Source organism: Equus caballus, chromosome 1 (assembly GCF_041296265.1).
Source record: "Equus caballus isolate H_3958 breed thoroughbred chromosome 1, TB-T2T, whole genome shotgun sequence".
Taxonomy (NCBI): domain Eukaryota; kingdom Metazoa; phylum Chordata; class Mammalia; order Perissodactyla; family Equidae; genus Equus; species Equus caballus.
The window spans coordinates 111,675,643-111,819,821 of record NC_091684.1 but is presented as its reverse complement, the minus strand read 5'-3'; the positions used below and the strand labels follow the sequence as shown (position 1 = coordinate 111,819,821).

General features: G+C 39.8%; 1 long non-coding RNA gene across 1 annotated transcript; it reads right to left on the bottom strand.

Annotated features, from left to right (window-relative positions):
* Positions 1–66,518: 66,518 nt before the first annotated feature.
* LOC138917166 (uncharacterized) lies at positions 66,519–129,078 on the bottom strand. Its single transcript, XR_011424780.1, has 3 exons — positions 128,647–129,078; positions 67,069–67,211; positions 66,519–66,739 (listed from the first exon to the last, which is right to left on the bottom strand). It is a non-coding gene; the product is annotated as an uncharacterized lncRNA (long non-coding RNA).
* Positions 129,079–144,179: the final 15,101 nt, after the last annotated feature.

Sequence of the window (144,179 nt, the reverse complement as noted above, 5' to 3'; positions counted from 1 at the left end):
CACTTCAAAGGCGTGGAATTCTCTTGCCTGCATTGCCCCTCCTCTGGTCGACTCTGGCACCCTTCCTGATGCTGTCACTGCTGTCCTCAGGGGCAGCCCCATCAACACACTGCAGGCCTCAGGCCAATGTATCCCATGCACCGAGACCAAGTGGAAGAGCAATAAGAGAATGCCTCTCTTTGTGTTCGGAGACCATTCTAAGCAGGACAGTTTATGTGTCAATATTTTAAAGGGATTGATGCAACAGAAAGATCAAGTTTGACCTTTTGCGTTGTCCCCATCCCTTTACCACCATCTCCTTCCACTCCAGGTCCCAACAAAGATCCTTGAAGCCAGACTGAAGACAAATGAGACCGTCAGAAACCATATTGTATTCAGAATCAAACAGCTTCAGAGCCGATCCCGCCATGCCTGGTTCCCTCCTCCCTTTGAATACGTTCCCTTGCTGTTTCTCTATCCCAGTCCTTGCACGAATGTGTTCCTGGCAGATCCATCCACCAGACTTTCAGATACGCTTAGACATGGGTCAGTTGCCTAGGTGGATCTAGGAAGTTTAAATTTGCTGATTAGCTTTAGCAAATTTTAGATTGCAAATACACAGAGATTTGAGGAATGTGTACTTTGAGTCCTACATAGAGTCCTGTGTAGCAGGACTCTTTCTAACATCTCCTCCTATATGACCCACGCCCACGTGTCTCATCTCATTTCTCAACACTTGTCTGTATTCATTCCACGTTCTGTCCAACCAATATGGAGCTCCCCGGGTGTGCCATGCACTATTTCACCTCTTTGCATTTGCACATGCTGTCCTTGATCCCAGTGCCCTCCCCCCCCCTTCTCTATCTGATAAGCACTTGCTTATCCTTCAAGAGTCAGTGGGAATGCTTCTCGCTCTCTCCATCTGAGACGCGTTCGTCGTTGCTTCCGTAGTGCCTTGTCCAGACCCTCATATATCACCGAGCCCATTAAGGGCTAAGTGTATTTTTACTTGTTTATCTCCCGCTTTAAATTCTGAGCTCCTCAAGGGCAAAATCTGTCTTATTGTTTTATTCTCTATGCCTGGCGCAGATTTTGACATGAGTAAGTGCTCGATCATTGTTGAATGGAAATCAAGACAGATGTTTACGTTTCCATCAAACAAAACAATAACTATAAATATCACCTGGAATTATCAACAATATTCCCTGAAAGAGATTGTCCCGCTCTCCACCGGGAGCTACACGAATGAGCATGAATGCAGAATGTGTGTTTGGACTGCTGATTTTGACTCAGACAGAAGGCAATGTCCAGGATGTGGGGCTTTATCTTAACACCCTCAAGAGCATCAGGAAACCAAAGGCAAGAGATGACTGTAGTTATCTCTATTTCTTGGCCTTGTGCTCTTCGAAGCTCCTTGAGGACAGTGCAAAACCCTCTTAGCAAATTATAATAACATTGACAGCCACTTTATATAAGTAAACTCAGAATGGAAGCAGACATATCATATTGAGAGAATCACAAGAAACTTCACTGCAACCTCTTGAGAAATGACCGCAACTCTTGGACAAATGAACCACTAAAATCATAAGTCAAAACAAAACAAGACAAAACTAATAACCAAGCTTTAATAGCATTTTCCTGGGAACTGAGGCCCCACTGAAGCTGTAACCTATAATAAAGTCAGCTTCGAATGGCTCTTGCGATTCTCCAGTCCTGCGGCGGGTGGTCCAAGGTTCCGGGAGGCTCATTTCTCCAAGACACAGTCTAGAGAGGATGGTGCTATCTTCAGTCTAGTTGATATGAGAAGCCAAATTCCTTAACCCGAAGTCACCAAGACATTGAGGCTCAGAGCACGAAGCAAAAGTTTGGCTGTGCCTTTTCACATAATTCTTCACAATCCCCTGTCTTCAAATTGCATCCTTTTTATTCCTCAACTCATGAGTGATGCAATTTTGCGCAAGTTCTTAAGAGGACTATTTATATCATGTGCCTTTTATAGGAAAAAAGGGAAAGCAGATGCTCATGCTGTTGCTGAGCTTTTCTAAAGAAAAGGAATAAGGCAGGTTTTTAATAAGTTTATGAATCACGATATTTGCTAATCATAAAACATATGGACTCTCATCTTCTGCAACAAATGACTTCTCGTGCTTATGTAAAGGAATAGTTACATGTAAAGAAATACTTTAAGACACAGTAGTAAATAAATTTGCATGAAACCATCACCCATCTTGACTAGTTATCAACTCATGACCAATCTAGCTTCACCTTTATCCCTACTCACTCTCCCCTTCATACACATATTATTTTGAAGCAAATCTAAGACGTATCATTTCATTCATAAATGTTTCGGTATGTCTAAGAGTTACTTTAAATATTATAAATTGAAACTCATTTTTTTTTAATTCCCTAGATTTAAAAGCAGTAATCTTTAAGTAAAAGAGAGAGAAAAGGATTGATCCAAATAAATTAACTGGTCTACTTCTTCCCAATAGTATAGAAGGCCTATTTCGATTTCAATTGACATTTCCATTCCATTTGATCTATCAATAGATATCAAAAGAGTTCTGTAATGAATAATAACTTTTAGACATGCTGATAAATCCTGAATGAGTCTTGTTCATTCCTGTTTAATCTTTGCTTCTCTAACATCCTCCACTGGTTAATTCATTAATTCAGTCACTCATAAAGGAGATACTGAGAACCTATGATGCAGCAGCACTAATGCTAAGTTCTGGGAATGCAGGGGTTCATTAAGGCCTTTGCTCTCCAGGAGCATAGAGCCTTGTGGAGAAAATAGACAGAAAGCTAACTGCAATGGACTGTGAGGCCTGTGTGCTATCAGGGACTGAGGACAACCCCTTGGGTCTCCTAAGTCCCACTTCTTTCTCCTTTACCTCCTTGAGTTAATAAGGGTTTTCACGAGTTATTGCAAAGTCACATCTTAGGGCTATCTCCTTGGTGTTCCTGGCACAGCCTCCTGATTATCTAAAAGATAGTCAGATTTTCTGCAGGTTTCATGAGAAAAGAAAATCACTCATTCCCCCTGTTAGCAGCTCCAAAGTGTATATTGTTCCTAGGCCCCTATGAATTTTGCACAGCCTCATATGAATGCTCAACCTGTTTCTGACAGAAAATAACTTTTCTTTCTTCTTTCTTTTTTAGAAGTTATGTAGCTTAGTCTTAAGATAAGGCAAGCCTCCCAGGGTAAAACAAAAACAGCTCTGTTACCCCCAAGGCAGTAGAAAACAGGCATTGCGTTTCTATGGCCTAGTTTTTCCAATCTTCAAATTAGGGGCGTACAGGGTTTTTTTCTGATGTTGATTTAGGTTGTGGTCAAAGGGCAATTTTTTCTTCCAGAAGAAACATCTGGGGGTATTTTGGGAGAAAAGAAGAGAATCTTTTTGATTTTGGGAAGAATAGAGGAGAATCTTTTTGGAGAGATCTTGAGTGGAGTCTAGGAAGGGGGGAGATGAGGATGCACACGGAAGGGGACACCAGCTCCAGATACCACCCTCACCTGAGGTGACAAAGCTCTGAGAGGCGTTCTACTCCATGGAGCGCTGCTGGTTGTGCCCAGGGCCTGGGTGAGACCAGAGACTCTCGCTAACCAACAATCTAACTTCTTTAATTTTTTTTTAATTTAAAAAGCATGAAAAATACAAAAGACTAAAGAAAATAAAAACCAAATAAATAAAATAATTTAACATGTTCACTTTATATATGTATTTGTTTCAAAAATATATAACACACATGCAACATATGTGAAACAATTATGTAATATAGGTGAAACCCACAAGTGACATTACCTATTCCTCTACTGATAAGACCATAAAACCATAAAAACAACACTGCAATTGTCGACATCTTATCCATCAAAGGCATTCTTTGTTTCTGTTGCTGTTTTTAAAAATTTTATTTCTAGAATTCATTCTCATTCTTTCTTAGAACTGTTTCTTCTCTTCTGATGTTACCCATCTGGTCTAACATGTTGCCTACTTTTGCCATTAGATCCTTTAAAATATTAATTGTTTTATTTTAAATTCCTAATCTGGTCATACCCACAGCTGTGTCATATCTGAATCTGGTTCTGATGACTGATTTCTCCCTTGAGACTGGTTTTTCTTGCCTTTTGCCATGTATTGTAATTTTTTTGTTGAAAGCTGGGCATATTGCATGGGCTAATAGATGGAGAATCTTTCATGTGAGGATTTATATTAACCTAGCTAGGAGCTGGACTGTGTTTAATGTCTGTTATAGCTTTAGGCACTGGAAGCTTCAAATTCCTCTAGTAATCTTGCTTTTGTCTCCCCTCTCAGTGTTGATGCTTCCCTGTGAGTTACTCTTCAGATAAACGATGTGTATATTTCAGAGGTTATCCACATTATTCTGGAGGCTTGTTGGTGTCATGGTAGGATGTGGGGGAGGATGCTGTTCTCTAATGTTCTGATTAAGTCTCAGTGTTTGAAGTGCACAGCGGGCCTGTGTCTTGGAAAGGAGGCCTTCATAAGTGTTTCAGAACCTCTCCAGGGGTACAACTTTATTCTCTTCAACTGCCCACTCCTTTCCCTGACTGCAGCAATCCCAGTCTATTTGCCTGGAGCCCTTTCTCTTGTTATCTGTGGCTGCCTACCCGCCCCCCCCCCCACCCCCCATTCTCTTAAATGAGATAGGAAGGCTGGAGGGCTGGAATAGGGTATGCTTCCCTTCCTCTAGCTAGGATGAGATGGCAGTATTTGCCCTTTGTCAAAGTCCTTCTCCCTGAAGATTAAACCTTTGCTAGGGAGAAAGTTCTGGGTGGGTTTTATCATGGCTTCTCTGTGAAAGTGGGAGTGGGATGGTGGGGAGGGTGTGTTCTCAGATCTTCCTTGTGAGTCTGGTGGGATTTCTGGAGGAAAAGCACCCAAAAGTGTGAGGGTACCCATATGACTCTCATCCCTAGTCCACACTTGGCCTTTAGCAATTTGTCAAACGTATGGTTAAGCATTCCTACTGGCTTATGGCATCTAGCAGCTTCTGTTCCAGGTAAGCCGATCTTACCTCTTGGATCTCTCTGAAGGCACCCTCGCTCCAGATTTTGGGATGGTTGGTTGCCCTGTGGCCTCAGTTATCTTACGGGTCCAAGAAAAGCCATTGCATTTTAGTTTGCTCAGGTTTTTCTTGTTATAAGAAGAGAATGATGACTTCCACACTTTTTACATGTCAGAGCTGAAACTGGAAGTAGATGTGTATTTTTTTTTATCTTAATGTGTTTTGCCAAGTTATTTTGCAGAGTGCTTGAAAAAATTTGCACTCCCACCACCTAGGAATGAAATTTCCTGTTTCCTCATTTTCCTCGCCTACTTGCCAGCAATTGCCAATATTTTTATTTTTTGCCAAACTGATGGATGAAAAGTGGTTTCTCGTGATTTTTTAATTACAAGAATCTGTGCATGTTTTCCTGTGAATTAACTGAACAGAGTTCCACATATGAATTTCCTGTTCAAAACTTTTGACCATTTTTCAATAGTGTTTTTTCTCCTTTTTCTTTTCTTTTTTTTTTTTTCTTTTTTGAGAAAGATTAGCCCTGAGCTAGATGCTGCCAGTCCTCCTCTTTTTGCTGAGGATATTGGCCCTGGGCTAACATCCATGCCCATCTTCCTCTACTTTATATGTGGGATGCCACCTCAGCATGGCCTGACTAGCGGTGCCATGTCCGTGCCCAGGATCTCAACTGGTGAAACCCCGGGCTGCTGAAGCAGAGTGCACAAACTTAACCACTCGGCCAGGGGGCCGGCCCCAACTGATATTTTTTGAAGTATAGGAATGGGACTTATTTTCCTGGAGTTGTCTTTTTGTTGAGGAAGATTAGCCCTGAGCCAACTACTGCCAATCCTCCTCTTTTTGCTGAGAAAGACCGGCCCCGAGCCAACATCAATACCCATCCTCCTCCACTCCATACGTGGGACACCTACCACAGCATGGCTTTTGCCAAGCGGTGCCATGTCCACACCCGGGATCAAACTGGCGAACCCAAGGCTGCCGAGAAGCGGAACATATGCACTTAACCACTGCACGACCAGGCCGGCCCCTGCAGTTGTCGTTTTATTCAGCATGCAAGCTGAACTTCCCAACTAATTCTGTTAGTTTGACTATAGATACTCTCGTACCTTCCCCGTGGACAATCATTTATCTGGGAACAACGCCACTTTTGTCTCTTTCTTTCTGGTCCTTATAACTGCTTTTCTTTTTTTCACTTATTTGGCTTGGGCCTCTACTGCAGTTTTGAGCAGTAGAGTGATTCTGACTTTGTACCTGACTCAAATGAATATGCTTCTAAAGTTTTATGATATATAAATACACGTTGAGATTTCTTTTATGATTAATTTAGTAAATGTTCCACATTTTCTGAAAAAAATTAGAATTATATGGATTATATTATATAGGACTATATGGATACACACACACCTATTGGCACTCTGTGCTGGACATTTCTCTAAGCATCCTGGTATGCGTTATTTAATTTTATCCTTACAACAAATTTACAGAATAGGCACTATTATTATACCCGTTTTGAAGCTGAGGAAACCAATGTGTGCCTGTGGTAAGACAGCTAGTAAATCAGGGAGCAAGAATTGAATCCAGTAAGATGTCTTACTCCCAGTCTTCTGTTCTCAACCATCATGTGATAGCACCACCCCCAAATTCACAAATATTTACATCTGTTAGATGAAACTTATTGTGTTGACCTTAATATTTTGCATTCTTGCTGTGTTTTTGCCTGCCTTATTTAACATTTCTTCCAGAGGAGTATTAAATCTCTCACTATGATTTTGTATATGGCAATTTTGTTACGCAAGTCATTTTTTGCTTTTATAATTTGACAGGTTGTTTTACAGTGTCGCATTCAGAATTGCTTTGTTTTGGTAGCGGATTACACATTTTCCAGCTTTGAGAATTGCTTTTGAGAAATTGCGTGTTATTCTGACTCTCCACTTGTTGTATGAGATCTGATTTTTCTCTCTGGAAACGTTTAGAATTATTTTGTTTTTCCCTAAAGTTCTAAAATGTTAAGATGAAGTACCTTAGCACGTGTGTGTGTATGTGTGTGTGTGCACACACGCGCGCGTGCATGTGCACTCTCTCATTGTTCTGGGTATGTTGTGGTCTCTTTTAAATTGGAAATCCAGCATTTAAGTTCTGGGAAATTTTCTTTTGTTATTTCCTTCATAATTTCTTCCTTTCCATTTCATATGTTCTCTTTTTCTGAAAATACTATAGGTCAGATATTGGGTCTTCTAAAGTAATCCTTTAATTTTTCTCCCACTCTTCAGCTATAGTTAAATCTTTGCCTTTTTCTTAGACTTCTTAGGAGTTTTCTCCACTTTATCTTCAAACATTCTACTAAATCTTATCTTTTTAATTTCCATGTATTTTTTCTTTTTTTCTTCTTTTTTAAAGATTGCCACTTGAGATAACATCTTTTGCCAATCTTCTTTTTTTTTTCCTTCTTCTCCCCAAATCCCCCCAGTACATAGTTGTATATTCTAGTTGCATGTCCTTCTAGTTGTGCTATGTGGGACGTTGCCTCAGCATGGCCTGATGAGTGGTACAATGTCCGTGCCCAGGATCCAAACCAGTGAAACCCTGGGCTGCAGAAGTGGAATGTGTGAACTTAGCCACTTGGCCATGGGACTGGCCCTCTACTTTTTCTTGTTTGCTGAAAATTTCTTTAAATAATTATTTTCTTGAATCATGGAAGCAATATCTTCTCTTATCTCCCTGTCCTATATATATTGATCACTATATATATAATATGTAATATACATACACATATGTATATATATACACACATATATTATACATAATATAATATATATTATATGATACACACATATGTATATATACACATATATAATATATAAAATCCACACATATCTCTCTGTGTGGGTGCGTGTGTGTTAATTTTTTTCTGCACTATGCATTACATTGTTTCCTCTGAGTTCTTTCTTTTTTTCTTCCCTTTGGCCTTTTAATTTATTGCAGGGATTTCCACAAATAACAAGTGACCTACTCTTCATTCCTAAATAAGGAGACCCTGAAATGTTGAGTGTAAGCTGTGTAGGTGGTAGGATTTGTCAACTCCTCAACTTTACTGGAGGGAAATTGAACAGGGATCTAGAAGTTTCTTTCTGAGATGCCTGAATGTTAATATCTGTAGGGCTTTTCTCTGGGATGATTCTCTTCATCCAAATTAAGATCCTTAAGCATCTTCCCTTGGTGTTTTGAGTCTACACCGGCACTCAGGGAACAAGGGGAACTTCTCGTTCACTATATAGCTGTTCACCTGACCTGCCTTTTGGTGTTTTCAACAGCACTACGCCCCTGCCCTCACCTGCACCTGGCATCTGGGGGCCTAGAGCCTAGAAATGTTCATCGTTTCCAGAGCGTAAGGTTTGTCTTTTGCTATGGTTGTGGGAATGAGAGGAGGGAGGAGGCGACCTGGGTTTAGCTCTTCTTCTAGAGAGGCTCATGCAGTCCCTCTGTATTAAGGTGCATTCCTCACTCTGCTTCCAGAGGTACGTGGTGTTTCTAATTCCTGAGCTTTCAGCGTTCTGTGGCATGAACCTTTGCTTCTTTTTGTCTGTCGTTTTTCAGCACTTTGACTCCTTGTTTGGAGTCATCTTCTCACTGTTCTCTTCATCCTTGAGGGTTAATATATTGTTCAAAAATCAGCTGAGCTGGCATTCTGCATAGAATAGAGATAGTCTCGTGGCTATATTCAGCATATTAAGCAGAGGTCTATTTGGTGCAGTTTTAAATCTACTTTTTGTTTTATTCTCCTGTTCCCCTTCACGTGTCCTCAGGTCTGGTGTACACGATTCATTTCTGTAGCTCTGCACATCTTTAACGTGCTTATTTCTGGGTGGCGTTCATACCGCCGTAGGAAGTGAGCTGCCCCGTGTTGGGACCAGTCGGCTTTCTCTCACAGTACAGTCTCCTCCTGTGCTTTGCTGACTGCTTCCTCTGTTGACTTCTGAGGTAATCCAGGATGCGAACTGTTTTGTTTTGTTTTTTTTAATATTTTTGTTTTTAATTTTTTTGAGGACGATTAACCCTGGGCTAACATCTGCTGCCAATCCTCCTCTTTTTGCTGAGGAAGACTGGCCCTGAGCTAACGTCCTTGCCCATCTTCCTCTCCTTTATGTGTGGGACGCCTACTACAGGATGACTTGCCATGCAGTGCCACGTCTGCACCTGGGATCCAAACCAGTGAACCCGAGGCCACCGAAGAGGAACGTGCCCACTTAACCACTGTGCAACTGGGCCGGCCACTGAACTGCTTTTTTGTAAGCAGATTTTTGAGGGGGTTAGTTTCAAGCTGGCCTCCTTTTAATGCCTTTTTCTTTTTAAAGCAGTTTTTACCTTAGTTACTTGGCTAAGAGCTTTCTCTATGCTGTTGGAATTGCAATAGCCTGCGGGGGTCTCAACATCTACCCGAGGTTGGGCAGGTAACATTATTGCAGGACACACAGCTGTTTGGAGAATGGAGATTGTGTGCACGGGACAACTTTTTCCAGATTCTAAGTTTTATCCAGAGAGCTCATTTTTGGCTCACTGCCCCCTCTACTTCCCTCCAACACAAGATCTGGGGCTTTAACCCCCAGAAAGAGAACAAGGGTGATATAAGCCCCGCCCCTAAGGCACATGTGTAGACTCATTGTCTCCTTGACTCACTGGGCTTCCATTCTCACTCCCTGCTTGGGTTTGAGCTTGGTCCTCCTGTGGCATCCGGATATTCTCTTTCATGCTATTTTTTTCTCATATTTTATGCAGTATTTCTACGGTTTGGAGAACAAGAGACAAGAGAGGGAGGGAACATCCAGAGCCCTCAATTGTAGCAGTTCAGTTACTCTGTGTGTGTGTGTGTGTGTGTGTGTGTGTGTATGAAATGCCCTTTACATGCATTGTGGCACCTTACTCCATGTCACTCCTAAGACCAAAGGAGCCCTGACACACCTCACAGATTTTGTAAATGGGAGGGAGGAAGGATTCCTACTTTCGGCTCAAAATGATCACACCCTGGGCCAGCCCAGTGGTGCAGCAGTTAAGTGAACGCGTTCCACTTTGGTGGCCTGGGGTTTGCCAGTTCAGATCCCGGTTGCAGACACAGCATTGCTTGGGATGCCATGCTGTGGTAGGCATCTCACATAAAAATAGAGGAAGATGGGTACAAATGTGGGCTCAGGCAAGTCTTCCTCAGCAAAAAGAGGAGGATTGGCAGCAGATGTTAGCTCAGGGCTAATCTTCCTCAAAAAAAAAAAAAAAAAGATCACACCAGAGCACCCTTAGCACAGGAGAAGGTGGAAATGTCTAGCATTTATACTTGTAGGACCCATGGAAGTTCTCACAACAAAATACCTTCCTCACAGGCTACTCAAGATGTAAAATCCCACTAACAGTGAGTCTTTTTTTATTTTCAAAGGCCAGTGTTCTTAATCTGATGTCTCTCAAAAATTGGACTTGGCTAATAATAATTGGATAACTTAGGGGGTTCATGTAAGTCCTGAGATTTTATGCACAATTGTATGGACACGGTATTTTTTTCCCATGTGAAATAATCCATTATATCTATCTTTTGCTAATACACAAATAATCCTAGTGGTAAAATATGCCCTGGTTTATTTAGTATTTGTATGCTTTGGCTTTTCAAACATTATTTTTTTCTTTCTTTCTTTCTTTTGTCCTTTCTCTCTTTCTTTTTCTTTCTTTCCTTTTTTTTGCTGAGGAAGATTCACCCTGAGATAACATCCATTGCCAATCCCCTCTTTTTTTTTTTTTGCTTGAGGAACATTAGTCCTGAGCTAACATCTGTGCCAATCTTCCTCTGTTTTTTGTATGTGGGACACCTCCACAGCGTGATTGATGAGTGGAGTAGATCTGTGCCCAGGATCCGAACATGCTAACCCCAGCCGCCAAAACTGAGTGCACGGAACTTTAACCACTTGGCCACAGGGCTGGGCCCTCAAACATTTTCTTAAGAGGGTTAGAAGGCCCCCAAGGTCAGGGACAGGAACTGTCATCTCTTTATCCTGATCCTAACGTAGTATTTGGCACTTCTAAGTGGATTACAAGTATTTGTTGAGTGACTGCATGAGAGGAAAGGTGACAGAGGACCAGAGAATAGCATTGCTTTGAAAGGGGAACATGGGATTTCAAAGATAAATTATCTGTCGTTACAGTATGTCACTGGGCTGAAAAATATTAACCAAAGAAAAAAGAAAATTAATTTTTAAAAGCTCTATCTGGGGGCCAGCCTGGTGGCGCAGCAGTTAAATTTGTATGTTCCACTTCAGTGGCCCAGGGTTCACCGGTTTGGATCCCGGGTGTGGACATGGCACCGCTTGGCAAGCCATGCTGTGGCAGGCGTCCCACATATAAAGTAGAGGAAGATGGGCACGTATGTTAGCTCAGGGCCAGTCTTCTTCAGCAAAAAGAGGAGGATGGGCAGCAGATGTTAGCCCAGGGCTAATCTCCCTCAAAAAATAAAAAAATAAATAATTAATTAATTAAAAAAAAAAGCTCTATCTGAAGTATTTTTTATCAATATTTCCAAAAGGACAACAATAACAAAACACCCATGCTGTCATCCCATAGACGTAATGGATATTAATATACGTGAGAAGATCTAAACTGTGTGCTATTGAGTGTCAAGTAAAGAAAAGAAGCCAAGGATATTCCACACATGGCCTTCCCTATTAACCCATTTAAAAATGATGGGGGAGAAAATTTGATCACAATTTCCAGATCAACTTCCCACCAGACCTCGAGGGAGCCCCCAATTTTATCCCATCTCCATTATGCGTCATGGAAATGCACACGACACCTTTGTCTCTCAAAATAAGAAGCAGGCTCCTCAGACAGATGATGCAACAGGCAGTGATGTGCTCACCAATTGCTTCCACAGCTTGCAGGAGAAGTCACTGGTACCTAAACAAGCAGCCCTGTTTTTCAAAAAGTCTCGCAATCTGGACTGGATCGATTACATCAACCCTTCCCCCATCTCCAGCAGATTTTCTAGTTAGAAGCGAAGGGACAATTAAACTAGTAAATTGCCAGTTGGAGGAGGTTGAAGCATGCTCTCAGAGGAGCTGCACAGTCGCAAGTTTAGCATCATTTCCTCCCTGCCAGTCTAGCGGAGGCGTGGCAAAAATAGATGAAGTGGCATGCACGGTGCTAAGTAGATTCGGTCCCTGATGCCTTTTCAAATATTTCTACCAGGTTTTCAGAGCAACCCTGCTGCCAATCATTGGGACTCACTGGGGAGGAACTCTAAGAGGGGAAATAAATCATTTGCTAATTCTCTAAGCTGGAGAGAGGTGGGGAAGAAATGCTTGTCAGGGAGGTCAAGGAAATATATTAATAAATAAATAAATTTCCTAACAAGTGAAATAGACCTTTTGAAAACTTCCAGACTAGCTTATCTGTGCAGATTTCCAGGGCTTCTTTTATTTTTTTCTCCAGCTGAATATTCTACCATTTCTCCAACATCCTCATTTCCTATAGTAAATTAGTAAAACAGAAGTTCACCTGAAATGAAGTCAGCGTTCAGAGCAAAGAAACCCCAAAGCTTCTTGGATCTAGCCGTAGCTTTCGAAACACGCTCAGAACTACTCAGCAAAGTACAAGTCATTGTTCATCTTGCAAGCTCTGCACAGGGGCTCATGTCCCTCCAGCATCATAAATTATCTTTCCAGTAAGGGCGGCAGTCATGTATTGCAAGTCAAAGACAAAGGGCTGGCCACAGACCCATTCTGAAATAGGTTAAGCTCGTTTCTGGATCACAGTTTCTGTTTTCTGTTGAGCCTATGACTTTCCTCTCTGAGTTCCAGCCTCTGCGCTTTTCGGTTCTTAGCTGCTGGCCTGCTTCTCCTCTTCTCCATCTCCACCCCAATTCACCAAATCTGGGCTGCCTTGGGCCAGTACCACGTTCAGTACGATGTTGGGATGTAAATTTCTAGGGGTAGATATCTATATTCTTGTGAGTAAGATCTCCTCTACTATCTGGCTTTCAATATCCACAATCAATCACTTACTAGCTCTGTGATCTTGGGGCAACTATGATGTTTCTGTGAAGCTCATTTTCTCACCTGTAAAATGGAGATTACAATAATTATAATTATTTTATTTTGAAAGTTAAGTGCACTAATGTGTGATATATGGCATGTTGTTCACACAATACCTGGGCAATATTCAGTAAATTGTCCTGTTATTACTATTGTTGTTGTTGAAAGAGAGTATTTAACACAAACAAAAGACTTCTTAATGGTAGACTCTCGTAAATCGTTAAGGGAGATGCTGGATGGGAAGAGTTTTCTGTCATGGATGAACTATTTTTTCCCTTTCTTTCTACCAATTTCTATCTATTCTCTCTCTCCTTATGCTTCTTCCTCTTCCTCTTCTTCATCATTATCTATCTATCTGTATCTATCTTATCTATCTATCTATCTATCACTATATAATGGGACATATAATTTGATGATGGATAAGATTTGAAATTGGGAATGCCTCAGAATTTCTAGGGTGTCTGATTGTCACAGTAATATGAACAATATTAACCTATATGAACCATGAGTGCGTGTTTATAACTTTTCCAATTTTAATGATTTTAGTCATTGAATCCATTTATTTATTCCATCATTCAATCAATAGTTAATGAAAGCCATCAATGGCCAGCCCCTGAGTTAGATGCTGGAGTCACAGAAAAAAATATCTCACAATCCTTGCCTTTAAAAAGTTTATGGTTCCACCATGAAGACCACAATTCAACAAAGTTCAATATGAGTCCAATATTGAATGAACTTGTTAATGCCTGTTAAACAAAATCTTTCTATGTAGAATCCTGATCCTGGTGGCCCCACAGCTCATCCTTGATGGGATTTTCTTATTAAGTGGCTCAGCATCCCCAGAGAAATGTTAGCCAAACATCTCTTGCTGGGTTGTAAGGCTATTTGCAGTAGAAGCACACACATCTATCAGGAATATAATTCAAAGATCGCTAGTACTCACTTGATGTTCTTCAAAGGCTCATTTAAGAGTATAGTTTAAGAGCACATAGGCTATGATTTCTAAAGCATGTTCTTGACTTGAGCCTGATCAATAGAGAACCAGGAGTGTGGACTCTGTCCTTGTGGTTATTTACTGACTCCTCCCCATTAATTTGGTTCTGGGTCTGTTATCATTGGCTGACCTTGAAGGTTGTGATAAAGATAAAATCCTAGAAAAAAATTCTAGAAAAACTGTTATTAGATCAATTAAAGGATAGATTGATGTTGCACCTTGGGCCACACCCTCTTAGCTACAATTTCATCCTCTTCACGACTGATTGTGCCCCTCAGTGTCCGCACATCCATCTTGAAAAAAATAAGTATCCTCCCTTGATCCCTTGTCACTCTCCAGCCACTTAACTGCTTCTCTGCTCCTCTCCAGAGACAGCCTTCTGGAAAGAGTTGTCTTTGCTCAGTCTCAACGTCCTCACCCCAGTTACGCCTCCATCTACTCCAACCTGACTTTTAGTCCCACCACTGAATGGAAATACATCATTTAAATCATCACTTAACTCACTTATGTTACAGTTAGCACTTTTCTCTTTGATGCCCAAACAATGGACCTTTTCCTCTTTTTATCCTACTTTACCTCCAGTGGTTGACAACAAACTCACCTACTCTCATCTTCTTGAAACTCTGTTTCTGTTTCTTCCCCGCTCTTGGCCCTCCTGACAGCTCTCTCCTCTCTTCTCTCCCTTCTTGGTTCACTTCGTTGGTGTCTGCATCTCCGCGTGGCCTCAAATATTGATTCCTGAAGCTTGGTCCACGGTCTCTTCTATTGTTACGCTTTCCTCTATGTGTTCTCCTCTGTTCCCATGGAATTAAGTACTGTGTTTAGTGTTTTATAAAAATATTTAAGGTATATCTGCAATTCAGAATTCTCTCTGAACTTTAGATACTTATCTGCCTTGCTCATCTCCACCTTGAAATGGCTCTCAAATACCTCAAGCTTAACGAGATTTAACAGAGCGCTTTGTTTCTCCTTTATCAGAAAAAGTATTTTAACATCTCGTCTTCCCTGTCTTGGCAAATGACTCTACCAATTGCCCTGTTACCCAAACCAGAAATCCATAGTCACTCTTGCTCTCTCCCTTTCTCTGTCTCTTATTCCTCCCTTATCAGGCATGTCTTCTTGATTCTACCTCCAGAATAGATGGCAGATCTGTTTACTCCCATTAATCTCCTGTGACACCAGGGCGGTCTGGCCTCATCAGCTCCCACTCGAAATTCCACAACTGGACTCTCTGCTTCTACTCTGCCCGTTTCTAACACATCCTCCATAAAACAGAACTGATCTTCATAGAAGTGAATTGAATCATATTACTCTACTCCTTAAATACTTGAATGGATTTCTGTCCTTGTAGAATAACGTCCAAATTCTTTACCATGGCCTACAAGGCCATGAATGATTGATCTTCAGCATTTTCTTGATCCACCCTGGTCTTTCAATTCCCCTGGCTGGCCCAGTGCTTTCTTACCTTCAGCTTTTGCAGAAGCTCCTACCAATGCTTGAAATGTTCTCACCTTGACACTTTATGTCTTTTATTTTATTTTATTTTATTTTTTGGCTAGGAAGATTGGCCCTGAGCTAACATCCATTGCCAATCTTCCTCTTTTTGCTTGAGGAAGATTGTCCCTGAGCTAACATCTGTGCCAATCTTCCTCTCTTTTGTATGTGGGATGCTGCCACAGCATCACTTGATGAGTCCTGCATAGGTCCACACAGGTGATCTGAACCTGCCAACCCCGGGTCGCCAAAGTGGAGTGCACAAATTTAACCACTCCGTCACTGGGCCAGCCCTCACTTTATGACTTTTATGTGTCAACTTGAATGTCACCTCTTCATAAAAGCACCCATCACCCCCATCTAAAGAATGCTCACATTATTCCTTATTCCACTCATTACTCATGTCTGCATAAGAGTTCTGCTTAACATTCAATGGATCCTTTTCATCTGTGAACTCCATCCTTTCTTCCTCTATCGAAAATTACCTTCTATTGTTTATGTAATTATTTCCTTTCTTCCACACTTCTGGTCTTCCTGAAATTTTATTAGATAGATATTACACTTCTTATAACCATTTTCGGTATCATTTAATTTTTCTCATGTTAACACGATGTTTATTTTTCCCTTTAATCTCTTTTGAGAGATTTCCTGGACTTTACGATTTTGATCAATGATTTGGTTTCCAGCAATTTCTATCTTATTATTTTGCTATTTTGTTATTTTCTTATAATTTTTTGTAGTCTTTTTCTTTTTTTTAAGTATGCTTTTTTTTCCTTTGGTGAGGAAGATTGGCCCTGAGCTAACATCTGTTGCCAATCTTCCTCTTTTTCTTTTCTCCCCAAAGCCCCAATACATAGTTGTATATCCTACTTGTAGGTCATTCTATTTCTTCTGTGTGGGATGCCACCACAGCATGGCTTGATGAGTGATTTATAGGTCTGTGCCCAGGATATGAACCAGCGAGCCCTGGGCTGCCAAAGCAGAGAATGTGAACTTAACCACTCGGCCACAGGGCCGGCCCCTTTTTGTAATCTTAATAGCTTTTCCTTATTTTTGTATTCAACCTTTCATTGCACTCTGTTCTTGCTTTATGGATTAAACAGCCTCTTAAACCCTTCTTTGGTTACTGATTAGATTTTTGTTATTGATGCTTAGTTCTTTTCCATATTTTTCCTATTCTTTTTATTTACTTAAAACTTTTTCTTGCAAGCTCTTGGCTTTCCTCAAATGCTTGGTGACTTTTGGCAATCTGAGTATACTAAGAATTAGCTCGATTAGTATGCTACATAGAGTGGGTTTTCCTCCCACATCATTTGAATCTGCCTTCTAAATGAGACTCTCCTCCGAATAGCATAAAAATCTGTGAACTTTGTAGAGTTCAATTGCACTTGTTGGAGAGGCAATTTTCCCTGTTTTGTACACAGGCAGGGAATAGGCAGGTGGCTCAGGAGCAAGGCAATTTCCCAAGTACTGAGGATCGACTCTCAGATGGGAATGTTTAAGGTCTCTCTCTCCTGGGTATCCAGATTTTGTTTTAACCTCTTCTGGATCCCTTTTAAGGTCTTCAGTTATCTCAAACTCTTCTCTGTTTCTCTGTCAGACCTCAATATTTATACTGAGTCCTCTCTTAGGTGATATTTCTAGTTGTTTAGAGAAGAGTTCATCGGATTCTATCTAGTGAGCAAATGCTGCAGCCAGCTGCTCTATATATGTCAAGATGGAGAGGAACTGCCTAAGCCGGCTGACCTTGAAACAGTCCTTTACCCTTGAACCTGGACGATTACCTCCCTCCAGCACACTTCTGCTCTGTGTATTTGTTAGCCCCAGCTTGGTGTCCCTCAGACCTCTGTTGGGAAGAGTGGCTCCTCTCTCTGCAGCAGCCTTTACCTGTGTGTATTTGAGCTCTGGACTTCTCTACTTTGGTTGTCTTCCCCTTCAAACTCTTTTACTTTCTACCGCTAAGAAATAGCTCAAAATTTCTTATCCACTGATGGTACCCATTTAAATTTTTAGCACAAATGTTTATTGTATATTTTAAAGCATCTTAACTACTATTTATGTGGGAATTGGGGAAGGATGGGAACTAAACATATGAGCTCAATTCTACCAACATTTATTGGAAATTCCCCTCCTGCTGCAGCTCTGTTTCCTTCAGACTTTGCTTCTGCCCTTGGGGTTCAAGATACTGGCTTCACGAGGCTCTCTTGCCATGTTTAATGCACCCTTATTAGTCACTAGGATGCATTGTGGCACAGTGTGAGAGCTAAGTGAGCTAATTGAAACACAAATGAGAAGTGCCAAAAAGGTCAATTATGACTGCTCTGTGGGAAAAGAGATCAGTGTGACCAGCTGGGGTTATGGCTATGCTCAGAGGAACCAGCACAATAGTCTTCACAAAGGGGACAATTTGAGCTAACTCTTGAAAGAAAGAAGGCGCTCACTCACAAAGAAGACTGAAGACAGAGGTGGGAAAGTGCAACACACTGGAATCTGTGAATAAGTCTATCTGGCTAGAGAGGAAGAAGCGTGTGGTTGATGGAGCAGGATGCAAAATCAGGAGCCAGATCCTGAAAGGCTTTGTCTATTTTGTTAAAAAGTTTCCAATTTATCCTAAAGGCAGCGGTAAATCACTGAAGGATTTTAAACAGAGAGATAACATGATTTAATATAGGCTAACATTTAGTAAAGATGCACCAGGCAATATTCTAGATGCTTCACATGGACTAAGTCATTTAATCCTCATGACAATCTGATGAGGCAGATGCTGTTAGTATCCTCATTTTCCAGTGAAGAAACTGACCATGAACTCTAAGTTCATTGAGGACAGGTTCTCCATCTGTTTACAAATGGATCCTGAAGTTCTGGCACTGGGTCTACTGGGTCTGGCATAATAAATGTATGTTGAATGAACAAATGGATGTATGAATGAATTGAAGAGGTTATACTCCCAGGGAAAGGACAGAACTAGGATTTGAAAAGGGGTGGCCTGACCCTAGAACCATCTCGTTTAGCCACTATCCATGTTTCTACATTACAAAGGAAACATAATTTGGGGTGGAGTGAGAAGAGGTTGGAATCTGATCGATCTGGCAGGATCCTAACAACAGAATTGAAAGCATTATAGTGTTATTCAAAGTATATTATTCAACGTTAATTTGAGGGAAAGCACCATAAAAAAAAAGTAAATACTATTTATTTACTTTGTTGTTGCTTTTTATTTTTTACTGTCTTCTTCCACTAGAATCTGTTCTCCATGATGTGGAAGATCTTGTCTACTTGCTTATTGTTTTATCCCCAGCCCCTCAAAGAGTGTCAGGCACAGAATAGTTGATCAATAAATATCTGTTGAATGAATGAATGAAAGAATTGTTATGTAAGTTTGAAAATACTGCATACTGGATCTCTCTTTTGGTGACTCATGATCCAGGTTAGCATATTCATGGTAACAAAGAAAACTGTTTAATTTTTTTAACCAGAATTTCATTTACCCTCACACCCTTTAATATTCAGAATTAGTGTTTTTCTAAGTATTTGTATATTGGAATTAGAAAGACTTTGCAGGTAGCTTCCCTTTGGGAAGATTCCTTTCAATCTATTGTTACAGCACGAAATTGGTTTATTATCACGTAAAATGTCTATATGGTACCCATTGTTAATAAAACAAAGAAACCATCTTTGACAGTAACGTAGTAGTTCAAATAGAGCAAGGAAAATGCAGCCCGTTTGGGTTAATTCTAGTGAGCAATATTTTCTGGCAAGGCTATGTGGGATCTATTTCCAAGAGCACCCAGTGTCATGTGCAAAAACAGAGGTAGACACTCAGAATCCCAGCACAAGTATGCATGGTGATATGGATTAACGTATAGGTACCTCTGATGCTCCTGGGCCTGCTTGCTTCACACATCCCTTGCCTTTCCCCTGCTCAGCCTTGAACCATGAACGTTTGGAGGGAGGTGAATCTGCAGGCTGTGTCTCCCAAACCCCCATCACCTGGATTCCAGATGGATTCAGCCAATGAACTGCTCAGAGGAGGGTGAGAGACACCAGGGTGCTTTTCTCCCTCCTCTACTGTCTTAGATGATATCTCCAGTAGCAGTAATGTCTCTCCATTGCTCCATTTCCTGCTGTACAGGACCACTGTGGTGCCAGTTTCTTAAGAGTGACATCAATGCCACAGATATTGGCACACCACGTCCTCCCTTCACTCCTCCTGCCTCAGGATGGTGACCTCCTGCTGTTGCTAATTCCCGAGTTGCTTCATTGCTCCCTAGTTGGCTTCTGAGCTCTTTTGCTGCCTCTGAAATAAATATCCTCCACTAAATCTCCTCTGTTTGAATCCTTGTAGTTGCTTTTGTTTTCTTAGTCATGTTCTAGATGATGCAGTCAACAACAAAGAAATGAAAGAGTGCTGTTGGGATCATCTTTCTAATCTGCAAAATGAGTGGTTTAGCTGCAAGATGAACTTCCATCTTTGAAATCTGAAGGTTCTATAAATAGCTTTTCCTAAAGCATGGTCCAAGGATCATCTGCTTTAGAGTTTCCTGAAAAGTTGATTAAAGATGCATATTCCTGGACTCATCTTTAGCCCGCTAACTCTGGGGGATGTGGCTTGGGAATCTGAAATTCCAACCAACTCTGTATGAGATTCTTATAAAAAATGAAGTTTGAGATCAAATGGTCTACCACCTTTAATCCTGGGAATGTTTTGCAGAAAAGTGACACAATGTGTGTATTCTGAAGAGTTTTCCATTTACTCTATTTCAAGAGATGCCATCTGTCAAATCAAGAAATTTAGATGATGTTGGAGAGGTTGCGGAGAAAAAGGAACCCTCATACACTGCTGGTGGGAAAGCAAACTGGTGCAGCCACTGTGGAAAACAGTATGGAGATTCCTCAAAAAATTAAAAATAGAACTACCATACGATCCAGCCATCCCACTACTGGGTATTTATCCAAAGAGCTTGAAGTCAGCAATCCCAAAAGTCCTATGCACCCCAATGTTTATTGCAGCACTGTTTACAATAGCCAAGACGTGGAAGCAACCTAAGTGTCCAGCAACAGATGAATGGATAAAGAAGATGTGGTACATATATACAATGGAATACTACTCAGCTGCAAAACAGAACAAAATCATTCCATTTGCAATAACATGGATGGACCTTGAGAGAATTATGTTAAGTGAAATAAGCCAGCAAGAGAAGGACAATCTGTGTATGACTCCACTCATATGAGGAATTTAAAATTATGGACTAAGAACAGTTTAGTGGATACCAGGGGAAAGGTGGGGTGGGGGATGGGCACAAAGGGTGAAATGGTGCACCTATAACATGACTGACAAACATTAATGTACAACTGAAATTTCACAAGATTGTAACCTATCATTAACTCAATAAAAAAAAAAAAGAAATTTAGATGAACTTGGTTCATTTTTAAAATGTCACATTTTATGGATCTTCTAGAAGTCAATTAAGTCTTAAGCAAAGGTAAATATGTTTCACATCCTCTTAAGGAATTTCACAATCCACAAAATAGAGGATATATGAAATCCAAAACTATGGGCAGACTAAAATTTCATGCCTTTCTTGCTAGACTAGTGATTGCCAAATCTGATTTTATCATACCCCAAGGAAAAATAACTTATGTAAGGGGTATCAAGTATTTTGAATACATCTCCAATAAAAATAAGTTTTTAGACATTGCTTAAAATATGCATTGTCCAACACTTTCAAGAGAAATGAAACAGACAGTTTGGTCCAATTATAAAATACGGTAATAAGCTTTCCTTAGCTTAGGTTCTCCTAAAAGGCAAAGTTCAAGGCAAGCACTTGGGTGCAGGTAGTTTGTTTTGAGAAGTGAACTCAAAGAGGAAGAGGAGGGAACTAGGAAGAGGAAAAGCCAGTCCAAGAGTGTGCTGTCAAGCTGATGATGACAAAGGACAGCAGGGGCTGGATCCCAGTAGGAATGCTTTGATGAGACAGATAGAATAAATGCATTTCAAAATTGCCCTCCAGTTGGACACAAGAGGAGAGCATTTATGCACTAGCCCTTGACCTCCATTGATCAAGGCTTGCCCAATGGTATGTGGACTCCTTACTTCTAGGCATGTGCATGGGTCAGAATGGCTGAGTGGGTCTCTGAACCCACTCCATGCAATGGTGGCCAGGTAACCCTGGGGCAAGCTGCTGAGAGTTTACACCTGCATATAGCTGTTGCTTATCAATGGCTCCTGCAAAAAGGTGGGCAACATATGCTATATGGGCCAAGAGGAGTCAGATACCTCCTTTTGTAGATATTTAATAGTTATCAGAAATGACTTCCTAGGCAAAAGCATGTGGGTTTTTTTCAAATACATGAATTATAAATATTTTATTTCCAGAAATGGTTTTTGTATTTTTAGTCTGGATTATGTTTATGCCCCATCTCTTCTTCTCTTGGCCTGATGGGAAACATTTGTCCCTTTGTGGTTAACATGTAAAACTTGGAAAGCACCCATGAAATAAAAGCAGGTTAAAATAAATTCCCTCTTGAGCTATGCCTTGAAATTGTTTATTTGGTAACTGGAGAGAGTCTTGTTGGAAACTGAGCAGATTATGAAGTTGCCACCAAAAGGATTTCTAAGCATAGGTTGCTTTTAAATCATTCTGATGGTAACATAAGCTACGGCATGCTGGAACCATTTGAAAAAGTGCAAGACAAGTCCCCTCATGCTTTCTTAGAATAAGCACAATGAGTCATTTTGTCTTCTCTGGATGGTCTCAAAGTCCTCCATATCAGTTTCCACCTCAGCTCACCCTCTGTGTTTCTCACTGCTCCTCACCATACTCCCTCCCTTTCCATATTTTTTTTGAAACAGGAAAGGAAGGAAAGAACATCCTTTGCCTTTTCTACTGTTTCTGCTAGTGTCACTCCATATTTATTTGCCTATATCTAACGCTACATTCTTCCAGAAACTATTTAGGCTGTCAATGCTGGTTTATAATCTGAGTCTTGTTTATTGGTAAAAACATAGATTCTGAGATTTGTCAATCTTGAGTTTGAATCCTGGCTCCACTACTTATAAACTGTATGAATTTGAAATGTCCCTTAACTTATTTGGATCTTACCTTCCCTTCTGTGAAATGAGGCTAAGAATATCTCTCTTCTAGGGTTATTGTGAAATCTAAATGAGGTAATGGATGGAGAAAGGTTTAACATCATGTCTGACACATAATAAACATTTGATAAATGGGAATCATCATCATTACTTAGTGCTGTCCACAATTTGTGTTTTTCATCTGCATCCTTAGATATAATCTATGAGTTTAACAATAAATGTATGGACAAGATCACTGATAAAAAGAAACTGAAATCGATCTTGTCCCCTGGCTTTAACCTGAAGCTCTTTGACCCACAGTGATCATGAACTAGATGCGTGGAGAAATGCAGATAGAAATAAGAGTGAACAGGTATTGTTTACATCAAATCTAGACAGCAGAAACAGTTCTGAAAGAAGCCTTGAAGCAAAACCTCTAGACTTCTGAGCCAGTTAAGTAAAGGTAATGGCTAGCTGATCTGCCTTGCATGAGAACTTCAAATGTGAATAGCTCTTTCTTGAATTTCTCAAAGTCAGACATAGCAATAGATTTTGCTGCCTTATCTGCATAAATGTAAAAGGAATGCAAGCTTCCTATGTGCACAATGAGGGAATGGTTATTGGCCCTATTTTGTGCTCTTTAATCCCACCCAAAGTGCAGTCAATGCCACACAGTACGGTAACATTTTACTCGAGTTGGTGCTGCACATCGGCAACATGAAAGCAAATAGAATAAGAAAATAAAGTTGCATTCTGAGATCTCAACTATGACTACACTGGAGCAATACGTCTGAATAAATCAAAAGCTTTTATACAAAAGGGAAGACAAAGAGATTGGGAACTTCTCAAACACTGAATATTATCTTGGTTGTGATATCAAGAAGGCAGAACTTGACTATGATTGGAGTGGGATGAGCAGAAACCTAATCAATGGCCTTTGACTGTGTTTGGAGAGATATTATGAGAATAAAAAGGATGGTCAGCTAGAAACGTGGGAAAGGGAAGTCAGGGAGCCAGAATTTCACAGGGTTTATCTTGAGACTACACAGGAGAGAAAGTCATGAGTGATAAGCAAGAGTCCTGCCACCGTGAAGGTGTTTTCTTCTGAGAAGCAGCGCTGACCTGATCTTTTTGGGGACACAGCTGCATTGCAGAATTCTCAGCAGACAGCTTTATGAAATTGGCATTTAAAAATTGCTTGCTGCCAGGGTTATGGTTAAGTTTGAGGTCTGATCATCTTGAGACAGAAAACAAAGACTTGAAGTTATTCATATTTTGTGTGGCAATCTTATCTGAACATGGACATTGCATTGTTAAAATCAAAATATAGGTATACATGCTGTTCCATCTGCTTGGAATGCACATCTCCAGACCTGCTCATGGTGGACCCATCTTACCCTTTCCATCAACCCAGGAAGCGTTTCGTGACCAGCCTCTCTAAAGTCATGTCACCTCTCCACCACAGCCAGCCACACTTCTGCCCCATGACCTGGTCTCTTTCACTGCCCAGAGTGAATTTCTTTGTAGCAATTTCAAGATCTGAAATGACCTTATTCTTTATCTATTTTTGCTTGTGTATTGCATGTCTCTTTGCACAAAAATGTAAATTCTGTGTAAGTGAAGGCTCTGCCTCCTTTGTTTAAAGCTACGACCCCAGTATCCAGAACAGTGACTGGTGCATAGTAGATGATTGATTACAAATATTTGTTGGTTAGTGAATCCGTGAATGAGTAAATAAAATATTGAACTGTATTTGTGGTTATATTTTTCTACTATTAAACTCAATACCAGGAAATTGGTTTTAGTAAATCATCGTCTTTCACATTCAGTTATTGTTATTGATTTTCAAAATATTTTTGTGTATAGATATTATCCTAAAAACAGTTGACATCAATCTTGAGAATCCATATCAATGCTTCTCCCTCTTTTAAAGGGTCTCAGCACATTATTCAAGCTTATGTACTCTTAAACAAAAAGAAATTATTTTATATATTACGTATTCCAAGGGGTAAAAGAGTGGAATGAATTTGATGAGATTTCAGAAATCAGAAAGTACTAGGGCATTTTGGGGGTTGAAGTCAGGGGCCTCCTTCTTGCTCCGCCAATGTTATTCTGTGCCTTACTTACTTGATTGATTTGAAAGAGCTTGGAGCTGCTCAGGGTATGAACACGACTTCCTCCATCTGTAAAGCAGCCTGCCAGTCATTCATTCACAAAACATTTATCGAATATTTGCTTTGTGCCAGGTACTGCTAAAGAAAAAAAAAAAGGAATAAAACTTGATCTGCCTCCTCAGGGATACACAATTTATCTTGTGAAGTTTTAGTTTCTGACCACGCACTAACCCTTCACCTTAGAGGCCCTTGACTCCCCGATTTTCCTTCACAACTTGCTCGCAGGGGTCTGTCTTTTCCTCTGTAATCCTGTTCTTTATGTTCTGTTTTGCTCTCTGCTGACAATCTGCTTATTCCTGATGAGGAATCTACTTGATCTTGCACCCACCACTTCTCCACTGGGCCCCCTTTTTCTTCACTTCATCAGTTTCAGTGTGCAGCCACTTTCCTCCAGATTCCAACCCCACCTGGATTAATCTGGCTTGCTATCTGGCAGCTCAACCATTATACAACTTAAAGCAATCTTTCCAGCTTCTCCCTAAGATGTGCCTGGGCAAGCCCGGTGTTTCCTGAACCTGCCTGGGGAGCCACATTAGTGGACGACTTTCCTACTACTTTCTGATGCTGCTGCAGATGGCGATGACGTCAACATCCGGGCTTGTCATGCATTATCTCACCCATCTGCACACAAGCAAAAACGAGGTGAGCATTATTCTCCATACTTCAGAGATCAAAAAACTCCACTCTCAAAAGTAAAACAGTTCGCCCTGTGTTACTGGGTAGAAAAGTGGCAGGGGTGAGTTTGTTTTTTCCCAAAGCCCAAGCTTTTCCAAAGAATATTTCTACTATGCTATATTGCTCCTCTTCCCAATTCCAGGGTCTTTTTGCCCGTAAAACCTAGAAACATTTCTTAAGCAAAGTTAGATCAGTGTAGCACCAGAGAACATGGCAAAAGTGAGTCACTCACTGTCTGTGAAAACTCTTCAAACTTAAATACCATTAATGAGTTCCTCTCTGTCTTCTTAAATACCTAATTCACTTATTTAGCATCTCTGCCTAAATTACATCTTTGCTGATCATTACAGGAAAACGCATCCTATTATTTTGGCCATTTTACCCATTTAAACATTCTAATGCATTACTTAAACCAAACCAGTTTCTTATGCCTGCACTATCCAAAATGGTATCCTCTAGTTGCATGGGGCTCTTGAGCACTTGAAATGTGGCTAATCCAAATTGAGAGGTACTCTAAGTGCATCCCACTAGATTGTGAAAACTTTGTGTACAAAAGGAACATAAAATATCCTATCAATCATTTTTTGCATACACGAAGAAATATTAATATTTTGGATATATTGGTTTAAGAAAATGTATTGTTAAAATTCATTTCATCTTTTTTTTAATGTAACTAGTAGAAAACTATAATTTACATATGTGACTCACGTTATATTTCTGATGGACAGAGCTGGGCTTTGTAGTCAGAGTGATATAAGTTCAACCCATCAGCTTGGAAGTACATTGTTGTACCTAGAGTGTATAATATTCTGTTCTGTAAGACTAGCAAATGCCATCCATTTTTATTTCTGGAATGAGTACCTAGCATTGGGTCTTTATGGAATGATGTCCATTAAGAATGGTTCTGTGGCAGGGTCACTCCAGCTGCTCTGTCAGGTCGGTCTGATGGTCCAGCATTGGGACTTGCTTACAACAGTGCATTGTCTAAACCAGACTCGGGCTTTTTTATGTGCTCTGTATTTGTAGCAGCAATTATGGCTTCCAGGGTCAGGCACTTTCAGGCAGTTAATAATCAGTTTGACTATAAGTCCATCAGCTTTCTGGCCATTCATTAAATGCTAGGAAATGCCTTACCCCAAGGTCAATACTGCTCAGCTCAATCATACTTTATGATTGAGAGAAAGAATGCTTTCCTCTTCATTGTCAATAGTATTGATTGGCAGTTGTTTGGGTGGCCCTCATCATTTTTATTTGTCCCCCTTTGTTTTCAGCTGCCAAGGAGATGACATCATCTTTCCTCTCACAATATGGACATTATTGCAATGCTGAAAGCCCAGGACAAGGAGACCCACTGTCAAACATTGGACCTCACCTCTTCATTATTATTGCAAAGTGACTCACAGGGGGAAGGAAATTCAGAGGAGCAAGGAAGCCCATGCTGTAAACTCTACGAGTCACCAACCTGATAAACTACCATCTTTACCACCAGCCACAATGCTCCCATTAAACTCAAATAGAAGAGTAGGTATGACTAATTCTTCCCTTTACCCACCAAAAATAAATCACAGCACTGAGCTGGAATGAGACACAGACTTTTCCAGGATGAAGAGTTGAGTTGGAGGCTGAAACATTGGAAACATTTTGAAAAAAAGCCAGGTGGCCCGAGCAGGGGACTGCTGAACAAGCTCCCCGGACCAGATCCTCCCATGAAAGCTGAGTTGTTAGAGACAGCTGCAGTGACTTGCAGGACATGGTGGCATTTATATAATTTTATTAGATGTTAAATATGCATTGTCTTTTTCGATAGGTGACTTGTTAATTCATTTACATAAATCTCTGTCCTTCAAAGCCCTTCACAAATTGTTCATGTTTAGGGATCATTCCACATCTTCCCAAGAGCCATGTATCTAAAATTTACAGCAGCGTGTGTACCAATATTTTGTTTGTATCTGATTCACCGAAGTTCAACTATGTGACTCAATGCAAGAAATGCCGGAGATGTAAGAGGTGACAGACAGAAGTTGGGTATTGGGGCCAGACGCATGGCAGATTGAACTCTAATATCTCATTTTGTGCTTTGACTCATCTGTAAAGTGAGAGGATTAATATGTATTTTGGAGGATAAAATAGATGAAGGACCTATTGACAGTGCTAGTGCTTGGTGGCTATTGTCATAGTGATTGGGACTAGCCCACAGTGGAATGAAATGGCTGAAGCTTTTTATTACCATTGATCAGAAGCGATATATTTATGTGAACAGTATAGTGATTTACATTATATGAAGCACCAAACAACTGGCTGCTTTTATTATTACCATTATAAGTGTTCTTATCTCATCCTGACTTTTTGGAATGATGGGGTATGATTTAGCATCAGAGATCCAGGTTGGAAAATTCATTATTAGTACGCGGAAGATTTAATTAATGCAAAATTTCTTGGTGCTCTGTCAGATCAAACCTTGGCTCCACGATATACAATCCAATTGCCATGGGCAGACATTTGCCCTTTGGACAGGCTGGAGAGGACAGAGATGCAAAGGACACGTTCTGGAGTGAGAACCCTTGGATCTAAATCCTGGTTCCATCACAACTATCAAGTGACTTGAAGCAAGTTATTTAACCTCCCATGCTGAGGCACGAATTCCTCACCTAGAAATAACAGTCTCAAAGAGATATTTGTACACCTGTGCTTATAGCGGCATTGCTTACAAGAGCTGAAAGGTGGAAGCAACCTAAGTGTCCATTGACAGATGAATGGATAAATAAAACATAGTCTTTGCACACAATAGAGTATTATTCAGCCAACAAAGAAGGAAATTCTGAGAAGGCTACAACATGATGAATCTTGAGGACATTATGTTGAGTGAAATAAGCCAGTCACAAAAAGACATATATTGTATGATTCTACTTACAGGAGGTACCTAGAGTAGTCAGATTCACAGAGACAGGAAGTAGGATGATGGTTCCCAGATTCTGAGGGGAGGGAAGGATGGAAAGTTGTTTAACAAGTACAGAGTTTCAGTCCTGCAAGAGGAACAGAGTTCTGGAGATAGATGATGTTAATAATCGCGTAACAACATGAATGTATTTACTGCCACTGAAACTTATACTTACAAATGGTTAAGATGGTAGATTTCAATACGCATATTTTACCACAATTTAAAAAACTAAAATAAAAAATCCCAGAGAAACAGGAAAAATTTCTTTACATTCTTTTGGTTGAGTGGATTAAATGAGGTAATATCTTTCATGATGTAGCCAGAGCTGGGCACCAAAGTACAAGTCAATAAATTGCAGGTGTTAAAAAATATGTATAGAAACAAAAACACCGCCAACAACCAGCAATGGAATTTCTTTGAATTTACAACTGTTACCTCTGAGCTAAAATTGTTAAGGCTGAAAACAGGCCTAAGTAGTTCCCCCAAACCTTAAGGGAAACAGAAGTTAGAGGCAGGCCGTGGAGAGTTGCTTAGCAAGACAACACACTTAGTCTGAGCAAAGGTGAAAATTTCTCTGTTAGTGTTCAGGACTGAATGCAAAGCAGACCCAGCAGGAGGATACAAAGAGGGGAGGCAAGTTGAATTAGGACGGGCGGGGAAGGAAGGCCAGGGAGAAGCTGTGTGGAGGGGTTGGCCCTGTGGTGGGAGGGCACTGGGCGTGCCTGCAGCCCGCCCATAGTCCACTCCTCTGAACACCGTCCCTGACACTCAGCTAAGCAGTAACTTTCCCTCATTATAAATGCTTTTCACAGGTCTTCACTCACTTGGATGTGTCTTTTCCCTGAAGCTAACAAACTTGGCAAACTTGTTCTTCTTAACAAAACACTGTGCCACTAGGAAGATTTCTTTTTTTAATAAGAATATTTCCTAAGCCGCTGAGATGGCTCCAGTCCCTGTCAGGTTAGCAGGAGCTATCTCCCATCAGGACGTGCCCAAGCCCGGTTGGGGCTACCTCAGGTCAGGCAGCAGTGATTTTTCTCGAAGGGCTGTGTCAATTTGTTCTTTCAGCTCCCTCACAGTGTCCCTGCAAATCTGGCCACACTTCTTCCTTCTGATCTAAAATATTCCAGTTTTTAATTAGTTCCAGGCCAGTCGATGTGAGTGCCCCGTCTGCACAATGCATATGTGCCAATTCAAAGTCTGAAGCCGATGAACTAATATAGCCAACTGAAGACCTGTTGAAGGAGGCAGATGGAGCCACACTGCTGCTGGAAAGTTCGTCCGGAGTGCCTGCCAGCACCGGCAGCTGAACCACAGGCCTGTTATGAAAGGACGGCTGAATTCCACACTCTGCCTATGCCTCTCCAGAAACCAAAGGACCGTTAAAGCGTGGGATGCGAACTCCTCCTAATCTGGGGGATGTGTCCTGTGATCAATAACATCCTTGGGCAAGCACATGTTAGCAGAGGTCATGGCCAAAATCCAGCAAGGGCCAGCAGAGTGCAGAAAAAAATTAATGCAGGTACAGCTCCTTTTCAATAGGCAGCCTCATTTGCCCCTGAAATGCAGAGCCAACCCTTTGCATACATGACTCAATTTCACCTTCCTTTTCTTCCTTAGGGGTTTTTGTGTCCCATATTATTCCCTTGATAGTGTTCCTTTCCACTTCTTAACTATAAAGAGGAAAAAATACATATACATGTAGCATATATATGTGCGATATATACATATGTATGTTTGTATGTATATATATATCTCTATTTATAAAATTTGAGTTTGAATTAATGCATTTAAATCCAGTGTGTTCCTTCATATTGCACTTACCCAATATAAGTGTTTAAATTACAATCCTAGAAATAAAATAATATTCATCTGGTAAAATTTCTCATGTGAGCAGGGGTTATGTTTGTTAGAGTTCCATTCAGGTTTCATTAGACATGCAATGGATGCTAAATTTTCCCATTTTAACTGCCCTCTAAAAACATACTTTTAATTATTTTATTTACTCATTTATTCATCGTGTGTTTATTGAGTGTCTACTATCTATCAGGCTGAATCTGCTATTTATCAGTGAACAATAAGCAATCCACCGACAAAACTCCCTACTTCGTGGAACTTATATTGTTATGATATCATTTACCTTCTACTTATTTTCTTTCAAAAAAATAAAAATGGGAGCCGGCCTGGTGGCGCAACGGTTAAGTTCGCACGATTTGCTTCGGCGGCCTGGGGTCGCTGGTTCGGATCCCGGGTGTGGATATGGCACCGCATGGCAAGCCATGCTGTGGTAGGTGCTCCACATATAAAGTAGAGGAAGATGGGCACGGATGTTAGCTCAGGGCCAGTCTTCCTCAGCAAAAAGAGGAGGATTGGCAGCAGTTGTTAGCTCAGGGCTGATCTTCCTTACAAAAAAAACCCCCGAATATTTAATTTTTCAAATGATTATTGCTAGCTCACTGTCATCTGGTCATGACTTCTCTTAGCTTTAAAGATCATATTTATAAACTCCATGGGTTACCTTTGACCTTGACAGTTTTCTCCGTATCATTCTCATTTCACAGGGGAAATGGCAGTGACACCACACCTATGCCACCCTGCAACTCACGGACCTGTCCCACAAGGACTCCTTGGGGTTCATAATGGTTGGATCACACTTTTTAGGCTAGGGGGATACCCTTTCCCGACTGGGCATGCGTACAGGTTCTGGTTGAGAAAGCACAGTCATTTTCACTGAACTGAATAAAATAAGCAGTCGCAAGATGGCGTATTGCAAATCCCTCTTAGGGGAAAAGGAAAACAAAAACACCTTGTGTCCCGGTGACACTGGTGTTTAAACATCAAAGGCTCACGTCTGGTTGGCACTTCTGCTGTCACTGGCTCTTCGGCATCCTGTTGAATTGCCCCTGACTGCGGCCCGGGTCCAGGTTTAAGCGGGAAAGTACCATATGACATCCTGCAGGGTTTCTTACAGTAACTCTCTTCTCAGTAGTATGCCATGAGTCTTATTTCCCAGTGTGAGACCTAATCCCTTCTTTTACTCCTCCCTGCTTAGCTTCTCTTAATCCCTGGAGATCTGGTTTCTGAAGAAGAGAGTCATCACACGGGAGGAAGTGTTTAGCAAAGAGAATCAGGCAGGACGGAAATGTTTTGCTGGAATGAACCTGTACCAAAGCAGTAAGGAGAGAGAAAGAGAATGGGGAACGGAGTCTACCTTCTGAGTTGGCTTCACCTCAACGGGATCAGCCAGGCTTACCTATGACCTGTGGTGTTGACCAGGCCTGTCAGTTAAAACTAAACACATTTCACGGTGGCGGCCAGCCAAAAACATAAATTCTGCCAAAAACTAAACACTGCAGAGGTCTGCCTAGTTTCAAAACGTCTGTGCCAACGGCACAATACACGGCGTGTTGTGGGTGCGATTTTGCAGAAGCACTGGAGGGGCTGTCTGCACTTGGGGGTCATCTCCTGAGGCCACTAGCTCCCTAGATATGGGGAAAGGCTTCAGGATCTTCTTTACCTCCTATGAAATAATCAAGGCTGAGTGTAGAGGAATAGCTAATGAAAAGGGCCATTTAATATGGTAATATGCCCATTGAACAGCTTCAAGAAAGGAAGTTTCTAGAGAGCCCCAGGGGAACCCAGGGGGAAAATACTGTGGGGAAGTCTGTGTGGGTCACTCCTTCAAGATATTTATTAGGAGGTTACAAGTAAGGGCAGAGTATAGTGTTGTAAGAAGGTTTAACTTAAGGAGTGAGGACTGTTGTTTTGTTTGTCTATTTTAAAATGAGATGAGATCTAAGAATATCTCATATGGCATCAGATTTATGGATTCTGCGCCCCTGGATAGGAATGGCATGATGACATTTGGGAACCACATGGACATATTCAATAACTTTGGAATGTGGGAATCCATAAATAAAAGGGCACACATTGTCTAAGAATAAATACGCATGCATATTTTACTGCCTTTGTTTAACAAATATTTTTGAGAGATTTCTATGCGCTGGGTGCTGAGAATAAAACAATGAACTATTCTCTCCAAGCACTTAAAATTTTGTGCGAGGTTTAGACAAGCAAGCAGCCAGCTAGGAAGAATGCATGAGTGCTACGGGAGGGACAAGCACAGAGCACCATCAGGGCATAAAGCAGGGGCAACTTACTCAATCTTAGGGGTGTCAAAGAAATCAAAGGAATTTCTGGAACGATCTGGAGGACTATGAGAGTCAATTCAATGAAAGGAAAGAGAAGGAAAGTCTTCTAAGCACAGGAAATGGCACCTAGAAAATGAGATCATGGAAGGCCTGTTGGAAAAGAAGACATTTGAGCAGAGACCCGGAGGAAATGAGAGAGTCAGCCAGCCTTGTGGATTTCAGCAGAAAGTTCCTGAGAATGGCGTGCACTTGTGTTCAAGGAGCAGTGAGGGAGGCAAACTGGTCCATCAACCATGGTCTTTTCTGATTTCCAGTCCCCACTGGGCCATGTTTGCCTCCATTAGCTCTTTGAAGCACTGCCCAGTGGGTCTTTCCACCTCTGTCCTCTCTATAGCACATGAACTTATTACAGTTGGATTCCTCTTCAATTCCAGGTCAGAATTTTAGTTTTTTTGCTCATCCTAGTGAACAGCCCTGAACCAAGGTTTTCTTGATGAGGCATTATGACATAGTCCAACTTCAGCCTTTTCTCTCTCACAAAGGGTCCTGGCTCCCTTCTCCCCACTCTGTGCCCGTTTCCTGAATTATCAGCCTCTGTTTGTGATTCTCCTCCAAAGAAGAATTCCTCCGCTACCATGGCACCGACTCCTGTTTCAACCCAAATGGCCTGGGGAAGTCTGTTCTAGTCCTCCACCTCTCTCAAAGGATTCTTCTGGACCCCCAAGATCAGTGCTCCTTGGTAAATATCAAGGTGACCTTATCTCCAGAAATTACAATTTAGATCCTCTGGGCAACCCCTGAACCTCATACCCTGTTCCACCCATTCTCTGTTCAGCCTCTTTCCAAGGGGCTGGTGAATTGAGGTCCTAGCAGGCCTTGTGGTTGAAATTATGTAAATTAGGGCAGCTTAATTCAACATGCAACATTTGAAGGTGGTTTGGGTCAGAGGGCATTGTATGAAAGGAAAAGTTTGGGAGTTCTGGGTGGTGATGGTTAGCAGCTAATGGCCTTGAACTTGCCCTCTCTTATTATCTTATTAAAATTTGCATGATTGCACAAGAGGAAGTGCAGAAGTGGCAACTGAAGTTGATAATACTGACTTGCTTCTCACTCAGTGGGAAGATTTTCTCTAAAATCTGCTAAGTTTATGTATAGGTGGTCTAACCAGGGAGGCCGTTATGTAGCTTCTGACGACTGGAAATTGCCTTGATTCATTTGATTTTTTCAAAGAAACTAATATTTAAAAATACACACTCGCCTTTCAAAATGTCAAATAATTCTATATGAAAAAAGATGTAATATTCCTTTCACCCACCTAGACATCAAATTCTTGTTTCCCGGGAGCAACCACATATAACTCTATCGATTTTTCAACTGGTATATTACCAATACATTTCTACTGGTATATTACCAATGCATTTCATTTTAGAGGTCATCTACTGTCTTCCACTAAATAAGATGAGTATTTCATCATTCTTATATTCCCCATCCCCACAGATATGTTTCCTTCTCCTCCTCCACTATTTCCATTCTTCCAATATAAGAGTTCTGTATTTACATTACTATGATTACATATACTAGCTCATGTTCACAAACTAAATCCTGTAGTATGCTATGATTCCATTTCCTTTCTTGTACAAAATTTTGTTTTTCCTGGATTTTAAAATTTTTTGTTTGCGTAGTTTGCTATGTGTCTATTAGTAATTATTCTTGCAAATGCTGACAGATATGTAAAACACATCCCCAGGAAGTCAGACCACCAGGTATCTATGAGTCCCATTTTGCATATGTTACTCCCAGAATCTCTCCCCTTGTGCTTCAGTCTAGGCTCTTAGGCACAGTGCTGTTTGCTTATGTATCACTGTGTAACAAATAATACTAAACTCACTGGCTTAGAACAACCACCATTTTTTCAGCTCACGTGGTTCTATGGGTTGCTCAGCTGAGCAGTTCTGACGAGGACATCAAGACGGTTGGTACTCTCTTGGTTCTCCATGTGGTTACCAGGGGCTTTCTCATAGAATGACAGCCTCAGGGTAGTTGATTTTTTTTACCTGGTGTTTCACCTTCTCCAGTGATCAAACGCCAAAGGTACCGGAACTTCTTAATGTCTGGACCTAGAAGTCCCTGAATGTAATTTCCTCCCAATTCTATTGGTCAAAGAAGTCACAAGACCTGCCAAGATCCAAGGGGAGGAAAAATAGATCACAGCAAGCCCATATTCCAAATACACATGTGAGATGGGAGATATCCTATGGCCATCTTTGAAAACGCAATGTATGATAGCTGCATAATCTCTCATCCATGAAACTTCCCTCCCTCATCATCTTGATAGTTTCCTTCACCATCATCTAGAGCACTCAATCCAAAATGGTAGCCACCAGCCATATGTGATTATTTAAATTCAAATTGCTTTAAATTAAATGAAACGAAAAACTTCAATCACACTGGCCACATTTCAAGTTCCTGCTTATGGCTAACGGATACTGAATTGGACAGTGTTGATATAGAACATTTCCACTGTCTCAGAAAGTTCTACTTCACAGGGTTGATCTAGAGAATTTCTTTAAATCTCTCTTTTGTGATAGAGCTACCGTTCTCTGTCCCACATCTTTCTCTTTCTTGATTTACTCCTTTACTTTAGAGGAATATATCCATCAGCATGTTTCTAAGAAATGGCACATGGATAATAATTTTTTGAGATCTTATTTATCTGAATATGTCCCTATTCTATCCTTATTTGATTAATATTTTGATGAGGCAGAATTTGGGGGGAAACATTTCCTCCCAGGGTTCTGAAGACATTACTCTGTTGTCTTCAATCTTTTTTTTTTAATTGAGTTAACGATAGATTACAACCTTGTGAAATCTCAGTTGTACATTAATGTTTGTCAGTCGTGTTGTAGGTGCACCACTTCACCCTTTGTGCCCGCCCCCCACCCACCTTTCCCCTGATAGCCACTAATCTGTTCTCTTTGTCTACATTTTTAAATTCCTCAAATGAGTGGAGTCATACAGAGATTATCCTTCTCTAACTGGCTTATTTCACTTATGTTGTCTTCAATCTTAAACTACTGTTTTGAGAAGTTGGTAAATATTCTGATTCTCATCCTTTACATGTGACTTCCCCTCCCCATATCTGGAAATATTGAAGATTAAGAAGAAATCATTGTTCTGGATTTTATGAAGACATGCCCTGAAGGCCATTTTTCATTCACTTCCCTGGATGCTCAGCAGGCCCTTTCAATCTGGACAGCCATGTTCTTCAGTCCTAAAATTTGTTTTAGACGATTTATTTGACAATTTCCTCCTCACTATTTTCATTAGGAGACCCCACATGTGAGTATCAGTAGGTCTTTTTTTCTTGACCCACTAAGTTTCTCCGGGAAGGATAATTCCTATATCATCTTGATTGGAGTATATGTTGGTCTGTTGGCATCTTGGGAGCCAAACAGAAGACGGACAGTTGGATTTAGCAGGCAAAATTTTATTAATTCTCTTTTTTCTGTTCTAGAGCCCTCCACAATTCCCTCTTCAACTCTACCCCTTGAACCCACCACCCCTCTCACATGTGCCTGATGCTCCTGGGTCCCGGGCCTCCATGGTTATACATCTCCAGAGAGTAAACACTGTGTATTTATTATACGGGTCAAAGGAGGAGTAACACCTGCCTCCCTGAGCTGAGTAGGGAAGGTCTCTGCTTGTTTCATGTGCTTTCATTAGTTCTCCTGTGTCAGACCAGGCCCACATTTTCCTTTAGAGGCACCCAGAACCTCAAATCCAGGACGTCTCCAAGGTTCTGTGACGTAAACTGGCTTGTTATGTTTTGGCATTCCTCCTTATGTACACAGAGTAGACTTTCTCCGCTCCGCTCGGCCAGTTTCTAGTCATCCAGAGCTTATCTATTGGCATTGACTGGGTTTTCCAGAGGGACTGGAGACAATCCCAAAATAAGAAGCCGTTTTATGAAGCAGCCAATCCAGGTTTTCTTGCCTTCTCTACTCTTCCTCGTACTTCTGTTCTGACATCCCTCTGGAGACCAAAGTTCTCAGATGTGTGAAGCAGTTAGAGCAGAAGTTCAGAATGACATCCTTGGATGTAAAGTGAAAAAGAGGTTGGGGCTGGCAGAACACGTCTTTTAAAGTCTCTTTAGGCTCTGCCATTTTTTGTACACCTCTTTTGCAGAAAGATAACAGATTGCTTTAAAAAAAAAAGTGCAGGAATAAATGTCCTTGTTTCCTTGTTATAGTTAGAGGGCTAAGCAGGCAGTAGTATTTGGTGATACCCATTCTGTAGACCAGTAAAAAAAATACCAGGTAAATATCTGCTAGTCAGGGGAGATTTAAAGAGAATGTCTCTCAAAATGCCTTCCAGCTTAAGCAAGGAGAGTGCCACACTAGACCAGGGAGCACGTTATGAACCCATTTAAGGGATGAACCATGAGAAAATCCAGGCCCAGATGGTTCCTCCCTGTGTGTGCTCCTGCATGTGCTCATATACAGGCACGTTAATTCTGATTTATCTGATCTGTTCCATGGTATTAAAAAGAAGGAAAGTTTCCCAGTTGATTTACAAAAGTTGTAAAACTTTGCTACCAATAGTTAACAAAATCCCAATAATGAAATATAAAGACTAATTTTGCTTGTAAATATAAATGCAAAAATATCAAGTAAAAATCCCGTATATCAAGTTTAGCAAAATATTAAAAAATAACTTACGGGCAACTATGATTTTTTTTCATGAATTTGTATATTTTTAAACACACTTATCCCAAATAATACATTAAATTAATATGTCAAATGAAGACAGACATTGAACAAATTCATATCCATTCCTGTTTTTTGTGTGTGTGTGTGAGGAAGATTGGCCCTAAGCTAACATCTGCTGCCAATCTTCCTCTTTTTCTTTCTCCCCATAGCCCCCCAGTACATAGTTGTATATCTTAGTTGTAGGTTCTTCTAGTTCCTCTATGTGGGGCACCACCTCAGCACGGCCTGATGAGCAGAGCTAGGTCCACGCCCAGGATCCGAACCAGCTAACCTGCAACCGCCAAAGCGGAGCACACGAACTTAAGCACTCAGCCATGGGACAAGCCCCCAATTTCTTGTTTTTTAAAAGCATATTTTGAAATAGAAATAGATGAGTATTTTGATAAGTAATATGATAAGGAACAGTATTTGGAACACTAATAAGTACCAAAAAAGGAAGGGTTTCTATGAAAAATGTGGTTTGGAAATACTTTTAAAACATACTAAATAATAGGCCAAAAACAACAACAACTAGATTTCTTATTTTAACGTCTTCTTAGAAGTTTTCATATGCCAATATGGATGTGAATTTCCAAACAGGGATTGAATACACAGTTACCATTAATCCTCTTCTCCTCCCCATTAACATGCTTTGGGACTCGTTTCTCTTATGGCAATAATGTCCATTCTCAGTACTATGCTATGAATTAAATTTGTTCTGGAAGATCCAGCCAATACAATATGGCATGAACAGATATGAGGTTATGAATATTGCAAAGCACAATAATAATTTATCAGTTGTTACAAATGATTTACTTGCCCTCCTGTTAAAACTAACAGAGTCAACTAAAAATTACGTATACTGGAAAAACAACCTCTTTCCTACTAGCAAAAATTAAAAAACTGATACTTAGGCACAAATTCAGCAAGAACTGGGTACAACAGTGAAGACACATATAACTTTACTGATAAAAATAAAAGACTTGGAAAAATAATGCAGCATGTTACTGGAGAGGAGTGTTAACACAGATGTTTATTTTCCAAAATTAATTTTAGGTTTAATATCATAAAAGTCAAAATGTTATTTGTGTGAGGTAAAGATGAGAAGGAAAAAGTTAGATAATGTGTCTCTCAAGTACATCTGGAAGAATAAATACTGGAGAATTGCCAAAAGCATCCTGGAAAGCACCAGGAAAATACATTTGTCTTTATTTGCCTTCATATCAGATATAAAAATAGCTTGCAAAGATGTCCTAGTTTAAAAAAAGTGATACTAGTATGGGGAACAAATGGGCAGAAAAAAATGGAAATGGATTTATAGTGAAAATGAATTTATAGTGTAGAAACAGTTTCTTTCAAGGCACACATTTGTGAATATTATTTGAATACATAATAAACCTGCTTCACAAATAATTGAGAAAAGAAGGAGGATTATTTCATAAATTCTGTTGGGGCAATTGATTTACTTTTGTAAAAGAACCAAAATATTGTCCTTCCTCACAGCCCCAGCTAATTGTGCATCAGATAGATTGAATACAGTAACCGTAAAAAAGTGAAACTACACAAGAAATGGAAGAAAATATAGGTGAAGGTGTGTCTGATTTTAAGTGAGAGTTTTTCTAATCAAAATCCCAAGGAAGAATTCAAACAAAACGGTTGATGGGCTGGAGGATCTCCGGAGAAAACTTCTCTATGCACTAACTGACTTTTTATGATTAAAAGACAAATACATATTGGAAAAAGATTTGAAAAATATGAAAAGCGCTCATCAAATCAATAATACAAAAATAAGTGTAAATATTAGTAAACTTGTGACTAATTCATAAAAATGGAAATACAAAAAGTACATATAAAAACAAAAGCCCAAATCAGTGATGATCAAAGAAATGCAAATTAAAAAGTAATGGCGGGGCCCGCCCAGTGGTGCAGTGGTTAAATTTGCATGCTCCACTTTGGCAGCCTCGGGTTTGCTGGTTTGGATCCTGGATTGGGACCTACACACTACTTGTCAAGCCGTGCTGTGGCAGGCATCCTATATATAAAGTAGAAGCTCAGGGCCAGTCTTCCTCAGCAAAAAGAAGATTGGTGGCAACTGTTAGCTCAGGGCTATCTTCCTCAAAAAAGAAAGAAAGAAAGAAAGAAAGAAAGAAAGTAATGGTGATATTTCATGTTCACTACCAATTTAGCAGAGATTAAAAAATACTTAGTTTTTGTACTAGAGCAATGATAAACATGTGCCAAACACTGCTCATAATAGTGTAAATTGGTATGGTTTTTTTAAGAATGTAATTTAGGAATATTTATCAACAGTCTTGGAAAAGTTTATAATTTTTCACCAAAATTTTTGACAATGACCAAAACGTAGAAAAAATACATTTTCACCAAGCTAGATGAAGACTGGGGGATGGATCAACTTACAATGATGCTTCAATCGTGATTTTTTTAATGTTCTATCTGCTAGTTTGTAAGATCTTATTTATCATCTCAAAAACACAGCTTTCATCAATCTTTACTTAATTTTCTTACATTTCTTCCATCATTCAATATTTTGAATGCTGGTGGTGATTTCTAGTTCGTTGTGGTGTATTCCATAAAACCAGTTATTGTTTGAAATCGTTATTGAAGAAAATATATGTGCTATTACTGGTTTTACAAATGAAGTTTTGGGGAGAAACAAGTGATGGCGGCAATGGTGGAAATGTCCCCTTCCTGAAGTAAAAGCAATTTTAGCCCCGCAATTGGGAACAATTAGCCACATTAGTTGGGAAAAAGAGTTGAGACGAAGAACAACGTGCCTTGGGAAGCCAGGTATTTTGAATTTCTCTCATGAGCCCAATCTTGGCTTTCTTATAGTGTCACAGTATGGAAGGTATCTAAAATCTGTTAGATCATTGAAACATTCTTCGGGACCAAGTTTCCCTCCTTATTCCCATCCATCGTATTTTCAAATCTATTTTTCTAGGAGAAGATCTGTCTGAATAAACCGCAGATCAGGTTCTCTTTTCTGGCTTGTTTCTGTAGTGATGTTTGTATATTTCTCTTCATTGTCCCAATCCGAGTAACTCTCCACGTGTTCGTACAGCATATAGCACTCTGCTTCCAGGAAGAATTTTAGGTAGTTTACAAGACTAAACAGAAAACATATGATTTAAATATTGCGGAAGAAACACTGACATCTTGAAGAATTTCTGAATTTTAGGGAGTAAATCAGCATACTTCGCTTTATCTATCAGGTTTGTTAGTAGAGCTGCCAGCAAGGCAGAGAGCCCCGCTGGCGGACATCTGTGCCGAGGCACGAAGACCTCTGTCTCTTTGCTCGTAGAGAACAGGAAACACTTCATCTCCAAAGCTTAGAACATTGCCAAGTCTCATGGCTCAGGAGGCTGGTGACTCTTTGCTTGTCTGCACCAATTCCCATTCTCTTTGGGACAGCTGAGCCTCCACATCCCCAAGGCAGCAATGAAGGGCACTCTGTTGTCCCTGCCCAGCGTGCAGTGCCAGGCCTGCAGAGATTCTCAGAGCTTTGCTGCTTAGGTGCTTGGTTTTAAGTTGCCAGATGGGAATTGGGCATCCAGAAAAATATCTATGTGACTCTGAGACTTCAAAGGCACAGGGATGGTGTTTCATTATTAATATCCCTCTTTCTACGTTGGATAATCCCTCACACAAAAATGAAGGCTATGACTTTTTATCATTAGTTACAGTAGGCCAGGTTTTAAGGAATTTATTACAAGCAACATATTTTCATGGCTCTCTAATAATGCAGGCCAAAATTTTGTGTAGGTCGCTCCCTAGCATCCATAACATCCATTAATGATAATGTCTGTAGCCTGCTTTAAATGCTTATGCGTTATGTCTAGTGGTGTTTGTATTTTAATATTTATATTGCACTGGTTGCTAGCAAAACAAATTGTCTTTCCATTCAATCGGTATTATGTAAATTTTCATGAGTATTAGGTTCTATTAGTTGGGTGAAAATACCAAATAGTTTGATTTGTGTATACAATTTGCATCCATGTATGTATATATGTGTGTGGATGCAATGTATGTTTGTGTCTGCATGTATATATAATATTAATCATAATATAATACATTTATATTTTAGTATAATGTATTACATAAATGTAATACATATAATATAAATGTGTATATGTATATGTATATATCTTTTTTTTCCTCAAGAAGGACGTATATTTTGATATCCAACATGATGACTAAATCAGACCCTTTACAAATCATCACATATGCTACATGACCTTGGTCACTGGTACTCTATCTTCATCTCTTTCACTGTCTTGCAAAAGACTAGTCACCGGACTGAGAACCCACAGTCTACAACAATGTTATTCTGTACTATTACAGTTTGAGTGCATTTCAAGGTAGTCTGGTGACATTTAAGCAGCAACCCTAATTCTCTTCAAGTCAGTGAGCTGTGTCCTGGTGTTATCAGTGAGGGTGACAAGACCCGCCTATGAAGCCTGTCAAGGGCATTTCAATGGCACCTCTGAAGGGCTTACCGCTCCTCCCTATGGATCAGAGAAAACCAAGCCAGCTCTCATTGCGGTGAAACATGCCACACCCTTGGTCACTTTGCATTTCCTAGATTTACAAGGTACAGCAGTACTGGAATACCTGATCTTAACATAGAAACTCTCTAAATTCTCCAGAAGAAACTGCCATGTGTCTTCAATTTGAGTTTTAAAATGGAACTTAATTTGTGGTGCCAGGACACACTCTTGGAGGTCAAAGTTGACAGGACGAGAGAAGCATGCTCCATCCAATTGACTTTCCAGCTGAGCGTAGATTCCACCCTCCCAGGCCAAAGTCAGCAGAGTTGGGAATCATAAACAGGAGGCCTGGAACAGTCCCCTCAAGCTTAGGCAACCGAAATCTGGCAGGGAGAGTCTGACAAGCAATTCAAATAGGTCCCAAAACACATCTGTGGAAGTGAGCAAGGACCTAGCAGAGCCAGTCTAAACCAGCAGGGGGATTTAGATAGGAAAGCCTGAAAATTGTCCTGTTGGCACCAAAGTTAACTGAGAACACGTGTTAAATGCCCAAGATGGGCCAAACACTGTGCCAGGTAGCGGGCAGGCGAAGAGAGGTGGATACGAGCCTTAGATTGTACCTTTAGGAAGCTTAAATCTAAGTGGTTTGCAGGACGAGGGGAAGCCAGGGCCCACACACATCGCCTGGGAATTCTCTGTTACTCTGATCCTTCTGCCATTTTATTTGCTCATCAATATTATAAGCTTTATAGGCTTAATTGTGGGTCAAGCCATATCCAACAATAATTTGCAAACCTCGGACCCCTATCATGTTTAATAATTGTTGGAGGAGGCTAAGGGAATGCTCAAAAAAAAAAAGACAAGAGAAAAGATGGTTAAAATTCTAACTGTTTTAACTAAAGGAATGAAAGAATTAAGAAATAAGCCCAGAGCAACAGTAAGAAAAATAAAAGACTGAAATGACCCTTGATGAGGAGAGAATAGACAGAGGAACTTTTTAAAAGATGTCATCAAGGCTAACACTTTAGAGGCATGTGATAGAGATGGGGAGGTACACTTCAGTGGTGTGCTCGAACTATGAGGGCCATCGGCTAAATTTTCAGGAATTTTGTGAGCTATTTGTTAAACACAGTCATTATTAAACAAAAAAAAATATAAACTTATAATTAAATAAATTATCTTAAAACAAAGGTTAAATTTATCACTTCCTAATTATTTTACTACAGTTTACTTATCTATGTTATTGAGGTTATTTGTGTCTGTTTCATCTATATTATGAAAATACTATCTAATGGTGAGCCATTCTGCCTCTCTTCCCAAATCTACTTTTGATCACATTAAATTGGTAGTTTAAAACCGGCCACAATGGGAGTACTTATACCGTGAAAATCAGCAAAAGTTAAAAATACATAAAGCGCATAAAATTACATGTACTGGGAGACAGGCAGTCATGTCTTTGCATGAGCTTGGTTTATTATTTTGTTGGTTGTCTAGACTTAAGAAAGTGATTATAGAGAAAGTACTTATAAGAGAGATTAAACTTAAACTATAAGTATCTATTACATTGTGAATTGCACAAATAATTAAGGAAATTTTTCCCAATGTTGGGAAACTATTATCTGATTCAACAAAAGATGAATGAGTGGAATTTCGATGTACATCTTGGTTATTTCATTTTCACCTTTCTCACTCAAGTAAAAGAAAACATCAACCAGCATTCGTGTTGGAACTACATTCATTCATCCATTGTAGTCATAGGCTGGCTATGGATACAAGAGTTCAGAAAAAAATCAACAAAAGCATTCTGTGAGAATCAATTGTAATAAACTTATATGTTTATTATACGTATGTGTCTACATGTTATCTCAGAGAGTTGGTTACTAAACATTTACCAGCACATCATTGAGTAGAATCCACACAATATTTTAACAGCGAAAAACTGGTAGGGTGCTATTGGGCAACTTAATGGTAAGACTGGAGGAAGAGAACCTGAAACTATAGTCTACTCTGTCTCCAGGCTGGGCAGCGGTCTCCTCAACAAGCTGAATGCAAGACTGTCTGTGTGTTTGACGGCAATAGCATCATAAAAGCTAGTGCATGCTATAGCCAATGACAACTTAGAGGAAATGTCTGTTTCTGTTTTATTTTTTTCTCACTGAATCTTTATACAAGAAGAACTGAATTGTGATTTGACTAATAGACTAAGAAATATATGTAAACTGATTTGTGGCTTATAAACTTGCAAAAGTTATATGTGATGGAGATAACAAGAGGGGATGTTTCTCTCTCTCTACCACATGCGTTCACTCACACTTACGTGTTGGGAGTGAACTGAAGACACAAAGCACTGTTGCTTATGTGTAAACGACACAGGGAATATCTCTGAGGTCCTGACCGGTACACGCTCTTCAGGATTAGAGTCTAGACTCTGAAGATGAAGGCATTGTGTCCCAGACTGGTCCTGGCAAGTCTTACAGGGGATTTAGCTACCATTGGCTTAGATGCCTCTCCAAGGGGACCTCACGCTCCAGAAACCCAAGGTTCTAGCAAAGAGGATCTCCCTTCCTAGGAGCTGTCATTCACCCCAAGCCCTAGCCTCACTCTCATGCCAAGCTCTGCCTGGTTTCGATCCAAGGAGGAGCAGGCAGACCAGGTGTCATCCACTCTCAGTAACCCGTGTCTCCTAGTGAAAAAAAAAGAAATTTGGGAAGCGTTAAAGATGGGGAAATTCTTATCTCCCTTTAAGACTCTGACTCAGTCAAGAATCTGGCTCAAATGGTGTCCAAAGTTAGTCTCTCACATACACACTAGTCTACAGAAATGGGAAAGCAAGATTTCCTTGTTTAAACTAACTTTAAGTGAGTGATCCAGATCTGGTACCATAACTCAAGGTGCAGGTATAATACACATCATATCGAATCAAGAATAAGCCTTATGGGATTCCTGGTCTATGGTGGCACTGCCTACCTTATATGTCCATTCTTGACCCCTGTTCTTGATAGGTATCTACAACAACGTTTGAAGGGATCTGGGAGACATTACAAAGGCAACCAAAAGCCTATTTAGGAATAGCTTTTGAATAAAAATCCTATCTGTCTATCTATCATCTGTCTGTCTGTCTATCTATCTATCTACCTACCTCTCTATAGTTTTGTCCATAGAGCTAATGTAATTAAATTATATATATTAGGGGGTCAGGCAGGCACGTCTTTGCCTGGGAGTTAAAGGTGCCCACAAAACGGTTGTATGTGGATGGATGGGGCTGCATGCAGAGCAGAGTGGAGGGTAGCGGGTAGCAGAAGCAGAACGGAGAGTACTGTATGTTTGTGTTTTCCTGGTCTCTTTCATTTGCAGATGCAGTGCCTGGGTCATGCATCCATCACTCAACAACAAATACTTATTGGGTGTGTACAATATACCCGGCACCATTCTGGGTGCTTTGGAGGTATCAAAGGAGTACTCTTAAGGAGCTTACACCCTAGTGATGTGACATTGACATATATCACAAGAGGAGGAACAAAGGAGCAGAGGGAAAAGAAATTATATAATAGTTAGGAAAGGTAGGCTCCCCACGTAATTATATAATAGTTAGGAAAGGTAGGCTCCCCACGTAATCTCTGTCTCCTCATTTTTGGAATTTTAATTTAATTATGGATTTTTCTTTATAGTGGCCTATATTTCTGTGGCCTTTTAATGGAGGATCCTGGGCTTCCGGAAAGAGGATGAAATGGATGGATCAACGGTCAGGACATTAATTGGACCACCCCGGATTCAATTTCTTTTGACATTCTCTCTTTTTTCTCCTTACCTGCGGCTCCTGTAAAATAGGCCTTTGAGCATATTACTTGAAGCTCAGTTGCTTTTCCACACTGGAAAGGCTAAACTAGCTTTGATCTCTTTTGTCTTGACATGAGTTTCCTTGCACCCAGCTAGCCTGTCTATGAGACCATTGATATACTGATGGGTTAGCCAAATGCATCTTTAAAGGAATGGGTGTGGGCTTGAGGAAAAGAAACCTAAGAAATACCTCAGCTTATTTTTTGCTGTTTTAATCCACTTAGACACGTCCCTAGCCAGGGAAAAATGAGTCCATCAGTTCACTGGAGTGGACATCAGTTGGTTTCGCAACACTTGTTCCTTCTTTTCCCTATTGTGTAGCAGACAGATGGTCTGAGTGGGCTGAAGGGACTTCAGGAATTGGCTAAGCCAAGCAAGGTAATGTTATCCTCCCCAATAGAATGATGGGTTCAGAAAATAAAGTGTAGGATAATCTTTGACTAGTTACAAGGTGGTCCACTCCATTAAATGCTCAGGATCATAGCTGGGAATCTCTCCCCTTTTGTAGATGACGTGAGGCATGAATGAAGCTGAAACTTAGAAGTTGGAAGAGTTGAAAGATGTGTAGAGAAAAGGAGCAAAATCCCTGAAAAAAATATTTCTGAAGCTTACCCAAGCTCTAGACTTTTAGCTGCATAAGCCAATAAATTCTCTGTAATATTTGAACTAGTTCAAACTATTTTTTTCTTCTAGACCTGAACCATCTTAACTGACACTCAGCAAGATGTGACATTGGGATTTGGGGACGTGCATCAGCAACTCAGCGCTCTAAGAAAGAGTAAACATTTGGCTGGTCTCATCCTCTGTGAATATCCCTCCTCCCAGGACCATCCTGGTTTCTCAATGACTTCACCGGAGAAGACATGAATAATATTCTCTACTTCCAATGTGCCTCTCCTATTGTTACTACTTGCCCCAACACTGCACAGTCCCTGTACATATTATCCAAATAATCCTTCAATTTCCCTCTGGAGTAGGAGGGAAAAAATAGGAGGCTATAGGTGAGGAGGATTAGCCAGATGTATTTTTTGACAATTAACGGAAACATCTGAACAGTTCAAATCCAGCACTTTCCTGTCAAAGAACATTGGCTGATGATGTATATTAGTTTTATTTTTCTGACATGTGTTTTTAATAATAATAATGATGATATGAAAGCCCCCGAAAGTTGATAGTGAACAGAAAAATGCTAGTACTAACCAGAATTTTTTTCCCTAAAGCCAGAAAGTGCATTCTTGGGACGACCTGGGGTCAATCCCCATCATCAAAATCTTGCTGTTCTGAGCATTTCTCTTCTGAGGACATTTCCTTTAGTGAATAGAGAATTATTCACTTAAAAAAAAAAAAAACCCTCTAAGCCTTTACTTTGAATAGCAACCACAATAGCATAGTAAGGCTTTTGTTTTTATTTGGGACATTTTCCCCACTATTTGCTATACCTTAGTAACTTGTTTAGGATCCACTTCCACATGTTATTATTCTCTTCACAGTTGAAGCGTTTTGTCAGCTGTCAAACAGATTGAAAATGTGGCTATGTTAAGACAGATGGCTTGACTTCTGGGAAGCCAAAGCTGATGGCTTTCAAAAGAGCTGACGACAACAAAGCCTTGTTCTGGACGTTGCCTTAGAAGTAGGGATCTTCAACACCTTTTTTCCCAACTCTTTCTACTATGTCTCTCTACCTCTAGGCACATCCCCAGCCGCACATTATAACCCATCCCTCCAGGCTGACCTACTCTCTTACCTGGCATTTGCAACTTGGCCTGCCCTCTTACGTAATCTACTAACATTGGGGGCCAGCCTGGCCCTAACTGGAAGCCATGCTTCAGTTTGCATTATAACCTGTACCTTGCATTTATATTCTTAAAAAGCCAAACTTTTGTGGTACAACAATAACTTAGATCCACTTAAATATTTATTATCTGTGGATTTTTTACACACTTGCATGTTCAATCTATAAAATGTCAAGAAGGGGAAAAACCCTTCGAATCCTACATTCCACAGATAATTACTACTAATATTTGATGGATGTATGTATGTCCAGATTTCTTTACAAATATTTCTCTGTCATGCATATGTATATATATATGTGTGTGTCTATATAAATAGATAGATAAATATACGGATAGATATGTTTTAAAATACTCTAATATGGATATATATTTCAACATAATATATAGATGATTATACTACATATACAGTTTTATAAACTAGTATTTCATTTGCCACGAATTTTCCTCTTCAGTAAATACTCATGTACTTCATCATTTTTAATGATTATAGAGTAGTCAGTTATATTAATAAACTATAATTTACTTATCTGCAATAAATGGGCATTTTATATAATCCGCAATTTTTTTAATTATGAATGTTGTTGACATTAATATGTTAGTGCTTCATTGTTTGGATACATTCTTGTAAGTGCATTTTTTGATGTAAAAGCATATGGATTCTTTTTAGAGCTTTTGATACATGTCCATATTTCACTCCAGAAATACTGTACAAATGTATGCTTCTAGCACTTAGCCGATGAGCCAGCTAAAGCTTCGACTGCAGTTAAGTATTGTCACCAGGATAAATGTTTGCAGGCCTCATGAAACTTTTTTTGTTACCAATTACTATTCAAACCAATTAATAGTGATCAGTATCATTATTGTAACCATTGCCGTAAACAGAAAATAGACTTGTTGATGTTATCAAAACTTGAAATCCTTAAAGAAATGACACAAATAAATGAAATGACATGAATTAGTATGAAATGGCTATGGACTTAGAAATCAGTCAGAGAATTTATAATATATTTGTAGAGCAAAAAACACTTTAGCAAGAATTGAAAATAACATTTACTTCATATAATTTTTTTTGAGGAAGATTAGCCCTGAGCTAACATCTGCTACCAATCCTCCTCTTTTTGCCGAGGAAGACTGGCCCTGAGCTAACATCCATGCCCATCCTTCTCTAGTTTATATGTGGGATGCTGCCACAGCATGGCTTGACAAGCAGTGTGTAGGTCTGCACCTGGGATCCGAATCAGTGAACCTTGGCCCGCTGAAGCAGAATATGTGAACTTTGCTGTGCCACCGGGCGGACCCCTACTTCATATAATTTTCATATCAAGGATATAGCATTTACATCCAATATGTTCATATCATTTTCAAATAATAAGCCTTGCCTAAATTTCCTCTTTGGTTCCACGCCTACGTTTCTCTCCTAAGTGTAGGATGCATCTACCTTAATCTACATAGTTATACCATCTAGCACCTCCAAAGTCCAGTTTCCAATTCTTCTTCCCAACTTTCCTATTTCTGTTGAGAGCACCATCAAATCTCCTGTTTTCCAGGATCAACAAATCTGAGCTGTCTTTAGTGCATCAAAACCATCGTCAATTTTCTTTAATATCCCTGCTTTTCTATTTCCACAAAGCAAATCTGAGCCTCACATGCTTCTCTGAACACCAGGCAATGGCTGGTCTCCTTGCCACCTGTGTTTTTCCCATTTCTCCTTCACTTGCTATTTTACGATTAATTAATATTCCTAAACTGTGACTCTGGCTCAGCTACTCCCCATAGCAAACAACAATTAGCCTGACTGCTTACTGGAGTAAACCCAAATATCATAACTTGGCATTTCATGTCTGCATATTTTTATCCAATTCAGATGTTCAGTGATGTTATCATAGTCCCTCCTATCTCTTCTCTTCAAACATTCTGCAGTCTAGCTGAACTGGATTATTGTCGTGGTCTAAATGTGGTCTACATTTTTTCTGTTCCAGAGATTTGCTCATATTATTCCTCATCCTAGATACTTCTCTTGCCCATCTCCTCACCCCATGTCTTCACCTCTACTCTAACTTTAGAATTTTTTTAGTGTTTCAGCTCAAAGGAGACAAGGGGCCTTCCGCTGGTGAATTTCCACCATGCTTTTATTGAGTCCTTTGGGCCTTAAGAGTTGTCTGTTTTCTTATCTTATCCCTGTGGTTAATCTGTTTAGTTGTTTGTGAGCAGGGACTATGACTGGTTCTTCTTGAGCCTCCTGCAGTTCCCCAATGCCTCAAGTAGACTATGTGCTCTAACATAGCTGTTGGGTACCATGAAGATAGGAAAGGCTAGGTGGGGAATTCAGTAGGCTGGTACATATTAAAACATGCTTTAGTATTATAAAAAGATTTTAAAATGATGTTCCTTCACAATTGATGAAACTAAAGTGACATTAGATGCTCCAAGTTGCCTGATATATTGTACACTTAGAAATCCCATCATCTAGGAAGTGATAATGGATTTCCCACAAGATAGGCTAACTCAGCGATGGAGATTCTTTATTCTAAGTGGCTGTTTTTCAAAGGCCAGCATCATAATAAGGCTTCACTTGATTATTCTCTACAGTGATTGACAAAGCTCTTCAAAAATTGCCCTCCCCCACAAGTGGCTAGCACGACTCACCTTAGCCGAGCTTTAATTTGTCCAAAAGAGAGGAAAAAAACAACTTCCTTTTAAATTTCTTTTTTTTTTCCCCTCCAACTCTCAGTTCTTGGAAACCTGCAGCATCTTACCTTTTATAACTGGTATGCCCAAGTTGGATGGGTCTAGGAGGAAAGGTACTTTCCACTACTGATCGAGCTTCTCCCCAAGTCCCCACCTCATAAGAGAAAAAGCGATATAGGACAGCTAAAACAGGTATGATGATTTTTTTAGTTTCCATATTTTTACTTTAATTTTAAAGAAGCTTAAAACTAATATTTTACTGGTAATTTCAATCCTTACTAATCAGTAAAGTTGGACTGATTCATTTTTTTTAAGGCTGTGAATTTAATAAGAATCCTCAGTCTTGGATGACTTGATTTTGTGCCTGTGATATAATTTTAATATTGGTACTAATGCAAGCCACTCCCCTGCTCAAAAACCTCAGTGGTCTCCACTGTGCCTAAGATATAGCCCATGCATGACCTGCTAGAACCCTTTATAGTCAAGCCCCAATATATCTTTCCATCCTTACTTCCAGATAAAAGAATCTAGGCATGCAATGTCAGGCTGTAACATTTGGTTCAATCCAGTAAGTGGTGGGAATCATTTACAACATGGACGTGGGGAGTAGCCAAGGCAGAGTCATGGCTTGGGAAGATTAATTAGGTATAAAGTAGTAAACATGAGCCATCTTTCAGAGGGAGATGGGCACATTAACATCTTCTCTTCTTGGATTCCTTTGTTCCTCTTTTCTAGAATGCAGATTCCAGAACTCTAAATCCTACTCATCCTTCAAGATCCATATTAAGTGCATGAAATATTTCCAGGTTATTTCACTTCAAAGGGACACATTATTCCCTTTTCAGATATTTTTAGCACAAATTGTCTGAGCCCTCCAGGAGGCATTCCATTTGCTATTGCTTTGTTGTATATTACAGTCTTGCCTTATTTATCATTTAATGACTTTTTAATGTACTTTATTTGTTTCTTCGATTAGATTGTAAGTTTCTTGAGACCTGAAATTATATTGTACACATCTTTGGAGCCAACTACCAACTTTACGCAACATCATATTTACTACAGATATGTTATCAGTATTTGGCAAATATTGATAATGCACAATGAAGTGAAGTTTGGGACGGATGGTTGCTCAGTTGCCTCTGGCTCCCTCTAGTGAGTCCAAGATACAACTAGTGGCTGCAGGTTCTTGTTTCATCTCATCTGCTGTCATTTCACAGCTATCAGATGTGACTCAGAGAACAAATTCAGCTACCAGCAAGAAGTAATAATCATAATTATTATAGCCCAAGTGCATCAATTTCTTCTTGTATGCCAAGAGCTGTTAAAGACAACATACAAATGATCTCGTGTAATCTGCACAAAACCCATGTGAGATAGTAATTAACGTTCTCCAGTTTACAGATGAGGAGACTGAGGAACAGTGAGGTCAAGTGACTTGCCTAAGGTCACATAGTGAGATTTTCCCTCATTTTATTTTATTTTTTCCAGATTTATTGAGATATAATTGACATATAATATTCTGTAAGTTTTAAGAGTACAAAGTAATCATTTGATATGTATATGATTACCTCAGTAAGGTTAGTCAACACATCCATCACCTCACATGGTTACAATTTGTATGTTGAGAACTTTTAAGATCTACTCTCTTAGCAACTTTCAAGTATGCAATACAGTAGTGTTAACTATGGTCATCATGGCACACCTTGCATCTTCAGAACTTATTCATCTTACAACAGGAAGTTTGTACCCTTCAACTACCTTCAGTCATTTCCCCCACTCCCACCCCACCCCCAGTAACCACTAACTCTCCATTTCTGAGTTCAGTTCTTTTAGATTCCATGTATAAGGAAGATCACACAGTATTTCTCTTTCTCTGACTGTTCTGACTTGTTTCACTTAGCATAATGCCCTCAAGTTCTTCCATGTTGTTGTAAATGGCAGAATTTCCTTCTTTTTTATGGTTGAATAATATTCCATTGTGTGAATGTACATACATATCTCCCACATTTTATCTCACATTTATCACATTTATTATATATATGTCTCACATTTTATTTATCCACTCATTCATTGATGCACACTTAGGCCGTTTCCATGTCTTGGCTATGGTACTTTCATTTTAGATTAGGTAGTTTGGAGGATGTGAACGGATATGTTGGAACTTTTGACTAATTGGGCTATTTGGCTGGTGTGGCTTTATTTCTAAATCTTCTTATATGTCTTAATCAAGAATGTATGTTTCTGACAAATACATCTGCATACCAGGTGGCACCTGCTTTAGTTTGAAAAGAATTGAACAACTGCATACAGAGAAAGAAAAAAGGCAGGAAAAAGCATTGTTGAAATGACCAATGTATTGTCAAATTTCCAAAAGAGATAACTATTTTAGAATAGGTCTGATTTGTTATTGCTTTGCATATAAATAGGCCTAATGTAAAAATGAGTTATTATCATTTAGCTTCCTACTTTTAAATATCCAATTTTTCAATGAATGACCTAGTCATTACATGAACTTGATTATACTGGATAATGTGTTGACATCAAAATAATGACAAGATTGAAATGCATGATTTTGATTTGCCAGTAAGTGATTTGCCTATTAACCACTCATATACTTTCTCATCTGTTAGTATCACAAAACTTAAATTGAATTAAGATTGAAGCAGTGTCATCTAAAATGGGAAAAGAGTAAATAACGTTGACTTAGTATTGATCCTGTTTCCTAGAGAGAGGGAATCATATTAATAAACAATGAACAGAATCCATAAATAAAAAATAAAATATCTTTCACATTCTATATCACCTTCTTACAGGGAGGTAAATGATGCAGGTGGCCTTATATGAATAATGGTAGATTTCAACATAAATATATTTTTGAATTGTCCCTAGCTAGACAGCACCAACAATATTTTTGGAAAAACAAAACAAAACTTAAAAGTTCTCTCTCTTGCTCCCCGCCCCCCCCAGCCCTCCCCGGCATACATTATTATTAACAAGAGGCATCTGGTTCCCATTAACATTGAGAGAAGAGATTTGTCTTAGGAATTATGATTTAAGTTGAATTATAGGCCAGGAGAATTAACTACCCCTTCTGCCTCACATGCATTTGGAGTCATGCTAATCACCGGTAGGGAATACAGTTCTTTCTCCCCCCCTCAACTCTCTCTCGTGCTTTCTCTTTGGCAAAACGAATTAAATATTGTAAAAATCTTAAACCGAACTGTAGGGCAAGTAAGCCATATGTGCATGCGAGATTCAGAGCATGAATGTGTGTGTGTGTGTGTGTGTGTGTGTGTGTGTGTGTGAGTGACAGAGAGGGGGAGAGAGAGAGAGAGAGAGAAAGGCCTTGGCAGTGAGCTGCCACGTTGTCATTCACAGCAGGCATTCCATCTACTACAACAAGATCAGGTCTTACAACTTCGCCAGGGTCTTGCAAAAACTGTTTTATGGATACCCAGGTGCTCGGAAGCACAATTAAAAAAAAAAAGATTTCTCATTTAAAAAAAGGCAGAATTTGAAGAGCTGAATGAGATGGGGGAGGTGTGTGGCATGGGGGGGGTGGTGCAGTGCAGTGCAGGCGACAACAAAGGCCTGTGATAGCCAAAAGGTATAAAGCCAGTGGCAAACAGAGCTCTTTAGTGTCCAGAGCCCTGAAGCATAAGCGAACGGAACTAGATTTGCAGCCCATCTTTGCCAATCACTTGCTGTGTGACCCTGGAAAAATTACTTAGCCTTTCTGAGCCTCCTTTTCCTCATCTGCAAATTAATGATATTTATTTCACAAGGCTGTGGTGAGGATTAAACTAAATCAGACCTTGTCTTTGAAATGACAGTAAGAGTACCCAGACCCCCAGTATGGGTATGTGTTCTCAATGCATGTTTGTTTCCTTTTTTAGTTTCTTTCAGCTTACCTCGGGACGGCCCCCAGGCCGTCACCTGATTAAAATGTCTGCACATAGCCACGTTACTCTCACAGAATGGCAGATTCTGCTTACCTTAGATGAAGGAAGATAAATAGATCAGAAGCTTCAGCTTCACCTGGACTAATAAAATAAAGGCTCTTCCTCTATAATTTGGCCCCTCAGCCGGACTGGAGTCAAATATGTCGACCTTGACATTCCTTATGAAGATGCTCACAGTTGCCTTTGTTGCTAAAGAAGGAAGATCAAGGTTGAGTGGCACTTCCTGTTTTCTTTTGGCTCTGGATTAGAAAGTCTTTGTGTGCGTGTGTATTTTCTCTTCTTATTTTTCTTTCCTCCCTCTCTTTTCTACCTCTCAATACCTTCTCCCACAAAAAAGAAAAAAAAAATAAGAAGAATTTGATTGCAGAAAATGTCAACTGAGTTTCACATTTTAATAAAATAAAGGCATAACCTAACTGGGGAAAAAGCGTTTTGAGAAAACAGGCCTCTCATATGGCCACGTTGCTTATGAAGCTGAAGGCTTGAAGTAGTCTGTCTTGGCTGAAGTTTGAGACAAAGCTCTAAATGTCCTTTGACAAACAATACTAAGGCAGAGGTTGGGAGGAGGAGAAAGTTGGTCCACAGAAGGCCCATTAGACATTCCCACGGGAAAAGTATTGTTATGGTCCTATAACTATATGCTGTTGAAACCAGTGGCTCACAAAATGCCCAGTGATGAAATAATGCTTCATTCACACTCTTGCCTCATTAGATTTCCAGTTCGGAAGTGAAAGGTTATAAGATGCGGCCAGATGGGCTAGGATAGCAGTTGAAAGAGTCAAAGAGGCATCAACGAGAGGTCAGACGTTGCAGAGTGAGAAACTTCCCATAGAAGCAAATGGAAATAAAAATTATGCCGTGGCATGATTGGAACGGGGCATAATAAACCTTGACATTCCCACATTATACAAGAATTGTTGCATCCTGTGCTCTGCGCATCATGTTTGTGAGACGTTTGCTTGGAAGAGGGCCATTGACAAGTGTTATCTTTAGAAATTGCCTTCAGTAGTCCAGGGATGGGAAGCAAAGACTCAAATTGAGCTGTTCTAGGCGAAAGAAAAGCGATTATCCTTGACTGAGTGCCAACTGTCTGCCAAGCGCTATGCTAAGTGCTTTCTATTATTCTCAGTCCTCAATAACAATCCGATACTTTTAAAGTCGTTACTCCCTTTCTGTGGCTGAGGTAGCTAAGTCCTGGTGCTATTAAATAATGTGCCCAAGCGAATGCAGCTGGTGAGTGATGGGCATGAAACTTTAACCCAAATCTGACTGTCATGCTCATTTCCTCCCATTATAGCAAGCTGCGCCATGAAGGAAAGACGGAACATTTATCTGGAATCAGAGTTGACTTTTCTAATCCAGTGTTCCCAAAGTCTGCTCTACAGAATACTAGTCTTGTGGTCTATTGCCCTAAAGCGTTGTTTATTGGATGTTGCTATTAAATAAATGTGTGTATTTTTATATTCTGTGATGTCTTTTCAGAGATTCGAATGTATATTAGCTTGCTTAAATCTCCGACAATTCCTATACTGAAATATATAAGACTGTTTAACTCAGGTTCAAAACCTTCTTTTGACCAAGGAGCCTTTAAGTCTCTGACAAAATCAGTGCTATAACCAACGTTCTCTAAGAAATGCTATTCCTGGGGCTGGCTCCGTGGCCGAGCGGTTAAGTTCGTGTGCTCCGCTGCGGCAGCCCAGGATTCGGATCCTGGGCGCGGACATGGCACCGCTCGTCAGGCCATGTTGAGGTGGCATCCCACATCCCACAACTAGAAGGACCTGCAACTAAGATATACAACTGTGTACAGGGTGGGGTTGGGGAGATAAAGCAGAAAAAAAAAAAAAAAGATTGGCAACAGTTGTTAGCCCAGGTGCCAATCTTTAAAAAAAAAAAAAAGGAAGATTGGCAGCAGTTGTTAGCCCAGGTGCCAATCTTTAAAAAAAAAAAAAAATGCTGTTCCAAAGACCCACAGGACTCTCTTGATCCTGTTAGGCTGTTTCTACCGCAATTGGTGAGCCAACTTATGGTTGAAAGCTTGTGTCCAACGGAGATGGACTCCATTCATGAAAATGTCAGGGTACCCGGGGCACACTGATATAGAACATGCTTTGTTGTGGGCTCTGATAATCAGGGTTCAAATCTTACCACTGCCTCTTTCTGCATAGGCAAACTTGGACAACATTTCACCTCTCTGAGCCCAGGTTTCCTTGTCTGTATGATGAGAATAATAAAGCCTACGTAACAGAATGGTTGTAATATTTAGACGAAATGGTAATAATTCATATGAAATGCTCTGTAAACTGCAAAGAGCTATGTGTCATTATTTAAACTTTACTATTCCTTGAAATAATCTCACTATTTTTTCATGTGTCTTTTCTTTGGATATTGTAAAATACATTCCAAGATGGAAACGTGAATGCTCTGAGGTCTCAAGACCACACTAGCTGTGCAATTAGTTAAGAGAGGACGTGAAGCCAGCCCCAGGCCCCTATGGACTCATACTGTCACATCATAAGGACAGTAAGATAATTCTTTAATTTGATACCTGGTGTTTACCTAAAACCATCTTAGCATCAGGAATAATGCCGAAACACTAGACTCTAGGAGTTCTCACTAGAACATGGAACAAGACTCTTTTTTATTACTATTATTAATTAGTTTTGTTCAGAAAATTCTGGACAACATATACATTGAATCATATGAAGTTGTTTGTGTAGGTCAAAAATGGGTGGATATCAGCAATTTCCTATAGGTCCCCCTAAAACGTGTTTGAATATCTTTTGAGGGGCAAGTCTAAGGGCCCTTAAGAGGCACACTTCTGGAATAAGTAGATAATTCGGAAGAAAATACATTCGAAGTGTCATATTAAAACTTACGGGATTTTTTTCATCATGAAACCTTGATGATGTACTTGAAACTATATAGTGAACTGGAACTTGATGGGAAAAAGTTGCATGACTTCTCACAAAAAGGCAGACCTCGCTTGAATCTCTGCTACACGTCCAAGGTAGACAAGGACACAGAATTTTTAATTCACTGTGCTGCCCCGTTGTCTGAAATCGATCCTCCCTAATTACAAGTGCTTGGTAAATATTTGTTAAGGAAGTGGTTAAGTGAATGAGCAGGTATGATACTGGTGTGTGTATTACAGTATTTATATTCAGGAAGTTCAAGTTCCTCATTCATTTGATATTCTCCACACCAATCTTTGTGATTCAAAATGCAAAGTCCCACTTTCCTTATTACTAGCTGTGTAATTGGGAGAAAGTTGTTTAATGGCTCTGTGTATGATACCAATGTCTCAAGTAGAAATAAAGACATAAAATTAAACTTACTTTCTAGGATTTTTGTACCTAGTACATAGTGGAATGAAAATCTAATTTTGCTGACAGTATTACATTCTCGATTACTTCTTTAACCAAAACACCGAATTGCAATTTCTTTTTATTCCCTTATATAATGTTCTTTAAATTCTGAAAACAAAAGACAATATTTTACAGTGCTTCTATTACTCACTCATAGTAGAGAACGTGGGAAAATTAAGGAATTCCAGTTCTCTGGGAGGCCATGTGCAGGAATATGGACAATGTGACAAATGCTTCAATTTGCCAAGCACTTGTGCTCTGCCAGGTACTGAGGCCTAAACATGTGACACACCACTTTGTGTCGAGAGAATTGCTTTGAGTTCATGGAGCTGTGAGAGAAAAGAGGCAGTGACGCAGGCCGGGGCTGGATTAGAAAGGTCTTGGATGGCAGGCTAAGGAGCTTGGATTTAATTGTCAGAGCAGGGGGGGAAGACCCCAAGAAAGCCCCTCCCTGGAGGACCAAGTTGAGAAGTCAAGTGGTAAGGCTTGCATTTTAGCAGGATCTCTCTGACTGTAGGGCAGAGCAACCCAGAAGTGGGCGGAGATTGGAAATTCCCATTTAGGCGGCTTTTGTACAATCTAGAGGGGAGAAAAGAGGGAAAGGGGGCTTACACAAGAAGGAAGCACGGGAGCAGATGCCAGGGTAAGCGACCCCAGGATGAGTGGCTGGGGGCGGAGGGAGGCTGAAAGAATGCTGTGGAACATGTGTAAAGCATGCTTTCCAAAGATGGCCAGAATAGTATCTTCTGTTCCACGTGTGCTTCTGCAATTTGACCCCCAAATCACCCATGCTACTACCCTTAAGATCTAGAAACAGAGTCTGACTCTCCTCCCTTTGATTCTGGGCTGATGTCTTTGTAAGAACAGAATGCAGCGATATGGCCTCCTCGGGTAGGTCAGCTTCTGCTGTGGTCTCTCAGAACCCTGCCGCCATGCTCTACAAAAACCGAGGCACATGGAAAGGCCACATCTAGGTGCTCCAGTTGAAAATCCCAGCTAAGCCTGGCCTCCAAGCCGTCCCAGACCAGGTTCTTTACATGTGAGTGGGGGAATCTTCAGATGATTCTAGCCCCTGCTCCCTCCCATGACCCCAGCTGTTCTCCACCTGGGGGGCCCCAGACACTGTGGAGCATGATAAGGCCATCCCTGCTGTGCCCTCTTTAAATCTCTCACACTTGCAAATTGTTATTAATCCTCTCTGTTCTCCAAGGACTGCAGCAGAGGAATCAGAAACAAATGTGAAATGGCTCTAATGGAAAGGAAACCACTGATCCCAGAGTTTATTTTGCTGAGAGAAAGAAGAATATTGAATAGAAACACTCAATTCAATGTTGACGGAGTGCCGCCTAAAGGGTCATCAGAGAAAAGCTGTCTATCACGCAAAGGGTGAGAATAGACCTCATGACAGTCAGCCTGCATAGAAGAACCCAAGCCAGTAGGTATAAATAAATGATCAGGAACCTGGGGCCAGAGCCAAGAGTCCCAGAGAACAAATAGAATTGACATTTTGAAATAGATGGAGGATAAATAAAAAGTTTTTGGCATGGAATTGCAATATATTTATTATACAGTCAATTCATGTGGTCACCTCAAATGGCTGAGTTGGTGGGGAAAGGTGAGATGGGCTAGGATGGCTGGAAATAACTAAGTTTGAATCACTCAGAAGCTTCTAGATTCTTCCCAAATGGGTTGAGGTCGTTCTCAGGCTTCCATTCAGGAAGCATCTGTAATTGACTAAAGTAATAAAAATTAGATCCTGGGACAAAAAAAAAAATACTCCCAGTAAAAGATGGTGCTATTTTAGATGAGATATAAGGGAAAGACAAAGAAGAACTTTTGTTAAGGACAGTATGTTTAGAGTTTTCTGGAAACTTTTCTGAACCTTTAATTACCATATACATCTTCCCTCCCCCATCTCTACCTTTTTCATTGTTATGTCCCTGATATTCCTGGGGATTTAGCTCAGGTTTTGGTCATTTAATCATTCTCTGGGCATTTGTCAAGCACAAGTATAGACCAGATATCATGTCTGGTTCTACCTACACAAAGTCAGATAGCATAGTCCCTGCCTTCAGGGCTCCCCTCATCTCCTGCGTGGGACAGATGCATAAACAGAGCGTAGCAGGATGGTATAAGTCGTCTGTTATAACCATCCACACACCAGAGTCATATGGCAGCACAGAGGAGAGGTTCTGAGCCCAGATTCCACGCCTCATGAAAGAGCTTCCATAGGAAGTTCTGCCAGGAATGTGCCCTGAAGAATGAAGAGGATGGAGCAGGCAAAGCAGTGACAAGAAACAGGGAGAGTGGGCAAGAAGGGATCATTATCAACACGTGCAGGTGCCCGGAAGGTGGGAGAGATGAGAGAACGAGAGCGTTCCAGGAATTGCAAGTTTTCCTCCAAGGAACGTGTCTCGACAGCCTCCATCCTTCAATTGCACTTCATGTGTTCTCTCCCATAGGCCCTGCCAGGCTATCAAATGCTGCACTGTACCAATCATTTGACCAGTCGGTCTCCCCGCTGGGTTGTGAACCCCTGAAGGGGGAGCTGTGTCATTTACCTGAGCATCCCTTGTACCTAGCTCAGTGCCTTGCATGTTCACCGTGTGCCTGCTGATGTAGCTCCACGTGCATTTACTATCGGTGTAAAGGACTATACTAGCAGCACCAGCCAATGCAGCTTTTCGGTCAAATGAGTCTCTAGACTTGATTTCCAACTCAAAGGTATCGCTGGAATAAAATGTGGGTTACCACTGAGCTGATGTCACCGACTCCTCTCTGATCTCTGGCTTCCCTAAGGGAATTTGCCCACACAATGGGGAGGGGATTTTTGAACCAGACCCAGATTAAACTCTGCTCTTGTCCTGCCAATTGAAAAATTTTGCACTCTTTCCACCTCTGAATCTTGTGATACATATCTGTAAAATAGAGACGGCAATACACTCAATGTTTTGATGTAAGGATTAAGTGAATTAAAGATGGGAAGCACATTATAGTGTTGAGTTTAGAGGAGAAACTTAATACAGGCTAGTTGTATCTTCTGCACTTTCTCCTCCTCTCCTTTCAGCTTCTATCCTTTATGATCTGGCCTGAAGGCCATAACTGAACAGAGATATGAATTATTAATGTGGTTCCTGTTTCATCACTTACTGAACCAGGTGCTCAGTTTTTCTATATATTATGTACCATCCTTTCAGCTGGAGAGGCTCCACCCCTGACTCCCAGGTGAGAGGACTGAGATCATCTGTCCCAGGCCACACAGCTAGGAAGGGGCTGACCTAGAATGGAACCCAGGAAGTAGGTTTTCAAGGGCCGGAGAGCTGATTGCTAAGTTTTTCAAAATTCAATGTGCTTGTTGTTAAACAGATAAATTATTAAAATTGAATTATAGTAAGCTTAGAATTAAATAAATTGTATTTTTAAAAAATACTGAAAACTTATCACCTCCTAATTATTTTCTGTATTTCACTATTATCTACGCCAGGAGTCAGGAAATGATAGCCTGCTGGCTAAGTCTGTCTCATCACCTGTTTTCATAAATACGCTTTTATTGGAACACAGCCACGCCCATTTGTTTGGTTTTGAGGAAGATTAGCCCTGAGCTAACATCTCTGCCAATCCTCCTCTTTTTGCTGAGGAAGACTGGCCCTGAACTAACATCCATGCCCATCCTCCTCTACTTTATATGGGGGACGCCTGCCACAGCATGGCTTGCCAGGCGGTGCCACGTTCGCACCCAGATCCGAACCGGTGAACCCCAGACCCCCGAAGCGGAACGTATGCACTTAACCGCTGAGCCACCGGGCCGGCCCCATGCCCATTTGTTTTGTCTATAGCTGTTTTCCAACTAAAATGAGAGAGTTGAATAGTTGCCACAGAGATCATATGGCCTGCAAAGCCGAAAGTATTTACTATCTGGCCCTGACCAATGCTTGACTCTGCTCTTGAGGTTATTTATGTCTATTTTATCTATAGGTTGGAAACACTAAATAATGGTATGCTACTTACTGCACAGCACTTCCCAATTCCGCATTCGGTGACATCACATTGGAAGCTTGAAAATGGCCCATGGTGGGGATATTTACATCACAAAAATTTGCAAACACCACTAATTAGAATTTCTTTTTTGTTTATTGTTTGTTTTTGGAGAGCCAGTTGTTTCGCATTGACCAGTGGATCACTGAACCCAGGTCTCTTGAGCCTGTATTCTTCAGTATTGTCAGGGTCAATCAGGGAAGAAGAACCTCTGTAGATAGGTAGATAGATGGATCCATCGATTGATCTGTCTTTGCAAGACTGTTGTACAAATGGTTTTCATTTGATGTTGATTTAAACTCGGACAATTGGAAACCAAGCAAGTAAATCTTATTAAATGGTTAAGACAGTCTTTGTAAGACTATTGTCTTTGTGATTAATGCTGGAAGTTCAAATTCACAAGACAAGAAGTTAGGAAGGGAAGATGGATGTAAAGCTGGGGACAGCAAGGGCAAATTGGAACCCACAGGGGCAAGCTGGAGCTCCCGAGGATGGACTGAAACCTGTGTCAGTTCTTGTTGCCTCTGCCCTTGGTGTGGGGCTCCTGCAGAAGCTGGGTCCTTCCATCATGCAACCGAGCACACAGACCTGGCCCAGGAGTCAGAGACGCTGAAGGAGGATTGGATGGAAGGTGGAGCTGTTGTAGGCCCTGTCACTGTCACATGCCATTGAGACATGTTACTGATCATTAGCAAAGTAAAAAATGGCTGTTGCTTCACTTCCTCCATCCAAATCTTGCACAATAATTTCTCTTATGACCTACTGTAATCAGAAATATACAGAAGAAAGAATTCTTGGGAAGAGAAACCTGGTTACATTGACATATTTCGAAGCCATCGTAGCTTTCCAGTATACTTCTTCGGAAATATTCAACTCAGTGAAAGCTCAGGGAGGAAGGAAAATCCTCCATGGGCTGTGTCTGAAGTTGGCGCTGGGTGACAGTTACCCTTAATACTGATCTATATTTATGTAAAAGAAAATCCATTCAATACTAATATTTGCTTGCTTGGTTTGGAAGGTTTTTCTAGTTGGCCAAGATTAAATCAATGTCAGATGGGAAACACATGGTTTGCGTTATTTACCAATAGAAATTATCAACTTTATAAGCAGCCAGCTGATCATTCACAGTATGTTTTATTTTCCATTCCACTGAAAAAGTTAGCCCATAATTGCATCCTGTAGATCCTAGAACCGCTCGCTAAATTCAGCATGCAAATTCCTTCCCATCGGTGCTCTCAATTATTGGTGATGGTGAGAATTGATCACCATTCTTGTAATGACACACACAAGGGTTCAGAAGAATCCAAAAATGTGTAGGCAGTGGACCTGCTTAAGATTTACTATCCAGAAACACATTCCTTAGAGATCCACATGGTTTGGCAACGATGATGATGTTGTCCTGAAATAACAAAGGTATTCCGGTGCAGGTGGGTTTCTCCAATTACGGGAGTGGCGTTTTACCAACTGACACATTTTGCTTTGCACGATGTGACCAATATGGCGAATTGTTCAGTGGCCCAAGTCCAGTATACCTAGCATATCTGATTGTGAAACCAGCCTAAGACTAAGAGCGTTCAATTTGGGAGCTGCAGACAGCTGCAGGGAGAGCAGAGGGGAAGGGCGTGTGTGGAGAGTGTGTTATACGCCAGATGCTTTATATATGATATGCATTCTCACTTCGTCAACCTAATGCTGTGATTAAGAGGATGGAGTCAGACCACCTGGAGTTTAATCCAGGCTCAGAGCTAACTTGGCAAATGTGATCTTGGGCAAGTTATGGAACTGCTCTGTGCCTCAGTTTTCTCCACCTGTACCTTGTACAGATGGTCTTTGGAAGATCAGGCAAGAAACTGCATTCAGAGACTTTAGAAGAATTCAAGGCACCAGAAATGGCACAATAAATGTTGTGATTATAATTTTGTCCTCTCCACAAGATGGTGGGTCAGACGTCATCCCAGGACCAGCTAAGAAACTGAAAAAGAAATCAAATGACTTTTCAAAGTTTACCAGGCATACGAACTCAGTCTTTCTGACATTAGATGCCACGTCGTTTCCAATAGATGATACAGGATCTATGTGACGGAGCACCCACCAGGGGCCAGGCACTGTGCTGGGCCCAGTTGATCGGACACTGGGCTCTTAGTAGGAAAACAGAGAGAGGTGGGATGAAGAGGGTATGTGAACTTTTGAACTATATAATGGAGGGTTTTTTCCCCTTTAATCCCAGAAAGAGAAGCTTGCACACTATTTGGAAAGCACAAAAGAGTTATCAAAAATTTTGAGCCGTCCAGAGATCTTCCATGCCATGTAGGAATCTACTCCCTAGTCAAGCAAAAGTTGGTCATGTTGAGTGACTATCAATTACTCTGTTTGTGAGAAAGTTCCAGCTCTTTCCCATGTAAACCATTGGGCTGTCCGGCTGGACCTCAGTTAACCAGTGCATATCTGTGTTAGTAGCATCCTGGTCCACAAGGCTCTGCTGGCTGGATCCCCTGGAGGCATTTTCTACTCTCCTCTCCATCACCACCACACCCCAATCAATTAAGCAAGTCTTCCCAATTATTGCACCTTAAAACCTTCTCTTCCTCTCCAGTTCCCCTGAAACTACCTTCCTTCCTGGCCCTCATGGTCTCTTATTGTGTCTGGTAGTAGAGTGTAGTAGTTACAGCTCTGGCTCTGAACCTACCAGACTACCTGGAACAGTGTTTCTTCTCCACCAGAAATCCCTGGCTAGGATGCCCAGGGCAAGGTCTTTAAAGTTTCTGGCACATCCTACTGTTGAGGAATTAAGAGAGTTACTACTAGTAACATGCTAAGACAGTCCCTTATATATAGGAGCAGTTCAAAAATGCTACAGCTTCTGCTGACAATGACAATAACGACACTATCTTATCACCCAACATCTCTGGATTCAGACCCTTCTCACGGTAAAGCAAAGTCCTCATTGATACCTGGGTGGCATTTCTAGAACGCTTGCCTCCTCTCTACCTCCACTCTACCACCAGCATACAAGACTTTTAGTGCTGCACTGCTGTTCTTACCTATGCTACTTACGTGAATGTTATGAAGTGTGCCCCAATGATATCCCTCATTATATAGCCCTCTATGCCTCCAGGAGCTTCACGCCTTTTACTCTCCTTGCCACTTTTTACTCTAACAAAGAGCAAGTGCTTACAGTCCCTGGAACACATCACATTATGTCTGTTCAAAATCATGTCTGATTAGAAATGTCTCTTTCTAGGAGTGATTATTCCAGACCACCATATTAAGCTCTCCTCTCCTAACCATCACTCTCGCTACCCTACCTTTGACTTATTTTCTCTGTAGCACTTGTATGTTACACATTTACTTGTGTATTTGTTTGTATCCTCTACTGCAAAGAACACTGGGCAGATCCTTTGTCATGCTCATCACTGTATCACTACCACCTTGAAGGGTCCCAGCCTAATAGTACGTGTTAACTAAGTATTTGTTGAAGAAAATAACAAAGAATAAATGAAGGAACAAATAAAGGGGTGTCTCACACCTCTGTGCTTTCATAGTCTAGTCTCTCTGAGACAAAAGTCTTTCCCCACCTTGACTTTCCTGGGAAATTTGATTCATGCTTTGCAATCTATCTCAATCACTAACACCACTGTAATGCTTCCCCTGATTTTCAGGTTAAGGTGGAACTCTTTGCATCTGCTTTTCTTGTGACTCGGACTTACAATTATCACAATGTGTGCAAATAGACTCTAGGATCCCCTGGGCAGAGATGGGACTTTGACAAGGTTGGGGTAGGTTTGCATAGGCATCTCGTAGACAGTTGTTGGATTGAACTGGGTGCCCCACAAGGTTCTTGGAGTGCCTTGTGGATGACTGACGTGGTAGGGGGCATGCCAGTTTAGAATCTCTTCAATCAGAAACTCGGAGCCTCTAGGGCACAAGGTGCAATCCATTATGTATATCCCTCATGGACTTTGGCCTCAGGCATCTGCTGATCTGCTGCAAAAGGATGACAGAGGGTAGATGTTACTGATGACCTATGTTTGTGTTTGGTAAAGAAAATTCTGAGAACTTGCACGCAAACTCAGCCCAGGCGCCAGGACAGCCTGCCAATTGTGTCCACTAGTGTCCCGTAACCATCCCTTCTAGGTTTGAAAATGACAGTCAGAGGAAGCCAGGAGATTCCAAAAGAATTCCCAGTGCAAAGCAATTTGTGTGCCAGAAATGTCTGTTCTCTCTTTGAGTTAGGCCATTCTTCTTACTTTTCTTTTTATGTCATATGTAGAAAGTGGATTGGATAACTGGGGAAAATGAGTTTGGATACACAAAGCCCCAAGTGACCTGGTGGATAAACGTTAGTTGTGAAGTTGAGTAAAGAAGCAGGGAGTTAGGGATGTGGGGAAAAGAAATTGATAAGAGTTGAATCCTTCACATTCAAGGTTGGTTCTGACCAGAGATACAAAAACCAGATATTTTTTTCACGCCTTAACTCTGGAGACTCAGCTTAGTTTATTGTTTCCAAGATTGTTCTAACACTTGTGTGGCTTCTAAAGGAACCCGTGATTACACACACACACACACACACACACACACCCCTTCCATCCTCTACTCATCCTCATTTAATTTTTTGATGCTTGTCTTCCTTAAAATTTGTGTATATACCAGAGACAAAAGACTGGCTATGTTGGACATTTTCTTACCAAAAAAAAAAAATCACTAGGACACAACCACAAAATCCCACCTTTCAGCTTGAGCTGGAGTCACTTCTGCAAGCTGCAGCGTCCAGATAGGGAAAGTAAATCTGACAGGATGTGTTTCGGGACAATTTGCCAAATGCGGTGAATATTGGGAGCACAGAGGTCTCCTCTAAAAGACGAGCTCTCACTCCAATACAAAGGGTGAAAGAAAGACATCTCATGCAGACAGAATGGGGAAAAAATCCCATTTTTCTCTTGCTTTCTGTTCCCTGTGAGAATCAGAGAGTGCATAAAACCATGAAAACAATAGGCCCAGCTGCAGGGGCAATAAGGCAATTTATTAGGGAGATGACATTTTTAATGAGAAACACTTGCTGGAAGGGAACAAAAGGGCTTGTTTGGTCAGAAAGATGCTCTTGAATCTCTTCTGAAGTGCATGAAAAAGTAATTTCATTTACGCGTCATACGCCGAGCGTTGGAATTTCCTCAGGCTCCAGATGTTGTCCGGCACAGATGCTGAACAAATGGAACAAATGTCCTGAGAGTTGAAAAAAAAAGTAACTCAGGGGAGTTTTATGAGTTTTGCGGCCAAGAAAATCATTAGGAAATAATGAGCTTAAGAAAGAAAGGCTGAGGTTGGCAATATGGTGCTGGATATACAAAATTATTCACAATCATCTGAAATTGAAGGGGGAGATCAGTTTTCAACTTCGAAAAATAGAAATTGTGGGTGTAGCTGCTGTACTCTAAAGTTCCTCATTGCCCTTCTGAAAATGAAATGAATATTTTTTGGCTAGATCCCATAATGATTAAAAGTAGTATATGTATAGTTTGAGACTTGAAAGCTTAAAACCTAAAGATTATTACCTTATAGTAGTCATTCAGATGCTTGCAGAAAGAGCAATGCCACCATTTCAGCTTGAGTCCCTCTCTGAGGAGCATTCACTGTGTCCTCGGTCCTGGACCAGCTAACGCACACGGGTAAAGCAGATGCAAGCAGTGATATCTTTCTAGAACAAGAAGAACATAATCAAGATGCCTCTCTGAGCTAACAGGAGGGGCTAAGTGACCACAGCACTCAGTGTCCCTGCAGAGCCCCTGGGAATTCTATATGGGCTTTTCCAAGCCAGCTTCTCCTTCAGCAGCTCTGGCAGAGGCCTGTAGGAGTGGCTTTGGAAAACCATGGTTCAGTCAGGGTGTCTGAGGTCAGGATCTAAGGACCAACTGTGTTTGAAAATTCAGAACCAAATAAGCCTCTGATCCAAGTGTCAAATCTGTTCTTAGGACCTAAGTCCTGGGTGCAACTCGAGTTGGGAGGGCTCCTGTTAGGAGATTTACCAAAGATGCAGGTACACAGTCTATGGGGCAGCTGTAAGCAAGAAGATAGAAGGAGTCGAAAGATAGTTACTGCTACCTGTGGGCTAAAAGGGCCAGATGTCCTTTAAATGCCTCATCAACTCCTTATGTAAGGACTCAAGTGCCTTGACATTATCAGTATGACTGCCATTTTGTCATCAAGGCAACAATTATGTGTTCATCAGCATTTACCATGCACTAGTGACTACCTATAGCAATGCATGGTCTTTAACCCTCACCAGTCCTCACTGGAGCAAATGCTACTATCCATCCCCATATTTTAGAGATGAGACTGTGAAGCTCAGAAAGTAGGTAAATTGTCCCAGTTCACACCTTCAGTTAGTGTAGGAAGAGTGCCAAAGATCCTTAGAGCTAATATTCTTCCCATGCATAAATTGTGGGCCACATTTATAGCATTTGGGCCCAGCAACATGGGGCTCTGTACACTAGGGAGAGCAGCCATACGAGCTCATATTTAGAGTTCTGACTGGGATGCTGCACCATGGAGCAATTCTCTCTGGCTCCGGGAATTGGTTTTTCAATAAACCTCTTCAATGCAGTAAATCATCTTCCATCTCTTAAGCAGATGGGTGATAAACAAAGTCGGTGAAGTAATGCCCATCCATATATTAACCTAGCAGTGGAAACGTGTGAGGGATCTTTAATCTGTCAAGGAGATTGAGTAGGAGTGCGCAAGCCAAGGCCAAAGCTGTCTATTAGCCTATCTCAGGACAGCTTTCACTGGTTTCTGTTTGCTGACATTGTCTACCTGGCATTGACTCAGTAATGCGGCGGAAAATGACGAGGATCAAAACCAGTTAACACACTCCCCACAGATGTTTATTGCTATCTGCAGTGAAGACAGCATCTGAGGAGTTCTCGCAGCCATTTCCTTTTACAGGCAAAAAGCAGCCCTTCCAGTGCAGAAATCAGGTTGGCCTTAAGCCAACAAGGGTGACAGTGCTGTCAAGGACAAAGGACAATCAGGGTTTTTTTTAATCCTAAAATGAACAAATTCTAATCAGTGTTTTTGAATACAGGAAATTCGCCAAGAAATACAATGCAATTGTGCTTACCAATAGGCACAGAAAGTGACTTTTGTAGAATTAAAATCCAGAAAGATCATTTCAAACTGAAAAATGAGCTATAGTATCAATGGGTCCTCGCTATAGAAGATGTCAGTGCTGTACTACCCATGCTATGCATTTTCCCTTTTATTCTTCCTGACAACCCTACAAAGTAATCGTTGTTCCTTTGAACGTATTAGGAAACTATGGCTTGAACAGACAATTTGTGCAAGGTGACACAGCTAGTCAGAAATGGAGTCAGAGTCATACCCAGGTCTGTCTGAGTCCAAAGCTAGTAATCTCAACAATTTTGTAATAAAATTAAGACCCTTGTTTCAATAACCAACCAAAATGACCAATGACTACCCAAAGAGAACACCTGAACAGCAGAGGTTAAGAACATGCATTTACGGATGAAAATAGGGTTGTTTTGAGAAGGTGATAAGTTTTGGATAAAGTAACATAAATGCCCCCAAATAGCTCAAGCATGAAATGGGGGGGTATTGGGGCTGGTTCATGGTACTGAAAAGCAGGAAGTGACTCTGACCTTCAAAACAGGTTGTTCCTGGATACAGAAAACCCTTGGCATCCTTCTGCATCCTCTTTCTTTTGTCACCTGGTCTCATTTCTGCCTCTTTCTGCACATTTGCTCCATTCTCACCCCCTTTCCAGACCAGCTCCCCACGACATGGCTGCCCAACACTTCCACAGTGTATCCCTTCTTAGTTCAAAAAATCAGTCCAGAATGACAAAAATCACAAATTAGCCACTAGACTCTCCCAGAAGAGGTTTTGATTAGCTCAGGTTGAGTTAGGTGCTTATGGCACACCATTACTTCTCCCCAATTTCATCCAGCTCCTCAACCCAGCAAGCTGGTGGCCAAGGTGCCTTCTGAGATGGGGAGCACATTACAGAGAACAGCAGTCTCTCCCACTTGTGGAGCCTTTCCTATGATTTTACTAGTCCATTGGCTCTTTTGAATGGAAGTTCTTAATGGGTAAGAGTGTAGGATTTGCAGTCAGACTGAATATAATGTGTGACTCTTACCAACTGAACCACTTGACAACTCTGTAACAATATAAATTACTTAACCACTTCAGCTTCCTCCTCTAAAAAAGGGACCAATTACCCTAATTACTTCATAGTATTGTCAAGATTCAATGAAATCTAACCTTAGCACAGTGCTCACCAAGTGCTGGCTATTATTGTCTTAAACATTAGCAAAGTAAACTCCTTGCTGAGGTGAACAAGGCAAAGGACATTATCCCCATTTGAAAGATGTAGAAACTGAGGTTCAAGGAGTTTCAATGACTGCCCAACTTTTGCATAAAATATAAGCAATTGAACTAGCACTAGATCCCAGAGTACTTCCTATATACCATGGCTTTTCATGCAGGAAACTCCAGCAGAGAGAAATCACCTCTATAGAGGTAGAAGCAAATGGTGAGTGGGGGCTGGATGTAGGATGGGGTGGAACAAATTGACTCACACTATTCCAAGGTTCTCTCAGAGGTAAAGACTTTTGGACGCCTCCTCCTCTACAGCTCTTCCATTTTGGGTGTCAATACAGGCCCTAGGCTATTAGGACAAAAGTCTCTGCTTTAAAGGGACAAATCAAAAGAATCACAAAGAATACATTTTTCGTATAGAGGTCAAGCAATTCTTGTACCTCATCCTTTTCAAATAAAGTTCTCCTAAAATAAACATTGATGAAGTGAGCTCAAGAGCATTGAGCAAACATAGAGAAATGAGGGAATGAGAATTTCAATTTCTTCAAACATTCTTCCAAGGGATTTGGAAAACTTTAGTGGAAACAGTCAAACAACTTAAATGGAGTGATTCCGTGTTGGGGCACACACACCTGACTCCTCTCCATGGCTCTCCCGTCCATTCATTGTGATCCATATGCTGTGGAGAAGAGCAGGAGGAAGCAGTGGGTGCAGGGAAGAAAGGAGAACATGCTGAGGATATCAGTCAGGCAGAAACTTGCCCCACACTCACAGTCCAGCACCAACCCAACAGGGAAGTGAACTGTACTTGCCATTTATGTCATAATTTACCAGGCCCGAGAATTAGTGGAAAAAGCTGTGAGGTATCATAACTAAATATATGGCTATGAGGCATTCAGAGTCCTAACCGCTAGACCAGTGGTGAAACGGAGGAAATTAGGACATTTAAGAATCTGAAATGACCTCCATTTTGGACTGAAAGAATAATCCAATGTCAGTGTACCAAGGGTTGTGCAAAGTCAGGCTGGATGCATTCAGGGCCAATAGTCAAACAGGTCCAAATCTGTGGGTGGAGCAGAGCAGTAGCAAGCTTTTAGCCTGGGCAATGGTCCTTCAGTCAGGCAGTGCCTGAGCACAGAGTAATTCCAGTGAGAGGTGGCCAGTCCTCTTCAGGAATGACTGGGGAGTTAGATGGGACCAGGGCTATAGAGGAAGAAGTCTGTAGTACAATGAGAGATCCAGAGAAAGACAGGAACCTTTGGGGCAAAAGATAATATAAACACAAAAGAGAATTGTGGAGACAAAAGGCACAATACACTTAGAAAAGCATGCACTTGTATACTCTGTAAATTCAATGTTCTGTTGTGCTTTGGGTCTTGGTGTGGTGGTCATTGGGACATTCTGGTTCTCCTTCTGGGTACATGGGAGGATAGCACTTCTCTGTCCCCCTTGAAGCTAGGCGTAGCCACGTGATTTGCCTTGGCCAACGAAAGGGCTAAATTGATGTGCGCCACATGTGAACAAACCTTTAATAGTCACATTCCCCTCTCACTGCTGTGGAAATGGTAGAATAGTAGAAGTCTATGTTGCCCATGGAATGCACATCAGCTCATGTCCCTAAGGGACCAGGGTGAGCAGAGCCTTTCTGATGATCTGTGTTGCAAATCTGGCATAATTCAGAATTCAATTTCGTTGTGTGATATGCTGACTTTTAGGGATTGTATGTTGCTGCAGCATAATCTAACCTTCCCTGACTGATGCTTTTGCAACTGCTAATGTGTCTGCAGGCATTTGGAAGGTTCTTTTAGATTCCTGAAGCAGTACATGACCAGCCACAAACTCCATGGCCTCAGTAGCAGATTTGCTATTGGAGGCAAAGGGAGATGGTCTAGCTTGTCAATTACATCTCTGTACCTGGATTAAGCTCCCTTTTCACTCACCCTATCTTCTACCTCTTACCTCTGACCCTAGTCAGATTGGACTGTGGCTTCAGGCTGGCTTTCTTCCTTTGTTCAGCCCATAGAGCTCTCTCAAGATGCTCTCCTACATGGAGATTCTCCACAAAAGAAGCTGGGAGATGCTTTCTTAATTCCAGATGGGTGGGCTCAGAGAACCATGAGAGAGCAGGTCTCCCCTCAATCAGATCTGATGGCGGTCTGGTTACAGTACTGGCCTTGAATTAAAATGCTGGTTCCAGCACAACTCTTATTTCAGTAAGGGCAACCTGGATTATTTGCAAGAGCATTGGATTTGGAATCAAAAATTTGGTTCTAACGCAAAGATGTGTCTTTGCTGAGACTGGATGAGCTCGGGATTCAAAACTATTTTCTGAGGATCCTTAGAGGCTCCAACGAAGTTGTTGAGAGGGAAAGGGGGCACCTGAACAGATGGAGCATGGGTCTCCATCTCCACCTCCCCGGAGCTCCTCTGCCTTTATCGTCTCTATACAGTGTGCTGCTCAGGAAGATAGCCATTAGCAGAAGTTTATTTTGCTCTCATATTTTATGATTTAGTTATGTTACCCCCACCTATGAGAAGCTTTTATCCGATTTTGAGCCACCATCTTTCTACCTCTTCTTTGGGAACAGACAAAAAATGTGAACTTTTGGAATCAGAACTCTTAGAGTATTGGATTTGAATCCCAATTCTACTTTAGTTAAATTACTTAATGTTCTCCAGCCTATGAAATGAAGAAAATAAGGCTTTCTTTATAATGTTTCTTGAGATTTAAATTTATATGACCCGTGAAGCACTTAACTGAAACTTGGTGCTCGGTAAATATCACTTCACTTTTGTGTCTTTTTTCTTAACCCAATCATTTCCCTGTATGACTGGGTTCAGAGGGTCTTACGTCAACATTCCTCTCGCCCAAATAAGTACAACCTAAAAGATTAATTTTTAATAACTGTGATGATTGCAAATGGACATTATTTTTTAACAGAACGATCTTGTATTCCTTAGAAGCATTACACTTTTGCATAGAACTTAGGATGGCTGCATATACTTCCCAGATCTCAACATGCCAGCAAATCTCATGACCCCATAACTAAAACGCTGCCACAATATCTACCTTTTTTTTTTTTTTTTAATGAAAGAGTGGTGTAGTTGTAGAAAACCTTTTGGAAGGAATTTCCATAGGAATTGTATCTATATATTTTTGATGGGATATTAGGGATGGTAGTTTAGAAAGGAAAAAAATGTGAGACTTTGAAATAAGCCAAAACAAAAATCTAAGTGTCTGGTCTAGCTCACCCATTGAAGTTATCTCAGCCTTTCATTGCTTTTGAACTATTTTTACAACTCTGTAAGTTGTGGGAAACTAATGATATTGCAAATAATTCTTGAAAATCAATCATTTCCAATGGAATGCAACCAATTATTGCCCTGTGGATAGACCCGTATCACAGCAATTTGTAAATTCATTTCAGAATTCCCAATTCCCTATTTATACCTCTGCTCTTTGAAATCTCCTTTAAACCAATTATAATGCTTTACCTGTCTTTGAAATGTGTTTATTTTATATCTGTATAAGAGGCATGATTATATCATCTCTTAAAAGTTATCCTTTAATAGTTTTAAAGACAGTTTACTCTTCTAGCTTTGGCTGAGGAAAAAGGGGAAAAGGAGAGAAAGCACTTGTTTTCTTTTTTATAAAGCTCTTGACTCTAAAGAGACATCATGGATTGTCATTTTCATTTCTTCCACTCCAAGAAAATGAAAAATATAAACCTTGGGGAAAATCTCAAGCTGGATCTTTTGGTTTGTAATGAAGATGCCTGAGCTCAAGGAAAGAAAGAGATGATATAGTTAAAGTCTCAGGGAAAATCATGAATTTAAAAATGTTTCAGTTTTACATTTCTTTAAAATAAAAGTATAGAGTAAGTCAAGTACTTGTTCCTTCTTTCAGTCCAGGCTCTAGATCATTTTATTATAGATTTTCACTGGAGCATAGTTTTATAAATGAATTAGCGGAGGACATCTGGTTTAGCCGAGCAGGATCGTCCAATATGATTTTCACAAACGAGGCAGGGAGCCAGCCTTACTGTGGATCTTTCCATTATCCATAGTGTCTCTCTTGCTCAGTGATACGCAGCTGAAGGAATTGTTTGGGAGAAATGAGACCCCAGGGAGAGCAAAAGGAAATCCAGCATTGTAAATTAAGAGACGTTCCTGGTCTTTCCAACGAGTCAGAGTAAGATAAACAGGGTCATGATGAGAACACAAAAATCTGTCTGGAAAATCCAGTATATTCCCAGAAATGTCATTTTCTTCCGAAAGATTGATAGATGAACTAACTCTCCAATATAGCAACTGACACATTAATATAGAACTCCATAGAATTAAATTTATTTCTTAAGTCTTAAAAGAGGTAGAAATTTTAAAACAATTGCATATTTGTAAATGGAAAATTGTAAAAGTACATGGAAAGGGAACAAATAAATGGAGTAAAACACTTTTAGAGGTGGAAATTGTATGCAAAAAATTTTTTTGCTTACTTAAAAATTGTTTTTTGTTAGACCAGAGAAATGACAGCTATCCTCTAAGATGTGATATTAGTAACAGGAGTTGTGTATTTCATTATTCTCTTTTATTTTGTATTTCCTCCATTATATTCAGGATGTTAAGCTATCTCTAAAATAATTGATCACTAATTGCGAGTGAAAACACATGTAGTATTTCTAGAGAGATATTTAATATACACAACTTATTAAGTTTGGAAGTAAGTATACATCTGTGAAACCATCACCACAATCTGTGTCATAAACATATCCATCCTCTCCAAAAGTTTCCTCCCTCTCTTCTTCTCCTTCTTCTTGTTTTATGTGTGTGATAAGAACACAACATAGATCTACCCTTTTAGCAAATTTTTAAGTATACAATACAGTATTGTTTACTGTAGACACTATTCTGTACAGCAGATCTCCAGAACTTATCCATTTTGTACAACTAAAGTTTTGTAGGTTTGCCTACCACCTCCCCATTTCCTGCCTGCCCCCCCTCAAGTCTCTGGGAAAGACTATTCTCCTCTCCGCCTCTATGAGTTTGACTAATTCAGATTCCTCACGTAAGTGATATGATGTAGTATTTGTCTTTTGGTGTCTGACTTATTTCACTTAGCACAATGTCTTCCAGTTTCATCCATGTTGTTGAACATTGTAGAATTTCCTTCTTTTTTAAGACTGGATAATTTTGAATTGTATGTGCATAGCACATTTTGTTTATCCATTCATCCTTCTGTGTCTTGACTATTGTGAATAATGGCGTAATGAACATGGGAGTGTAGACATCTTTTGAGCACCTAATTTCAATTCCTTTGGACGTATTCTCAGAAGTGGGATTGCTGGATCATGTGGTAGTTCTGTTTTGTTTTTCTTCTTTTTGAGGAAGATTAGCCTTGAGCTAACATCTGCCGCCAATCCTCCTCTTTTTGCTGAGGAAGGCTGGCCCAGAGCTAACATGTGTGTCCATTTTCCTCTACTTTATATGTGGGACGCCTACCACAGCATGGTTTGACAAGCAGTGCCACGTCCGCACCCGGGATCCTAACTGGCAAACCCCGGACCGCCGAAGCAGAACGTGTGCATTTAACTGCTGCATCACAGGGCCAGCCCCAGGTAGTTCTGTTTTTAATTTGTTTGAGGAAATTTCCTACTGTTTTCTATGAGGCTGCACCAATTTACATTCCCACCAACAGTGTACAAGAGTTGCCTTTTCTCCACATCCTTGCCCACACTTATCTTTTGTTTTTTTGATAATAGCCATTCTAAGATCATGAGGTGAGTCTCATTATGGTCTTGATTTGCACTTCTCCCATAACCAGTGATGTTGAACATATGTTCATATATCTGTTGGCCATTTGTATCCTTTCTTTGGAGAAATGTCTATTGAAGTTCTTAGCCCATTTTTAATCAAAGTATTAGTTTTTTACTATTGAGTTGTAGGAGTTCCTTACATATTTTGGACATTAACTCCCTATCAAATATATGGCTTGCAAACATTTTCTGCATTCTGTAGTTTGCCTTTTTGTTTTGTTGATTGTTTCTTTTGCTATGTGGAAGCTTGGTATAATCCTACTTGTTATCTTTCCTTTTGTTGCCCATGCTTTTGGTGTCATATGCAAGAAATCATTGCCAAGGCCAATGTCAGGAAGTTTTTCTCTATGTTTTCTCCTGGGAGTTTTATGATTTCAGGTCTTATGTTTAAGGCTTTAATCTATTTTTGAGTTGGTTTTATGTATGGCATAAGATAAATGTCCAATTTTATTCTTTTTTCTGTGGAAATCTAATTTTCTTCATACCGTTTATTGAAGAGACTCTCTTATTGTGTGTTCCTGGCACCTTTGTTGATGACCAGTTGGCTCTATTTGCATGAGTTTCTTTCCGGACTCTCTATTCTGTTCCATCTGTCTTGGTGTCTGTTTTTCGCTAGTACCGTATTGTTTTGATGACTGTAACTTTGTAATTTATTTTGAAATCAGGAGAGGTGATGCCTCCAGCATTGATGATCTTGCTCAAAATTGCTTTAGCTGTTTGAGGGCTTTTTTAATTCCACATGAATTTTAGGGTAGTTTTTCCTCTTTCTGTAAAAAACGTCTTTGAGATTTCGATCAAGATTGCATTGAATCTGGAGACTGGTTTGGATAGTAAGGACATTTTAACAACATTAATTATTCCAATCTATGAACACAGGATATCTTTCCATTTATTTGTGTCTTCAAAAAGGTTTTTTCATCAGTATTTTATAGTTTTTAATATACAAGTCTTTCACCTCCTTGCTAGATATGTTCTTAAGTATTCTATTCTCTTTATGCTAATGTAAATTGTTTTCTTGGTTTTCTTTTTGGATAGTTTGTTGTTAGTGTATATAAATGCCGCTGATTTTTGTATATTGATTTTGTATCCTGTAACATTACTGACTTTATTAGTTCTAACAGGTTTTTTGTGGAGTAATTAGAGTTTTGCACATATAAGATCATGTCAGCTGCAAACAGAGGTATTTTTACCTTTTTTCCCAATTTGGAAGATTTTGTTTCTTTTTCTTGCCTAACTGCTCTCACTAGGACTTCCAGAACAATGTTGAATAGAAGTGGCAAGAGTGAGCATTCTTGCCTTGTTCCAGAGCTTAGTGGAAAAGCTTTCAGTTTTCCCCACTGAGCATAAAATTAGTCGTGTTTCCTATCATGAAAAGGTGTTGAATTTTGTCAAAAGCTTTTTCCGTATCTATCGAGATGATAATGTGGTTTTTATCTTTCATTCTGTTAATGTGGTTTATAAATCACATTGATTGATTTGCATATGTTGCAAGTGATAAATCCCACTTGGTCATAGTGTAGGATCCTTTTAATGTGCGGTTGAATTTGGTTTGCTAATATTTTGTTGAGAATTTTTGTGTCTATTTTCATCAGGAATATTGGCCTGTGGTTTTTTCTCTTGTAATATCCTTACCTACAGGAGTGTGTTGAGGACTATGTTACCTAATTTCCATAAACTTGTGAATTTTGTAGCTTTCTTCCTGTTATTGGTTTCTAGTTTCATTGCTTTGTGGTTGGAAAAGATACTTGGGATGATTTCAATCCTCTTAAATTTGTTAAGATTTCTTTTGACCTAGAGTGTCATCTATCCTGGAGAATGTTCTCCATGTATCTGAGAAGAACATATATCCTACTGCTGTTGGATGGAATGTTTTGTATACATCTGTTAGGTCTATTTGGTCTCTAGGATAGTTCAAGTTTGTTTCCTTATTTATTTAAAAACTATAAGCATGTTTGATTGTACTCATATAGTATGGGTATTGTAAAATATACATAATAGAAATGTTTGAAAGATTAGGTAAAATGAAAATATCTAGAAATTCAATACTTTACCCTGAACCCCAATACAATCTTGCACACTCCTCGAATATACACCTCCCAAGTGGTGACAACTGGATCATAGCATCTTATCAAGAATGTCATTATACTCTTGTGTGCACAGTGTGCTACCATTTATTTGTAAAAATCATTTTAACTTTTGACTCCTTTTATACTGCCTGCACTCTGTAGTCAAAATTGGCTCAATATAAAGACTAATAAAAAGTGCTTTTACTGGTGACATTTCAAATTCTTGACCATCATCCTCAAGCAGACCAATTATTGGTGCCTGACAGTCATTTCCCTGCCCATCTACTCTCCCACTGTTTCCAATCCAAAATATGTCAGATCTTCTCCTCAAACCCCAATACCTGTCTTCTCTTCACTTTTAAACAATGGCCTTGCCTCTTATTTCCATGAGAAAAAAGAAGCAATCAGACGGGAACCTTTGCACATATCTCTTCACCACACCTGCCCCTCTGTGCCCTGAGTCCTCAGACGCACCCTGCCTTCCTGTTTCCATGGATGGAAATTTCCATGCTCCTACCTAAAGCTGAATTATCACAGGAATAAGGATTTTCACATTTCTCTCTCTACCATTAGCAAAGAAACTTACTCTTACTTCCCCTATTTAAAAAAAATCAAAACAAAAAACTCTTGACTCCCGCTCGTCCCTTCAAGGACTGTGCCCTTCCTTTGTCCTCCTCTACAATAACACTTAAAAATTTGTCTTTACTGGCCATTTCTATCTCGTTCATCCCATTCTCTCTCTAAACCTGTCCAATCAGATTTTTGCCCCCAAAAGTCCATAGAAAATGCTCTTGTCAAGGTCATAGCTACATCAGTGGCTTAATTCATAGTCTTTATCTTACCTGACCTATCAGCACATTTAACAGTGTCCATCATTCTCTACTCCTCGCATGTCTTTCTTCCATCCACAACTCTCTATGCTTTTCCTTCCATCTCACCATCTGCTCCCGTTCAGTCATTTTTCCTTTCTCTCCTTGTCATGATGACCTATATCTGTAGAACATCCTGGGAAGCTACCTTTGGATTTCATCTATCCTCTGTCTACAACAATTCCCTGAGTGAACGCATTCATTTCATAACTTTAGGTTCCATCAAGGTGCCAGTGCATTTCAGTTTCTGGTGAGATCCTCTTTCTAGCTTACAGACAGCTGCATCTTTACTGTGTCCTCACAAAGCCTTTGCTTGGTATGCTCATGTGGAGATCTCTCTCAGTCTCTCTTCCTCTTCTTATAAGGCCATCAATCTTATTGGATTAGGACTCAATTCTTATGACCTCATTCAACCTTAATTACCTCTTAAAAGCCTTGTCCCCACAACTGTCAGATTAGGGTTAGGGCTTCAATGTATGAATTTGGAGAGCACACAATTCAGTCCATAGCAGGGTTGCCTAATCCCAGACAGGCCCCACTACCTGAAATCCAGCCAAGAGTTGGTTCCCCCCACTGTCTACCTAGAAGAACAAATGTCCACATGCTGAGACTTAGCAACGGAAACAGAGTCAGCATTTCAGAGCTGTAGGATAAGGAAGAAACTGGTTTGCCAGGGTCAGGGCCTATAGGTATATCTGTTACCTCATCATCAGAGCTCTGACCTCCGGTTTGCCTTTCCAGCCTAGACTCTGGAGGTCAGATGTTAGACCTGTGACAACTGAAAATCTGTCAGAGGAGGAAGAGTTGCTTGGAGCTCCTCAATAGTCTTCCAGTCCACAGCCAGGAGCATCATCTTTTCAGCTGACACACACACAATTCTGACTCTAGCAAATACCCTCTCAGTTAAAAGCAATAAATCTCCTTTTGTTTAAGAAATAGTCCTTTGGGATTTCTCCTTTGCTCTCAGCAAACTCATATGAGGAAAACTGAGTCCACGTGGCCTGGAGAGAAGAAGATAGGCTAAGTATTTAGATGCCTAGCAGCCAGACTAAAGATGGTAAAGGAGGCTTGTGCTTTGTTCTAGAAACTTTTCCCTTTTTGGGGACCACTGAAGACCCAGAGTCTGTCCATTCTTCCCTGTCTGTGCCTCTTCCCCAGGCCTTGTCATGCCTATTTCCCAGAGTCACTGGCCCTGTAGTTAGTTATCTCAGCATCTCATTCTCAGTTGGCAAATAACCTCATCCCAAGCGTTAACGCCTCAAGGTTTAATATGTTTGTCTTCTATAAATAAATTTCTAATGTTAGGTAAATAGGAAAAAATATATTTGAATGTAAGTAAATACATATGAATATGTATTTTTTACCCAGAGACTACTTGTTTGCATTCCATAAATGTTATACTATGTACAGCTTATTGTTTTTAAGTTATAAATTTGACCTACTTTTGGACTCTCATTAAATATTAGGTCCAATTCTCTCCTTTCCAGCAGTACAGCAAAATGGTTAAGTGCAAGACATCTACACTGTTAGAAGAGCTCACAGACTCTACCACTTGCTGAGCATTGGGCAACTTACTTAATGTAACTCAGTCTAGGTTTCCTGGTCTATAAAACAGACATCACAGTAGTACTTAAACTAGTAAATATCCTCTGAGACCTAGAGGAGATTCATAAGCAGCAATGATCACGGTGCCTGCTATGTAGTAATTGCTCAATAAATGTTGTTATTATTTTCACATCTCTATGAATCCATTTCACAACTGTAAAATGGTGATAATATTTATGCTTACATCAGAGGTTGCTGTATGATTACATGAGTACATGTACAAGTATCTAAAACATTTTCTGACTCAGAATAGATTCCATAGGAATTAGATATTATTCTCCTCCTATTTCATCTTGTTCTTGGCCAAACAATTGATTGGTTTTTAACATAGCTGTGTCTCTTAAACAATCATAAATAAAAATATTTTTCAAAGTTAAAGGGCCACTCAGGTTTCTTTTCTAGATCTCTTCAAGGCAGTGATTATCAAACCTAAATGTTATCAACTCATGACAGGGATTAAAACTTTTTGCTCCAGGCATAATTTGAGAGAATGGCTCTCATGCCCAGCCCCCACTTCTGTCCTCAAAGGCTTACATTGGGCACTATTCCTCTCAGACTAATAGGTTATACTAAAATTAAAATAACTTTTCATGGCTTGAGGACACAATTCACCAAGTGTAGAAGGAAAGACAATTTTTGGATTATTAAGGGCAGAGAGTTTACCTCCCTATTTGGATGTGTGCACATCAAAAACTAAAAGTGTTTTCATGAGAAGAGTTTTAGAGTGCATCAAGAAGAAGAATCTTCTTAATTTAATCTTTGCAATTTAACTGGCTTTGTGTTACCAATTTTTGGATACTCTGACCAATTGGTTTTAGATTCATAAAGCTAAGTCAGGCAAATTTGTTATTGTTTCTACTGAAAGGCAAATATGGCAGGATTGACTAGACAAGACAGATGGATTTTATTAAATTTACAAGTCTAAGTGAAACTGGCTAGTTACAGTGGAAAACCTTAATAACTTGAATCATAAATGATGTTTTCATCAACCATGGGTGAAAAGGAATTTAGAATGTAAATTGTCTTACAGGACCATCATCTGAAGAGCCATGGACTGATACATTAGTGTGTTAAAACATCTAGACACATTTCACACAGCCAAACTACAATATTTCAATCATTTTGATTCTCTACTGCTCTCTGAATGTCCCTGCCTTCACTGGCAACGACAGAGAAGGGTGGTGGCTAGTCTGTCAGTTGCCCCGTAAAGTCAAGGCTAGGGTCAAGTTTTACCTAAAACCATGGGCAATTCTGCAAGGGTCCTTAAAAAGTAGAATCAAGCAGAAAGCTAAGGTCAATAAATCACAAGGGAACTCTGACTGGACTACTCAATCAAAGAGTTAGGCCAGATAAGGTGTCAATGTTTAATCCTAAAATTGAGAACCAAGGGTCATATATTTAGGAAGGTGAAGAAGCAGGGAGCAACATTTCAGGCAGGAAGGCTGGGTTGGATGAAATATGAGATATGCTATTGCCCACAGCTGGCTTCTGGTGTTATACGTGACTCTCACATGTTCAATGAACCAGAAATGGAACTGAGATCAGCTTGTAAATGTAATCTTCTTAATGGTGGACACTGTCTCCATGTTCCAACCAGGAACTATTTAAGACCAAGTCTCTTAATTATGTTCGGTTCTATTGCAAATATTAAGAATTGGAAATGAACACGAAAAAGAAAGAAAAAATATAAAATTATACGTATTGTTAATAACCTCTCCTGTCACCTTTACTTCAGAAACCTTACCTTTCACAAGCTCCCCAAAGGTAGGGACTGTGATATATTCACCTATATAGGCAACACAGTCCTAAACAATATCTAAATTGCATTTTTTAAATAGATGAGGAAAAGTTATAGATGGTAGGAATGAGTTATTTTTTATTGTGCCAACCATTATTATTTTTTATTGCAACTAGGGAGCATATGCTAGAATCTTTGCATGAAGCACACAACATATGCAAAATTAAATATGTATAAAACATAGACAAGTCAAATTCTTTTAAGAATTATCTTGAAAATATTGTTATAGTTATCTAATATAAGACTATTTCTGCTTCCCATTATAGTCAATCCATAAACCGATGTGTGGGGGACTAAGAGAGAATAACTTTTGGCAGAACAAAGATTTTTGTGGTCTTTGTTGGCTTGGCCTGGAGAAGGTTTTTCTAACTTGACATGGGAAAACTTTCATAAAAATGACAACAGTAATATGAGTCTATGATTGAATGAGATTCCCAGGGATAGGAAAGAGACATAATGAGGAAGTGACAAGTCACACAGGAAGCTGAATTAATTGATTACATTCATATGGGACATGGTAAGAAATAAATTTATTTTGAAAAATTCAAATTTTAATGATAGCCAAGAAACTAAATATTCAGCTAATTTTCTATTATGATTTTTAAAATTCCTCTTTTATGTACAAGCAATTTTTTGCCCCAGAACTATTTTTCTCTCCATCTTTTCGTAGAGACCTGGATTCTTCATAGACTCATGGGATCAACACTCTTCTGGTAAAATAAAGTCAGGAAGGAGAAGGAGGAATATAGACTCTCTCTCCTCACTTCTCAGTCCCATTTCCAGCCCACTGAACTTCATGTTCTTCCTCCTTGTCAGCATTGCAGTCTTATCAGTACTATCATCTTTAACGTACTGCTGATCTCATTTTCTATCAGTAACAATTTCCACTAAATAAATTAAAGCAACTGGTCTTAATATTACCCTCTCCTCTTTTATCAGGCCTTTGGATTCAACACCCACATTTGAAAACACATGGAATTCTTTGACTTAATTCCTCATTCTGCCCCATGAATTTTGTTTCGCACCAATTTTTCAACATTTACCCTATACTTTAGACACATATTTCTCCTCTCCATCCTGAAAACATATGAGCTTACTTCTGATTTGACACATTTTCTCAGCATTATTCCACTCTGCTCTTCTCTTTTGTGCCCGCCAAATTCTACCATCATTTGAGGCAAGACTTCCTCTTATAATATCTTTTCTCCATACTTTAACAAGCCATACTTTTCTCCTCCTCTGAATTCTTACATTCTCACACTTTACTGATCAAAAAACAGTGAGAGTCTTATTGGTTCAAAGTGTTTGAGTACAATTTCTGGCTAATCATTAACTCAATACTAATAGAGCACTAGAGAGTCAGGCTCAAAAAGACCATGTAAACAAATGACTAAATGAATAAACAACTTAAAAAATAAATGGAGCATAGACATTAGTGGCTACACATGGAGGGGAGACAGACTTCACAGATTTAGTCTGTGCAAGTTGCAAAACAAAACAACCACCCTCAGAGAAAAAAGGCAGAATTCAGAGCTGAAACAATATATTCTCTAGAATGTTCAGAATTCAAATAAAAATTACAAGATGTGAAAAGAAACAAAAAATGTGACCATATTTAGGGGGTAAATGGTCAACTAAAACTGTCTCTGAGAGTCACAGATGTTGGATTTATCAGACAAAAACATCAAAACAGCAATTTAAAATATGATTAAATAATTAAAGGAAATCACGTTTAAAGAATTAAAGGAAAGTATGATAACAATGACTTAATGTCTAGGAAGTCTCAATAAGGAAACAGAAATTATAAAAAAAGAGCCAAGGGGAAACTGGCCTGGTGGTGTAGTAGTGAAGTTTGCATGCTCCGCTTGTGTGGCCCGTGGTTCGTGGGTTCAGATCCTGAGTGTGGACCTACACACCGCTCTTCAAGCCATGCTATGGCAGTGTCCCACATATAAAATAGAGGAAGATTGGCACAGATGTTAGCCCAGGGACAATCTTCCTCACCAAAAAAACAAAAAGGGAGAAATTTAAATTGTGTAGAGAAACATAGGTATACAACATAAGATTGTATAAAGCAATAATCATAACACTATATTTTGGGGTTTAAAACATACATAGATGTACTGCAAGTGAAACCAACATAAAAAAGCATGGAGAGGAAAAATATATAGTGGAGTAAAGTTTCTACATTTTGCCAAAATTTAGCTGAAAATTACAATAACTATAATGAAAACTCAGTAGACAGACTAAAAACATTTTGATATGGCAGAAGAAAGAATTATTAAACTCAAAGATAGATAATAGAAAATACCCAATCTAAAGATCACAAGGAAAAAAATAATGAAAACTAAACAAACCCTTAAAAACCTGTGAGCCAGCAATAAGCATAACAATTTACATATAATGTTATTCTTAGAAGGAAAAGAGAGAAAAAAAGAAGCAGAAAAAATATTTGAGCAAGTAGTGGATGAAAGCTGCCCAAATTTGATAAAAATTGCTAATCTACAGATGTGAGAAGCGCAAAGATTTTAAGTAGGAAAAACACAAAAAGAATCACAACTAGATACAACATAGTCCAAAAAAAGCTAAGACAAAGAGAAAATCTTTAAAAGCAGTAAGAGAAAAGTTGCTCAGCATAGACAGGGGAACAATGATATGATTAACAGCTAACTTTGTCAATCAAGTATTCTATCTGGCAAAATTACATTTTTTATAAAATGGAGGTAAAATAAAGCCATTCCCAGATTAAGACTGGGAGAATTCATCATTTATAGACCTGACTTACAAAAATAAATACTAAAGGAAGTCAAAGTGACACTAGACACAAATTCATATCCAAATGATGGAATAAAGAGCACTGAAAATGGTGAATATGTAGGTAAATACACAAGATGACAAATGTATATTTTCTTATTTTTTCTTTTAATTACTTTGAAAGTCATAGCTTATGTAAAGCACAATTATAACACTGTAGTGTTGGGTCTATAATATAAGTAGATATACTACACATGACAATAATAAAACAAAGGAAAGTAGAGGAACAAGAGATATAGCAAAGTTTCTTTATTTTACCAAAATAAGTTAGTGTTATTTTGAAGGACATTGTAGTAAGTTAAGATGCATACTGTAATCTTAGAATATCCATTAAAAAATATAGTTAGGGGGCCAGCTTGGTGGCATAGTGGTTAAGTTCATGCACTCCGCTTTGGCGACCTGGAGTTCTCCAGTTCGGATCCCAGGCGTGGACCTATGCACCGCTTGTCAAACCACACTGTGGCAGGCGTCCCACATATAAAGTAGAGGAAGATGGGCATGGATGTTATCTCAGGGCTAATCTTCCTTAAGGAAAAAAATTACATATGTAAACACACACATATTTAAAGAAATGAAGACAGGAATTAAATTGGTACATTAAAAACATTTATTTTGGGGCCTACCCCGTAGCTGAGTGGTTAAGTTTGCAAGCTCTGCTTTGGCAGCCCAGGGTTTCGCCAGTTCAGATCCTGGACTCAGACATGGCACCACTCATTAGGCCACGTTGAGGCAGCGTCCCACATACCACAACTAGAAGGACCCACAACTAAAATATACAACTATGTACTTGGGGGAGTTGGGGAGAAAAAAAAGCAGAAAAAATATTTATTTAACACAAAAGAAGGCAGTAAACAAGAAACAGAGGGACAAAATAAGAAATGGAATAAACACAAAACAAATAGCAAAATGGCAGATATAAGTCCCATCATGTAAATAACTATGTTAAATGTGAGTGTCCTAAGCACTGCACTTAAATCGTAGAGAGTGTCAGACTGGATTAAAAGAAATCCAACTGTACACTGTCCAAAAAGGACCTATCTGAGATTAAAAATATATATATTGAAAATATATAGAGAGAGTAAAATGATGGAAAAAGATATACCTGGTGCTTGGTAACCATAAGAGCCCTGGAGTGGCTCACTAATATCCAATAAATAAAACTTTATAACAAGAAATATTTCTTGAGGCAAAGAGGGGTATTTCATAAAGATAAAAAGCTCAACACATGGGGCTGGCCCCCTGGCCGAGTGGTTAAGTTCGCGCGCTCCGCTGCAGGCGGCCCGGTGTTTCGTTAGTTCGAATCCTGGGCGCGGACATGACACTGCTCATCAGACCACGCTGAGGCAGCGTCCCACATGCCACAACTAGAAGAACCCACAACGAAGAATACACAACTATGTACCGGGGGGCTTTGGGGATAAAAAGGAAAAAAATAAAATCTTTAAAAAAAAAAAAAAGCTCAACACATGAGAACAATTAAAAACACTGCTGTTGTGTGTAATTTAATTAATAATTTAAAGATTAAAAATTGTGTATAATTTTAAAAAATTAAAATGTATATAAACCTAACCACAGAGCTCCAAAATACATGAAAAAAAACAGACACAGTTGAAAGGGGAGTTAGAAAATTTAGCAATGATAGTTAGAGATTGAAATACCTCAATCTCAGTAATTAGTAGAAGAGCTAGACGGAAAATTAGCAAGTATCCAGAAGACTCAACCCTATCAACCAGCTTGGCCTAACCAATTCGCGCAGAACCCTCCACAAAGTGACTGCAGAATTCACATTGTTTTTAAGTGCACATGAAATATTCTCCGGGAGAGAACAGCTATCACAAAAGAATTCTCAATACGTTTTAGAAGACTAAAACCATACAAAACATTCTCTCTGATCACAATTAAACATCCTTAACAGAACAAAATCTGGAAAAATACTACATGTTTGGAAAGCAAACAACAAAACTTCTAAATAATCTATAGGTCAAAGAGAAAATCACAAAGAAGAGTTTAAATTATATTTAATGGAATAAAGTGAAACTGAAATACAATTTATGCTTTTTAATTCCATATTAAAATATATGGGATTCAGGTAAGCAGTACTTTAAGAGAAATTTACACCTTTAAATGTCCATGTCTGAAAGAAGAAAGTTTTTAAATCAATAAACCAAAATTCTACCTTAATAGAAAAAGAAGAGCAAGCTAAATGCAAAATCAAGTAGCAGAAAGAAACCAGTAAAGGCTAGAATAAAAATCAGTGAAATAGAAAACAGAAAATCAATAGAGAAAAATCAATGAAGTCAAAAGTCAGTTCTTTGAAAAGATCAACAAAATTGACAAGCCTTTAGCTAGGCTGATTGAGAAAGAAAAAGAAAAGACACAAATTACCAAAATCTGAAATGAAAGAGAAGACATCATCACTGCTTGACAGAAATTAAAATTTTACAAGGGAATATGATGAATGACTTTATGACACCAAATTAGATAATTTAGATGAAATGAACAAGTTCCTACAAAGACACAAATTACCGAAACTGACTCAAGAATAAATTTTAGCGGTTTAAATACATCAATAAAACAAAGAAATATAATTGGCAATTAAATTTTCTCCCCCACAAACACAAAGCCCAGGCCCAGATGGCTTCACTGGTGGATTCTATCAAATGTTTAAAGAAGAAATAATAGTAATCCTTCATAAACCCTTACAGATAATTGAGGAGGAAGGAGTATTTAGCAACTCATTCCATGAGACTAGTATGACTGATACCAAAGCCAAATAAAGATATAACAAGAAAACTACAGACCAATATCCCTCATAAGCATAGATGCAAAAATTATAAACCAAATACCAGCAAACCAAATTCAGCAACATATACAAAGGATTATATACCATGACATAGTGTGATTTATCCTAAGAATGCAACGTTGGCATAAAATCTGAAACCCAGTTAACATAATACACCTTAACAATAGAATCAAGGACAAAAAGTCCGCATATCACCTCAAGAGAGGCAGAGAAATCATTGGAAAAAATTCCACATCAATTCATCATAAAAATCTTCAACGAATTAAGAATATAAGGAAATACTCTCAATCTAATGAAGGGCATATAAAAAAACTTACAGCTAATATCATACTTAATGGTGAAAGGTCAAATGCTTTCCCTTTAGTTACAGGAACAAGGCAAAGATGTTTACACACACCATTTCGACTTGACATTGTGCAATAAGGCAAAAACAACAACAAAAAGAAATTAAAGGCATCCAGGCATTAGGAAGAAGGAAAACTGTCTTTGCTAAAAAATGACATTATTTTACATGTAGAAAATCCTAAAGACACCACCAAAAAACTATTAGAATGAATAAAGGAGTTCAGCAAAGTTACAGGATACAGGATTAATACACACAAAGCAACTGTATTTGTATACATTAACAATTCAAAAATTAAAGTAAAAAGAAAATTCCATTTACAATAGCACTAACAACATTAAATACTTAGGTATAAGTTTAACAACAGAAGTGCAATACTTGTACACTGGAAACCCAAAACATTGTTCAGAGGAATTTAAAAATGTTTAAATAAAGGGAGAGAACACTCTGTATTCATTGATTGGAAGATTCAGTATTGTGAATGGCAATTCTCCCCAAATTAATCTATGTATTTAACGTAATCTCTATCATTATCCCAGAAAGCGTCTTTATAGAAATTGACAAGCTCCTCCTGAGTTTGCATGAAAATGCAAAGGACCTAGAACAGTGAAAACAATTTTGAAAAAGAAAAATGAAGTTGGAAGACTTATACTATTTGATTACCAAACTTACTTATAATGGCACAGCAATCAAGACAGTGCCATATTAACATAATAATAGGCATAGAGATCAACTAAACGCGATTAAGAGTCTAGAAATGAACTCACATTTAGGGACAATTTATTTTTCACAAATATGCCAAAACAATTCAATGAGGAAAGAATAGTTTTTCAACAAATGGTGCCAGAACAATTGAATATCCATAAAAACAAAGGTGGACCCTTATCTGATACTACATAAGAAATAATCCAAAATGGCTTATCATCCCAAATATAAGAGCTAATACTACAGTTCTAAACTTCTAGGGAAAAAAATACAGGAGAAAACCTTTGTGACTTGGGGCAAAAGGTTCTTTGAATGGCACCAAAGATGTAAGCCATAAAAGGAAAAATTGGTAAATCAAATTTCATTAAAATTAAAATCTTTTGTACTTAAAAAGATGCAACTAAGTAATTGAAAAGATAAGTCACAGATTAGGAGAAAATATTTGCAAATCATTTATCTGATAAAAGACTTGTATAATCCAGATATATAAAGAATACTTACAACTCAACAAAGAAAAGATGAATAAGAGAGAAAAAACAGGCAAAGAATCTGAGTAGACGTTTATCCTAAGACTATATGCAAATAGCCAATAAGCACATGAAAAGATGCTCAACATCATTAGTCATTAGAAAAATTCAAACCAAAACCACAATGAGGTACCACTTCACATTCACTAGTATAATTATAATGAAAAAAACAGAAAACAGCAAGTGTTGGTGAGGATGTGGAGAAACTGGACCTGCCATCCTAACTGGTAGGAATACTAAATGGTATAGCCAATTTGGAAAACAGTTTTGTAGAAAGATAAACATAAACTTACATGGCCCAGCAATTCCACTTTAAACTTCTATCCAAGAGAAATGAAAACATATAAAAATATGTTTACAAGTAGGCTTGTATGCAAATGTTCACAGCCGCATTATTCATATTGGTCAAGAACCAGAAACAATCCAAATGTCCATCAGCTGATGAATGGATCCACAGTCTCCATACAATGATATGGTACATCTGTACAATGGAATACTATTTATCAATAAAAAAGAATGAAACACTAATGCATACTACAACATGTATGAACCTCAAAATTATTATTTTTATTGAAAGAAGTCAAGGACAAAAGATCACATGTACTGTGTTCTATTTATATGAAATATCCAGAAATCGCAAATTTGTAGAGACAGAAGCAGATGACCAGTTGCCTGTGGCTGCAGGTGAGAGCATGGATTGACTGAAGACAGGCTCCAGGAAATATTTTGGGAATATAGAAGGATTCTAAAACTGAATTGTGATGATGGTTGTACAACTCCATAAATTTACTAAAAATCGTTGAATTGTACACTTAAATTCAGTAGATTTTATAGTATGTAAATTATACTTCCACAAGCTGTAAAAAATATGCAACATAGATGATATTGCATTTTCCCCATTGCAACCAATTGAGAGGGCAAGTGATTTCAGTTTTTCTTGTTATTTGTTTGATCATTTGGTTCAGGTGGTGCCCGCTAGATTTCTCCACTGTCAAGATACTGTTTCCTTGCATAATTAAGTAATCTATGGAGTGATGTTTTGATACTATGTGACTATCCTGTTCCCCAATTAATGCTTGCTATCTAATTTTATTATTTCTTCTTCAACTTTATTAGTTGGCATCCTTCCATAAAGAAGAGCTTACTCTCCTCTCCATTTTCTTTGCATGTCATTATAGACACCTGTATTCTTTTCTACTCAATATGTTATCCTTCATTCTCATCATTCTATTTTATGCTCATGTTGTCCTAAATTTGGCCAACCAAAGTCCCTTCACGTCAGTTCCTTTTCCTTTATACGTGTCTGCATCAGTCCTGGAGCATTTCATGGCTTTACAGCACAGCAAGATGTTCCAGGCTCAAACTATGCTTTTCCTGAACCAGTCCTGGACTCAGTCGCTTCTCCATATATCCCTGATTGCTTTTGGTGGCTAGTGGTGTTTAACATCAGAAGCCATATCGTCTTTAGCGACTCTCCACTCCACCCAATTGGAACTCTAAAGAGTGCTGAATCTATAATAAATATTTCTCTTAAGTGCTGGTGAGATGAAATATTGTAATTATCTGGGGACACTTGAGAGTCCTGTGATGGATACACTGGTGAGCCAAAAGTGACAAGGAGGAGGACTCTGGCTCTAGCTGGCATTGCTTCCTTGGCTAGCACTTGTAGGTCAACTGCATAGTCAGATTCACTCTCTGCAGCTATAAAAATAATTATCCACTTCCGCAGAGTTCTGGGAAAATTAATTTGCTAATGCCTTTAAAGAGGTTTGAAGATCAAAAGTCCTATGTATATGCTGATATTATTATCTCAAATGGTTCTCTTGCTCCTGACTGCGACTGAGATGGGCAAATGGAAGCATCATTATGAAACCACATATAGTTCACAATCACTTTAATGCCCAAGCAGCACAAAACTACATGGGGACACTGCAGCGGGAAGAGGCAAGAAGCAGGAGAGCGTGATTGGTTCCCTGATTCTCAAAATCCAGGAAAGCAATTAGTCGAACCAACAGTCATTGACTCTCCACTGTGGCTACCTACTGTGTGTAAAGTATTGGGCTTGGCCCCATTTTCCGATTCAGTTTATCTTTATTATTAATTCTGAACTAGCAAAAATCTCTCTCAGAGGGTGAATAAAAGTGTACAAAAGAGATAATTTTATCATGGTGAAGGGAAGCTGATAGAGGCCGTGAGGAGACCTGGGCTCAAGCTGTGCTAATGATGAGGCCAGACCCTAGGTGAGACAAATCTCTTCTCTGTGACTCTGGTCACCAGTCTCAACGAGGAGTGGCAATGCCGTGACTCAATTACTGGTGATGCTTGAAGAATTTCAGAGACCATATTAAGGGTCAGAATATAATGAACAACTAAGGGAGAGGGCGGCGGGAATGTGTGCACGACAGGTGATACTGTGGCCCTCTATGGGTCGGTCTTTAGTTTTCGATTGCCTCTAAAGTCATGAAAATAGGTCAAAAATAGAGACTTAGGACTATCTGATGTTTTGTAGATTGTTTACAAAGGTGGCCGAAATAATTCTACCATCTCTGTATGCATGCCCTTTTTGCAATATGATCTCTCCACCCCTCTCATTAAAAAATGGGATTTTTCCCCTTCCCATGAATCTGGGCTCACCCTGGGACTTGCTCTGACCAAGAGGATACATGTCAGGACATATTGTGTGACCGCAGAACCTCAGGCTTAAGAGGCCTTACAGCTTCTGCTCTCACTTGTTGGACTCTGAGACATATGTGCCGTGAAGGAGTCCAGGGGGAAAGACCACGATGGGAGAGGCTCAGCCATCCCAGTCAGTCCTAGAATTCCCAAGGGCTGAGCTCCCTGCTGTATGAGTGAGCCCTGGCAAGGCCAGCGGAGGAACCACCAGGCCAGCCCACACACTTATGAGAAACGACCACTTGTTGTTAAGTGCTGGAGTGCTGGAAGTAGAAAACTGAGATGGACGGTCTCTAACAGAAATGTTTATTGAGCACTTACTCTGGACCAGGCACTTGTCTAAGCCCTTTCAATGTAATAAGTTATGGAATCTTCTTAACAACCTCATGGGTTAAGTACCATTCTTGCTTCTATTTAACAGATGGGAAAACTGAGTCAGACCAGGCTTAACAACTTGCCAATGCTTTTGTATATACTAAGTGGTGCAGCAACGATTCAATTCCACATAGTTTTGGCTCCAAAGTTTACGTCTTAATCCCTATACAATGCTACACATCATGTGCATTTTCCCAGTGGTCTGCAGGGCATCCTTCTGGCTTCAGAAGTTTTACAGGTGGAATTAGGCATGTGCAGCAATAACCTTTCACTCGCTAAAGGCTGTTCAGCAGTCTCATGTCAAAAGAAAGCCTTAAGCCTCCTTTCAGAAGGCTGTTGGACTGTGGGTGTGTTTTTAGAACGTTGAAAGGCCCTTGTCAAGCCTGAGCATCCATTCTTGATAGATGCTTCAGTTAGGAAAGGTCATGAAGTCATAGGGTCCAGACACGTAGTTCTGGGGTAGCAACGAGGGCAGAGCTTGAATCACCAAAGGTGTTTGTCTGGGATTTCAGAACTGGCCACAGTAAAGCAGCGAGCTGGTAAGGCTGGGGACAGCCACACATTTTCCCTGTGTACCAACCAGAGAGAGTCACAGCTGTAACATGATCAGATCTGACAACAGTACAAATGAAGTGCCAAAAGCAATTACCTTCTATACACAGGCAGATAAACAATCGGCCGCCCTCAGTATCAGATCCAGGCAATTGAGAAAGGGAGAGACTAGAAGAAACGCTGCTAAAGTGTCAAATCTGGACAATGAGTTTCTTTCTTAAGACAACAAAACAGCTCCTGATAAAGAATGAAATCAACATCGTGCTGGGATCATTGTTATGAGTAATCTCTCTTCATTGAAACATCCATGAACATCTTCTTATATAGAGTAGACAATATAATTGCAGAACTGATCTAGATTGGAAATGTGAAGAAGCTAAAATTAAAGATGGCTTTTTGGATAAAGTTCCATCATGTACTGATGGAAGTTAATAGCCATGAGATGTTTAGTGTCCTCTGTAATATCTCTTTTTCTAAAATAACAGTGGAACACTCACTGAATACAATCTGAACTACTCAAGGTATTGCTCTGGTTAATATTTTTAAACTCTCACCATTGAGGGTTTTACTTTAAAGATTGAAAACACTTCTGAAGATAAAGATTGAAGAGTTGAGCAAAAAACCGATACATCTGCAAGAATATTTCCAGCCTGCTACATACATTGTAACTCTGTCCAGTCGTAATAAGGGAACATTTCAGATTCCCTATGTGAATATGACTGTGGAAAGATATCTCCAGCCCAGAAAGGATTCTATGTGGCAGTAACTCCAGCTATTCCTTAAGAATCTTTGAAAATATCGATGCCAGGGTAAACGCTGGGAGAAGTGGATAAAGATAACAGCAGTCAGAAGCTCTCAAGTGCTTATGTTATACAGGAAGAAACATGCAACCTAACGAGGTAGGCACATTTTGCATTTTAGGAAAAAAAAGGGACTCAGAAAATCGGGAAGTTCTAGAAGTTCAGAGCAGATACCACTTTGACTCCTACACTCCTGCATTCCTAGCACATGTGTAGGAAACTGGATTCTTTGGACCCATCCCAAATCAACATTTCAGGCTTAGCTCCAAATATCTCCACAACTATCATGTCTTGACTTCTTTGTGCCTCCCTTCCAAAGTCACCAAAGCTGTCCATTATAGTCCCAGCCCTATTTTGTCTTTGAGACACTTTTAGAAAGGGTAGAGATTTCAACACCAAACTTAATCCACTATCTTGAGAGATGGGGCACTATTCTTATTTCCATATATCGAGGAACTGGCATGATACTTATATCTCCTAGTTTTTCACCGTTCATCAGTCCTTTAATTTTTTTTAATCAAGCGCATCTTATGTGCAAGGTAAGATGTTATCCATTAGTGCATCAACAAGACAAGATGCAAATGATGTCTTCCTTAAACAAGGAATCACAGACATAAATATGGAACTGCAAATTGGCATTAAGTCCTACAAAACAGAAGTTTATGATGCCGTAGAGTTGCATTGTCCAATATAGCCACTAGCCAACTGTGGCTATTTAAAAGTAAGTTAATTAAAAAGAAATAAAATAAAAAATTGTTCTGTCACGCTAGCTACATTTTTTGAGTGCTCAATAGCTACGTGTGGCTATTGGCTACCATGATGGAAAGCACAGATATAGAATATTCTCATTATTGCGGAAAGTTCTGTTGAACTGCACTGCTATAATCCCTTTCCTCGTCTTTTCCTCATAAAATGTATTACAACTCCTCAATTTACTTGTATTTATTTGTTTGTTTCCTATCTGTCTATTCCACCAGAATGTAAACCCAGTGAAGACAGGGTTTTGCCCCCTTTACCACTTTTCCCTCAGTGTCTAGCACATAGTAGGCACTCAACAAATTTATTGAATAAATGAATTAATGAACTAATCTGGAAAGGCTTCTATGCATCCAGTTCCAAATTACCTAAAAGAGGATCTGGGGGAGGAAGAACATTCTAGAAAGAGAGAGAGGCTAAGTGAAGGACTTGATATCCCTTGAGGAAAACAGGATGATCCCGTGTGTTTAGAGCTTAGCCATGAGCAAGGAGATCATGAATGAGACAAGCTGGTGAGATGATGGACCTGATCATGTAGGATCTTGTGGGAAGGAGTCTTCCTCTTGAGAGAAAGAGTTGGGGTCTTTCTCTATTTCTGCTCTGTTGGTTCAGTCTGTACAATATTGGACTGGATCATTTTATTTCCTATGCCTGGAATTTTTATTCTTTCCTGTTACCAGAGGTTTGCTCTAGACCCAGGCTGGTTTGACAGGAGCCTTACGCCCTATCTCGCCCCTGTGAGATGCTTCCTTTGTCCACAGGTCCTCTGTGTAGTTTGACGGAGCAGTGTTCCTTTGTTGCCAAAATCTTCACCAGTGTAGGCCTCCCTTTCTTGTTATTACCAACAGCTGCCCAAACGATAGTTGAGCTCACTACAAGCTTTGGGTTTGCTCATTGGATAGCTTAGCTCGCTATGCAAGTCATCCCCTGGAGCTAGTACTTGCCATAGTTCTTGTCCAACTCACGGTATCCCCTCTCCTTCCTGTTTCTTGCCAGTCAGTTGTGCTGAAGTCCCAGCATGCCTTGCCCCTGAGCTTATCTGACTTATGCAAGTCCTGCACGTCTACGTCTGTGCTTCCCAGTAACACAGTGAGGACCCACAGATAGGTCTCATTATGGAAATACGTGAGCTGAACCTTCCCTTCTAAACTCTGATCATCTGTGCAGGCATAAAGACGTCTCTGCTCTGAGAAGCCCGAAGGAGAGAGCAGAGTATTGAAATCAATAGGATGCTTAGAGAGATTCTCTGAGAAACAGCCCTTTGTGTCTAATGGTCACTAAATAACGCTGGTTTTAACTGAAATGAATTGTGTTATACTAAGTTACATTTTCAGTAATTTGGACGCTTGAGATAAGACTTTAGGAAAACAGTTTGAAAATATAAAAAACTATCAGTAAAGATATGACTGCAACCAAATACATATGTATGTACGTGAGTACATATGTGTGTATGTATATAATGTATGTTATGTATGTATGTGTGGATAGGTAGATGATAGATAGAGAAATCAATCATGAACGTTCCTCTCCTCTTTCCCCTGCACGAAGAAGAATACTCTTGCCCATTCAGCTTCCTCTACTCTGACTCAAAGACCAGGGAGCCCTTGGCACTGTAGCACCTGGGCTCCTATGATATTCAGACAAAGTAAGACCTGGATTTAGGAGGATTAGAAAGTCATTGTCAGGAAAGTTAGGAGATGATAACACAAGCTTCTGTGGAAGGAATTGGACGGGAAATGGAAAGGAGGATTGGAATAGGGAGAAGAAAGAGAATTAAGGGTGGTGGTATGTGTGTGTGTGTGTGTGAATGAGGAAGGAGACAGATTTGTGAAAAGAGGATGTGAAGTTTTTCTGCTTATCAAGAATATCTTTAAAATAGTGAGATAAATACTTATACTACTTTCAGTTATTTTTTCATGTCGGGCTGATTTTTTTTAACCAACCACTAAGTTGAGGTCATAAAAGAGCTTTACATGGATGTATTTCAAATATTCAACTAGTAATTTGCCACAAAAATTTCAAAGATGATGAAAAACTATATGCACAAAAATTTTACCTGTGTTACTAATAATATCAGATAGTGGAGACATTCACGTTGCCACCAAATAGGAAAAGGGTTAAGTAAATTATGGTTCTCAACTAGTTAGAAACAACATCAACAACAGCAGCGCTATTTAACCCTCATTGAACTAGTTTGTGGCATTTTTCTAAGCACTTTGCATGTAATAACTCATTTAGTTTTCATGGTAACATTATGAAGTAGATACTTACTGTTGCCATTTTTCAGATGGGGATATTGACATACAAACAAGTTAAGGAACTTGATGAAGATCACAAAGCTAGTGAGTTGCAGAGCTGTTGTTTCAAATTCAGGCAGTCTCATTTCAGAATGAGTGCTTTTAATCGGTATGCATACTGCTCTTAAGAATGTGTGTGATGAACACTATGCAATAAATGAGAAAAAGCACTTTTGAAAAGTTATATGAAAATGCAGAACCAAAATTTTCCAAGACGTTATCATCACAGATGCTCACAAATGTATGTGAATGTGAGCCGGGTCTGGAAAGGAGTCATGTCGTGGTGGTGGCATTATGGCTGATCTACTGGATTATTTTGAACTTTCATAATATTATAAGATTATATTTACAAATAAAAGCGCAAAAACAGGGTAATTACACAAATGCTAATTTAAAAGCCTATTCCAATTATTTGCATTTCCTCCATATGCTTAGTTTTATATATTTATTTGAATATGTTTTTTCTTACCACTTTCTCTTTTTTAAAAATTTGTCACATGCGTCTTCTTCGGTAAGATTTTTAAAGATGGTAATTAAATCCACATAGAAACATATGGTTATGTCTACTTACACAATTAATGTTAATATATGGCATCTAATCATCATCTAATTTGAATTATATAGCATGTGGTGACATAATTATAACATGTAATGATGGAAAGATCCTTATTTAAGCCGAGTGAAATGGCTGCAGTTGGAATTGGATGATTCTTAAATTACAATTTCCCAGTTGCTTCAAGGGCCCCACAGGGACAGGGACAAGCTGAGCTCTGCCTATTGTTAGGAGAGAAAAAGAAAACAATTTAAATACATGAGAAAACAAGATCATGTGAAATGCGATGTTTCTTGTTTTAATCAGACAGAAAAGAAAGATTAGCCAAAGGTTATTTTTAGACTATTTGTTACATAAAAATTACTTTCAAGCTGAGGAAAAAAATATATTGCTTCAGGCTGCCATTTAAGCTTCACCTAATCGGTCCACGGAGAGCACATCCATTAATCACGGTATGGGGTGCAGAATGAAACCAGCGCCATCCTGGTTATCTTCAGCCCCCACCCTTATGTCACTCCTTCACTCTGGTGCCTCATGACTGTTTTTCAGGGCCAGGCATCCTGTTACAAATATCTCATCCTTTGCAGAAAGTTCTGCTTCTGGAAAGGGCAAAAGATGCCATCCCCAACTCGCAGCCGTAATTGAAAGGAGGGACGTGGACTCCCCTTTGCTCTGAAGAAAGTGATGAAAGTTCCCGGGGCTCTGGCTAATGACAGGAAACGCATAAGTGGACCAAGTATCAAGTATCAAGAAATGAGTCTGGGAGTAATAAAACAAATTAGGGAAGGGAAAATGTAAGCTAAACATGGAAGTGTCCCCTTGAGCCGACCTGTATTAAGCTGTAGAATCGCCTGCCAAGGAGAACGCTCTGGGCCGCCTACATTTAATAATTGAAAACCCCACAGGTTTAGACATTGGACATGAGATGCAGCATGACCTGCTTGGTAAAAAGCGACCCTCACACATGGAGGCTGTGGGATATTTTTGTTTTGTTTTGTTTTGATTCTTTAAAACCTCAAGCACCCCCTCAGCACTGGGGCCCGGAGGCTCGGAATGGGCGCCCTTTGTTTTGAAGTTGTTTTTACTGTGTTTTGCTTTCTTACTTCAAATGAACTGCCAGAAACTCCTTCAGGAAACCTGGGGTTCTTGTAGAACCCGGTTTAGGAACCCCAGCTGAGGCCTGCGTCCTCCATATAGGGTACCATCCCCAGAGTCCAAGCAGTGAGGAGGACTCCGATTCCCTGCGTGTGGGAGTCATGGCTCCATCCCTCACTTTCTCTGTTAGGATGGATGAGTCACTTCATCCCTCTGGCCTTTTTCCTCATATGTCAGATGAAGGCGTGAACTAGGCAAGTTCAAAGTGACCTTAGAGTAAAAATAGACCTTCCCTGTAGAAGCCCCTATGACTCAAGCACTAAGCCATCAGAAAGGTCAGCATTCTCAGGACAGCTTCCACGCCAGCCTGGGGATTCCAGCTTCTCACTACGCTCAGCTCCTCACAACAGCATTCATTCAACCTACGGGCTGAGGCCAAACCAGAACGAGCACCAAACCTGAAGAATGGAGTGGACAGTGACTCGGGACCTTGCTGAATTGTAGGAATTGCTGTCATCTCAGAGCGGGATGAATCAGCTCATCAGGGGGCTCTTTTTGGTCCAAACCACCCGGGACCACACCAACGCGAGGGAGTACCACTATGATTTGTCATTTTCTCCTTCAAATGAGTGCCTCTAAGCATGGCCCCTGAAGTCCTCCCTCAAGTCCTTAGAGGTTGGAAAAGTCATCCTGAGCCTCAGCCAGGCTCTTCTGCGCATGACTAGGGAAGGCAGAAGGGGCTGTCTTCCAGCTTCCTTGGGGTGCAAGGGCTGAAGGAGCAGGGGCTGTGGGCATTCCTGGGGGCTGTTGTTCCCTGTTGTATCTGCCAGGAAGATGATCCTCTCCTTACACAGGAGCGGACTAGGCTTGAGAGGGGTGAGAGAAAGGTGGAGAATGTATGGCATCCAGGCCCTGCCAGCCCTAGTGTAGTGGTGACCCAGTTAGTATCCTACATCAGACCCCATGTGCAAAATAGGGTGAATCCTGCACCCCTTCCCAGCTTGTTCCGGGAGTTCCAATAGGTCTTTCACAAGTTCTCTGAAGTCAACCTTCCTGGCAATCATTTCCCTTCTCCTGATTTTGTCACCAGCCTCCTGGGGATGGGCCCTGGGTTGTAGACTAAATGCAAACTTGTCTGCTCTTGGGTTAAGGACCATGATCTGCTCTGGCTGAGGAATTCTGACCCCTTGTGGTTGAAGATTTCCTGAAGTGCAACAAACCTGGTGAGCCATCTAACAGATGCGCAAAACGAAGGAGCATGCACACTGGGTCCTTCACCCAGATGTCAGTGATGCTCCTCTTTGGCATATTTGTCATACATTCTTTTGTCACAATCCTTCCTGTTCCACCCAGCCATTTACTTAAATTTAGGGGCCCAGGTTGGAAAGCAATCTAAGACCCACACGTTTCCCTTCAGGTCCAGAGTATTTCCACTCTATTGTTTGAATGCACTGTCTTTGGAACAGTTTTGTGCATAGCCCCTAGAGCATGGAGACGCCTGCTGGGCTGCCTTACAGCTGCTCCATGCACAATGAAAAAAATCTGAAAGTTTTAGCAGGATCCGGACTTACAGCAGATTCTCTGTCTCCAAGTATAAGGGTCAAGCAAATGACTAAACTTTCTCCTTGTGTTGTACCTATTCACATGATATTAAAATCGATGTTTTAACCAGGCACCAAGATACAGGAGACACCAAATGGGCACACCCGTTGGAGGTTGCAGGATAATATGTAAATTTTCAAAGTAAGTGAGCTAGAACTAGTTTCACAACACTTGGGTCCCTCAGAGTCCCCTAATCCAGTCTGAGGCTATTAAAGCATTGAAGAAGTTCAAAGGAGAGAATTTTGAGAATGGATTTTTGGAGAAAGTTGTGGAATCTTCTCAGTGCCTCTTCCCACCTCACTCTTGGGCCAAATCAAGAATGGATTGGGGGGACACTTTCCCCTTAGCTAATCTCTAGTAGCAGGAAATTCAACAGCTCTCTTAGAGAGTGATATGTGCTCTGGCTGTGCGTGGATGAGGAGGAGAGGAAGAAAGAGATGTAGCTGCAGGAAGAGAAGATTTCACATTAAATCAAGTTTTTTTTTAAGATAATTTTTTTAGAGCAGTTTTGGGTTCACAGAAAAATTTAGAACAAGGCACAGAGATTTCCCACATATTCCCTACTCTCATGCATGGATTTCCCCATTATCAACATCTGCCACCAGGGTGGTACACTTTTTACAATTGATGAACCAACTCTGACACATCATAACCATCTAAGGTCCATAGTTTATATTAGGGTTCACTCGTGGTGTTGACAGTCTATGGGTTTGGACAAATATATAATAACATGTATCCATCATTATAGTATCATACAGAGTTTTTTCATGGCCCTAAAATTCCTTTGTGTTCTGCTTACTCATCCCCACCCCCTCACCCCCACCCTCCAGTAACCACTGTCCTCATAGTTCTGCCTTTTCTACAATGTCATGTAATTGGAATTGTAAACTATGTAGCCTTTTCACTTTGGTTTCTTTCACCTGGTAGTATATATTTAAGTTTCCTCCCTGTTCTTTCATGGTTTAATGGCTCATTTCTTTTTAGAGTTGAGTAATATTCCACTGTCTGGATGTACTACAGTTTCTTTTATCCATTCACCTACTGAAGGACATTTTTGTAGCTTCCAAGTTTTGACAATTATGAACTAAGCTGCCTTAAACATCCATGTGCTGATTTTTGCGTAGATACAAGTTTTCGACTCCTTTGGGTAAACACCAAGGAGCACAACTGCTGGATCATATGCTAAGAATATGTTCAGTTTTATAAACTAAACAGTATTCTGAAGTGGTTGTACCATTTTGTTAAATCAAGTTTTGATCGTCTAATTTCTGAATAGAAACCATGTTTGCTACTTGAAGTGACCTGTATGTGTGTCTCTCACCTAAGAATAGAATAGGCCACAGGACTCACCAAGGCAGTGGGAGACAATTATCAAGTAGCTACACAAACGAAACTTCTCCTTCCCTTGCTGGTAAGACATTTGCATTGTAAAGAGGCAGCATCCATGAGAAACCGCTTGTTCCCCAAGTCACATCAACGGTCCCGGGAGGATAAACTGGAGTTTGAATTCTGCCCTTGTTAGAGTCCTTAGAAAAATGTCTTACCTTTCTAAGCCTCAGTTTATCCACCTGTCAAACAGAGATTACAAAACCTGCTTTGTAAGGTTATCATAAGGACTAATTGAATCAAACCAGCAAAGTGCCGCCACTTAACCCAAATGGCTGGCATGTAGCTAGGGAGTCAATAAATCCTAGTTCCATTTTTTTTATTGTAAAGGGGGAAAAAAGTATTTTAGCATAAAAGCAGACCACAGAACATTTTTGAACCAAAGATTTTGTTGGAGAGTAGTCCAGCATCGAGTTTCTTAGTAACGAATGCTTGGGAACTATCTAATTAGATTGAACATACGATTGAGAACATGAGTAAGCACAATTATAAACTGAAAGCTCAACTTTGTGGGAAAAGTTATATGTGTTCATAAGGTTTCCCAGTGATGGAAGAAGGTCATCGCAGAACTTCTGTTTTCAAAGGCTGATAATGAGAGCTCAGCTTTATTGAGCGCTTACTGTATGCTCGATATTGTTCTAAATTTTATTTCCAAGTGTTCTTATCTCCTCCACCTCAGCAGATGAAGAGAAGGAGGCTCAGAGCAGGGCAGTCGCTTGCCCAAGGCAGTCCCTCTGTGGCAGCAGCAGGTTTTACGTTAAGATAAGCCTGTGCTCTAATCTACCACGGTACAGACCTGCCTTTTGAGACATACCAAGCAGCCACTGGCTCTTCCTAAAGTGCCAAATGAACGAGGCCTTGGGAAAAGTATTTAGCAGTGACAGTCACGTCTCAGGACTGGCTGCTGAATAGAAACAGGGCCAGCCAGCCAGCTGCTTCCCGATCTAATGGCCTCCCTTTCTAAGGGCTGGCTTCCACATCTATTATGTGGATCAAATTTGAAAGCTGGGCTATGTTTCTTCTGGATCCGGGCAGCTACCTTGAATACAGAAAATACTGCACTATTTATTGCTGTCATAAATTACTGTGGCGTGCTGTGAAATGCTGAGGATGTTGCCAAGCCGGAACCTGTCAATACAGTCAAAAGGCTCCCCTACTGCATGTTAGCCCAATCTGAGCATTGATTACTGTTCTATAAAACCAGGAAAAGATGAATTTAAACAAAATTTAAAAATGAAGCACAAAGCTACTCACGAAATATACGCACGTGTATGTGTGTTTAATACACTGATTTGTCATCGAAAGCCAGAGACTGTGTCTTCAATCATACAATAATTTCCCTGGAGGAAAAAGTGATACATACTCATGCTGCCTATGGAAAGGCAGCCTTTGCGATGTGATTGTTTTACATGTAATTTAAGCCATTTGAGTAACAAACAAATAAAAGATTTTAGGAACAACTCATGTTTCATAATGGTATTAAAAACTAGCATCTGTGAGTTACATGCCTCATTTAAAAAGGCTAAATTGTTGGCTGGTAATTTAAGGACATTATCTCCTGCGTGGAAACATTTGCTTTGGATGGGTGACTGGGATTTTAATGTTTTAACCTTATACCAGATTAGTTTTTTATTTGATCAGTCCAACTCTAATATCATTGAGTACCACAATCATTCGCTAATATATTTTCCATGTTTTGTTTGTTTTGATAATGATAAAGAATTTAGCAAATAAAAACGCCTTTCCAAAGCAGGGCTTTCCTTCTTAGGCTGTTGATAAAATTTTTTACTGTGTCATTCTGACCACATTACATACATGCAACTCATGATGTTTGTGGATTCACTCATTGATTCATTCATTGAACATATATTTATTAAGCCAGAGGTATATATGCCAGGAAATTGTCAGCTACAGGGGGTACAAAATGATGGGCAAAATGGACATACTCCCTTTTGTAACGGAGCTTAAGATCTTGAGTAAAAGTTGGCAACTTTTTTTGTAAGGGGCCAGGTATTTCAGGCCCTCTCTGTTGCAACGACTTAGCTCTGCCGTGATAGTGCGAAAGCAGCCATGGGCGATGCTCACACGAGCATGGCTGTGTTCCAGTAAAACTTTATTTACAGAAGAACTGGATTTGGCCCTCGAGCTGTAGTTTTCCAACCCCTGGTCTAGAGAGGAAGCTAAATGTTTATCAGATCAGACAGATTACTTGCAACGGTAAATTTGTAAATTGTAAAATTACAATTTGGCTACCGGCTGTGGATGAGAGTTTCATTTGACCGTAAGCATAAACAATAGACTGGTTCAACGTGGGTGAAATGGTCAGCGTAGTCTTTGCTGGGAGAGGGACATCTGAGCTGACATTGGAATGATAGACTAGATGTTAATTTGGCAAAAAGCCAGCTGAGGGAAAAGCATTCAATGCAGAGGGCACAGCATATGCAAAGGCCTTGTAATGCAAAAGTATTTTAGCTTTAGGAAGTGAACGAGGGCTGCAGTGGCTGGAACAAAGTAAACACGAAGGAATGTGGTAATAAATATGGAGGTGGGCAAAGCTTTTCAGATGACTGGATGTAGAACGATGCCAAGGCCCAGGGTACTTTGTCAGGTCCCCCTAAATGGCCAACTCGGAGCTTTCACTTGTAAGTCTGGACTGGGAGTGCAAAGCTGTGGTTGTGACCCCAAACTAAGGCGAGGCTGTGTCGTTCTGTCATGCGTCTCCAGAAAGTGTAAACTTGGCCTTAACTGACCCTGTGGCTGTGAGCCACAGTGAGGGTGGGCACAGGGCTGGAGGTTGTCTGGGATAAAGATGAGGTGCTAGGGGAGCAATTCAGAGGCTCAGTTGGAGTCTGAGCTCCTGCTGCTACGATCTCCAAGAAATCGTGAATAGTCATGAAAACATAGAGGCCATCTAGCTCGGTGCTTTTCACATTGGGTTTGGAGGAGCCCCAGAATTCAGCAGAGGTACCTGGGAGGGCCTGGTAGGTGGGGGAGGACAGGGTGGGCTGCCAGGGCTTTCAAACAATCTAGTTCACCGTGATTTATGAAAAAGGAATTGAATCCCAGATAAGATCTCACCTTAATAAAGGTGTCCAAGGGGAGAAAAAAGTTGAAATCCATCGCACCATTGACACTTACTTTCTTGGGTCAAGAAACCAAGGCCCCAAGAGGTTAGACAACCTTCTCATTGAGAACTGACCCTTCAACTCTTCTCTTTCCACTTCCATGTGACGCCAGGCCTGCCACTCAGCCTGGCTAATGTTTGTCCCAGCACCAATTTCCTTATCTGACAATGATTGTTGTGACATATAGAGCCAAGGGGTTGAGATGGAGGGCAGCGAAGTGCTTTCAAGCTGCTAGAAGTGGTGTGGACACAAGATGGATGGGAAAGGGATGTTCATGGAATTTAGGTGGTTTGAGGGTTTGGGTGCTTCACCAGATTCTAGTGAAGGTGCAGTAAGCAGGACTGAAGATGCATGGGAGCCCAGGAGCCTGCAGAGGAAATCAGAGATGAGATGTGGTCCAAGGAAAGAGGCAGCAGGCATGATGGCAAACACAGGGAACAGACCCTCCCTGGGAAACAGAGCAGAGACAGGGGAAGAGTTTCTCAGACATGACTTGGCTGCTGTGGCACCTCTTGGAGAAGCCTGGGACTCTGCCTCATGGATCTCTGCGGACAGGTCCTGCATGGTACCCTGAGCCTGTCCTCTGAAACAGGCATAGGTCCACCCCACCTCCTTCTTCAGGGGCCTCTGGTCCGTCCAAGGAGCCAGCTGGGTATGTGAAGTAGTTGTGAGCTCCAAACTGCAAATTGTAATTGAGAAATGGAAATAGGAATGTCCTGGTGTACCAAATTCAACTATTGTTTCCAGATCCCTACTTCCCAGTATGGCTCTGGGTTTCGATGCTCAAATTCAAAAATTCCCATCATTTTAAAGCAGGATAAATTCTACTGAAATCATTAGGGTTCCATTCTTATCTGTCTCTTCACTCGATTGGTTTCATGCCATCCCACATTATAGGTGGCATTCTCATCATGATTCTTCTCACGCTTACTCTGGTTTTAGTACGTTGCTTCCAGACCCAGGCCTTTTGCTGCACAGATCTGCAAAGTCTTGCCTCTACTTGTTAGTGTCAGTGTCAGGCTGACTCCAGTGCATAAAGACCAAGGTCTCATTCTTGAGGCTGGGCTCAGCTGCGCCAAACCTGGTTTGTTCCCATTTAGAAATGTACTAAAATCTAACTACAGTTCCCTCTGTCCTCGTCTTTTGACCTCCGATGGCGAATGTCCCATCGGACAAGCAGCACACAGCTTTGACTTTTCCAAGCCCTTTTAGCCAGAAACAGCCTTAGAGTAGTGACCACAAAAGCATGCACGGTGGCCCAGTGATTTTAGCTGCTTGGCACATCTCAAATGTATACAGCCTTATTCTCCAGGTCTTCAACTGAGCGTATGGGAGACAGACAGAAGATGTCCACATAGCCTCTGTCAGTGAAATCTCTGCCTGCGTGAGCTCACAGAGCCTCTTGTCTCTGTGTCATGCTGGATTCTGCATTTCAGCTTTGCTGTTGGCAGCGAGACAGAATCAGGTCCCTGCAACTGGTCTTCAAATACTCTGGGCTCCTCTCCCTCAGTCAGAGAATTGGACTGGATTGTCATGATAAAGAGCATCTGCCATTTGGATTCCCGCAAGGCAATATTATAAAATATCTGCTTGTCAAATTTTATGTGGGTTGATTATACACTTCTCCATTATTCTCCCCCACTGCCCACCCAAAAGAGTGAAAAATAAAATAAACCTATTTGGTTGAGTTTTAAAATAATCATCCATGTGGGTGTCCTTTTTAAATGTATGAGAGTAATTTCAAATATTAAAGCTTTAGAGTAAGGAGAATAAGACCTACTCTGCAGAAGAGAAAAAAAGCACAATGAGAGAGCAGTCTAGAAGAATTTTTAAACTACTGCTAATGGGAAAAGTGAAATGAGGCAAGTGCGGATAAAAAGCATGCTTTTGAAATTGATCTTTAGGGAGAGAAACTTGTAATGGCTGGAGAAATGGGCATTCCAGAGACCAGAGAAGTGGATTTATTTATTAATTGTGTAATAGTCTATCGTTTTCTATCAGCATCAAATTCTAATGTGATGTCTGAGCATTCATATTCTATCACAGCAGGAAAGGTTTCAGTGTGTGGCTTTTGGAAGCAACAAGGTGTTACGCAGTAGAAAGGGAAATTCACAAGGGGCGTGTTAATGCTTCCTGGTCAAGATGCAACACGGAACAGTGCAAAGCGCCCTGAATTAATGAATAAATGACATTTAAAAACTAGATATGGGGGCCGGCTCAGTTGGGCAGTGGTTAAGTTCACATGTTCTGCTTTGGTGGCCCGGGGTTCGCTGGTTGGGATCCTGGCTGCGGACCTACGCACAGCTTGTCAAGACGTGCAGTGGCAGGCATCCCACATATAAAGTAGAGGAAGATGGGCATGGATGCTAGCTCAGGGCCAGTCTTCTTCAGCAGAAAAGAAGGATTGGTGGCAGATGTTAGCTCAGATCTAATCTTCCTCAAAAACAAAACAAAACAAATGTTTAAAAAACAAAAAACAACTAGATATGGTGTACTAAGCACTTTGCATGCATTCTCAAAATCTTATAACATACGATCACCCTTTTTACATTGAAAAGACTACTAAGGGCCATGATGTGTTGGAGTCAACTTTTACTAGCTCATGACAGCTGATTTTTAATTTTCAGGAATTTTGCAAGTCCATTACATAAAAAAAGAGAAAGACTATAAGTGCTCTATTAAATAAATTAAAATGAAAAAGGCAATACTCAAAACTCATCGATCTCTCTAAGTATTACTAATACTTATGCTCTTAGGATTATTTATAACTATTATAACTTGCACGCTTTAAAGACTATAAATTGGTCTGATAATGTGCATCTCTTCCCTCCTCCACATTCTGTGGGGTCATCTCGTTGCTTTAAATAGACCACAATAGAAAAATTTACACCACAGAAATTGGCAAATGCTTCAGACCACAGCTTAAGAAATTTATGGGGAAAACAGTAATGATTCAGATTAAATTTAAAAGAATATTGTGTTCACAGCCATCAGATTAGGAATCACACACAAATTAAGGAACTATTCTGTCAGTACTCAAAAACTGACATTATCCTATTCTGCAAAGATGTCACTGAGGTCACTGATGAACAAGTGAAGTTCTCTCACATGTCTTTGTTTCACTTGCATCCTATTTGTACATGTAAACTAAATATCAGCCTACATTCATCTCAGAACTATACTCTTTAGTCAACTGCAACATAGGTTGGCTATGAGTATAAGAGTTTGGCAAAAGTCAGTGAAAGCATTCTCTTATAAACAATTAGCAGTAAGGAATTTATAATAAAAAATATTGAATATTTATTATTTCCAAAATGCATTCTACACATTTTTATGCCAGTAAAATTTACAATAAACTTATGTTTGTATATACATGCACTTTTTAAAAATATTTGCCAGCACAACCGAACAAGGCTCAGAGAGACTCATCATCTCATCCAGTATCACATGCCAAACAAGCATATGGGACTAAGTTTGGGGATAATGAGTAGCACCTGTGAGAGGAGGTGAACTATTTCTAGGCCCCAGGAGCTTCTGGTCTCATTCTCATTGACTCTCGATTGGCTTTCTCTTGAGGCTTCACCTGTTTTTTGTTTGGTTTTTTTTTTGAGGAAGATTAGCCCTGAGCTAACTGCTGCCAATCCTCCTCTTTTCACCGGGGAAGACTGGCCCTGAGCTAACATCCCTGCCCATCTTCCTCTACTTTCTATGTGGGACACCTACCACAGCATGGCTTGCCAAGCAGTGCCATGTCCACACCCGGGATCCGAACTGGCGAACCCCGGGCCAGCAAAGCGGAACGTGTGCACTTAACCACTGCACCCTGGGCCAGCCCCTCACCTGTATTTTTTTACGTAATTTCCTGTGAGTTTTTTTTTTTTTTTTATGATAGTTATTGGGAAGGGTTGGGCTCATAAAACGCATCCCCACTTCAACACTCACTCTCCTTCCTTCGATTCTATAATTAAATATGCACAAACCTCACCAAATAAGGTACATGTGGGTCTTTTGTGGTTTATTTCCCCAAGACCCATCACTGTTAGCTCTGTGCCTCTTTCCCTTTCCTATAAAGTTTAACAAAACATAGACACAGGTTTTAAATAAATCATCCTGTTGGTTTTTTTAAAGGAATGTCACTTTTAGATTAAACATGTTCTTTCAGTCATTCCCTACGCTAGGAGCCAGCAACTAAAACAGGTGGATGATCATTTTTATCTACGGCTTCTTCTTTATCATATAACAGCAATAAAGTAATGAAAAGAGCTTGTATTTTTATAGAACTTCATGCTTTATTATGCACTTTGATACCACTTTTGGTCCTCATCATAGTAGTGAGATATGTAGGCTAGTTCTCATTCAACCTAAGAGGAAATTGGGGCTCAGAAAGATTAAAGGATGTCTTTACATTATGGCTCTATTACATTATAGCTCAGATCTTATTTCTGTCATCACAGCACCATGTACCCTGTACTGGAAGTGTGAACAAATAAAATCCCTCGGGTTTACTGAGCAAAGCAAAGCAATAAAGAAAGATTACAGAGTCCACGCAAATTGAGCAGCAAAAAGCCCCTGAGTTCCTCACTACAGAAATAAGCACTAGAAAAGAAGAGAAATGATGTTGGAGGTAAAACGTTGTTCTTTCCAAGGGATTTTTCTCACAGAAATAATTTTCTCAGCTAACTGGGGAAAACTCCATCAATTCTTGGTGTAAATTCACATTGCAAATGAGGTGATTCTTTCATGGTAGAATCAGTAGAATGGACAGTGGTGGGAAAGGTCCCGTGTGGGAGTTCCCGTCTATGAGCAGTTACCCTGTGCCAGATATTTGACTTAGGGTTTTGGATCCCTCACCTGTTAATTCCTCAAAATAGTCCTATGAGGTAGTCTCTGTGATCATCCCAGTTTATAGATGAGGAAATTGAGGCTTAGAGAGATTAGATAACTTACCAAAGATCACGCAAGTAACAAGTCCCGAATCTTTGATTTGAACCCAGGTTTGTCCAACTCCAGAACCTGTACTCCTAAGCCCCATGCTCATCTAGAAAGAAAGTGAATTCCTTGGTGCTGATCCATCTTGAGCCAAGATGATCAAAAAGTCTATGCTTACTTGACAGGAAATTAGGGAACTCCATGGGCAACATCAGCTCAGGCATGAGTCCTGAGCCATCAGTGCAGCACCTGTGTGCTGGGATCCATAAGAGAGGAAGGCCAGGTCTGCCATGGACCGGCTGCATCTCCTTGTGCCAATGACATCTTTGAGCTCCAGTTTTTTCATGATGATGTGTGCACTTTTGAGAGGATTCACTGAAATAAAATGTATTAAGTTGCCCAGGCATGGAATGTTTGAGATGCTTGATACATGCTTCTACATCCTTGCACATTCTGGTCTTATGTCAGAGGGATGCTCACACCACGAGGATTCAGGTGAAATGCCCTCGGTGCAAATTAGACTCTGAGTAGGATGTGCCTCTGGTAGTTGATGGAGAGCTGCACAGAAAGGGAGAGCAGATCTCCACTGTGTTCCGTATTCTACTCCTCACAAACATGAATATGGCACTGTATGGCATGTATGTGTAATCATTCAGAGATAAAATTATGCATTTATCCTCATTTCTCCCTGTAATACCTCAGTGATATGATGCTCCATCGAGCCTTCCATGGCTATGGTCTGAAGGTTATTGAAACTAAAATTATGGAGTCATTTCTTCTTTCTGAAGGCAGTTTTCCTCTGCTTCATTGCCTCAAAATTAAAATTAATCCATTCTAATGAGAAGGAAAAATCAATATGAATATGAATTAACAGGCTGAAACTCGGGTCACCTAGATTATTGCTTCATTTTCTCACCTGGTCTGTTGACCTTCAGCTTCATCCCATTCAGGTTCATTCTCCACGGCCATCTTTCAAAAACTCAAATATCATCTTACCCCTCCACAGCTAGTATTTCTTCAATTGCTGTCTTCAAGATAACATCCAAACCACCTCATCCTTAGAGCTCCATCTTTACCTGATCAAATCTCCAGCCTTGCCTCCTGCCACTTTAATCTCATCTATGATTCTCTTTATCTGCACTGAATTATTTGCACAAGTCTTTGCACAAGTTATTTCCACCTTCCCTGCTTCATTCTTCAAGCCAGATTGAGTATCCCCACTTTCTGGATAAACTCAGGCCACGAGGCAGTTGTCTTTGATGGCTCTTTCCATACTCCATCACAGCTCTCACCGGACAAGGTTGTAACTGTGGCTACTTATCCCTCCTTCACTAGTCCAGGAGTTACTCAATGGGAGGGTCTGTGCCTTTCTTTCTCTATATTCTCAGCATCCTCCAGGCCTTTGTACATAGGAGGGACTTTGTAAATGTTTATTAAGTGAATGCATCTTACATACTGAAATATACTCAGATTTAGAAATACGCACCGTCATAACTATATCTCTATCTATTTCTGCAATTTTAAGACAATGATCTACAACAGCAACTGAAAATCAGCAAATGTAGGTTTCAGTCACAGCTCTGCTCCTTCAAGCTATGAGAATTTGGGGAAATCAAATAACTTTTCTGACTCTTCATCTGTAAAATGGGTTAATAGTGTCATTGTACTTATTCTGTGGAGTATATGATCATTAGATGTGATTGCCTGGTGGATACGGTCATATCCCAATCAAATCCCCCTTTTGGAGTGAAGTGTTGGGAATTCCGACAGCAGAAAGCCTTTAACCATCTGCCCCTGTGGGGAGTGTCTTCATCAAGATGACTCTCTTTTTCCAGGAAGGCCCTCATCTAATGACTGCCCACTGTGAGGGTACAAAGACCTGCGCCCTTTGAGGAGACGGGACGATTCTGAAGGGCCATACAATCTCTTGAACTTCTCGTTGGTCTGGGGTCTCCACTGAGATTATCTCACAGCTCCACTTCTCCCTCTCCCCATCCCGCTCCCTTTCATTCCCTCCTGCAAATAGTGATCTCAGGAACAGTCCCTAACATACCTCCTGCATGCTAATCTACCATCTCCAACTCTCCTCCACAGGGAGCCCTACCCGAGACAGAGGAGATTCCAAACACACATTTAACTCATGGGTCCTTAAATCCCTCTATCACATTATTAACAACCAAACAGTCCTTAGCCAGTACTTTTGTTATTGATCTCCTATCGCTTTTACTTGTGACACTATATCAAGAAGCAAATAAACAAACAACAGCAAAATCCAGTATGACATGAGCGCTAGAAGGAACACAAATGAGGAATCAGAAATCTGAGGTTCAAGTTCTTGCTCTCTAATCCTAGGCAGTGTAAGCTTGAACTGTCCCATCCTCACTCTTTGCCTCGCTTATTAAATAAGAGATATCTACTTCTCAAGTAACTGCCAGCTCTAATGTGCTGGTGGATCTATATGTTATTCATGTAGCTTTGAAGAAATGAATTTAACTTCAAATAGGGCCACTGCTTTGACTTTAAAGCGTTCCTTACTGAAGGTGCTTAGTCTAGAGGTGAAGGGGGCTGAGATTCACCCTGGAGGCCCTAGCACAGGGGTGTGTCTGTGCAGAGGAAGGGGCTCCTTTGGTAATTAGTCCACTCAGAGAGGCATCTTTTTCAGCAAGGTCCAGTTTCATCCATGACCTCAAATTCAGTAGAAGGAGAAACAGCATGAAATATATTTCCAATGATTAAACCAAAATCTTTTTTATCAAAAAATAAGTTGTCTTGAAAAGGGGTCATGGATACATACTATCAATGCCACTTGGTATAGATGCAAAAAGTAAGATTTATCATGGAAAATCTTACAGGTAGAGAAACAATGAAGCACGTACAACCCCCCCAAGCTCCCCTTGTCACATAGAAAGCTATACTTAGGCTAGGCATAGCTAGGATAGAATAGCATCTTGGCCGATGATCCAGTAGAGATGGCCATTCCCACCCTTCAAAGTGCTCTGTATATTTGCAGGATTAGGGTGCGGGAAAAATTTATCTATGTTACTATGTAGCAATGGAGAAATAATCTTTTTAGAAAGAGAGACTATCTGGGGCCCAGGGGTTGTTAGTAGCCTTCTCGTTCTTTCCACTAACTCAGGTCAGCCGAGCTGGCTTTCTTCTAAGATACCAAAGGAGGGTGGAAATGAAGACCATCTGGATTTGCCTCTCTTTGCAAGTCAAAAATATTCTCAAAGATGCTAATCAAATCTTCACCCCAAAGAGTCTGAATTATATAACTTCTTTCGATGATAACACCGAACATTGACCATCTGAGATTTGTAGACGTGTTACCTCATTTAATCCCTTCAACAATCCTATAAACTAGGAGCTATCAGGTAAATGAGAAATTAGGACTTAAAAGAGGTTAAGGATCTTTCCCAAAGTCTCATAGCAGGGGAGAAGCAGAGCTGGCATTGGTGCCAAGCAGAAACCAGGGTTTTAGCTACTCTGCTCCATGACTTACCTTACAATGAGTTACATCAGAAATAAATTACAGTTATTTATTATGTCATTTATATTGTACCATTGTACCATTACAATGATATCATGTATATCAGTAGTAGGAGTGTCAGTAGAGTACGTTATGATATTCTACCAGACAAAAGTGAATTATCTTTGAGATAATGCTGCACCAATTAATTGATTTAACACATTTTTTAAAAATCTGTGTCATCAAATTGGTGGTGTTTAAACTTTAATGTGCATAGGAATCACATAAAAACGCAAATTGCAGGGCCCTAGAGCCAAGGAAGTCTCAGATAGACCTAGCAATGTGCATTTGAGCAAGATTCCCCCGTGATTCTTAGCTTGGTCTATCTTATTGAGAGGGATCTCAATCCATGCTTTGAAAGACTCTGATCTAGCTTCCAGGGATAAGATCTGAAATACATCGTCACTTAAATGTAATGGCTTGCTTTCATCCTGCTGAAAGCAAAATTGAGCATTAGATACATAACCACGATTCTTACCTTGTCTCTATGACAATTTTAGATTTAACTTAGATTTAACTTACACTGTTTTATTTACAACAACTTTAGTGTCTATATGTAAGAGGAGCTTAGGTATGTTCAACATAAAGACGTAGGTAAATAATATAGCATCTATTATGTACAAGGCACTTTCATACATCATATCTAACTCTCACATCAACCCTATGGTTCCTACAACTTAGGATATTGAGTTTCAGATAGGTTAAGAAATTGCCCCATATCATAGAGCTCATAAATGCCCATGTCGAGATTTAGATATCAGTCCAGCTAATTGAGTAGCCGATATTGCTTCCACCAAGTCATGCCTTTTCCCAATCACGGAGCTGTTGAGTGGCTTCCTGACTTCAAACAGATAACTCAAGTCTAAAGTCCTTAAAGATAGTAAAAACATTAGGATCTTCTTTAGTAAGTCCACCTCAGACCAAACACACATTTAGCTTCTCTTTGTTTAGAAACGGGAAACATACTCTTATCTCCACTTTCTTTCTACTGTAGAAGAGAGGGGCTGAGGAAATGTGTGACCATCTCAGACAAACTACACTCGCAACTGCCACCAGCCCAACAATAAAGGAAGAGGAAAAGAAAAAGAAGAAAGAGAAAGAGAAGGAGAGGAAGGAGAAGAAAAGGGAGAAGGAGAAACATTAAAGTGCTTGTTTAGGTTAATGAATCAAAATGTGCTTTCAGAATCGAACACAAGTTTTGCTTTTAAAACTTTTTATTTCAATTTTTAATGGTGAGTGGGTGGGAATTGTCCTACTTATCTAAGCCTGTCTTATAAAATATCTGGAATCGGCATAACTCATCTCCTGCTTCTTGATCCCTTTTTCTTTCCACTCCCACAGGGGTGGTTTTCTGAGAATTGTTAATTTATTGAGGATGCTGAAGAGGACAGGACCTATGCCAATGACTAACATTTCTTCAAATACAGTCAAGGGTGGGCTAGGGGACTTCTTTGGTTGAATCCCATTTCCTAAAACCTCCTACTCTCTGAAAACTATTTGTAGAAGCAGGCAGAACCCTCCAGGAGGGACCGTCCTTGTTGGAGGGCTGGGAACAACACCAGAAAAACTGTTTCACCCCATCTCTGACTCAGACACTTCCTGCCCAGGCTGGAATCAGATGTTGCCAAGACAGCTGCGAAAAAAAAAAAATGAAGAAAAACCCAAGTTTCAAAAGTAAACTTCTACTATTTCAATGAGAGTTAATCAAGGAGTTGAGTTTGGAGAAAGACTGAGGTTTCTGTGCAGTAAAAGCAACACGATTGCCCAACACCACCAGCAAGTCGATTCCCAACGCCAAAGCCCCTAGTGGCTAAATCTACTGGCTCTGGGAGGCTGGGTCTGAGGATGGGCATCATATGGGTGACAACACCGAAGCAGCCAGGTTGGGGCAGAGTGAAATCTAAAACGCATTTCATTTCCTTTCCTATTTTTTAAACTAGCAAATGGCCAATTTTGACAGTATTTATTATTTGTGCTGATTTTAGAGGTGTTAGAGTTTAGAGGTGCATGTGTATAATAGAAAAGTGGAAAATTCAATAAAGCATTAATGGAAAAAAGCCATCCAGAGTCTTACCGTCCAGCAATAACTACTATAAAAAAACTAATGTACTTTAATCCAGATGAGGAAACATATTCTTATTCCCTATTATGTATGTGTGTATATACATATGTGTGTGTGTATATATTATTTATATACAATATAAATGACCTCATATTATATAATTTTTATAGAACTTTTTGACTTTATATTAGGTTATTAGATTTTTCTATAAAAATTATCTTTTAAAGTTCTGATTATTTTAATTTTATTTCAAGTTATTTCCCTATGTAATAATAACAACAATTATTGAGTGCTCACAATAAGTGCTCCATATGTGTGCCCTAATTTAACACAGCAAATATTAACTTACATATGGGGAAACTGAGACACAGAGAGGTGAAATAACTGGCCTGATGTCATACAGTTAGAAAGAAGTGGAGCCAGGACTTAACTAGGTGAGCAGAGTAAAGAGCTCACACTCACTATCTTTTATCTGTATACCAACCTATTGTTCCTTAAAAAAGAACATGAAATAACTGTCTTCCTGCTCTAATAATGCAGGGAGCTAGCCTTTGTTGAAGAAATAATCATTGAGTTCCTACACTATGCTAGATCTTGCGCTAGTTATTGGGAGAATATAAAGTTAAAGGAGATGCAGCTCTGATTCACTCATTTCTTTATTAAGGAACTATTTGCTGAGCACCAAATATGGGCATTGCTCCAGAGGCTTGAGATAGAACAAAACAGGAGAGGGCCCTGTTTCGTGGAGCTTACATGTTCGTTGGGCAGACAGAAAATAAAAGTCAAGCAAACGGTGATATAAATAATGTCAGACAGTGACCAGCATTATGGAGAAACAACAGGGGGAGGGGAGGGTCTCAAGGATGGGTTGCATTTGAACAGAGACATGAGAGAAGTGTGGGAGTAAAGCAGGCAACTATCTAGAAAGGGGCATTATGTAGCATGTTACAATCCAGAGAGAAATATGGACAGAAACATAAATAATCCATGTAGGAGAAAGAGCAAGAGCAAGGCCAAGGAGGCAAGAACATACTATTGTATGGCCTAGGAAGAGCAAGCCATCAAGTGTGACAAGGAGAAGGGCTGAGGGTTCAGGTGTTGTGGAGGATAAATGGCTGGAAAGTCGGTGGGAATCGCGGGACGATGAACTTGCACATCAGAAATTATCTTAATGCTGTAAGAAGCTAGTCTACAGTGTCTTCCATCTCTAGAATTCTGTGATCGGCTTGTTCTCTAACTGTTTTGATTAATCTCAGTTAGAAACTTTATAAATCAGAAGTCTTGATTGTCAGGAACCCATGAAAGAATGGTTTTGATGGTCAACATTGTAAAGAAACACAAAGTAACATTAGTCTTCCCGGACTCTTGAAGGAGAAACAAAAGAGGCCTGATTGTACACAAGACAAGACAAAACTTCTTAAGCACCCTCTTCAGAAATCTCCCTCCTCACATTCACACCGCACAATGGTGGCTCTGGTCGCCCTCCTCCCTCTTGCTTCATGGAGGCCCCCAAAGTCACCCCACTTCTCATTCTTGTCTGCCGCCAGCCTGCACGCCTTTCACATCTGATATCATTTTAAGTGACTGCGCTCTTGACCTGGGGCATTCCCCACCTTAGGAAGCATTATCTTCTCACTATGTATTTTTCAGAGAAGAAGCTCTTGTCAAAAGGATGTTCTTCTTCTCTTGGGGGAAAAAATTGACTATATTTGCCAATTTTGCATATTCACAGAATCTTTTGCTCATACCTACATCTGAAACATCTAGCCCCGAAGGTACCTTGTCCTTAAGGTTGTAAATTTAATTTTTCAATAGCCACTGCAGTTTCCCTATGACTTTGAGCCAAAATTGACAGGACCAGATGGCTCTGAAAATAACAGAAATGCAAAATCGTAGCTTTAATCAGGTCAGCTAAATTGAATAAATTAGAAGCAAAAGTGACATTTTAGCCCCTATATATATATATATATATATATATTTTTTTTTTTTTTGGTGAGGAAGATGGGCCCTGAGCCAACATCCATGCCAATCCTCCTCCATTGTACATGCAGGATGCCTCAACAGCATGGCTTGAAGAGCAGAGTGTAGGTCTGTGCCTGGAATCCAAACCCATGAACCCTGGGCCACCAAAGTGGAGTGTGTGAACCTAACCACTATGCAACTGGGCCAGCTCTTCCAATATTTTTTAAAGCAAAACACAACAAGCAGAGTTCTCAAGTGTGGGATTTCACATTTAAGGATTGCTAAGGTCATTCTCTTGCCCTAAACTGACTCTCCCCTGGATGCCTGAGGACTGCTTTATTCCAAATCCTTTAAATTGCCTTGAGGTCACCGTTCCCAGGACTTCTGCCTCATTATTTTTCTATCTCTTCAATGAAACTTTTTGTTTCCAAACCTAGAATAACTTCATTGGCTTTTTTATGATTCTAAAAGAAATAAAGGCTCATTGTAAAAAGTTGAAAATATATGACTCTAAAGAATTAATAAAAATAATATCACCAGCAAGAGATGACAAATGCTGAGCCAGCCCTGATGGCCTAGTGGTTAAAGTTGGAGGCTCACTGTTTCTGCTGCCCAGGTTTGCTTCTAGTTGCAGAACCACACCTCCCGTCTGTCAGTAGCCATGCTGTGGTGGTGGCTCACATAGAAGAACTAGAACAACTCAAAACTAGAATATACAACGATGTACTGGGGCTTTGGGGAGGAAAAAAGAAAAAGAGGAGGATTGGCTACAGATCTTAGCTCATGGTAAATCTTTCACTGCAAGAAAAAAAAACGAGAGAGAGATGACAAATGTTAACATTTCGGTGTACTCCATTCAAGACAATTTGTGTGTATGTGTATAAACATAAACACTCTTTTTTTGTTACCTTATCATATTTATTTTTATTTTCTCTATTAAAATTTCTTTGAAATTAAAAATTAATTCATGTTCATTGTACTAAGACAACCTAAAGATATGAAACTAAAACATTTATAATCTCCTCTACTCTCTATTCCTTGTCTTCTGAGCTATGTTAACCCTATTCAAGGGCACCTTGTTTCGCCTGACTTCCAGAAGTCTTGGGCAGGCCTGAGAGAACATGGAGCTTAAGGGGTGGTGGCTGCTTCCAGCAGAGCTGGTTGCCTGCCCTCCGTGGAAGGCAAGGTGACTTCCCCAAGTCCTGCTGAGAAGCTTAACAGCCTGCTAGGCCAGGAAGCTGTTGGGGGAGGGAGTCAGTAGCACACTGTGTACCCTTTGTCTTCAAAACTGTACCTGGTGTCTGGAAAAGACTAGCATCAATTGCTCACCTATTATTGCAAAGCATTGTTTGAAGTTGTGTACAAGTGTTACCTTATTGAATCCTTACAACAGGTCTATGAAATTGGTGCTCTTCTTAGCATCATTTTACAGATGAGGACATTTAGGCACAGAGCGATGATGTGATTTGCCCAGAGTCACAGAATGGAGGAGGCAGGATCCACGTAGAGGCATTCCAATTTCTGAGCCAATGCTTGTATCCACTACCATGTGCTCAGTAAATATTTTTGAATGAATGAATGGGACTTGAAATGGCCACAGATGGTATGAAAGGGTGCTTTGCTCACGTTCAGAGAAATGGAAATCAAAACTGGGATAGATAATATTTTACAGATCAAATTAACAAGACCTTCCTAACCAAAAACATCTGGCATTGAGAACACAAGTCCACTGGAGACTCTTCTGTACTTTTGATGGGAGCTTAATTTGTCACTATTTTTTTCTGGTAGATAATCCTTATCAAATTAAAAATGTATATATTGCAAAAGATTCAACATATAATGTCAAAAATCAAGAGCGAAACTAGGAAAAAACATTTACCACACTGTTATATAACAATGTAAGCATTATTAATTTGTAATATGTCTAAAGAGTACCAAAAAGTAGGAATGTCATGTGTTCAGGCGCTGTTGCTCTTCACCTCCTGAGAGGCAGCATGAAGGAAGAGAGAAGATTCATTTGGTTTGCTCATCTATACTCTGCTGATTTTGCTATCTATGTTTTAATGTTGACGTAATCAAGTATATTTCCAACTTCCCTTGTGAGTCTAGGTTTCCCATCTTCCTTAAGAAAATCTCTCTCACCCAACATTTATACACATTACTTAAATTTCCCTCTACTGGAAAATTGATCTTCCCTTGGTGATCCTGATTCACAGACTTTCAGATTTGAACTGCCATCTAGACCATTTTGCCCTCTGAGTGTCAACAATGCCGCTGGCTTTCCTGGGTCTCCAGCATCCAGAGAGCAGGTCATAGGACTTCTCAGCCTCCATAATCCCATGAGCCAATTCCTTATAACAAATCTCATCCTATTGGTTCTGTTTCTCTGAGAACCTGACTAATACAGTGATTTTCTAAATTTCCAGGAACACATCATAGCTTTTCAAAGTCCCATATGGACATCTCATTCCTCATTATTTCCTTTTAAGTTTTTGGTCAATCGTCGTTAGCTCCAACTGGCAATTCTGCCTCAGGCAGCTGCGGTGGACAATTGCCACTGGTTGTTTTCAACAAATGAACTGCAAATAGGGCTGTTCACAGAGGGCAGCTGAGTCAGGTCAATTCAAGACAAGTCCTAAAAATGAGGCTGTTTAACAAGCTGCCCAACAAGTCAAATAGTGACCATTCTCTGGGTATGGGATGTTTGGGGAGCTCCAATCCATTCAGTCCCCTTCAGTGGCTTCTAGGTTGTTGGTTTTCAAATCTACCATGGGGCTGGGAAGAGAGAGAGAGATGGAATTAGGTCAAGTTATAACACCACAAAGCTCATTGTGAAGCTGGGTACCTGAGGGTTACTGTAGGTATTCAAGTTTTCTTGTTTAACCTGAGGGGTAACTCATAGGTCTCCAGGATTTATGAGCTTGTTTTGCAGAAGACAGAGAATACTTTTGCGGAAATTGTGATCATCAGATGACCAGCCCGCTGCTGCTTTTGAAGCCCAGAAGTCAGATTGCTCAAGGGTTTCTCTGGAGTGAAAGATTACCCCTTTGTTTCTCGAAAGTTCTCCTACCAAGCCCCTTACCTCTATAAAACACCCTGCTTTCTTCTCTTGTGAAGGCAGATTTGAGAGATCCTATGCCCCCACCTTCTTGTTTTGGCCAATTCAAATAAACCTTTCTCCATCTCCAAGCACTGAGGTCTCAGTGTTTGGCTTACTGCACATTGGGCACACGAATTTGAGATTAAGAGGTTCAGTATCAAATGTTCTTACCAGAATATAGCCCTTATTCTTGAGAAACCATTCTTCAGATGGTAGTAAGCTTTTAATTAATTTCCAGAATTCTGAAAAAGGTGATTTTGATGGTTTTGATTTCATGATTGAACCAAGGCTTAATTTTGGAAAGGATTTCAGATTTTCTATGTATATATTCTCTTAATCTCCTTATTTTAGTTCTATTGTATTAAGGAAAAACTGTGACCTTGTCAATCTTTACTTTGGTGTGTGTATTAAGGTTTTCTTTGTGGACACTTCTGTGAGCAGTTTTTGTAAACATCTCTGGAAAAACAATTTTATACTTTTTTGTGTGTAAATACAATGTCATAGTATTAGTCAAAGACCAAATATATTGTTAGCTACATAATCTGCAAACTTCCCATTTAATTCATATTATAAAGAATTATTTACCTTTTCAGGAAACTTTTCCTTATGCTTAATACATAAGCATTTTTTAATTTTGTATTTAATTGAGGCTTTTTTTTTTCATAAACTATCTCTCATTTTCATACTTCCTACTTTGGCCCTTGAAAATTCTCCTGCATCTAATGTGCATCTGGTATTATACTCTTGCTTCTTCTTTTTATTTTTTTTTGTTGAGGAAGATTTACCCTGAGCTAACATCAGTGCCAATCTTCCTCTATCTTGTATGTGGGATACTGCCACAGCATGGTATGGCTGCCAGTGAGTGGTGTAGTTCCATGCCCAGGAATCAAACCTGGGCTGCCAACGTGGAGCGAGCCAAACTTAACCACTAGGCCATGGGGCTGGTGCCTCTTGCTTTCTTTAATTATATTGGTCTGGTACATACTTGTCAACCCTTTATTTCCAATCTGTATTTTGTTTATAGTTTTCTCTTGCCAAAGTTTTAACCTATTTTGCTGATAGCCTTATAGTTCTTTCATTTATCTTTTGTTTTCAATGATGTGATCAGAGGCATGCATGTTAAATAACAACATCAACAACCCTTTAGGTCCCCATAAGCCATTAAAAATAATCAAGTCCCGGACTTATCTCAAGAATTTTATATAAATTAAACCCTATTGTTAGGTTTAGTCTAAATTAAACTTCATTAACAATCTTAATTAGAATTGGATTGCAGATCCAAGAAATTATTGGCCTGCAAAAGAATGAGGCAACTAGAAAGGGCTTATTAAGCAGATAGAAGATATAAATCGGTTTCTTCCTCAACTTGGTTGGCTCATTTAAGGTCTGAAAAGTAATTTATTTATGACTTCATGCCAGTTATTTTCTAAGATCATTTCATTCAATTCTCACACAAAAAATGTGATAGTACATAGGAAGTGCATGACTAGTATGACATATATTAAATACTCCTTAAGTGTTAGCAAATTTTATTATTAGTAATAATAATTTATGATTCAGAGTACCCTGTGAAGAAGGCGTTATCATTTCTTGTGACGAGGTTAAGCGACTTGACCAGGTTCACTCAGTTAGTTAGTAGCAGAGGCAAAATTCATGTTTTTGTCCATATTATTCCAAACCCAATTCTTTCCTTTCTTTTTTTTTGCTACTTCAAAAGAAAAAAAATGTGAAATGTTGAATAGTAATTGAGTCCCATTTTGCAGCATAGCTGCTACAATTGCCAAAGAATGTTTAAATATAAAGAAAAATAGTTCTGATTGTTTATTTTGAATGAATCTAAACACTCTCTATTCACTCTTCTAACTCTGAGTGTGAATTTACTAACTCTCAGGGGTTATGACAGGACTTCTGTGTAGTATGTTGTATTCCGACAGCTCGCAGGACTGTCCTAAACAATGAACTCCGCCCAGAGAGAAGAAAGTTACATCCATCACCATAAGAGTAAACACATGTCCTTGGGCAGCGCAGCTGCTATTCCTACCACTTTCAGGAGACTCCCTGCTCTTTTGGAACATCCTAGAAGATAGTCCTCCAAAAAACCAACTCACTTGCAAATCTCTCGTAAACTCTTCTCCGGGATCTCAAGGTCACACTAACTTTCATCCTTTCTCATCCTCCAAGACCCTTTCTCATCTGCACAGCAGACACTTGAACTGATCTGCAAACATCCTGTGATGTCCTCTCCACGTGCGTTCTTTGTCTTCTTCCCTACCCCCAGCCTGGTCTAATTCCCTTATGTATTCCGCAAGGCCTGATTTAATCTCCCTTATTCTGAGCACACTTCTCTAAACCTGTCAGCCCACATCAACCTCTGAAGTGTGAACAAGTCATACAATATTTTGTATTCTTTCACTCCAAATAGAGTGCAATCTCCTTCATGAACAGGAATTGCATACATATTTTATCACCCCACAAGAAACAGCATAGCTCCAGACACAGAGTAGTTACCAAAATAAACTTTCTTAAGTTAAAAAAATAAGTTTAAAAAGCACCTTGGAACAGTGTGATGGCTACATTTAAATAGGTTCCATAGATTTGGAGAAGCTGAATTATGCCACAAACAACTTTTAGTATTTTATACTATATTCCGTGTAATTATAAAATGCAATAAAAAGCAACAAAAGAAACAAAATCCATGCAATTTTTTATTTATTTATCACACAAAATGTGATCTTGTGATAAGAACTCATAGGATTTACCCTCTTAAAAACTTTCATATTTACCATACAGCAGTGGTAACTATAGTCATCATATCATACTTCACATCCCTGGTACTTATTTATCTCATAACCGGAAGTTTGTACCTTTTGACCACCTTCCTCCAATTCCCCCTCCCCCTACTTCTGGTAAATATAAATCTGATCTCTTTTTCTATGAGTTTGTTTGTTTGTTTTGATTCCATATATAACTGAGATCATACAGTATTTGTCTTTCTCTGACTTATCTCACTTAGCGTAATGTCCTCAAGGTCCATCCATGTTGTTGCAAATGGCAGGACATCCTCCTTTTTGTGGCTGAATAATATTCCACTATATATATACACCAAAAGATCCTTGGTATCTGGTCCTGTCCAAAACCATTTGGACAAATATGCTAGTGAACATTTTCAAGAGAATCGAATGTCAAGGACCTTTTGGTGTGGACCAAATGTTTGTTTTATGGAGGTTTTGGATAGGACCAAATGTCTGCTAATCTTTAGATCAAACTATTAGAAAAAGTAGATATTTAATGGAAAATATATCATTCATACACCTTCAAAATCATTGTGTAACCTAATCCAAGTTATGTTCCTAAATTTTAATAAGTTTCTGGTTCTTAAACAATCTTAATCAATTACCTTATAGTCCAAAAATCTCTTCTAGTAAAGCCAGGACTTAAACTCCAGAACTTTAGTTCTTTAGGGAAGTGCTATAGACTGAATGTTTGTGAGCCCCAAAATTCATATGTTGAAACTTAATTCTTGATGTGATAGTATTAGGAGGTAGGGCCTTTGAGAACTGATTAGGTCACCAGGGTAATGCCCTCGTGAATGGGATTAGTGTCCTTATGAAAGAGATCCCAGAGAGCTCTCTAACCCCTTCTACCATGTGAGAACACAGTGAGATAACGGTCATCCATGAACCAGGAAACCAGCTCTCATCAGACACCAAATCTCCTGGGGTCTTGATCTTGAACTTCCCAGCCCCCAGAACTGTGAAAAATAAATTTCTGTTGTTTATAAGTCAGCCAGTCTACGGTATTTTGCTATACCCACCCAAACGGACTAAGACAGGAAGCCTGATATTAAAATCCCACACATACAGCCTCATTGTCAAATTCAGAATTTCTTCTTAAGAGATGTCTTTGTCTCTTCACTTTTAACTGATATAACATGGCACATTTCTGATATCACATCCACTTCTTTTCCTTGGTGCCCTAACAGTAAGAAAATATGTATTATTGGTTTCCTTTCAACCGCTCTCCTCCCTCTCTAGATTCCTCCCTTTGTTTGTCCACATTGTATAACCAGTTTTGTAGACATCTTCCCTATTTTGACAAGACTTTACGTCTTTTCATACTTCTTAACCTTCTAAATGCACCAAAATCTTTAAACAAAACTACAAAATGATTTTATGTTCACAATTCTACCACTCCAATGTTCTTGAAACATTTGGGAAAATACTTGGTCCTGTCATGCCTCCAGTTTCTCTCGTTTAATCTGATACACAAAGAGCCTTTGAACACCTGCCATGTGACAATTACTGGTAAGAGACCATTTGTTTCAAATGCGTATGCTTTCACACAGAAAGGCTTGGCACGCGCTATTCCCAATGTTTCCAATGCGTTCGTCATTGTAAAAATATCATTTGTTCTCAGCCCAGAGAGATGCTGTGAAAATGTCTCGGGCAAAATATAAAACTCAAAGGTGTTTTGTTTCCCTACAAACTCTAGAGCATGTAGAAATCTGAACACCTTCCCTTCCATGTGTTGCTTCTGCTGCTGTGAGGTTTTAGGTGACTTGGCCATCTTTGCCTGTCCATTCTTGCTTGTTAGGCTTCTGAGTATGCAGCTTTATTACATGCTTGGGCTGTCCAGTGAATTAGTGGCTAAGGGTTGCTTTGATTGACAGAATTCCAGTCCTACAGCAATAGTCAATCTGACCCAAGAAAGAAACTGTTGGAGTTGTTAGAATGGGCAATTATAAATCTGTACATAACTGCCCATGAAAGACTGGTCCTTGAGTTCCCTTTGTGGGTGTACCCTGTAGGTCAGACATGGGACCTATTGTGACCAAATAGCAAATGGCATGAAGAGGAGCTGTTTAAACACCACTTTCTGATGCTACAACAATTTGGGATCCATCTACACTGACAGATGTAGTACTCCTTTGGTTAAAAGGAAGACTTCTTTTTCTGTTAAAATGACAGGTTGTTTGGGATTATTAACTTATTTCCTCCCTGCCTCCCCAGCATACTCATAAAAGATAAGGTGATCCCAACCCCACGTGGTCTGGTGAAGAGGGAGCTGGTTAAGTTAAGGACCTAAGGCCTCAGCTGCAGAGCAGAGATATTCCTGAAATAGTGTATGAAGAGTCTTCTGATATCAAAGTGATTAAATATCTATTATAAATGCTTAAAGTAAATATAGAATTAATCAATAAATCTTATAAAGTGTAAAAATATAAAATATCATAAGGAATAAATACTCATTTATTTTATAGTTTAAATTCTAGTGAGGTTATACATAAAGTTATGTTTAGGACTCAGGCGTCATAAATTTGTTTTCAGCAATGAATATTATTGGTGAAAAACTGAAAGTAATGCTAACATAGGATGAAGAAGAATCGGAAGACTGAAGAGACATGTATTTCAATGAAGAGCTCCCAAAACATTCTTAATCGCCTTACATGTGGCCATTCATTTAATACATTTTTAATAAATATTTTTATCACGTCTGCTTTCAAATGAGCCATCTTGAGAAATGTTGATGTCAAGCATAGTTTTGTGTCTATACTAGCACTTTAGAAGCGTTTAGATACAGACTATCTTCCTTGAGAATATACTGAGAGGAAAGAAGCTTCTAGAGAGCTAGACGACCTCTGTGGAAAGCCGTATCCACCTCAGACAGACGGCCTTTGCTCTACTTACATATTTGTCTCTCTGGGATTAATTTTTTAATGGACTTTCTGACCTTTCAACAATGTGAATTCTCCATCTGTTAATCATCACACAGATTAATGTGTCCTTTGACTTCAGTAACTATTTTTCAACTCTGTGGAAAACAATACAAAGGAACGCAGGGAGAGTGAAGGACAAAGAAAGTGGAAAATATTTAGAAGGAGGAACTCTTTGAATTTTTATAAAAGAATAATACTCCAAATGTTATTTTGAGATATCTTGTATTTGTGTTAGAAAAAGTATAGTAAAATTAGCAGATAATTTTCCACGGCAGTATTTGTGACACTCTCGTACAACCATGGAATAACGGATGTAAATAGAAATCCTGAGGTGTTATATCTCATTACTGAGTTCTACACTCCTTGATTTTCCTGTTTTGTAGAAAATCTCTTTGTAATCAAAATGGGACAATATTTGGTTGGGTTGGTTAAGTTTAAAATTGGATTAAAGTAAGAAATCATTAAAAAAATGACGTGCATGTTTTAGAGAATCTACTTTAAATTAATATGTATTAATGTAAACTAATTTGCACAACATTTGATGTGGGAGTAGAGCCTACTTGTGTGTGTTTGTGTGTTTATAGATGGAATTTGCTAAGTGGATATCTCTGTCATCATTTTTGTATAAGTTATATCCATGTGTCTTTACATAATCTGTCCAATTTTGGTTTTTAAAAGGATGTCTGGAACTTAGAGACAGGAGCAAAGCCACCCAAATGCAGAATTGTTCTAGATTTTTAATTTTTCCTCAATCATTTTCGTGTAATAGGATTCATAAGTGAATTGCTCTTATCAAGTTTTTTCCAAAGCATTTAACTTAGTCTCGTGAAAACAGATTTCTTTTCACGCTCATATTTATCAGTTTAAATACTTTTTATTTAAATCCAATGATTAAAATAACAAATATACTCTACACAAACAACCTTGGAAGGAAAAACCAAAAGCCATCTTTTGGTGTGAAAAGAAGTGTGAGGGCCTGTTAGAGTATAGCCTGTTAGAACTAAGTTTTCAGTGTAAGTGCGCATCCATGAGGGAATAGAGCTTCATTCTAGGCAGTGGTTAGGTGAAGCTCACTTAAGAGAGCTTTCTATCAGGTTTAAAACACTACGTGAAGAGCAGCAAGATTTTAAACGCAATCAGCGGCGCAAACTTTGCAAAAGACAATATTTTAACCCCAACCCAAAAAAGAGAAAAATTCTTCCCTTCAAAGACATTATCATTACCTTGAAAACAGGATTGCCTCTTATTAATTAACCGCTAATAATACTGGGTGGATAAAGTCAAACATTGTTGCAAGAAGGTATGACAAGGTGCCTTACATGCTAATTGAGGTGATAATTCATCTAAGCTAATCTTGAATAGATAGCAGGCAACTTATTACTAAATGTCAATTATATTGTCTTTATAGTATTAAATATAGATTTATCTAACAGCAAGGCTCACTTTTCATCACACTATAAATTCTTATTAATCGAAAAGTGTGACCCAAATATATTGAAAGATTGATGTAATAATATTAAAAAACACTTAAAATATGCTAACACCAAGTTTGGACAAAAATGAGGGAAAATGCCCAGAGTCATAGAATGTCGGTTGATGGAGCATAAATTGGTAACTCTTCCTCAAGGAAAATCTGAGAATGTTCATTAAAAATGTTTAAAATATATACACTCACTCAGCACTTCTAATTCTAAAAATTTCTACTAAATAAACAATCAGAAATATGCAAAAACATACATGTGTAACAAAGTTCTTGACAGAATTGTATATAAACAAAGAGAAGAAGGAAAGAAAGAAAAAAGAAAGGAAGAAGGGAGAGAATAACATACTAATCTTATTGTAGGAGAATAGCTAATGACATGTATCATTTAAAGTTTTTGTCTCAAGCAAAAGAAACCACATTCTGACTACAATAATAAGCAAAATGGAGTTTATTGGAAGGATATTGGTGGATCAAAAATTGTGGAGTAACCAAAGTGGAGTGGGAAGGCTGGGATGCAGAAACTAAAGAGGTGGGCACACACTTGAAATAGTCTGGCTAGATGCTGCCAGTGGAAATGAATGAATCTCAACCATTTTCATTGTCATTGTCGTTTGAATCAAGATCCAAAACTGAAGGCAGGAAAATCCAACTCTTCTGGCTTAGGTAGTGTTCTAGAAATGCCCCTACATCTAACTAGTCTTTTGCAACCATGAATAAACTCAACCTTTCTAGAAGTCACCATAAGCTTCTAGGTTTCTGGCAATAATATGTTTCTTGATCTGGATGCTGGTTATATAATTTTGTTCAGTTTGTAAAACTTCATCAATTTGTATACTCATACTTTCTTTTATGTTTTTGCTTTTGCTGAGGAAGATTAGCCCTGGGCTAACATTTGTGCCAATCTTCCTCTATTTTATATGTGGATTGTCACCACAGCATGATTGATGAGTGGTATAGGTCCCAGGATCTGATCCTGTGAACCTGGGCCACTGAAGCAGAGCGCACTGAACTTCACCACTAGGTCATGGGGCTGGCCCCTATTTTTTCTTCATATAGATTAGCCTTGAAAAACAGTCTACTTCTGAGAGTAGAGAAAAATCTAATATTTCATCAAATTTTAAATCTGGCAAAAAGTCTGAACTTTCTGTGTGATATTCTCTCTTACTTTCGCTCTGTTGGTATTGCATTTAAATACTGTGAAACTTTGGAATAATGTTAGCTTTAATCACCACAAACACTACCAACATAAGAGGATAGAAGTGTAAGAGAAGGAGGAGACAAATTAATGAAAATATATATCACAATCAAAAAAATAAAGAAAAAAATTGGTGTAGAGACTACATTTCTTGTTTCTGCAGCTGCTCCCACCTATTATTCATTCTATGTTCACCTGATATCCAGCTAGCGTCTCAATTGTCCAGAGTTCTTTGCCAGGTCGAGTAATACAAAGCTTACCTTATGGGGGAACTTAGTCCTTGCCGTTTCTTCCCACATAGAATCGAGGTTGCAATAACCACTGTCCACGGTGGTTAGAAGACACTCCCCAGTTGGTTGAATCAGATAACATTAAGGTCATTATTATTAACCGCTTGGATCATGCTCCATAGTTTAGAATCCAACAGAGCTCCGAAGTAAGACAAGAGAGGTGTCGCACAGAATAATTACTTACCCAATGATGCTAGGGCTTGACTCCAAAACCCTAGCTGTTTCTTGTGAGTCACCTAACAGGGCCTACTAGAAGTTTCATACAGCATCTTAAACCACCACCAACATTCCATCCATCATTGATTTGCTCAGCCCTAAAGGGCCAATTAGTGTAATCGCTTGTACTGAAGCCCTGGGACAGCTAGAGAGACTTGCTTTCTGAGCTTCCACTCAAAGATAGCAGATTCTTCAAGCTACTTGACAAATTATGGCAGGCAGCACACCAAACTCGCACGTGTTGCCAATCAAATCCAAAGACAGCAGCTAAGGGGTGTGCTTCTCACAGGTCCTGAGTGTGAAGCAAGCTTGCTGGCCCTTCATTGAGGCGGGACATTAATTCCCAGATGCTGCAGACCGCAGGACCCTCACACCTTTCACAGAGGTGGTAGATGTGAGTGTTTTCTCATTTTTTTCCCCTGTCTAACTTCCAATAAAAAACCTGAGTTTCAGCAGGGTACCTAATGCCCCTGTTACAATTTTCTGCATGCTATCAGCATGATTTCAGCCATTCGTGTGACAGAGAGATGCGCTGGGAGACAGTGACTGTCTTAGCGTAGATCTCTAGAGACGACTCATTCACGAGTTGAGAAGGTAGAGTACACTGCTGTTCCTGTCAGATGAAAGCAAACTTCCGGTGCTTTCTGATTATAAGAAAGGAGGAGGGGGAAAGCATTTGCCAGATCAAAGGTGTAGACCAGGTGAAAAGGGCTTGTGGATTGTATATTTTTAACAAATATTTGATGTTTGGGGCTGCGCCTTATGGAAGAGTTATTCCTCATTCACACTCTTTTGAACTCAAGCACAGACATGTGACTGACTTTGACCAGTGAGGTATGAACGTGAGAGAAGCTTGTTGCTCCCGAACAGAAGCTTTAAGAGTCGGTCTGTAGTTTACCATGTTCTCTTTTCCCTATCTCTGTGTGTGCGGGGGTATGTGTAAAGATGCTTTATCAGCCTGGGTTCCCTGAACGGGGACTTTTCTACAAATGAGGAGAAGAAGGAAGAAGTGAAGAAAGAAGGGTTTCTATAGCAAGTTCAGAGGAATTGCTTCTTTGACCAAGGAAGACTCAGGGTGTATGTGTATGTGTGGGATGTTTCAGAGGTGTTGGAAAACTTTGGGTGCCACTAAAACTCTGAATACTCCCATGTTTTCCCAGCTTCATTCTTAAAATCCTACACTACTCTTTATCAATCAATAAGTCAATCTTACTCTTCACATGAAAGACTAGACATGGTTTTTAATTCAATAAACGTCATAACTCAGGAACCCACAGGCTCAATCTCAGAATGCGTTTTAATGATCTCCAACCTGGGGCTGCATGAGGTAAACGAGTCTTGGAGCGTGGGCTCAGAAATAATGAGATTCGGTCTATACCTTGAAATAAGAATTTAGGTTGTGAGCTTCTTGGCTTTCAGTTACTTAATGTTACCAGAAGCATCCACTCTACCATGGCACCCCATAACTCCTTCTAAATTTAATCTTTTTACGTAGTAGCAGTCAACCAGTTTCCTAGTGGCTGGAAAAAGCAGAAAAACTTGGTAGTGACTGCATGACTAGCCTAATTAGCTCTCTTGTCATAAAGTTTCTCAGGATGCTAAATGTATTTTCCAGAATAGGAAGAGAAGTTTTATTCCATACCTAATGCCAGTAATCCATTTTCTGGTATTAATTTCTCTGTAAGTGAGGGTTATGGCAGCAGGTAACAGGAACGGTGACTAATTTACACAAAATAGAGTTTATTGGAAAGATATTGGTATCTTAAGTGGGAAAGCTGGAGGACCAAGGCAGCCATAGAGGGCTAGCCATTAGAATTATAGGAACGATATACACCCGGTGTGAACATTACTACTGGTGAACTTGACCATGCCCCACTTCATCAGTCTGCTAAAATTCAATGGAAAGAGAATCCAGTGAACTTGTTTAGTTCTTGGGCTTGTCCTCTGACAAGAAAGGGAAAAGGCTCCTGAAGGACAGCTTCACCAGACTGTATACCAACGGAAAAAGGTACTTCCTCAGGAGGAATTATTGGTACTCTTAAGTACGAATGCTGGAAAGCAAAAAAAAATTTTTTAAGTAAACATGAACAAAATGGCATGATTTTCCTGATACAGTGTTAAGTACCTATAATACATTCCATATAATAAATAATGTGTATATTAAACTAGCAACAGTTATCACTAGGTGGCAGGATTACTAGTGCTTTTATATTTTTCCTTGTACCTTTTTGAATTTCATAAATTTTTAATAAAATGTGCTAATTTTTAATTTTCAAAAAAAAGGAAAACAATAAATCTAAACACTTTAAAAATGAAGGGAAATTGAGAAGTGGCACTAGATTACTGAAGAGCTGATCAGATATCACTTGTGCACATTTCAAATTGTTTGCTTCCCTTCCCCTTTTCTTAACACTAATATTCCTATTTCTGAGCTTTAGTATAAAAATGGAGATGTGTCACAGGAAAGGAGAATAACAACAGAAACAATAGTAGCTAATTTTACCAAGTACTCATCACGTGCCCTGTATTTTGTTAAATGCTTCACATGATGTAGGTATTATAATTATCCTCATTTTATAGATGAAGCGATTAAGGTCCAGAGATAAGTAATTTAGTCCAGGTGACCTGAATAAACAAATGAAATGAAATTCAAACATACTTTTGTTTCAGCTTCTTACGACTTTTGAGGGAGGGTAAGAAATGTCTGTGCATACGGTTTAATCCAAATGGAATGCTTTGTAAGAGACATAGGAATGGGTCCCGAACAATGAGTGTTTTCTAGATTCAGGCTTTCAATATCTAGTGAGAATTCACTTTCTCCCAAGATCTCTAAGGTCTGTGTTCTTGAAGACAAAATTGCCACCTCTGCAGGTCAATCCATAGAAAACACATTGTTGGTTACCGTAATTATTTAAGTATGATAATGTCTTCATTTTTGATGCAGGAAAACAAATGTCACAAAGCTGTGCTTTTATGAATTCCAGTCAAGATTTGGATTCAATTCATTTTTCATCTCTTCTGAGAACTCAAGACTTTCCAAGAACCTGCAATAAACAAAGTAAATTATCTAGAGGAGGGAATATGTTTAGAATACAGGGAAAAATATCTCCAGAGGGCTATATAAGATATTTCATTGTCCATACCTTTGCAGGGTTCAAAAGTCAATGTACAGTCATAATGCCATGGCCATAATTTTACTGGAGTTTTTCCACGTCAATAGCAACTTACAAGGATGAAATTTACATCTGATTTCTCTTGGTCAGATTGCCACTTCCGAAACACTTCAGCACTTCTCTATATTTTATAACATTCATCCAATTTCCATTGGAATAAAAATTTCAATTAATTTGTGAGTTGACATTTCCATCCGTATCTTGGGATTTCCCTCACCCCTGACATTTGGATGTTCCTTTGGTAAGAATGTATAAACAAGGCGATGGCTTGCCGTCTTAATCCAGGAAGGAAGGGAAATACTTCACTGAAGTAAATGTCATTACCTTTACTAAAATGTGTTCTACTGAGCTTAATCTTGTAGAATCCTGTGGCTTTCAAAGTACATTTCTATATTTTGGATAAACCAACCCACAAACATTGAGAACCTGCCAGATACCGGGCACTCTGTGAGGTGCTGGCTCTGCTCACAGTCCTGCATGACGCGCCTCCAGCCCACCTTCCCACTCTCACCTCTCACAACCCAAAGGAGAAAATTCCCTTAGGCCACTGTGAAGAGGACAGTTTCCAATGGGGAAAGGCTGGAGCGGGGAAACCAGTTAGGGACCTGTTGTAGTATAACCAGGGACAAATTATGACGGCCAGCATCAATGTGGTAATAATAAAACTAAATTGAAGAGGATAGAGTCAAGAAATATTGAGAGGTGGAAATGACAGCACTTGGTGATTAATTAGCTTTATTTTGGGAGTCTGGGTAAGAAAAAGGAGTAAGTCAAGGGTAAATCTCAGATCCTATTTGTTTGTTTTTAAGTGCCTGCGAATAGGGTGAAAATTATGCCCCTCCTTGTTTGTCTTTGGTGTGATAAGGTTGAGTTGCCTGAAGGATAGTCAAGGGGAAACACCTAGACAGCAGTTGGATTATGATTCAGAAGAGAAATTGTGTCGGAAATGCAAATTTGTGCGTAATTAACATGTAATGGGGGTGAATGGATCCCCCCAGGGGAGCTTGTGTAGTGATGGTGACAGCAGGTCAGAAGAGACCCCAGTGCCTATAAAAGTGCCTGGTACCTACTTAGTTGTTAGTGAACAAGTGCATGAAATAATTAATAAAAGGATGAGTAGACATGGAGAGATAGATCTCTTCCTAATGAACAAAGAGATATATAAACCAGCAATGATCATTCCATGTGTTATAAATAAAGTGCTATGGACTTTAATTTATACAATTCAATGTCTCTTACAATAATTTATTAAACTTTACAACAACTACAGTGGATTAGGCATGGAAGATGTCATTCTTGTTTTAACCACGATGCAACTGAGGCTAAGAAGGGTGCTTTTGTCCAAGGCCACCAGGATGCAATTCATAATGATGGAAACAGGAGTAAAACCGGTTTTTTAATACTGAATGAGGAATTATTAAAATATAGATTTTATTTATTACATTGGAATAAGAAGAGAGGAGGAAGGTAAAGAAGGGAGAATTTGCTCCTTGGACTGTGATGTAAAATGACAAGAGTCGGAAGGCAGCTTTGCAAATGAAAACCATCTGAAGGATGTGGAAGATTAGAGAACAGTGGTCCTTTCTGCCTTCTAAGAGCCCGTAGTGCTCCGTGCCTCTTCGCCTACCACCCCACCGAGGTCCCAGAATGGACCCCTTTCCTGCTAGATTCACAGAGTCGTGGGTCCGCCTCCTTTCAGTGCTAACACAGAATGATTTGTGTTAATCATCCTGTTCCCCAAAGGTTCCCCAAATTCCTTTCAGATGTTCAGGTCGCTAATGGAAATTTTGTCGGGAATTTAAAATGCATACAAATTGAGGCCCCTTTGCCCTCTGAAATCAGAAAGCCTCTCTACAGTGGTTTGAATCCTCTGAGTTGCATTAATGGGCTTTTTTTTTTTTTTTTAACATGTTGGGAAGGCAAATATTCTTAATGCAAGTAATTATTCCTTTTTTGTCCATCAACTGGCAACTCATTTCCATACATTTCTTTTGCCTGTCCGTGTGTGTGCCTCTCTCCACCTACTTGAAGAATGTGGGATTAGCTGGAGGGGAAGGAGGGAACTCTTCTCAGTCCAATCCATCAATCTGCCCAGGGACCTCTAAGGAGTGTGGTTATGTGGGACTTAAGGCATATTCCTCTTCTGTTCCAAGTGGGTATTCCATTTTTATAGAGAGTGAGAGGGACCCATGTTTCCAACCCAATGACTCTCAGCGTGAACTCACTGTGTTTTCAGGAGAGAGCAAGGCAGTGCCTTTCGGGAATCCCGAGGGAGGGAACCTCAAGTAAAAAATCAAACAAAGTAATGGTAGTTTCACAATAAAGTACTGCCAGGGGAAAAGAATCTTTAATGTGAGTGCTGTCATTGATATTGTTCTAGCCACCTGGGCCAAGGGAGAAGGTGAGATCCACTCTCAATTATTCAGAACTAAATATCACGAGATATTTATTCAGGGATTTTAGCTAAGGAGATATTTCTAAAGAACATCCTTTCTCCCTTTAATCTAATTCTTGGTGCCACAGGCAAGTCTCTGATTTATTGTTTCATCTCCTGGGTTTACCTAGATACTAGGGGAGGAGCTTTCTTGAGCAAATGATCCAAGCCAGTTATCTTAATAGATACATCCTCCAGCGTAAATTAATGTAGACTCTTATGATTTATTTTTGACCATTGTGATTTGATTCATATCAATTTTGATCCTAATAAATACAGAGATAACTGATAATATTGAATTTCTTAGCCAGTAAGGCAATGAGCCAAACCTGGACTTTAGATCTTTATCTAGGAGTAGCAGAATCTGTTGTTGCAAAAACAATTGATTTTAGACCCAGGCAATCACGGTTTGAGATTTCTCTTTTCTCCTTGGCAGAAAGTTACGTAATCTCTGTGATTCTGAATTTCCTCATCTAACAAATGGGGATAATATCAGCACTGAAAATTTCATATAAAGATTAGAGATAATATATCTGAACGATCTGGCACATGGTAAGTACTGTTAATATCTTAATTGTAATATTACCATTTAATCTATCGATGAATGTTCCTGCTCAGAGTCCCCGCTTGTGCAGCCAACCTGCATCTCTTTCTTTGACATCTCTTCATCTAGAACCAAAGTGTAATAACGTACCCTCCCTTTTCTTAAGGGTGTCAATCTGGGCCTTAAAGCAGCAGCAATGGCCACAGATACTTACATCCCAGGATTTAGGAATGTGCGCTGTCTCCCAACCAATCTTGATGCCAGTCCTCTGGGCATGTTAGTGTCATCATGTTTTACAAGGGAGAGAAAGTGTGTAGAAACACTTCTGGCAGAAAGTGGTGCAGGGGGACTGAAGCCATATTCTCTACTCTGAATTGTCACTGGTTTCTTGAAGCTGGTCTTACAGAGTCGGAAACTAAGAAACTTCAGTTAAAAACTCTGTTTGGATTGAATAAAATGTGTCTGTCTTTGACTAAGGGTTTCCTAAACCAGGACTTGAGTAGCTCATCATGTTTAGAAACTATGGCTCTTTGGAGACTGAAAGTTCCGTGCATAAGAGATAAGCTAAACCAAGTAGGATTGTCAGTAGGGGAAATGAGGATAGTGTTATAGGTTAATTATAGACAACACAGCTGCTGTCTATTTTATGATAGCCATCCTCTTAGACCGCAAACCAATTTATCAGTTCTGCTGCACACCTTCTAGAGTCCGTAATGACTACTGAATCAGGGGAGAGTGAAGATTGATTAACAATGTGAGTTTTATTTTAATTTTTTCTCCTTGAAAGAAACTCAGCTCTGTCATTGTGAAACTTAATCTTGTCAAACTGACATCAGTACTGATGTGAGCACTGACGTGTTCAGGTAATGACACAGGACTGTTATGGGATGGATTGTGTCTCTCTAAAATTCATGTGTTGAAGCCTAACCCCCAATATGACTGTATTTGGAGATAGGGCCTTTAAAGAGATAATTAAGGTTAAGTGAGTTCACAAGGATGGGACCCTAATCCAGTGAGATTTGTGTCCTTATAGAAAGAGAAAGAGACATGAGGCATGCATGTGCATATAGAGGAAAGGCCATGTGAGGGCACAGCAAAAAGGCGGCTGTCTACAAGCAAGGAAGAGAATCCTCACAAGAAACCAAATCTGCTGGCACCTTCATCTCAGACTTCCAGCCTCCAGAACCGCGAGGAAGTAAATTTCTGTTGTTTAAACCATGCAGTCTGTGGTATTCTGTCCTGAGCAGACTCACACAAGGACTAGGACGGAAAAGTGAGAGCAAACGCAGAAGGGAGGCAAACTAATTAAGTGTTTTAGCATCTAAAGCTAATTAAGGCACTGAAACGCAAGGTGAGATTTTTCACTCTGTTTTTGTTCCTGGTTTGTTTTTTTTTTTTTGATCATGGAAATGGTAAAAAAATAAATAAATAAACAAACAAAAATAAAAGCAAAATACACTGGCATCAAAAGCAAAATACTATGGTATTAGTAAACTAAAATTCTTCCAATTACTTCTATAAATGTAAGTATGTCTTTCAGAAGAACTTACTCCCATTCAAGTCATCAAAAGAAGATTGTGGTTAAAAGTCAAAAGTCTGCTTTCTTGAATATCTAACTTCAAGTTCCCACAACTGAACAGGTCGTGAAAAAGCCTTCATCCATCTCTAGTCCATTTGACAATGACATTGCCTCGGGTTTAAAGATGTGGACCCTGGAGCTAGACTGCTGGGGTTTGGACCAGGGTTTGCCATTTACTACTGCATCCATTTGGTAAGTTACTTAGACTCTCTGTGCTTTATTTATTTCACCTATAAAGTGACCCTACTACCAGTAGCAGTAGTACGACTAATTTTGTTACAACTATTCCTATTACTATAACTAATATTACCACAACTACTTTTATGACTACCACTGCTATCACTGTTATGACGACGACGACGACGACTACTGCTACTACAACCATCTATTTCATAGGGTTGTTGTGAAAGTAACCAGATGTAAATCTCATACAAAAGTTCCCGGCACACTGCACTCATGGAGTAACTCTTCCTCCTCCTCCAAGTGATTAGTAGATACACTCGGATTGATGGGTTGGAGGAGGATGGTGACCTCTGTTTAAAAATATCTGTGGGATCTGAAGTAGATTTTCTTTTAAATCTGGAAGATGATCATAGAGGTTTCCTGTGAAATCAGCTGTACAGTGTCTAGATGGGGAAGGGCATTCATACCTGTGGCATATTGAAGGATATAGAACATCTACCTGCACCATTCTGCTCCAGAATCACAAGAAAATCTGTAAATGATGTGTTTTCTTCCCGTTTAACAGATATGTAAAGAAATTGAGTAAATTGTCTTTTCCACGGCTTTATCAATAATCTCTAGTAATCTCCTCTTCAACAATGCCTATTGTTGTCCTGATTCAAGCATCACTTCTCTGCAGATAACCCTCCAAACCTGAGTCTGCATGTGAAGCATGTCTTCTGAACTCCAAGCCTGAGCACTTGTCATCTCCACTGAGCGATCTGACCATTTTCTCCATGTCAACATATTTAATACTAAATTGATGGTTTTTCTCACCATCCAACTCTTTCGGAGCATCTAGGTAATATCCATTGTCTTTTGCATTCAGATTGAGGTCTCAGGGTTGGCTTGGTCTCTTCCGTTTCTGATGAGACACTTCACTCTATTGTTAATATTCATGCCACCCTTTCTATTCCCATGGCCACTGGTTTATTTTAGGCCTTTATCACCTCATGCCTGATCCAGTACAATAACATTGCAACAAATTTTCCCTTTTCCCTTTTTTCTGTCTCCAGGGTGTGCTTTGCCCCATTGCCAGATTTAGTCCTCCTAAACTAGCAGTACGTAACTATCCCTTCCTTGCTTACAAAATTAGTGGATTCCTTCAAAATAAAATCCCAAATCCCTGGCATTCAAGATCGTTAAACGGTTGTCTGCTGATGTATCTCTACAATTTACTCTAAATTCTTCCTTAAAAATAAGGTTCTAGGGGCTGGCCCCGTGGCCGAGGGGTTAAGTTCGCGCGCTCCGCTGCAGGCGGCCCAGTGTTTCATTGGTTCGTATCCTGGGCGCGGACATGGCACTGCTCATCAGACCACGCTGAGGCAGCGTCCCACATGCCACAACTAGAAGAACCCACAACGAAGAATACACAACTATGTACCGGGGGGGCTTTGGGGAGAAAAATGAAAAAATAAAATCTTTAAAAAAAAAAAAAAAGGTTCTATTGATCAACCTCTGAACATGTTAAGGGTCACCTTGCCTTTCCACCATTTTCCTTTTCTGAAATGATCATCTCCTCATCTCTCTGTACTTCTTATTCTTTTAGGCATTTCATCTATGAAGCTTTCCATATTTCTCAAGCCCTAAATCCATCTCTTGTTCCCCCTAACTGTAATGTTTTCTCTCATCAGTTCCACTCATTCAGCACTATACTGTGCATTCTTCTATAGTTGAACATATTTGCTTAATGAACATATTTTCTTCCATCAAATGGATTATAAAACCTTTGGGAATTGTGATTGTTGATATCCTTCTTTCCATTCTTAGCACAGAACTCAGTGCTTTGTCCATTTTATGAATTTTACAAATATGAATTTGTAATGCATTTTAATCCAATTATTATCCTTATGTTATCAATACTTAATATATATGAGCTTAATTTGTGTTTTATAAAAGGGAAAAAGAAGCCATTCCCTAATCCAAACTGCTCGGCCTTATATTCAGAGATGACATGCAAAACACACAGCACCGTGCAATGAGAATGCACTGCCTGATGGTAAACGGAAGGCACAGATGAACTGGCGCATTCTGCCTCCATACAGTGTCAGCCTTTCCTGACACCACTGCGTGGAGCACTTGACATGGAGAGAACTTATATGACTTTCAATCATTTACTGCTGCGAAGTAACCTAGATTTGGTCCATCAGTTTCACATAAGTGTATTTTCAATTCTGAACTAAATATTCAATTATTTGGGGAAGGAAATATATGAGGGGTGTTCCCTGTGGATTTTAATGGTATTTTTCATAGTTGTTGGGTTTTTTAATTAGAAAATTAGACATATTCAATGCAAATAATCTGTACCATACACAGTTCTAAGAAATAAGCCTTTTATATAATCACCCATAATTCACCTACCTAAAGGAAATCATTACATGTACATTTTGATTTTTGTCCTCTAGTTTTATGCATAATAAAATAATGCTTGTAGACTGCTTCTTTTTATTCAGCAATATTGTGGACATTTTCTCAGAACAATGGTTATTTTTCAACAGCCTACTTTTGTTTTTTTTTGAGGAAGACTGGCCCTGAGCTAACATCCGTGCCCATCTTCCTCTACTTTATATGTGGGACGCCTACCACAGCATAGCTTGCCAAGGAGCGCCATGTCTGCACCCGGGATCTGAACTGGTGAACCCTGGGCTGCCAAATCGGAACGTGAGCACTTAATCACTGTGCCGGCCCCAACAGCCTACTTTTAAATGTCCGCAGAGATCACAATTTACATTAGTCCCTATTTGCGGTCATTTAGAGTAAATTTAAACTGCCTGCGTATTGAGGATGGAGTAAGGAGAAGGGTCGGTGGTAGGGCGACAAACCCCTCTGCCTCCTCCGGCTCTCCATTGTGCCCACACGTGTACTTAGTGTTCCTCTGTGTCTCACCACTAGACTACGAAACTTTGTACGGTGAAGAACATTCTGCCCTTGTGTTCTGTCACAGGGCTTGCTTCCCAGCAGGTAGCTGCGGATGCGCCAGTGTTCCCTGAATCCTGTCTCCAGGCTCTTCCTGTTCTCAACTGCCTTTCACTGATCTCCAGCAGTGATATTTATGTGCTAGGAGCTGGGCTCAAGGTTTCCTGTATCACACATGATCTGTTTTAATCCTCACGGCTCCCTGAGGCAATTATTATTATACTCACATTCTCTCATCTTCTCCTGCTCTCATCCCAAACCTTATAGGAAAATATTTGCATATTGGTTTAGGGAGAAGCAGGAAGCAATGAGTTTGAGTGTAAGTCAGGACGCAATCTGCCCTTGAAGCCATTTCACCGGACACGTTGAGAGAGGAAACCCTCTAGGGACAAACACAGGTGCTCCTCATCTCGCCAGTTTCCTCCTTGGCTCCTGGGGGCCAGGAGCACTTTGGCTGAGGTAAGAAGAACCCGCTTTTTCTTTCCTACGCTCAGCGTGAGATTTTGATGAGTTTAAACAAGTTGGAGGGGCTTTTCTCAGATATGGGGAATTCCTAAATGGTTTTATTTTTTTTCCTTCTGCTTTTTAAACTATCTAACAGTATGCTCACAACTCCTACTTTTCAGGGCTCTGTTTGTAGAGAATATTTTTTCCTATTTTGAATATCAGAAGCTGGAAAGTTTCAAGGTTTGTATTCTGCCAGAGCACTCTGAGTAGAACTTAAAACCTTGGCTCGAGAGTTCTAACTTAGCTTTGATGGTTTTCACTCAGTTACTCTACGAAGGTATTCTGAAAAGAAGATTCTAAGATCCTTCAAATATAGCGTTACCAGATGAAATATAAGATGCTCAGTTAAATTTGAATTTCATATAAACAAGTAATTTTTAGTATAAGAATGACCCATATAAATTGGGACATATTTATACTAGAAAATTATTTGTTGTTTATCTAAAATTCATGTTTAAATAAGCATCCTGTAATTTTGTTTGCTAAATCTGGCAAACCTACCAAAATGTTTAGGTTAACTACACAGGTGAAATCTCCAAATGAAGACTGTGACCTTATATCTTCCAAGAACTGTGTTAAGATAATTTCATTTAATCCTTATCACAATACTATGATATATGTGTGCTCATTCCTATGTAATAGAAGAGAGAAATGAACCTCAGAGAGCTTAAGAACCTTGCCCCAAATCTCACTACCAGTGAGTGGCAGAGCTGTGAGCTAAAGACAGGTCACCTGACTCCAAAATCCACTATCATTCCACCTCATCTAAGGCATTTAACATGTCTTAGGAACACGCAGTGGCCCTCTCATCCCCATGGAGCACGCGAATACCTAGAAAGCTGACCTCAGGTGAAGTTCACGAGGTAATTACAGTGCTTGGCGTTCAAGGCAGACATAAGTAAGCATCATCATAGCAAGTATGCAACTGTCTTAATTATCAGGTTCTCCAGGGAGATTGCTCTGCCAAGTCCAGAATTTCCTGAACAGATCTGAAAACAGGCATAATCTCTTCCCTCAGTGAAGAGAGAGTGATAAAGGCTCAGCACAAAAGGAAGCAGGGGGTGGACGCCACCAAGGGACCATTTGGGACAGTTGACAGCAAAGAGTGGCCACCCCTGCCAGGTTATATGACCCTGGGGAGGATTATTGGGGCCACTACATTGTACTTTAGCTTCAACGGCATCCATTGTATTGACTCTTCCCTGGCACTCTTTCCAAAACAGAGAGGCAATGATTTGTTGTGTTGTGTTCGATCCTCCTCACCTCACCAATAGGCCTATTTAAAAAGAAGAACTTGGGCCTGGCCCAGTGGTGTAGCAGTTGGGTTCGTGCACTCAGCTTTGGCGGCCTGGGGTTCCTGGGTTTAGCTCCCAGGTGCAGACCTACATACTCTTCATCAAGTCGTGCTGCAGTGGCATCCCACATACAAAATAGAGGAAGAGTGGCACAGATGTTAGCTCAGGGCCAATCTTCCTCACCAAAAAAAAGAATAATAATAAAATAAAATAAAAAGAAGAATTTACTACCTTTTCCAAAAGTAGTAGAGATGGCTCTGATTCAAGTCTGTTTTCTCCCTCATAAGGAAGTGTAGGGGAGGAAGACATTTCCTCTATCTGCTCTGGGTCCTTCTGGCCGGAAAACGAATTAAATTCACCTGAGACAGAATAACAGGAGAAAATTAAACAAAGCTTTATAACATGTATACATGGGAGAGGCTCAGGCCAGCTAGGCAACTCACCAAAATGGCTTAAGCCACCACCTTAAATATCATCTTCAGCTAAAGACAAAGGAGGATGTTGGGGGTGGGGGGAGTCAGTTACAGGAGGTTACCAGACAAGTACAGCAAACAAGAGTAAAATTATTATGCAGAGTTAAGTCCTTGCCTTCTGCATTGATTAAGAGTTTCTAGAGCTAAGGTCATGCCCTCTTCTTCCTGGTACAGAGAGGGAGACACCTTTACAGATGGAGATTTCCTTTACAAATGTAAACGTCTCTTAATAAAGGGTAAGTAAATTCTACTTTTCAGAGTTTCTTTCCCATCTGCAGGTTTTTTTTAAAAGTAACCAGCCCCAAATAATCCTCATGCCAAAGAGACATATCTTGGGGTGGCCAATTCCAGTCCCCCATAGATGGAACATCCTTCTTGTTAACCCAGGAGCCCAAAATATCTGATCAAAAATAAATAAATAAATAATTCAAATATCTGCTCGTTGAATTATCTTCCAGCACTGCTCTACATTTTAAGTGGTCCTATGGCTAAAGCAATGCCACACTGTATGTCTTCTGCATGCCTCTCACCACCACCATGGCCACTGCCTCCTACAACTACCCTAAGCATAGCACATGGGGGATATATCACAGTGATGTTGAATGCCACTCTTGATCTTCTTTCTCCTAAACATATCTTACTCAGGCTATAAAGGTTGTTGCCAAAAACATTTTAAACAGGAAATAGCTTGCCAATTAGTCACACAGATGAGGATTATCTTGCAAGCTTTTGGTTAGATGCTGACTCTTACTAAATAGCTGACAAAACAACAAACATAATGAGCACTAAATATCTGCCAGGCATTGTTCAGCCTGCTGTGATCTCGTTCGATTATTGTTGTAGGTCGGGGTAACAAACCATAGCCTGCAGGCCAGATCTGGCCAGTAGCCTGTTTTAGCACAGCTCATAAGCTAAGAATTTTTTTTTTACATTTTTCAAAGATTGAAGGGAGAAGGAGGAGAGGGAAGAGGAGGAGGAGGAAGAGAACAGAGTGGAGGAGAAGAATATGTGAGAGACCATATGTAGCCTGGCAAAGCGTAAAATATCCATGATTTAGCCCTTTTACAGAAAAAGTTTGTTAATCCCTCCTCTGGATTGTACCAGGACTAGACATCATAAAAGTAAGCATTCTCAATATTGGCTATACAATGTTGTTACGGGTTGCATTATGTTCCCCACAACGATATGTTCAAGTTCTAACCCTTGGCACCTGTGAATGTGACCTTACTTGGAAATAGGGGCTTTGCAGATGTAATCAAATTAAGGTGAGGTCAAACTGAATTAGGATGGGCCCTAATCCAGTATGAGTACTGTCCTTTATAAGAGGTGGAGAAGAGACACAGACACAGGCACATAGAGAGAATCCCAAGGGTACCCAGGATTTGTTTTCATTGGCTATAGCAAGATGCACACATGGAAGTGACCATTTGCAGGAAGATGTTTACACTCACAGTTTCACAGAATTAGGAGGCACAAGATGCCACACATGGCCACACAGGGAAGCAGGGTCGGTAGAAGATAGAGGGAGCATGGGAAAAATGTGGGTAAGAGCCTTTATTATGGTTTCCATGGGGTGGAATGAGTGAGGCCTGGGAAACCAGTTTGGGGTTTGCTAGTTGGGATAATTTTAGTGGGCTCTGCACAGGGGCTGCCCCTAGTTGTCTGGTACTAGCCTTGGGAGGGGCCATCCCTCTGGGGTCAGCAAGACCCCAGATGTCAAAGCATCAAATACAGAAAATAAAAGATATGGTTTATACACCAGGTGATGACAGAGGCAGAGATTGAAGTGATGCATCCACAAGCCAAGGGACTCCTAGGATGTCCTGTCACCACCAGAAGCTGAGTAGGCAAAGAAAGATTCTACCCAGAGTCTCAGAGGAAGCCTGGCCCGACTGGCACCTTGATTTTAGACTTCTGGCCTCTAGAACTGAGAAGAAAGTTCTGTTGTTTAAGCCATCTAGTTTGTAGTTCTTTTTTATGACAGCCCTAGGAAACCAATGCAGCCATTGAATGGAATGTCCGATTTACCTTCACATGCAAATCCTTGCTGACAGTGGGCATTTCAATATATGCAAACTTAGCAACACCTTAAAAATGGCTTTAAAGATCCTCTGTGACTCTTAGATCATGGGAGAGTCACTGGT